The 134,747-nt window shown below is 43.8% G+C and overlaps 1 protein-coding gene across 4 annotated transcripts; it reads right to left on the minus strand.

The window, feature by feature from the left end:
* Positions 1 to 19,629: 19,629 nt before the first annotated feature.
* On the minus strand, positions 19,630 to 112,439 carry LOC121281849 (mitogen-activated protein kinase 13-like). 4 transcript variants are annotated; one of them, XM_041194906.1, is made up of 12 exons: positions 112,040 to 112,439; positions 103,152 to 103,218; positions 76,325 to 76,383; positions 75,400 to 75,505; positions 73,435 to 73,464; positions 58,357 to 58,404; positions 57,986 to 58,100; positions 54,899 to 54,970; positions 46,227 to 46,306; positions 40,367 to 40,445; positions 21,997 to 22,170; positions 19,630 to 21,630 (listed from the first exon to the last, which is right to left on the minus strand). In XM_041194906.1, exons 1-12 carry the CDS (start codon positions 112,153 to 112,155, stop codon positions 21,554 to 21,556), a joined length of 1,023 nt encoding a protein of 340 aa, XP_041050840.1. In that variant the 5' UTR covers positions 112,156 to 112,439; the 3' UTR covers positions 19,630 to 21,553. The 4 variants fall into 4 exon arrangements, with proteins under 4 accessions (XP_041050840.1, XP_041050838.1, XP_041050839.1 ...); XM_041194904.1 differs by lacking the exon at positions 103,152 to 103,218 and adding an exon at positions 111,672 to 111,801; XM_041194905.1 differs by lacking the exons at positions 58,357 to 58,404; positions 103,152 to 103,218 and adding an exon at positions 111,672 to 111,801.
* Positions 112,440 to 134,747: the final 22,308 nt, after the last annotated feature.

Raw genomic sequence — 134,747 nt, forward strand, 5'->3', positions numbered from 1 at the left:
ATAGTAGAAAGAAATTGGAACAAGACAAATCTACAAAATGAGTGGCAAGCATAGAATAATAACAATTGAAGATTTCAACTGCCCCCAAGTAAATTGGCAGGAAGAAGAACAAAAGGAGAAAAGGAAATTAAGTTTTGATAGTGTATACAGGACTCCTTTCTCACTCATTACGTAATAGGTCCAACAAGAACATAGGACTGAGGAGTAGGAGTAGCAGCCCTGCAGTTTTATAGACCCTTGTTGAGACCTCACTTGGAGTATTGCGTACAGTTTTGGTGTGTTTCCTAGAATTCCAAAAAAGCAGGGGTGACCTTATTGAAACTTATAAAATTCTTACAGGGTGTGACAAGATGGATGTAGATACGATGTTTCCCCTAGCTAGTGACTCTAAAACCAGTGGACATAATTTCAGGATAAGGAGTAGGTCATTTAAGACTGAGATGAGGAGGAATTTCTTCACTCAGAGGGTGGTGAATCTTTGGAATTCTCTACCGCAGAGGGCTGTGGAAGTTCAATCATTGAGCATGTTCAAAACATAAATCGGTAGATTTCTGCAGACTAATGACATCCAAGGATATGGAGATAGTGTGGGAAAGCGGTTGAGGTAGATGATCAGCCATGATCTGATTGAATGGTGGAACAGACTCGATGGGCTAAATGGCCGACTGCTGTTCTTTTGTTCCTATGTTCAAGCCTGCCCTGCCTTTCAATAAGGTCGTGGCTGATCCACACTGTCATCTGCGTCATCGTCCCCCACCCCCCACCCTCATAATCCTTGACTCCCTTGCCTTTCACAAACCTGTCTAACTCTGCCTTGAATAAATTCAATGGTCCAGCATCTACTGCTTTCTGGGGAAGATAATTCCACATACTAATGACCATTTGAGAGAAAAGAAAATCTCCTCGTCTCCGTCTAAAATTATAGACCTCTTATTCTTAAACTGTGTCCTCTGATTCTGGTCTCCCCCACAAGTGGAAATAACATCCCATGATCTATCCCATCAAATACCCTCAGGATCCTATATGCTTCAATATGATCACTCTCATTCTTCCAAACTCCAAAGGATATAGGCCCAAGCTGTCTAACCTTTCTTCATAAGATAAGCAGGACTCGGGAGAGTGGGGTGCAGACAGTGCCAAACACGGGGATTGGAGTGGGTTGTAAATGGAGTCTCTTGTCGTCCAGACAGCAGCCAGAGATGCAGACCTGACAGACTGATTTAAAACAAACAGTTCTGTCAGGCTGAAGGTTCCAATTTTTAAAAATCGGATCTGTCAGTGCAGAATTTCACTAGTTGCTTTGTTGCTGCTTCCGACCTTCGGGCAGCCTTGTGGTTCTGATTGTTTTTTAAAAAGCCTGCCAGAAATCCATGAAGCTGCCCAAAGGTCAGCAGCAGCATAGCAACTGTCAGGAGAAAGCTATTGCTTGAAAAGATCGTGGCCAGGATTTTCCATGCCCGCCAGCGTCGGGCGTGTTCGATGTCTTGAGAAGGCAACATGGTGTGATCCGTTTCACTACGGCGTGAAACCAGTTTGTGATTGTCCACTCAGCCCACCAATGGCAGGCTGCATTTCATGCCATCAGACGTCAGGAACCTCATTGTAATACATCTGCATATCATTATTAGGCCAGCCCGCGGGAATCATAGCCCACCTCCCAACACCACTGGATCGTTCATCCATATCGGTGGGAAAGCATGCTGACGTGTTTCACAACAGCACCTAAAAGGCGTGCTCTTGGCAGGCTGCACTTTGAGGGAAACTTGAAGGTGAGTACACAGCCACGATGTGCAGCGCTCGCCAGGGTCGAGGGACGGTATAATGAGGCTCATGCTGCAGCTCGCAACTCGGTGGAGCAGACCACCAGAATACCGCAAATGAGGTTCTGTTTCTTGAACCAGTCTGGTGGAGCCCTGCAATACAGTCTGCAGAGGATGTCACGCATCGTCGTCTGCTGCGCCCTTTACAACCTGGTGCTGCAACGGGGAGTCAAGTTGACTGAGGAGGAGATGCAGGAGCTGGAGGTCTTCTCCGATGATGGGGATGAGGCCCTCGCACTGGCTAGATGAAGCATGCACACTTGGAAGGCCCTCATAACTGCTAGATTTTTGCAGAGGATAATGACGACATATAGTGAGGTGACCCCATAGATCCTCACATTTCATCTGTGGACATTTGTCTAGCTTATGGCAGCACAAATACCATCTGTGATAATACTCCTGCCATGAAGACGCAATAGAGGCCCTAATTGTCACTCGATTGCAGGAGGATGATGGCGACATGCAGCGAGGACATGCTATAGATCTTCACATAGCCTCTGAGAATGTCTGACTCCTGTCTGGGTGAGGGCAGCTCATTTACGCTCTGTGATCAGGGTCATATCATACAGACACAGCCATGAAACTTTAAAAGCATTGGATCCTTTGTCCACTTTCAGCACCTAAGCCCTTCAGCAGCACATCTTCAGTGGTCAAGATGCTAAAGGGATGGGGGCCAGCCCCACCTCAAAGGTACTGAGAGTACACAGGCTGTGCAACTACATCTTCTTAACCTTCCTAACCCTGCCGCTACGTCTTGGTGCTCCCTGGACATCCACAGCGGAGGTGGAGGCAGCTTGCCGATTGCTATGCCCTGTCTGTAATGACCTTGGCGGGCATCCTCTGGAGGGCCCTGGCCTGCTTTCGGGGTCCTGATGTGGGGCAGTGGCATCTTCCTCGGCCTGTAGAACTGGAGTTGCTGAGGTCATAGGAAGAGAGGATTCGGATAGGCCAGACACTCCCAGAGTCACCTGGATGCTTGGCCCCAGAGTGTGTGCACCTGCTGATCCTCCTCCCTATGGATGCCCAACAGCCCCAGACTGACTCCTTGAGGAAAAGGGGTAGCTGGAGTGAGATTGAGCTGCCTCGCACCCCTCTCACATACGCACAGTTGGAGGCCAACTATGCCTCAGTTATGGAGTTGAGCCCGCACAGAAGTGCAGAGCCAATGTCCTAGACCAAGGTCTCCATGGGTGCTGCCATCCTACCAGTGCTGACCTCGGCATGTTGGCATGCTGGCGCTATCACCTCAGAGTGAATGCAGACAGACTCCTCCATCACGCCTTGCAATCTGAGGAGTACAGTGGACATCCCTTTGATGTTCCCAAGCTTGTTTTTGCAGTTCCAGCAACTGTGACATGATTGAATCCAGAGGCTTGTCATCTGACTCGGACTCAGAAAGTTTCTGGCCACCAGCTGTCCGCCGAGTGCCAGATACTGGGAAGTCCCTGCTGCTGCCTGATGTGGATCAGAAAGTGGGATGTGCTCACCAGATTGTAATCCCAAGGCTATTCTAAATCTAGGTCCAACTGAGGTGTGTGTCTCTGCGCTGGTGGAGGGTGTGGGTGAGCGCTGTGACAGGACTTCAAGGTGGGTGCCTCCAGATTACTCTTCAGAGGTTTCTTCAGAGCTTGATTGGAGGTCCTGGGTCATGCATTCCATTGGTTGTTTCCCAGATGTGCCTGCGGAAGCAAAGGGAGATATTTAATGCATGGCAGTGGCCTGTGAAACATGCATGATTGTTTGATGGATGTTGCACTGCAGGACCCTCACTTGGTAGAGCACCACCAATCTATCAGCACAGGACCAGTCCAGATCATTGCCGACCAGCTTGATTGCTCTCTTTACAAAGTCCGTGAGGACCTTGACTTCAGGCATTCTTCCACTGGTCTGCAACCTCTCCCTGTTTTGTGTACCTGCTTGTCCTGCATTAATAGAGATGGAGAAACTGCAAGCAGAATGCCTGCCAGGCCAGATGGTAAGTATGCCTGGCATGTGTGGGTTGTGAGTGATCCCATGGATAGGATGAGAACAATGATGGTGAATGTGAGAGAGTGAATGGTGATGTCCCTTGAACCGACAGTGAGTGAGGGCCCCTTTGGATGTGTGATGGGTTTGTGAGTGTGTGAGTTGAGAGTAATGAGAAGAGTGAATTACCCTGGTGGGATGGAGGAGATCATTCAACCTCTTACTACACTGTGACTGTTCTCTTTTGAAGGGCTTTGGCTGACCACTGCTATCACCACCTCGCAAGCCTCGTTGGTCATGCCACTGCCCATCCTGCCACCAAAACAGAGGACATCCTGGCAGGACTCCACGGCATCCAAAAGGCGTTCCAGTGACGCATCGCTAAACCTGAGGGCTGCAGTCTTTTTGCCTTTCGTTTTCCCTGCAGCAGTTGTGGGCTGGAAGCAGTGAGAAGAGTGCTCGTGGCTGGACTTTAAATATGGCGCCGGAGGTGATGGCCCGCCATGGAAACAGCATGGTTCCCAAGAATGCACAAATAATGTGTGGGGTTTGGGCCAATACAGCGTGAAAACTTGCCATTACAGCCAGCAGGTAAAATGTCACTTTATCCACCCGCTACCGCACTTAGTGCAAATCTAGGACGACTCCGCCCCATAAATCAAATTCCTATAATTTTAGAACCAATTGGATGCTCAGTATATGTGTGTGTGTGTGTGTGTGTGTGTTTGTGTGGGGAGGGGGAAGTGGGTGGGAGGAGGTTAGCATGGAGTGGGGGGAGATTAGAGGGGGTCGAGAGGGAGGTTGGGGGAAGTTAGAGGGTGGTTTGGGGAGATTGGAGTGTGTGTTGGGGAGGAGGTTGGTGGGGTTGGAGGGGAACTTGTGGGTTTGGTGGGAGATTAGAGGGGGTGCAGGAAGATTGGGATTGGGGGAGGTTGGAGGGGGTCGGAGGGGAGATTAGATGGTGGGTATGGGGGATGTTGGAGAGTAGTTGGGCGGGAGGTTGGAGGGGGTGTGGGAAGATGTTGGAGGAGAGTTTGGAGGGGTTTGGAGTGGAAATTGAGGTAAGGTTAGAGCAGGGGTTGCAGGGGGCATGGGGGGAGGTTGGGGTGGGCGTTTGGGTGGGGGTGGTTAGATACAGAGTTGAATTGTTTTTGCAAGTATAGTGAGTTCTTTGTAGCCACTCACTTAACGTCAGTTGATTGCTCTGTGATTAATTATCCTTAGAGAATCAGCATCGGCCGTCCAATTTCACCATTGCTACATTCACTCTGCCTCCTGCAAGCAGGTGTAATGAAAGAAAGACAAAAACTATATTTATACAGCACCTTTCATGATGTCTCAAATCATTTTACAACCAATTAAGTACTTTTGAATTGTAGTCACTGGTATAATGTGGGCAATGTTATCAAATGGTGTGGCAGGCTTGAGGAGCCAAATGGCCTACTCCTGCTCCTAATACGTATGTTCGTATGTCATTCAGGGATGAATGAAATTAACTGGGCTAGATGTCCTTTGTCATTCATAATTATCTTATGAATAGAGGGTAGAATCATGGCTGGAGTTGTGTTTATTTTCTTGCTAATCTACATTTACTGTGAGCAGGTTATGTGGGGTGAGGTTGCCAGGGCAGGAGTGCGTAATGGTGGCTCATAGTAAATCAGTGACCTGTTTGACACTGCACATAATTCTCAAGAATCTTTTCCATTGACTTTTGTCTACTTACCTATTATCATACTCTATCTTGGTGCTTCTTATGAGTTTTTTGAGGTATTGAAATATCGTGATGAATTTGTCTTGCATAGCAGATACTGAAAATATGCTGTAGTGGGAAGCAGGAATCAGCAGAGCCTTCAGACTTGCTGATCAAGAAAACATAGATACAACTGTGAACCATTCAGTCTTTGTCCTCTGGCCTCTTAAAAATTGTGTCGCATAGAGACACCTGAGGGCTCCAATGCTTCTCAATGATACTGATGACCTATGTTGTTCAATCATTCCACTTTGTAACTCAGGAGTCATTTAATCTTTCTACCCTGTGAGATTAGTGATAAAATAGAAACCAATTATACCCCTTGTATAAAATAATTATATTAGATAATATCATGCACCCAAGCAGAAGAAAATCTTCTTTTCCAATCTGTAGAAGTAGGTCTTGTGCCATTTATTTGGGTTGCAAGTATTGAATCTTTCCACCAAATGTGAATTTAGTGTCCCCATGTCCATATGGTGCAATGTGCAGAACATACTAGTGAGGGCTGAGGCAGTCACCGAAATCAGTGTCACGTCTGCAGTGTTATAAATAACTAATGGAATATTTTCCTGTCAAATCAACAATATTGCACGATGCTGTTAAAGTAAAGTTTGCATTCTCTGGTTTGTTTAATAGTCACGGTGGGATCACCTATAGGGCGCACACACACTAACACTGCACTAAATCATTGCTGCTTTAATATTAATGATAATATTGATGCTGCATATATTTATTGGATGATATTTTTAACCAGATGCCAACAATGCTGTTAGCATTTTACTAGGACCTTTCTGTGATTGGTTAATTAATTGGTGAATCTTGAATGGGGAAAAAATATGTATGATTGAGTGGAAGGATTAAAGTGTGGGAGAGGAATAAGGGGCCCTGAAACAGGAAAAGCACCAGGGCCCATGACTTCTCTCGCTGGCCCTGAAGATAAGCCCTTCATCCTAGGAATGAGTCGAGTTAGCTTTCTCTGAACTGGTTCTGATCCAATTATATCTTACTTTAAATAAGGATACCAAAACTGTACACAGTATTCTAGATGTGGTTTCACCAAGGCCCTGTATAGCTGCAGTAAAACTTTCATACTGTTATTTTCCATTCCCCTTGCAATAAATGCCTACATTCCATTTGCCTTCCTAATCACTTGCTCTACATGCGTACTAACTTTTTGTGATTCATGTACCAGGACACCCAGATCCCCCTGTACCAATAGTATATTGCTTTTCTATTCTTCCTTCCAAAGTGAACAAGTTCATATTTTCCCACATTACACTCCATCTGCCAAGTTTTTGCCCACTCTACTTAACTTGTCTATATCCCTTTTCAGACTCTCTACCTCCTCTTGGCAACTTACTTTTCTACATGTCTTGGTTTCATTGGCAAATTTCACTACCATACACTCGGTCCCTTCATCCAAACATTGATGTAGATCGTAAAAGTTGAGGCCCCAACACTGATCCCCATGGCAGTCTACTTGTCACAGCCTGCCAACCCAAAAAAGACCAATTTATCCCTACTATCCTTATTATCTGCTTCCTGTTGGCCAACCAATCCTTTATCTATGTCAATATGTTACCCCCTATGCTATGTAATCTTATTTTGTGCAGTAACCTTTGATGTCACACCTTACCAAATGCCTTTTGGAAATCCAAGTACACCATATCTACAGGCTCCCCTTTCTCCAACTTGCTTATTACTTCGTCAAAAAACTCTAATAATTAGTTAAACACAATTTCCTTTTCACAAACCCAAAAAATCACAGTTGGTCTTGTAATAGGTAATAAACCAGAAAGTAATAAAAAGTAGGAAAGCATCTTCATAGTAGTGATCACAACATAGTCAGGTTCAAGATCAGAATCAAGACTGACATAAGTACGACAAAAACAATACAAAAACTTGTATTTATATAGTGTCTTTAAAATATTCAAACTTTCCAAGGTGCTTTACGGAAGTGTTATAAGCAAAATTTGACACCAAGCCATTTAAGGCAATGTTAGGTAAGATGGCAAAAAGCTTGTTCAAAAAGGTATGTTTTAAGGAGCTTCTTATGGGAAGATAGAGATGGAGAGGTTTTTTTGGGGGGGAGGGAATTCTAGAGCTCAGGGCCTTGGCAGCTGAAGGCAAGACCACCAACAGTGGAGCAATTGAAATCAAGGATGCTTGACAGGCCAGAATTAGAAGAGCACAGATATCTTGGAGGGTTGTAGGGCTGGAGGAGATTACAGAGATATAAAGGTGCTAAGTCATGAGGGGATTTGAAAACAAGGATGAGAATTTTAACATCAGGAGTTGCTTGACCAGGAGCCAATGTTGGTCAGCAATCACATGTAAATGGGACTTGAAGTGAGTAAGGACAGGTAATGTTGGAATTGTGCATCAGCATTTTGGATAATCTCAAATTTATAGAGGAGTGAATGTGGGACCCCTACCAGGAGTACATTCAAATAGTCAAGTTCAGAGGTAACAGAGGCATGAATGAGTGTTTGCTGAGATGAGCCGAGGCAGGCGTGGACACGAGCAATAACACAGGGCTGGAAATAGAAAGCATTGGTGATGGCGCAGATATGTGGTCAGAAGCTCACATCAGGATCAAACATGACACCAAGTTGTGAAGGGTGGCTCAGCCCCATACAGTTGCCAGAGAAAGGGAGGGAGTAATTAGTTCGGGTAGGGATTTTGAAATGGGGACTGAAGTCAATGGCTTTGGTCTTCTCAATACCAAGACTAGAGTAATTCCGCCTAAGGTAATTAACTGGAATAGAGCAAATTAAAAGGAAATGAGAATGGAATGATAAAAGATAAAATGTGAAAGAACCTTGAAAAGATAGGAAAACAGTGGGAAACCTTTAAAAGTAAAGAAGTTAAAAAAAAATCAGGAGGGCAAAGAGAAATTATGAAATCAAATTATCAAGGATGACAAGATCGACGGATAAGTAACAAAATGAAATTTAAAGTAGGAGTACAGTCATTAAAGAATGAGTAAGATAAATTCATAGATTTGACAGAGAAATGGCCGTATTGAACAACTACTCTGCTTCAGTTTTCACTGATAAATAAACATTTCACTAAAGGACGAATTAAAAAGAATAAGAACAGTTTGGATAGAAGGGGAGATAAAAATTGGCCAACCAAGAGAGGATAAAGCCGTAGGTCCGGATGGCATGCAGCAACACACACTCGAGATAAACTAGGGAAGTGATAGCAGAAGTATTAGTTTATAGACACACAAGTTCCATTGAACCACCTAATTAATTATGCAACCAGGGTTAGTACATTGAATCATGTGGTGGGGTCAGTAGGAAGCACCTGCTGTCATGTCCAGGGGCCATATTTAAAAGGCATCTGGGCAGCAATTCATTCATCGCACCAGGAGTCTAGGACCAAGACATGGCTGCCAGGAAACAGCAAGCACCGGCTTCATAGTTCAGTGATGCCTCCCTGGAGACTCTCCTCCAGGCCATGGAGGATAGGAGGGATGTCCTCTTCCCCAGGGATGGGAGCAGGAGGTCCACTTGACTCACCACAGCTGCCTGGGAGGTCGCTGGGGTGGTCAATGTCATAGCTCAGCAGAGGAAGACCACCCTGCAATGCAGGAAACGAATGAATGACCTAATCTGGCTGCTAGGGTAAGTGAACACTCCACTCTCCATACCCACCTCACCATTCTCTGAATTGGTCCCAGGATCTGTGCGTCAATGGCAATTAAGTCCAGCATCTGTGCTGCCTATCCCTAAAAGCCCTTCACAAGGTGTTGGGGTGCTGCCTCATTGCCCCACTATAATTCATGTGGTTTGCTGGTAGGGAGGCCTTCCAAAGTCATCAGAGACAAGAGGACATAGTCAGCAAGCTGCCTCCAACTCTGCTGCGGATGTCAGGGAAGCCCCTAGATGTAGTGGTAGGGTAAGGAAAATTAAGAAATATTAAATTCACTCTAGTTGCACAGGTGTACTATCATTGTAAATAGTTGTTGCATCTTTGTAAATATATTAATCATTGCACTTGACAGGGGTCTTCTGGGTTTTTTGTGCTGCTGCTTGTATTATTGCCTGTGTGCATCCCACCTACCCCACTTTCAGGGAGCCGACCGAGGCTGGGTCTATGTCCCCCCAAATTGTCAACGTGCTTGCGGACCATGTGCGAAAAGCCTCCCACACATAGTGTTTCCTTCCCCTCCATGCCTTTCTGAATCTAGAGAGATCCTTCCCTTGGCAGGATAGCTAATCAGGATTCTCTTTCACTTGTCCAGTTGACCTGATCTTCAGTCCACCCAGCCGATGACCGTCCTCCCAACCAGCATTTCTTCAGCTGGGCATCGAGAGCGTGGACTTAGTGCTCTGCCTTCCCATGAGGATAGTGCACGTAACTTTTGAAATGGCATCCACCCTCTACCCTCCTCCTGTAACCCAGCCCCTCTCCGCCATCACCATTGAACCCTCCACCACCAACCCCCCTGCCGCTCCCCCCACCCCCACCCCCCATTACCTTCAGCCCCCCATCTGTCACCCTTCAACTGCTTTCCCTCCCAGATGAGCCAAGGTCCACCCTGAGCCCGCCCACTACTAAGATCCACTTACAACTCCATGTTCCCTCGAATCACCCAGACCAGTCCTACCTACACCCACCAGATCCTCACCCTCCCTCATTCAAGTACCCCCTCTAACAGTTACAGTGCCCTCCCACCACCAGCACCCTTGGTTTGTCCCTCAGGATTCCACCACCAACACCACAGACTCCTCCCTCTGAACCTCCCCATCCACCACCACCTTCAATGCTCCCTGGTTTCCCACAGGCCCTGCACTGCTCCTTGGTTTCTTCCCAACCAATCCCCACCACCATAAGGCTCCATTGTTTCTTCCCCTCACCAACATTTTGCTTTCCCGCCCCCACTTGTGTAACTGCACCCCTACATTTTGCCTTCCCAACCCCGCCTTGTGTTGCAGCATTCCTTTTTTGTCTTCTCATCCACCCATTGTGTTCCAGCACCCCCAATTTTGTCTTCCCACCCCTCCTCTGTTGCAGCACCATGCCCTTCCTCCCCCCTCCCCCGGTTGTTGTGCACCTTACCCCCATGCGGACCAGGTCATGACTTTCCAGTAAGTCCTTTCTCACCATCTCAACACCACATTGGTCCAGTCGGGTTCGCACTGGCATGAATTTCTGCTGCAAGTGCGGATGATCTGTGGGAGGGATGACCATTCCGGTCAGCCACTTATTTGAAATCCATTAATGATATGCTAACCGGGTTCCCTCGGTAGGAATGGTGACCCGCCATGACAGTTGGGACCACAAGTTCCTGCCATCATTTCTTGCTGTCGGGAACCACGATTTTTTTCATCCCTTTGTATTCTCCGCCCCCACCCATCACAAACCTCACTGCTGGCAGGAGGGGAAAGTTCCAGCGGTGAAGTCAGGGGTCATATAGCTGAATGGATAGCAAAGTGGTTAAAAAAAAGCAGAGAGTAGGGGATATAGGGTACTTATTTCAGATTGACGTGAGGTAGAAAGCATTGTTCTACAAGGATCAGTGCTGGGACCACTGTTATGCATAATTTATATAAACATTTGGTCTTAGGCACAAGAAATTCAATGTGAAAATCTGCAGTTGATACCAGACTGGGGGGTATAGCTAATCTAACACTGAGGAAGGATGCAACATAATAAAAGAGGACATTAAAAAAAACTTGCAAATTGGGCAATGAAGTGACAAATTAATTTTAATATAGATCAATGTGAGGTGCACTTTGGTCATAAAATAGTAACAAGCAACCACACCCTAGGAAAGAAAAGGATCTGAATGGGATAGAAGCACAAGGAATCTAGGGATACAGGGGAACAAAGCATTAAAAATACCACTGAAGGTTAGCAAAGAATTAAAAATGCTCACCGAGTACTGGGATTTATTCTTAGGGATATAGAATTCAAAATAGTGAGGCAATGTTAAACTTGTATAGTTCCCGAGAGAGGCTGCACAGTATTCTGCACAGTCCTGGTCTCCATACTATAAAAGGCATTGGCCTGAATTTTTAGTTTGGCAGGCGCGGTCGGCAGGCCTGGGGTCAGCCAGGAAATAGACCACTAATCGTAATCGGCCCCCAGCCACCTTTGCACGCTGGCTGGCCAGTTAATGGCCAGCTAGCGTGAAGCGCGTGCTGAAAAGCTCAGCACTGCCAGGGTGGGGGAGGGAGGAGGGTGGGCGATGAGGTCAATGCAGGCATGAACGAGCGCCGAGAGAAAACTCCCTGAAGGTAGAGAGCTGCCTCAGGGAGCTGCAGACCTGAAAATGTGCCAATAAAGTTTTAAAAAGCAAGAAAAAATGTCCGAGCATCACAATCAGGCACCTGAAAATATAGATAATAAAAATGCGGTCCACAGATTTTTATATTTATTTTATTTCATAACGGAAACCTCATCCCGCCCTTGGATGAGGTTTCATGAAAAACGTAAAGACCGCCTGGCCGATTCACCCATCTGCCAACCACAAGGTTGGACAGGTGACGAAAAATAGCAGACAATTGCGCCATTAAAGGGCTTAATTGCCCTAATTGTCAGCGGGCCACTTCCGACTTTTGTGCCCGCCTGCCAAGTGAAATATCACGAGAGCGTGATGACGTCAGGATGCTCGCCCATCTCACGTGGTTTTACGCCCAATCGGGTCGGGCACGTGCCCGCCTGATCAACGTAAAATTCAGCCCATGGGGCTGGGTCTAATGTTCCCCCACTGGTGGGTCTGAAAATGCTGTGTTGGAGGGGTGCAAATTAAATCCAGTGGGTGGCCTGCCCATCACCTGCCTGCCCGCCCTTCCCCCACTGCAGTTATACCAGCAGCAGGGAAGACACTGGGCAGCTTGTCCACCTGTGGACCAATTGATGTCCTTACTCCTGCTGCCACTCCTACCCCTACCAGGCGATCTGTTGTCATGCTCATTATCTTACGCCATCCTCACACATCCACCATAGCTTGTCTGCAACTGCTCATAATATTTGTTATTCAATTACGCCTAGGTCAACCCCTCTTTCTGCTGCCCTCCACTTTACCCTCCAGAAGAGTTCTCTGAAGCTTTACAGCTCTGATTAAATAGTCAAAATACTGACATTTTCTTTTCTGGATGTTACTTTTTAAATAATTCATTTTGCTCTTGCACTTTCAAACATCTTTTCATTGGTTTTGTGGTCTGTATATGGAATTTTAAGCATGCATCTTAGCATCCCCATTTCAAAGGCCTCTACTTTTTCGATAAATCTTTACTTATTGCTAAGATTTCTGAGGAATACAGGAAACAGGATGGAATGTAGCATCTTATGGTTTTTTTTTCCCTTGTTATAAGCTTGAATTTAATTGTTACCACATCCTTCATCTTTACAAAATCACTTTTGGCTGTCTCTATCCTTCTTCTGACTTCAGCATCACATCTACCATCTTCTGTTATCATTTGTCCTAAATAGACAAACTTATTCATTTGTTCCAGCGTGACACCATCTATTTCAATCTTCACTCTAATTTCTTCTAATGTATTCCTCCTATCATTGTTTTTGTCTTTTTGGTGTTCATATTGAAACAATATTTTAAAATTAATTCCAGTCAAAGGCCTTGTCCCACCACTGCTGGGATTTGGCTGGTGGCAGGAAAGATGCTCGTCAAGTGCTCAGCCCAGCAGGTTTTCCTGTGCAGGCTGGTGACGGGCAGTGTTTCCCTCCTTAACAAGCCTCCTGGGCCATCAGAATGCCCTCCCAGCAGTCAGCAGAATTTTTACCTTGTTGGGCAAGCGCGGTGGTCAGGCCTGGGAGTGACCGCAGAATGGACCGCCACCCATGATCAGGCCTCGACCGCAATTTCACACTGGCAGGCCGATTAACGGTCAGCCAGCGTGAATCGCATGCTAAAACACTCAGTGCTGCCTGGGGGTTGGGGGGGTGGGGGTGGAGGGAGGGCGAGTGCAAAAATCAGCACAGGTGTGCTCAGGGAAAGCTCTCTGAAGGCATGGATCTGCCTCAGGGTGCTGAAGATTTTTCACATTAAAAATAAAGTTTTCCAAAAAAAGGGAAAACATGCCCTCTCATGTGACTCTGACACATGAGCAGGGACATGTTGAAAATGAGTCCTAAAATTTTTTAGTTTATTTTTAATTAACATCGGAAACCTCATCCCGCCTGTGGATGAGGTTTCCTCAAAAATCCATAGACAGCTTGGCCTATTCGCCCACCCACCAACTGTAAGGTTGGACGGGCCGGGAAAAATTATATTTAATTAATTAATTAATGGGTTTAACAGCCCTCTTAATTGTCGACGGGCGCACACCCACCAACGAAAATATCGTGCGAGTGCACGATGATGTTGGGATGCTCGCCCGATGTCATCACGCGCTATTTCACACTCGTGCATGTCGGGCGCCTGCCCACACGCCAACCTGGAAAACTTGGCCACTGACTCATAAGTATAGTCTAAGAATTGTGAGATTGCAGCTAATGGGAAAGATTGAACATGTCTAGCATTTATTTTAGAAAAGAGAAGACTTGAAGGAGATCTGATAGAGGGCATTAAAATTATGAATGGGCTGAACAGGGTAGGTGTGTAAAGAATGTGTCCACTTGTGGGAGAATCAAAAACCATGATTATAATATAGTTATTAATAAATCCAGTAAGTAAATAAGGAGAAATTTATTTGCTCAGAGAGTGATTAGGATGTAGAACTCGCTATCACAGGAAGTGGTTCAGGCAAATAGCTTAGATGCTTTCAAAAGGAAACGGGACAAGTACATGAGAGAAAGAAGAAGAGGAAGATATGCTTCAAGACTGAGGTGAGGCAGATAGGGGGCAGAATCATCCCAGATTTGCACTGAGTGTGGTAGTGGGCCCGCAATGGCGGGTGTTCACGTCGTATCATCCCAATCCTGCCACATTATTTATGAATTCCCAGGAAACATGCTATTTTGATGGCAGGCTGGCTCTCATTCACCTGCCCGCCATCACCTCGCTGCTTCATCACATCCGGCGCCATATCTAAAGACCAGTCGCGCGCACACATCTCAGTGCTTCCAGGGCATGACTACTGCAGGGAAGATGTCCACGAAAGGCTAAAAGACTGCAGTCCCCAGGTTTAATGGATGCCGCGGAGGCCCACCATGATGTCCTCTATCCTTGCTCTGGCCGCAGGATGGGCAGCGGCATTACCAACCAGACTTGGGAGGCGGTGGTCAGCGCCAATGCCCTGCAAGAAAGGACAGCCACCCAGTGCCACAGGATGAATGGTCTCATCTGTTCTGCCAGGGTAACTCACTCTTCTCATCACTCTCAACTCACACACCCACACACCCATCACACATCCACAGGGATCTCACACCTCAAGGGACAACACCACTAACTCACACACACCTTTACATCTCCATCAGGCTCATATCATCTTGAAGTGACATCCTCATGCCTGTCCATGGCTCCACTCACCTCACGAAAATTCCATGCAGTGTCATGTGTCCTGCTCACACTCTCCCCATCTGTTTTCATGCAGGAGAAGCCTACTCACATCAACAGGGAGGGTTCCCAGACGGGCTGGAGTGGCCCACATTAGGCCCCTCACTCACTTTGAGGAGCGTGACATTGTGCTGACTGGTGAGGATGTAGACTCTGTCTAGGGTGACGGTGAGGTCAGCGGTGAATACTCACCTGAGGATCCCGCACCACATCATCCCTCCCTCAATGCAAATGTTAGAGCTCTCTCTCCGGCTTTTGACTCTGCTGACGTGCACTACTTATTTCTACGTTGCTTCACAGGGAGATCCACCAAGGGACCAACACCCTCAGCCAGCCAGCCCCTCAGCTCTATCCACATCTTCATCTGCAGCCAAGAGGCCTCCTCCAGTGAAGAGATGGAAATAAGCAGCCCGGAAGATCTGTCACCGCAGAGGGAGCAGCCAGCCCATGAGTTATTCTGGAGGTTTCAGTCTGTGTGTGGCAGGGCCTTTCGGAGCCTCGTGCAAGCACTCTCCCATGCATGTGGATCCTTCACATTTCACACTCATCTCAACATCCTGAGCATTTTGAATGCTGCTTGCTGGGGTTCGCTTTCAGTTGTCCATCTGAGCTGACCTGTATCTCCACCCACCCGCTGATCACATTCCCATGCAGCATCTGATGTCGTCCACCTTTACTGTTGTTTTACTTTCGATTTAGACAGCATGGTCTGGATTTGGTTCTTTGTGCATTCCCCTGTCTTTTTCCCTCCTCCGCCACCCATTTCCTCTCCCCCATCACAGTTGACAAACCCCCCCAACTCATCCGGCATCACCTTCCACTTCCCTTCCATGAACTACCAGCCACAACCCATTTCCTTCCGGGATATCCAGGTGAATGTGCACGTTCTCTGCCCTCCTGAAAATCCCACCCCCATCCACGTTCACCTCCTCAATCTCCTCCTTCCCACACACCAAGGTCTGTGTCTGCCTCTGGGTCCCCACCAACCACCCTCACCCCTACTATCACTACTGTCAAACCCTTACCCTCCCACCCTACCCCCTCACTCTTCCCTCAGTCATTCTTACTCTTCCCCCATACCATGCCCACCCTCAGTTCACTCCCCAGGAGGCAGACATTGACCTATCTGACCCCTCCCGTGCATGTTCACCTGCACATCCCCACCCCCCCACCCCACCCATCGCACCCCTTCCCCCTCTTTGCACCCCTTCCTTCCCCAGAATCCCCTTCTCATCCTGTCAACCCCCAGTCCTCCCACACCCCTGGATTCCCCCCCTACCCCTGCTTAGTCCCTTCCACTTCCTGACTCCTTCCTCCAGCTTTAATTCTTCATCCAGGCTCACTCCTATCCCCTTCCTGACTCCTTTCTCCACTCTTACTTCTCCCTCAGCCCTTTCTCCCTCCTCTCTCCCCACCCCTTCCTCCCCCAGACAACCTCCCGTCTCTGCACCCCTTCCTCCCCCCGGACACACTCCCTTCTCCGCACTCCTTCCCCTGCACCTTCCACCACCTTTACACATACCTCCTCAGTTGTGGTCTTCTTCCCCGTTACCCCCCTCCTCCTCCCATTATCCTTCCCTCCTCTCCCGACTTTCCCCCATCCGGACACCTCTTCCTCTCCCACCCCCTCGACCATCATCTGCTATGAGCATCAATGGTGACAATCCAACTTGCGTGAGCTGCTTCACAGTAGAGCCATGTCCATAAGAATCCACCCAGCATGCCATGAACGTTCCCTCAGTGTGCCATTGGTGTCAGGCTCCAGCATCTTCTGCTCCCTGGATGTCCACGATGTGAGCAAGGCCCTGGCAGGTAAGTCCTGAGTTCTGCATGTCACAGTAGTCAAGACATGTTCTACACCGGCGTTTTTTCCCGCTGACATGGACGGACAATCCAGCGGAGGGGGGAGGATTTCCAGCGGGTAGGCCTAATAAAGATATGCTGATATATTACAATGAGGTCCCTGATGTCCGTGGTGGAGAACGCAGCCCACTGTCAGCTGGCTGAATGGATGATTCTGAACTGGTTCCACGCTGTTGTGAAACCAGTCGAACCATATTGTCTGCTAATGCCATTGCATACGCCCGACACTGGCAGGCACAGAAAATCCCAGCCAGAATGTCCGGAGACTCATGTGGAATATAAACACCAGCACAAACCAGTTGGGCCAAAGGACCTATTTCTGCGTTGTATACTCAAGGTAATTCTATATAACTAACAGCCACACTTTTGTCTTAAGGGCTGAGTTAAAAATGCATGGCTGAAACTAATGATCAAACTTCAAACTTTAATCATATCTTTAGGGGCTCAAGGGGGGGGGGAGCTGTCTTTTTATGACAGTGACAGAGATTAGAATAGGCAAAATCAAAAAGCGTATAGGAAATTACTATATTAGTTGAATCTTGACAGTTCATGTCATGCTGTTGAGTGGGGTAAGGAGATAGAGAGTAGAAGGATCACATGGTTCACAGAATTCAGCACTACTTCCTGAGCATAAACTACAGATATGATGGGTGGAATCTTCTCATCAACAGTGGGAAGCGTTGAAGTCGGGGGAACTTAATTTGGTGTGAGGCCAAAAATCAGTTTCCCGACAGCGGGATGAACTTTAGCAATTACGTTCTAGGGACTTCAAAGGCAGGTTGAGCTTCCTGACGAACAATGGCGGAAAGTCCTTTTGCATGTATTAGCAAGTCATGCATGCTCATTAAAAAGCCGTCTCACCCGAATTAAGTTCCCTGCCAGAAATTAGAATGCTCATTTTTACGACCGCACTTAAGTGGCATGCAGCTGATGAGGTAGACTTCTTCCATGATTAACAGTGAGTTGCCACTGCATTATCCTCTTAAGGGAGCACCTGTAAATGCCAGCTTATGCTTGAGACTTGGTGGTGGCAGTGCAAGTTGCATGGAGGATAATCAAGGAAGAGAGGAAGGGTTAATGTGGAAGGGTGGTGCAGTGGCCAGGAAGAGGTGGAAGTGGTAGTGCAAGCTGTCTGGGTGCCCTGTAAATATAGCACCCGGACCTTCTACCCCATAAGGTAATGTCGGGGACAGCAACTTCCTGCCCATCCACGCCACAAGATTCGCCATGCTCTGCACGGATGCAGAGGTAATGAGCTGACTAGTGAATCGCACGTGGTCAGCTGTCCTGCTCCCCACCCCCCCCACAACCCCCCAACCCCCAGCGGAAATCACTCCAACATCTGTTCTTGCCATCGAACTTAGACCCCAGGATGGAAGATTCCGGCCAATGTGTGGGAAAGTCCACTCCATGATTTGATCTTCCGATTTCAACCTGTTGAACTGAACAGCATGTTTCAGTATACTTCTGTAATAGGTAAAATGATGGTTCCCAAGGAATATTCTAATGAATCACGAAGGTGAAGGACTCCATAACATGTAATGCAACTGACGCCTTTGTTATTGTTACATAGGGACACAGGAATGTACAGGATCAGAAAATATTAATGTAGTCCGTCTGGTCACTTCCAAAGCTTAAAGATATATGTTGTCTTGCATCCTTCAGTCAGTTATTTTGCCAAAAAAATCTAACAAGCTTCCACTTGAATTTGCCAATAGTACCTAAATTAACTGACTCTCTGAGAAATCTGTCTTATGTATTCAGTACCTTCTCTGTGAAATAATTTTATTTTAAATTAAATTCACCTTCCCTCTTCTAATCTTGAATCCATGCCCCCGGGTTGTAATGTACTTTAATTTTATTACCCAATATTGATACAATATTTTGCAAAACAAATCAAATAAAGAATGGTAGAGCAAACAAAGAATGTGTTCACTGTTTAAATTAAACCGGTAGATTCTACAAACAACAGAAAATAATTTGTAAATTGTTGCATTTCCTCTAAAAGCATTGGGTCATTCACCAGCAAAGTGAAAATGAAAGAATATATCACTGAACCTATGTGTATTAAAATGCTAATGGCAACACTGAGAAGGAAACAAATGTGCTATTTTTTCAACACAGACACCACACACAGTACACTTGGTAATGTATTATATTTAAAAATCCACAAAACAGTCTAGTTTGATAGTTTTCGCATGTGCACTCCTTTGATAAGCCAAAATATAACATGCTATCTCACCAGGCTTAGACAGTGCCCTCTATTCTAGTTTCTAGCTTCCTAATTCTTAGAGCAGAACCTTCTCAGAGGTTACAAAACTGTATCAAAAGAGTGGTTAGACAAAGAAACTTACATTTTAGGTAGCAAGTGCTTGTTTGTTTAACCAAGTGATTTATAAGCCAGCTATGTGTAAAAATAAACACAAACATTGATCTAGCTCTTCTGATAAACTATCATTTTAAATAAAAGAGGTGAAAGGCACCAGCTTCAATTACAAATTTCCTGTCTTGTCTAATGCCATTTCCAATTGCTTTTAATTGGCAGAAGTTCAGTTGCCGACCTATGATCTCCAAATGGAAATAGCTCCTAGCAAATGAAAGTAATATGTTTATTTTACTTATTAAAATAATAAGTAAATTATTAATGAGTAATAAGTTGTAATTCTTTCCCAGGTCAAGAACTCTTATTTCATTTCCAATAAACGTTTTCTGTTGACTAATAACTAGTAAAATTGAGCCATTGTCTTCATGCAGGAATGTTTATTTCTTCATTTTAACATTTTATTTTTTTGGGAAATAGAAAAAGCCAGTTTGTCACAAAGAGAAAAGTAAGTTTCATTTAACATGTCTCTGAGGAATGTCCCAAAACCTTTCATATATGATGAATTGCCAAAAAAACTGCAGCAATTTTAAGCATAACAATATTTGACAAACAGGAGATAAATGACTAATTAATCTGTTGTTAGTGATGTTGATCAAAGGAAGAATTACAGAATTGCTTCCCTTCAAGTCATGGCATGGGATCTTTAATGCCCATTTGAACCACAGAATAGACATATGGAACCATGGTTTAACTTCTCATTTGAAGGCTCACACCCCTGACAATGTAGTATTCCTGCAAAACTGCACCATCATAGGTGCTAGAAGTACCCATGTAAGTTTTGGCTTCCATGTTTCAACTGACTCCTGTTGATATGTCCTGGTTCCCAACATCTCGGAGATCAAGGTAAATTTAAAGTATGCCCAGGACGTGAAGAAAGAATCCTTATTAGTTTATTCCAGCTGTTGGTTTTTCACATTATCTCATTTGATCCTCCTCATCTCAGAAAGCAGTAGCATGACACTGCACTAGTCATTTGACTTAAACTTTAATTGAAAAAGTGGAAGAAAGGCAGCAGTAGCACAACATATACTTTTACAGTAGTTCTTAAGTTTAGCTACTCCTTGTTTAGTAAAAAATAAACAATTTTCAACTGCATTGCTAAATCATAAGTAATATTCTTATTAACCAGTCCTTTCCTTACTGTATAAGCTGGTCAACTTTTTAACAAAACTCCTTACAAATTTTCACCACTTCACTACACAGACTGCAGCAGTTTAAGAAGGCTGCTCACCACCACCTTTTCAAGGACAATTAGGGATAAGCAATAAATGTTGGCCTTGCAATTGACGTCCACATCCTGTAGATGAAGTAACTGTCTGTTAGTTATTGTTAAGTTATCATTTGACTGAGAAACAGTTTGTAATTGCCCAAAAGTAGCTTGTAATTTAAACCAACATCCAAACTTAAGGCAAATATTTTTCTGTGTTATACAAGATGAACTGACCAGTCAGAAGTGGGTATATAGTGGGCAGTAATCAACTGCAATAGGCAACATATCAGAAACTTGACAACTTAACAAAAATAACATGACACCTTAATCCAATATTAACACCTTAACAAATTACAAGAATTTTCCTCAATAAAATATTTATTGAATTCAGTGTTTTAAATTATCACTGTTTATTATGGCCAGTGGAGCTTCAAGGCACACAGCAAATTGTACACTGGGCCCAAATATTTGGATACCTTTGCCCTATAAGTAATCCTCCTATATTTAAAGGACATAAATATGTGACTGGTTTTATATTTCTGGAGTGGCCATAAATGGGCAGTGTATTTGTCATCTATTAAATACATTTTCAGATTTTCCTTTTGATTGAAGTCGATATAAAGGGAAATGAAGGGAGGGAGGTACATAATGGGCAGCCAATCCATTGCCATTCATTTTCCATTGCCACCCAAAGTTAAAATCAGCCGTTATGTTCTTACACAAGCCAAAGAAAGTAATATTCTATTTCACTGAGTTTACACCGAACATTCTATTTATTACATGTGCTGGAGATGATGTATAGACGCTAACATTCACATCCAGTTTTCTTATTAGTTACACTTATGTCATCAATGATTTTATGGAAAGATATCAGTTGAATTGAGTCATAAACAGATACAGTTTGATTTAAGTGATTAACATTTAGAATTGATACAATTCTGTAACTTCTAAACATAAATGTACAATTCAGAATTTTTAAAGTTGATAAAAATACAGTACTCCAAACACAAAAGAGATGTTAGCATTTTCCTGTTGTGTTATTACCTCACAAGCTCCAGATCAGTCTGTACTGCTAACAGGGTGACCACAACTATAATGCTGTTTCCATGGGTCTCTTGTTTAAACTTGAAAAAGGAACAAAGCTCATCACCTCCTGAAATGCATGTTCTGGAAATAACAATACTACATTAAATGTCTTTCTAGTGTACACCCACAAGTTTATTTCTTTTATATATATTTAAGCATTTTGAACAGTTTACATATGATCAGGTTCTTGACTGAAGGAAAATTAATTTAAGATGATTAAACATGATCACATATTTGCTCTGTAAACAATTGCTTTACATTTTTTCATTTTTTAACAGTCTATAAACTGATCAATATCATTCCGTGCATCAAGAAACTACACATATATCCATTTTGCTCACTATTTCTGGAATAAGCTAACATTTCAATGTTTGCTTTGGAAATACATAGCATTTATAATATGAAATTTGACATGGATTAGTTATTAGACGTTTTATAATTACTCACTTTTCCACAGATCAACTGACAACTTCAGCTGATCCAAAGAATCATCAAAAGGCTCAGGTTTAGTCTCGTCTTCTAGATCTCGGAATGGTTCAAAGTAGGGATGAATCAAAGCTTCAGCAGCCGATAAACGTTTGTCTGCGTCCAACACTAACATTTTCTCCATGAGGTCCACAGCTGGGATAAGTCATTAAAATTTAAAAAGGAAAGAAAACTTTCAACTAAAATTTGCATTCAAAAAAACATTTATGCAGATTTCATTCACTTCTATTGAAATCTCTGTTAATCTATATTCTTCCTTGGAAAGAAGTCAAAAGCCATGAAGTAAAATGTCTTAATGTTCCTAAGCAGCAATTCAGCAAGAATTCATAGGGCAGAATTTTGCCCTCGGATGGCGGGCGGGCCCCACCAGCTCGGCGGCGGGTGGACAGCTGACCACTGCCACCGAAATGGGGCCCACCGCCATGTTGAATGGGTGGGCCAATTAAGGCCCGCCCAGCGGTCTGCCCGACAGGAAGCGCTATGCATGAAAGAGCGCACTGCTCCCTGACACAAAGTCCTGTCTTAGGGAGATCAGTGACAGGTAAGAAAAGTCAAAAAATAGAAAAATTAAAAAATTATTAACATGTCCCCCTCATGTGACAATGTCACACGAGATGGGACATGTTCATAAAAAGGACAGAAACTTTATTAGACTTTTTAAAAATGGACATGGAACCTCATCCCACCAGTGGATGAGGTTTTATTCTTTATCAGGAGCCCGCTGGGGCTCCTGGCCTGCCAGCCAGCCTTAAGGTTGGATGGGCAGGTCTTTAGTTATCTTAATTGGCCTGTCAATGTCCTCAATTGGCTATTGACAGGTCGGCGGGTGGACAGCTGATTTTGCTGTCTGCCCACGTTCCTAAAAATTTAAAGGGACAAGGATGACGTCCTGACGTCATCCCATGTCATTTTCCCGTCTGCGAGCAGGCCTCGCCCCCAAATCGCCAACAGGAAAAGTCAGGCCATAGAGTGTATTTGGGACAATTTCTTAGAACAATATGGGATCAGGCTATTTTGGATCTGGTAATGTGTAATGAGGCTGCTTTCACAAATGATCTCAGAGAAAAGGATCCCCTAGGAAACGGTGACCATAACATGGTGGAATTCAGTTTGAGAGTGAGAAACTTGGGTCGGAAACAATTGTGCTAAACTTAAATAAGGGTAATTACAATGGAATGAGGGCAGAGTTGGCTGGAGTAGACTGGAAAAGGAGTTTAGCAGAAAAGACGATTGATGAACAATGGCAAACGTTTAACAAAATAGTTCATGACTCTCAACAAAGATATATCCCAGTGAGGAAGAAGGATTCAAGGAAGGGGATAAACCAACCATGGTTAACCAAGGAAGTTAAGGATAGTATCAAATTGAAAGAAAAAAACAAACAGCACAGCAAAGATTAGTGGTAAGCCAGAGGATTGGGAAAGTTTTAAAAACCAACAAAAGATGACCAAAAATAATAATGACGGAGAAAATAAATTTTGAGGGTAAACTAGCAAATAATAAAAAATGGACAGTAAGAGCTTCTTTAATATATAAAAAGGAAGAGAAAGGCCAAAGTGAACATAGGCCCCTTAGAGAGTGAGGCTGGAGAAATAAAATGGGGAACCAGGAAATGGCAGAGGAGTTGAATAACTTTGCTTCAGTCTTCACGGTAGAAGATACTAATAGCATTCCAAAAATACTAAATAATCAAAGGACAAAAGGGGGGGAGGGAATAAATACAATAACTATCACTAGAGAAAAGTACTAGGGAAACTAATGGGGTGAAAAGGTCGATAAGTGCCCTGGACCTGATGGGCTACATCCTATGATATTAAAGGAAGTAGCTATAGAGATAGAGGATGCACTGGTAGTAATCTTCTAAAAATCTTTAGATTCTGGCAAAGTCCCAGAGGATTAGAGAACAGCCAATGTAACACCCTTATTCAAAAAGTGAGGGAGACAAAAAAACAGGTTAGGCCAGTTAGCTTAACACCTGTCATTGGGCAAATGTTGGAGTCTATTATAAAGGATATAATAGCAGAGCATTTAGAAATACATAATCTAATTAAGCAGAGTCAGCATGGCTTCACAAAGGGGAAATCATGCCTAACAAATTTTTTTAGAATTCTTTGAGGAGGTAACAAGCAGGATAAATAAAGGGGACCCAGTAGATGTAATGTATTTGGATTTCCAATAGATAAGGTACTGCACATAAGGCTACTTGATAAGATAAGAGCTTGGGGGTAGTATATTAGCATGGATAGAGCGTTGGCTAATTAATAGAAGACAGAGAATTGGGATAAAGGGGGCATTTTTGGGATGGCAGCCTGTAACTAGTGGAGTGCCACAGGGATCAGGGCTGGGGCCTTAATTATTTACAATATATATTAATGACTTAGATGAGGGAAGTGAATATACTATCACCAAGTTTGCGGATGACAGAAAAATAGGTGGGAAGGCAAGCGGTGAGGATGACACAAGGGGCTGAATTCTGCCGTTGGCGAGCAGGGGGCGGGGCCCACTCACCAATGCGCAAAATGACACGGGATGACGTTGGGGGGAACATTTTTGAAATCCACAACTCGCCCCCCGACCCCCACTTCCCCTATCACCAGCAAACCCCCACCACCAAATTTTCACTCTGGGGCACACCAAGTGTGAAGCATTAAAATGGAAATGTCATCATAGCGGGAAAACATTTGGGTCTAAAAACTGGTCTAATTGAAGTTATAACATAAGTAAATAAACAGCAGTTTAAATTACAGTTGTCAGATTTACTTGAAGGAAGCTATGAAATTAATTCAGCATTCACTGGCCATTGTATGCTGCTCTTTCCAGGATCCACAGAATGCATAATGAAGATAAAAACATGGCCAATCAATTACAGACACCATGACAAATGATCACATGCATCCACTGGCTGACTGAAAACTAGCAAGGAGAAATGGAGCTAAAAGTTCTGACGCAGCTCCATCAAACAGTAAAATAGGGCTGCAAACTCTGGTATTGCACACAGATGACAAATACTCTGCTGCTTTTACTGCAAAGGAACACATACCAGAGCAAGTACTCACTAAGTGACTATAATTCAGAGCTTCTATTTGACCTGAAATTCAAGTCTTCAATCTGTAAGTGGTTTATTTTCTCAGTTTGAGGTGCAAAATGCAAATAGATAATTTTTTTCTGTTGAAGCAAATTTTTAGAAACTTTTTGTCAAAAAAAATTAGAAATGAATACAAGTAACAAACTAAATTCAGTAAAGGTTGATAATTCTACAAAAACAATTCCTCTGCAGTTGTGGCAGTGGATTGTTTGGAATGTCAGGAATGTTCCGAGGAGCTGCCCGAGGTCATAGTAAGTTACAAGGATAATTGAAACACAGGTCTGAATCACATGAGGCAGATTGATGCCGAAGATGAATAACCAGCAGATTAATGAAAAATCTATTTCTTTTTTGATCTTAAACTGCATAAAACTTTCAAAACATCAAGGAAATTATGAATTCTCTGCTTATAGAAGGATATTGCTTTCTGTAAGTTGGTGTGCCAGTGGTTGCTGCTGAATGTTTTGTTTTTAGCATCAGTCAGCTATTTGAAAAATCAAGTGGGATAAAAAAAAAGACACATTAGTTTCACAACTAAGCTTTAAACATTAATAGTTTTATGGGAACTCTGTAGTTTTGCCTCTAGTGTTGTTACTTTTGTAGGACTGCGAGCGTCCGAACATGATGAATTGGTACTATCCTGGCACAACCCAACAGCCTGATATTGCACCACAATTCCAAGTTTGGACAACACAAGCTCTGCCCTCATTGCCCACTCGAGACAGGAAATGTGAAACGGCAAGTTGGTCATCCAGTAGCATTATTTAAAGGGCCAGGCACCCTGATTGCAGGTAAGTTCGATTTTTGGAACTTATTCTTTTGGAAAGCGTTTGAAAGTACAATAGATTGTTTTTGGAGATGTTTTGGTAAATTTGCCAGAGGGTGCTGCAACATACTCACAGTGTTGGCAGGGGAATAGTTGCTTTGTCCATACAAAGGCTACAACAGGAATGGGAGCAACTGTGCTAGTATCTCTGGATCTGGAACATGACAGAGAGATGGAGCAGTGGCTGTGGAGCAAGCAAGCTTCGCACTGCATCCTTTTTCATAAGTTGGAGCCAGACTCCTCCATGCTTCTTGACAGTGACATGAGACTACCTGGCAGGCCAGCCAGTGCACTCAGCAGCTCAAGGTGCATGCTCACTCAGTGCTGTATTGTATGCCGCCCCATCGAAGTCCTCATCCGAGTACTTTGCAGCAGTTCTTCTTTGGAACCTCACCGTCAGTAGGCATGGTGACTCACCATGTGCTCATCCCAATTCCATGCTGGTCTCCTGGATGTGTCTGAGTTGATGGTCTGTTAGTGTCAGATCATGTGATCTTCATCACTAATGTGCTGTTGCCCTCTTTCCTCCTTTAGGGTCTCCTTTGCCTGGGAAGGCCGCATTTCTCAGGTGTCTGAAGGCAGGAACCCAGAGGCGAGGGTTGATGTGAGGGGATGTGGGTAGTGTATGGGATGGAAGAGGGCCACAATCATATCATTAATAATGCTCTCCATGCCAGGGAGCAGTTTGAGGATGTGCGGGGACCCAAGAAAGGGTAGAAGGCATCCTTAATGTTCTCAATGACTTTGGATGTTACGGGCTCTGTCCCTATGATGCTGAGAGGCATCTCCTCTCATAGGCTCAGAAGATGCAAGTATCCTTACCTCCCGCCAGCTTTGCTCTGCTCCCTTCTACTGTGTGCCACCTTGTCCTGCAAGAGGCAGGGAAGAATGCCAATAACTATGTAGCATTGTGTTTGGTTGATGTGCCTCTCATAGCTGAATACCTGGGGATATTTAGAAGCATGAGAGATGGTTGTAAGGCTGACAGTATTAGTAGGGTTGTGAGAGTGAGGTGGAGTATCTGGATGTTAGCTGTGAGTCCTTAGTGTGAGGGGGACTGAGTGGTAGGTGAGTGTGGGGCTGTGGTGCATTGAGCAGCGTGAGAGGTTGGTGGTGAGCTAGGTATGTTATGTGAAAATGCATTCACCAACCTTGAATGCCCGCGAGAGGTCATTAGGCCTCTTGTGCCACTGTGGCCAGGCCCTTGGGTGCAGTCTCTGGGAATTGACCTTCCTAGCCACCAGCTCCCACTGCCTTTTGATGGTGGACCTTAAGGGTCTTCTGGCCCCCATTTGGATCATGACATTGCTCCTTCTGCCCAGTTTCAGTGCTAATGCTTTCAGGAGCGCATCTGTTAGCCTCAATACCTCCATCTTCATTGGTTTGCAAGAATTTCCATTGTAGCAACCCTTTTATACAGCTTCCCTTTAAGAGGCAACCTGCCTGTACCAAGAGGTCTACAGCAACACTGTTAGCACATCTTTCTGTGTGCAGAGATGACCAGCAGCTTTGAGGAGAAAGCAGCGCCAGGAGGCACAGAAATCATTTATATGAATCATATAGATGAATTTTGAGTCTTACCTACTTTGATTTGAACAGATGCGGCCATGCTGTAAATCATAACCGGTGTGTCCAAATATCAAGACACATGAATTTCACACACTGAATGGAATTTTCTGTGCCTGGTGGCATTGAGCATCATGACAGGTATGAGTGGACAATATGGCGGGAGGGCCAAAAATCAATTTCATGACATTGTGAAACCAGTTTGCGGCCATCTGTTCCACCTGTCAATGGTGGACCGCCTTTCCCGCTGTCGGGAACTTCATTTTGATACATCTGCATATCATTATAAGCCCTGCTCGCTGGAATCATCCCCCCATGCTGGATCATCCGGGTGTGTCGGCATGATTGCACGCTGACATGTTTCGCAACTGTACGTAAGCGACGACCAGCTGGCGAGCTGTACTTTGTTCGGGATTTCAAGGTTTGTTTGCCTACCTTGCTTCGGGCAGCACTCGCATTCATTAGCACCAGGCTTCACTGATAGTACCACATCACTTTTAAGGGGGCTCACGGGCAGACCAGCTGTAAGGCAAGGGCGGGCTTTTCAACAGCTGCAGGGCTAGTGCTTGCTTGGGAAAGGGGGAGAAGTGGCCTCAGGCGAGGGAAGAGGCTGCAGGGTGAGTGCTGTACTGGGGAACTGTGCGCAGACATATCTTGATCTGTGCAAGTGGCCTCATGAGGGTGAGGGCTGAGGAGGCAGTCTCCAGAGGAGATCAAGCCAGATGGTGATGTGAGGGCTTGTGAGAGAGTGAGTGATAATGACCCTTGAGCTGCTAGTGAGTGAGATGCCAGTGAATGTGTGATGGCCTTGTGAGTATGAGAGTTTAGAGTGATAAGATAGTTGCCTTACCCTGGTGGCACAGATGAGATCATTCACCTGTTTTCTGCACTGGATGGCCAAACTGTTGTGTGCAGCATTGGCACTGACCACCTCTGCCACTGCCTCCCAAGCCAGACTGGTGAGACTGATGGGCCTCCTGTGGCCAGAGTGGTGGTAGACGACATCGCAGCGAACCTCCATAGTATCCAGAAGACATCCAGGGACGTATCACTGAATCAGAGGGGCTGCACTCTTCTTGGCTTTTGGGGCCATGTCTTCACCGCTGCCTTCACTGCAAACATTGGGCAGAATTTTCTGGCTGATGTGCGGGTGGCGGAGCCCACACGTCATCGCTTAAAATGTCACGCGAGCGTCCCGACATCAGCGCGCGGTATTGTGATATTTCAGTCGGCGGGCGCGCTCAGCAGCGGGACGCATGCCCGCCATTACTTAAAGGCCTTGTTAAGGCCATTAACTTTCCAAATGTCCAGGATTTTGAGGGGCCCATGTGAACTTTGGGTTGGCGCACAGGCCCAATGGGCAGGCGAGTAGGAGATTTTTTTTAAATACTCATGCAATGTCGGGATATGTGGGCTCAGAGGGGTTGTTCATGTTTTCCACAGTTTTAATTGCAGAAAGTGTTTAAAAGTTGTCTGTTTGATTGTTACCAGTTCACATCGATTTCCAAGAGCTTCTTGTGTACTTTGAAACCAGTCTGCAGACAATAACCTTTCTCGGGCCTGCAGCTTTCTGGAGGCCTCCATTTAGCCTGGGTATGGGTTCTGACATCTCCACTGGAGGCAGCTCCTCTGAGAAGGAAGGGAGGGATAGAATAAGGAGGAGGCCAGGACTGAACAATCAGCCTCCAGGGGAGCCACCTTTGGGAGGCCAGGCGCAGGCACAAGGGGCACAGGGCCAAGAGGTTGTCCAAGGTGCAAGGGTCCGCAGAAGACTCCACTATCCTGCTGCCAGGATACACAGGCGGCAAAGCAGCTACCTCAGTATGACTGAGGTGCAGTGCTGAAGGAGGCTCCGATTCTCAAGGGAGACAGTTACCTATATCTGTCAGATGATTGGCCCTGAGATATCTCCTAACTGTGTGGGTGGACACCCCATGCCAGTGGCTCTGAAGCTCACAGCTGCCCTCAACTTCTATGTCTCTGGTTCCTTCCAGGGCTCGGTGGGTGATCTTTGTGGTGTCTCCCAATCAGCTGTCCACACTTGTTAAGCAGGTTACAGAAGCTCTGTTCAGATGGGTATTGACCTTCATCCACTTCCGCTGCGACCAGACAAGTCAGATACAGCGAGCCAGAGGCTTCGCGGCCATTGATGGCTTCCTCCACATCCAGGGTGCAATAGACTGTACACGTGGCCATCAAGGTGCCAGCAGGTGAGGCCGGTGTCTTCGTCAACAGGAAGGGCTTCCACTCCATGAACGTGCAGATAGTGTGTGATCACAGGATGCTGATTCTACAAGTCTGTGCAAGGTACCCAGGCAGCTCCCACGATTTCTACATCCGCAGACACTCCCAGATGCCAGTGCTCCAGCCCGGCTGGATGAATGGCTGCTGGGTGACAAGGGCTATCCCCTCAGAAGGTGGCTCATGACGCCTCTCCGCCATCCAAGAACAGAAGCTGAGCAGCGGTACAATAGGAGCCAGAGCACCACCAGGGCTGTGGTGGAGAGAGCCATCGGTCTTCTCAAGATGTGCTTCCATTATCTGGACCGTTCGGGGGCGCACTCCAGTACCCCCCAGATCACGTCTCTCTGATAGCGGTAGCATGCTGTACTCTGCACAATCTTGCGCTGGAAAGGGGGGATGCAGTTGATGATGAAGAACTTGATGCACTGGATGGGGCTGCACATGATGACTCCAGCAGTGGCTCAGAGGATGAGGAAGCTCAGGGCAATGAAGAGGGGCAGCACACCGACCCACTATTACACCAAGGAGGCAGGGACACCCGGGACAATTTAATCCAACGAACCTTCAGCTAGCTCCACACACATGGATCAGCAAGACCAGCATTGCCTGGTGCTTCCGGGCATTGTGGTGACTTTTTGCCTGCAAAACAGAGAAGAGGATTTATTGGGGCTGATCGCTCATGTAATCTGTATGCGCACGCTGCACCCCAACCACATCTGGCCCATCTGAGGTCTCCAGCGGCTCCTGTCCACACTACTGGTGATCAGTCCCCAGAAGATAGTACAGCTGCTCCCAGACCCCTGCCCCAACGGTCATCTTGGACACATTTGGCCTCCATCACTTTGAATGACACACGGGTCTTAGCACCTGAGGCAAGGAGGCGCAACTAGGTGCGGCACTGATGCCAGCAGATGGCTCTTGGCCATGACACCCTGAGGCTCCCCTTCCACCATCTCATGACCATCAATATGACATGTGTTGGAGTTCTGAGTATGTGTCTAGCTGCCTCCCCTGCAGGTTGACCCCACACTACTCAAATGCGACAAACGCCAACACCAACATGTACTGCGGGGAGAACCCATTTTCTCGTCAACCACTAAGGCTGATGTAAGCATGGTCAGTACCCATTTGCCCACCCAGCATGTGCCAAATGCCCAATGCAGTAACGACAGCAAGACGTGGCGGGGGCTCAAAGGCTAAGGCTTCCTTCTGGGTCAAATGGTCAAGGCCAACATGGTACTCACCCTTCCAGAGCGCAGCAAATCATTGAATCGCTTGCGGCACTGCGGGCCTGTGCACTGCACATCATCATGGGCACTTACAACGTCACCAACCTCCTCCCACGCCTGCCTGGTGACATGGAGGGGCCCTCCTCCTCCCATCATCTGGATACAATACATCTGGACGGCTGGAAACCTCTTGGAGGAGAACAGCAAGCCATGCATTAGAGAAGCGAGGGGCACAGTGGCTCCCCGCTGGCCTCGCCTGCAGCCTGCCCCCCTCCTCCTGCTCATACTGCTGTCCATTTGGACCTCCCTCCCTCTCTCCCCGAATGGCCATGGTGCACTGCCTCAAGCAGGCTGCCTGGCCACTCTTTATACAGGCTGCCGGCTCCCCATTGGAACCGGCGGTCTGAACATGCCCGCCTCCGTGACTATTTTCCTGTTCTCCACGGGAGTTGCTAACCCACTGGACGGGCCTTAATTGGCCCGCCTGTGGAAAAAAACGGCGCGGCCCATTTTGGTGGCAGCAACCGACTGCCCGCCTATCGCCAAGTCGGTCCGGCCTGCCCGCCCGTCAAGAGCAAAATTCTGGCCATTGAGAAGTGTGCTTGCATTTGCAGTTTAAATATGGTGCCCTGCATGAGGAAGAGGTGAGGTAATGGTGTGGCAGGCAAATCGGAGGCTGCCTGCCAGCGAGACAATGTGTTTCCTGTGGCTGCGTAATTAATGAGGCAGGATGGGGACGATATGGCGCAAAAAGCCACCATTGCGGCAGGTGGTAAACTTCCCTATTCCTACCCTCTACCGCACTGAGTGCAAATCTGGGACGATTCTGCCCTATGTCTAAGTATTTGTCCCATGTCATGTAATATCATGTAATAGCACATCAGAAGATACATTCTGATTCGTGTCCTACAGTTCACAATCGCCCCCAGTAGCCGGCTCCATTCCTTCTTGCGGGATTTATTTAAGTGTTGTTACTGGTGGGACAGGCCCGAAATTGATTTCCCTTGTCAGCTGATCTACCTGCGGTGGACCAACAGGCACTGGCAGCTCACCCCAAATAGGTAGTTGAAGCCCAAGGACCACTTTGTGGCAATCGTTGGGCTTCTCAGTAAAGGTACACCTGCCTCCTCTGCACTGATTCTGGGTCTGTACACACATCTACTCTACATACTGACAAAGAAGGGGCACAGAGTCAAATTGACTGGAGTTCACGATAAAAAAGACAAGACATTGCCACAATTTTCAGACTATAATGTGCTCCCAAATAGACATTCATGATTTAAAAATCAAAAGTGTCTTATCACCCGGTATAATATGCTCCTGGAATTCTGCAATACTGTGGTCATGATGTCATTATTCCCCAGGGCATGACAGGCCAGTTGCAAGTGATGGTTTTCAGTTCTAACAGGCTGAGGGACCTGTTTGAGAGTGCCACACTTCCAGGGGAGACCTGCACTTCCTGCCTCTTACAGGTTTTATTACATAATCTACCACCTAAACTCTCTGGACAAGGAGTATCAAAATAATTATCCCATAACTGGTTTTGGATGACATCCTACTGCGTATGATGCCAAATGAGCCCTTTGATGGATTGATGCCATGCAATCCCCAGATGGATTGCCTCGGAAGAGAGTGGTCATCGAGTCAATCTTGAAAGAAACACTTCAGATTGCACTGTTTAACCCTCATGCAGGAAGCAATTTTCTTTTGTAGCCACCCTGTTTCCTTGTTAGAGTTTCCATTCTTCTAACCATATGTGGTCTGAGGCAGGGAAATTGACATCTGGGCTGAGTTCCTCTGTGAGACTAATAAAAGGACCCAAACCTTTGCCAGGGAAATATAATTGATCCCAAAAAGGATCAACAGCATTCCCTTGGAGGCCCATTTACTGGCTGAAAAATTATCCACGTTAATTTGTTACCTGGTAGAACACACACTCAATCTTCTAGACCAAATTTTCAGGAAAAAATGTTATATTTAGACAATTACAATAATAAGGGTATTACAAACTTCAAACTGTGGGAAGGAAATGGGAGAGAAAATCTACACTCAGTTTAGAGATTTGAGTAGGAATAACAAAATTATTGCTCTGGGAAATTTCACTTATCCACTTATCAATTTGGATGGAGAGGGAGTAAAAGGAGAAAGGGGAATGGAGTTCCTAAAACACGTAAAGGACTCGTTTCTCAAACAGTATGTTAGTAGCCCTACAAAGGTAAGGGGAATGCTAGGTCATATTTTCAGTGATAAAATAAATCATATAAGCAAGCTACATGTGAGTGAGCACCTTGGGAGTAGGGTAATATACTATACAGTATGATAAGATTTAATGTCCAATTAAAAAGTGAAAAGTCAAAACAGAAAGTGGAACAACAGTTTGGATTAAGGCAGATTTTAGAAAGCTGAGGAGAAAACCAGCTAAAGTGGATGGAGAAATTGATATACAGGAGCATAGAGTAAAATAAAGTTTGCAACATAACAGAATAAGTATAATCCATTAAAGCAGGAAAATTTTAGTAGTTTTAGAATGCAATGAATAAATAAACTGGCTGCAAACCAATTCATATTGATGAACAGGGTCTTTGTGCACTGTAAGAATAACAATAATGAAAACATAAAGGTTTTGAGAAATTAAGAAAAATGGTTAAAAGCAGGATAATTGAAGCAGTATGAGGGAACAAATTTAAAAAACACAAAAGGAATAGTGAAGTATTTTACAAGAGCATTAGTAAAAATAGAATTGTTCAAAGCGAAGCCTGAGAGGATTGTCAATTTGTAGAGAATGATCAAAAATGGCACATAGATGTAATGAGCATTTTGCATTAAGTATTTACTAAGGAGGATATCAGAGGTGAATTCTGATTAGAACAAGGTAATCAATCTTATGATGAATAAAAAGAATAAAAAGAACATTTTTGCGAATTTAGTCAGGCTGAAAAAGAAAAAAAGTAACAGGGTCTGATGAATACATTTGTGAACCTGAGAGAAATGAGGAAGGACATTTTTGAGGCCCATAGAAATTACATTTCAGAGCTTTATTGAGCAATTGTGTGCCAAAAACCTGGAGAATAGCCAATGTAGTAAAAAGGGAGATGGAACTAATCCAGGTAATTATGGGTCAGTTAACTGAACATCTATGGCAAAGAAAAAATTAAAGTCACGAAGAATTAAATCACCACACAGTGAAAATAATTAGAAGTAGCAAGCACAGATTAGAAGAGGTATGATCATACCTTCTTTAAAAAATGCCAAGTAATGGACATGATAGCTTGGGGAAATGTAGTGCACATAGAGTGCAGGGGCTTTCGGAAAGCCTTTTACAAGGTACCATATTGGAGATCACTTGAGAAGACTAAGGGTATGGAATTAGTGGGAGGAGAGAAAACAGGATTAAAAATTAAGCGGTGTCACCCTTAGCTCGTTTGTAGCACTGATTATGTGTCAGAAGGTTGTGGGTTCAAGTCCAATTCCAGATATTTGAGTACATAATCTAAGTTGGCACTTCTGTAGAACTGAGAGAGTGCCACACTGTTGGAGCTGCTGTCTTTTGGTAAGACACCAAACCGAAATCCTGTCTGCTCTTTCAGATGGATGAAAAAAATACCTCAGCATTATTCAAAGAAGAGCAGGGGAGTTTCCCCAGTGCCGCCGTCAATATTTATTCCTCAATGAACAATATATGATCAGCTCATTTCTTTAATTGCTGTTTGTGGAACCTTGCTGTGTGCAAATTGGCTGCTGTGTTTCGTATATTACAATAGTAACTACTTTGTTAGTGACTTATTTTGTTGTAAAGCACTTTGGTTATGAAAGGCACTATAAAACTTAGAATGAGGAAGATGCTGTGCCTGAGGTTAAAGATTGTAAACAATTTCATTACTGCTGCCAACGGCATGTGAAGCCAGATCTGTTCTGAATCTATTCCATTTAGTATGGTGGCAATGCTGCAGATGTGGTCTGTGTGAAGACCTCTGACCAATTAACAGGCAGCCAGCCTGAAAGGCGTGTTGAGAAGCTCAGCACTGCCGGGGTGGCGGTGGGAGGAGGGCGAGCGCAAAAGTCTGTGCATGCCTGGGGGAGCGCGACCTGAAAGCTCCCTGAAGCCTCAAGGAGCTGAAGAATCTTAAAATCAAAAATAAACACTTTGAAAATCGGAAAAAAATGTCCCCACATAGGACTCACTCACATGAACAGAAACATAATAAAAGTTATGTCAAAACATTTTTAACGAATGTCGGAAGCTTCATCCCGCCCGTGGATGAGGTTTCCTCAAAAATGCAAAGGCCACCTGGCCGATTCGCCCATCTGCCATCCGTAAGGTTGGACAGGCAGCGAAAAATAGTAGTTAATTAATACTTTAATGGCCTTACTAGGCCTCTTAATTGTTGGCAGGTGCACTGCTGACTCTCATGTGTGCTCACTGACTGAAATATTGCGTGAGTGCGCAATGACATCAGGACGCTCACCCGACATTATTGTGCGCTGTTTCACGCTAAGGCATGTTGGGCGCGCGCTCGTACGCCAAGTGGAAAATCCTGCCCTTTATTTCTGTCCCCAGTAGATCTACAAGAGAACATTGTGCTCTAGTGTGCTCAGCCATAGCTGGCCTTGCCACTAGTACCTGCTCCTATGCACATGTGCTAGTGACATCACCAACACACCCCTCACCCTTCAACCCAGTTACTGTGCCAATGTTTGTGCTGGTGCTTGAGAATGATGGGACATGTGGTGGTGACTCCTCCAAGGTTCTCCTCCTCTGAGGGGTATTCATTAGAGGGATCTGGCTGTTGAGAAGGACCCAGAGAAAAGATGAGTTAGAATGGCATTTGGTGTCTTCACAGTCAGAGAAGACATGCATCACTGTAATTTGATTGAGTCAAGCTGGCTGAATGTGCCTAATGAAGAGGTATAGGTAATTGTCAAAGACCCTGTTCAGTGAAGATTTCAGCCTCGAAAAGCCTGATGCATACAGCTCTAGAAGGCCTATAAATTTCCACAGCTTGTTATTCAGGTTCATTGATGATCTTTAGGTTAGCTGGTCTTCCCACAGATTTGATCCTCTCAGTTAGTGTGCTGTTTTGTCCTACAGAACGAGAGGGGGAGTGGGTGTGTGGGGTTTATCCTGCTACTGCTTCTTCCCCCTCTCAGCAAGATGCAAGCAGGGTGAGGAAGCATTGAATGGGATGCTTGTGTACACCATGTGAAGTGAGGGAGAAATGCTGAGAGAATTTAATGATTGTAAGCAAAAAAGAGGCAAGTGTGTCTGGAATGAGCACTGGTAGTGTGGTCTTATACTGGACAATGAAGGAAATGTGATTTATTTCTCAGATGATTCTTCTTCCAGCACCCTGGAAACATACAAAACCAGACTGAAATGCAACCTTACTTTAAGAGGTGCAGCTCCATTTTAAATAGGCCTTTGGCTGTCCTGCCAGAAATTGCATCCAGAGTGGGTCAGGCATTTCAATGGGAAAGCTGCAGGTGAGATTTTAATGAGACTCAGGATTTACAATAGCCTGGATTTATTCTTGGCCACAAGGATGAGTTTTAAACCAAAACCAAAACTTACCCACCGAAAAGTGGTCTAGAGTTAAAATTCTCTCCCACTCACTCAGTCAACTTCTCCTGTCTCTGTCTAAACCTCTCTCACCGACTGTCCGAACTTCATTCCTTTAACGGAACTTCTCTTTCTTACTCGATATGAACTGTCCGTCCTTGTTCTTCACCTCCCCTTAACACGTTTATTCACCCAAAGTTCGCTTCACTGTTTCTTTATTCTCAGCTATGGCTCAGTGGTGGCACTCTCACCTCTGTCAGAAGGTTGTGAATTAAGCTACATTCCAGATAGACTAATGCTTCAGTGTTGGACTTTTTTGAAAGGGCCATCTTTCAAATAAACCAAGGTCTCATCTGCACTTTCAAGTAGATGTAAAAGATCTCACGGACATTTGCAGACCACCAGAGGAGTTCACCTGGTGTCCTCACGAATATTTATCCATAAACTACCAGTACCACCAAAACTGATTATTTGATCATTAATTTTACTGCTATTCATGGGACCTTACTGTGCACAAATTGGCTGCTGTTTCTCCTTGTATTAACAGTGACTACACTTCAAAAAGTACTTAATTAGCTGTGAAGCTCTTGAGACGTCCTGAGGTAATATATAAATGCAAGTTCTTCCTTTTGTTCTTCGTCCCCTTTCCTTCACCATTATTTCCCCCCTTCCTCAGTCCTAGAGATGTGGAAGATAGAGGTAGGCTGGGTTGGTGTTATTGGTATTTTAAGATCAAAAGCTGGTGAAGAATATCTGTAAGCCCAGATTTGATCAGAGTCTGAGCCAGGCATTATGGAGTTCATGTGGCTGTTGCTTCTGTTTCACTGCCACTATACTCTTGGTGACTATGTGGATCCTATCCACACTGTTGTTTCCTAGTCATTTCTGCCTCAACTGCTTTTACCTGTTTGAGTTTCCAGGATTTCAGGTGGGTCATTGGGCTTGGATTTGGGGCCATTAAGAGGATCAAGAATGAGAGGGCGCAGATTTAAAGTGATTTGCAAAAGAAGCAGTTCGACGTGAGAAAAAACTTTTTCACACAACGAGTGGTTCAGGTCTGGAATGCGCTGTGTGGAAGTGTGGTGGAGGCAGGTTCAACCGAGGCATTCAAGAGGGCATTAGATGATTATTTGAATAGAAACAATATGCAAGGGTATGGGGAAAAGGTGGGGCAATGGCACTAGGTCATAATGCTCATTTGGAGAGCCGGTGCAGACATGATGGGCCGAACGGCCTCCTTCTGTGCCATTAAGATTCTGTGAGATTCTGTAATTAACAATGCCACTGTTGATGGATTTGGACTAAATGCACTAATTGCAGCAAATGAACAACTCCCAGCCTGGGAATTCAAACAGGTAAAACCAGCTCACCACAACTGTGCAGGCAAACAGAGTGCAGGCGGAGTGCACATTTGCAAAAAAGTGTAAATACATGATCGGATGTTCATCCCTGCTCATTCTCTTGCAGCACAAAAGAAAGCTGCTGTGGCAGTAAAGCATGTGAATAAAGGTATGCTTTCCTTTTGCATTATTATGCATCCACAGCCGTGTGTGTGTGTGTGTGTGTATATGTGTGTGTGTGTGTGTGTGTGTGTGAACAGCAAACAAATGTGCTTCACAACTACGGCTACTGCTCTCAAATTGCTGGTGTAGTATAGCTGTCGGCTTAAATTCAACATGAGAAAGACTTGTAATCTTTCGCAAAATATTGGAACAAAAGCACATTCCAAAACATATCTAAAATACTTTTTAAATGTTTCCCAATAATGCAACACTGAACAAACATTTCTTAATGGCCCCGAACTTCCATGGAGTGGGAATCACCATCGGATTGCCACTCCACTCCTTTTCACTTACCCTAGACTGGAGCTGCACATTTCTCAGCAGTCCCGGGTCAGAAGTCCAGGCGCATTTCTCGCCTAGGCATCCAACCCGGGCTTGCTGAGAAATGTGCAGTGTAGCAGCTCCTGGAGGCCTTCTGTGCAGGACAGGATCGCCAAAGGAAGTGAAGCTGTAAACCAGTAAACTTAAAGGTCCCAGCCACAGACAGGAGAGAAGGTAAGTGTCTAAAGTGAGAAGGATGGGTAAGGAGGTAGCACTGTCCGGGGGGCAGGGGTGTGGGGTGGGGAGTTAAACATTGCTGTGGTTCTAGAGTGCTTTGACACTCCAGCTGATTCACTTAAGAGTTTTGCTGGTTTTATATCTGCTATGAAAATCTCAAGTAAGGGTAAGTTTAGGGCAAACAGACCAAGTCTGCGTGGTTCTGGCCAATCACCAAGCAATCCAGGCAGGTTGAAACCAGCAATAGAAAGTTTTAACTTCCCCTATCAATACCAGTGACGTGCTTACATCAAACTTCCGATGGGTCCTGCATCTATCTTTCGGGGTATCTCCGGTCTCCGACTATTTGGAAACCAGCAAATCTGGGCCAATAATTTCACGGGTCTTTGTACCTTTGGATAACCTGTCATGTATCAATATGGTATGTAAGAATGAAGGAAATTCACTTAAGCACTTCAGCAGCTACTCAACGATAAGTGTCCTGGGATCCCACAGAATAGTTATATTTTACATGTAATCATTGCCTCAGCAATTTACATGTCATGAGTGCAGTAGTTGAGCCATGGATAAGAAATCTAATTTTCTAATTTAATGGTTGAAGTTAAATTCCCATTGCTAAAGATCACACAAATCAGTATTTATAAATGATATTCAAGCTTTGACCATGTGGACTTCATCAAACGCCAAAGGTTTAAAATTGGAAGTGAGTTCAAATGGTTATTCACAGTGGGGGAAAAACAGTTCTTTTAATACTTTAGTAAATGCTAAGAATTGAATTGACTTTATTTATGTGTGAGCTTTATGTTTATGGGGGAGGAGGTGGCAAAGTGGTAATGTCATTGGACTAGTATTCCAGAAGGCCCACAGGTTCAACTCCCACCATGACAATTAGTAGAATTTAAATTCAATTAATAAAAAGCATAAAGCTACTGTCAGAAATAGTGACCATGAAACCATTGTCTATTGTCATGAAAACTCACCTGGTTCACTATTATCCTTTAGGAAAGGAAATCTGCCAACCTTACCTGGTCTGGCCTACATGTGTGTTCAGACCCACAGCAATGTGGTTGACTCTTAACTGCCCTCTGAAATGGCCTAGTAAGCCACTCAGTTGTAGCAAACCACTACAAAGTCTACAAAAAGAAATGAAACCAGACAGACCTAGGTACCAGAAATGATGACAACAAACCCAGCCCAGTCAGCCCCAAAAAGTCCTCCTTACTAACATCTGAAGGCTTGTGCCAAAATTGAGAAAGCAAGCATCAGCTTGACATAGTCATACTCCACTTGCCTGGATAAGTGCAACTCCAACAACACTCAAGGAGCTTGTCAACATCCAGGACAAAGCAGCCTGCTTGATTGGCACCCCATCCACCATCTTAAACATTCACCCCTCCACCGCCACCGCACAGTGGCAGCAGTGTGTACGATCTACAAGATGCACTGCAGCAACTCACCAAGGCTCCTACGACAGCACCTTCCAAACCCGCAATCTCTACCAGGACAAGGGCAGCAAGTGCTTGGGAACACCACCACCTGCAAGTTCCCCTCCAGGTCACACAGCATCCTAACTTGGAACAATATCAAGATCCCTTCATTGCTACTGGGTCAAAATCATGGAACTCCCTTCCCAACACCACATGGACTGCAGCTGTTCATGGCAGCAGCTCACCACCACCTTCTCAAGGGCAATTAGGGATGAGCAATAATTGCTGGCCTAGCCAGTAATGCTCATATCCTGTGAAAGAATTTTTAAAAACTTACCTAAAGGACTGGCATTAGGAAATAGGGAAGTAAAGTCTTTTTTCTTAATGTAGGGTAGAGTTCTGATGTAATGTCGAGCCTAAAAACGAAAATAAATGTCTCAGAGATTGTAGGAAAGCCATAAATTATCTAATTTTATGTTACACTGGAGCCAGCTTGAAATCTATGAACATGGGAATACTCAAATATATGGAACAAATAACAAATGGAGTTGACAGATTGTCAAAGGACAGAGAGAAGACAACTGAGAAAAAAGTTACTAAGGTTGAAATCAACCTTTGGGGGTGAGTATAACCAGAAATATTGATGATTATATTCAGCAAAAAATACAGCAAAATAATTCAACATTTAAAACAGAAAGAAATAGAAGAAAAGTGTGGTATGAAGATATAATACATTAGACATTAGTAAAGCACTGAAGAAGCACAACTTAAGAACATATGGAGACCCATGCATTAAGTATAAATTAAATTGACTCAATCAATTTGAAAGTAACGTGCAAAAGTTTCCCCTTTGGGCACAATAATTGATCTGGGGGAAAATTGCCTTCAAAATTGTGCTGATTTTACAAAGTAATTTTTTTGCACAAGTTTTCACTCAAACTTATTTTCATTTCGCTGAACGTAAAATCTTCCATGAGACAGTGTAATCAAACAGCATTTTAGAGTGTATTTTTAAAAAAAATTTGCATTCACAGAATCACGCAGTGCACAAGAGGCCCTTCGGCCCATCGAGTCTGCACCGAAACGTGAGAAACACCTGACCTACCTACCTAATCCCAATTACCAGCACTTGGCCCATAGCCTTGAATGTTATGACATGCCAAGTGCTCATCCAGGTACTTTTTAAAGGATGAGGCAACCTGCCTCCCCCACCCTCCCAGGCAGTGCATCCCAGACTGTCACCACCCTCTGGGAAAAAAAGGTTTTCCTCACATCCCCCCTAAAACTCCTGCCCCTCACCTTGAACTTGTGACTGACCCTTCAATTAAGGGGAACAGCTGCTCCCTATTCACCCTGTCCATGCCCCTCATAATCTTGTACACCTTGATCAGGTCGCCCCTCAGTCTTCTCTGCTCCAACGAAAACAACACAAGTCAATCCAACCTCTCTTCATAACTTAAATGCTTCATCCCAGGAAACATCCTGGGGAATCTCCTCTGCACCCCCTCTAGTGCAATCACATCCTTCCTATAATGTGGCGACCAGAACTGCACACAGTACTCCAGCTGTGGCCTCACCAAAGTTCTATACAACTACAACATGACCTCGCTACTTTTGTAATCTATGCCTCGATTGATAAAAGCAAGTGTCCCATTTGCCTTTTCCACCACCCCATTAACATGTCCCTTCAGAGATCTATGGACACACATGTCAAGGTCCCTTTGTTCTTCAGAACTTCTTAGTGTCATGCCGTTCATGAATACTTCCTTGTCAAATTACTCCTTCCAAAGTGTATCACCTCACACTTTTCAGGGTCATATTCCATCCGCCACTTATCTACCCATGTGACCTTCCTGTCTATATCTTCCTGTGGCCCAAGACACTCAACCTCACTGTTAACCACCCGGCCAATCTTTGTGTCATCCGCAAACTTACTAATCCTGCCCCACAGTCATCTATGTCGTTTATATAAATGACACATAATAGGAGACCCAGCACAGATCCCTATGGTATGCCACTGGACACTGGCTTCCAGTCACTAAAGCAGCCTTCTGTCATCACCCTCAGTCTCCTACAAATAAGCCAATTTAGAATCCACCTTTTCAAATTACCCTGTATCCCATGTACATTTGCCTTCTTTATAAGTCTCCCATGTGGGACCTTGTGAAAGGCTTTGCTGAAATCCATATAAACTACATCAACTGCACTACTCTCATCTACATGCCTGGTCACCTCCTCAAAAAATTCAATCAAATTTGTTATGCATGACCTCCCTCTGACAAAGCCATGCTGACTATCCCTGATCAAACCTTGCCTCTCCAAGTGGAGATAGATTCTGTCCTTCAGAATTTTCTCTAATAGTTTCTCTACTACTGACGTGAGACTCACTGGTCTGTAGTTCCCTGGCTTATCTCTATAACCCTTCTTAAATAGCGGAACCACATTAGCAGTTCTCCAGTCCTCTGGCACCTCCCCCATGGCCAGAGAGGAATTAAAAATTTGGGTTAGAGCCCCTGCAATTTCCTCCCTTGCCTCCCTCAGCAGTCTGGGACACAAACCATCTGGACCTGGAGATCTGTCCACCTCCAATACCTTGTCACTCCCTATATCAATTTGCTCAAGAACCTCGCAGTCTCTCTCCCCGAGTTCCATACCTTCACCCTCATTCTCTTGGGTGAAGACGGATGTGAAGTATTCATTCAACATTCTAGCGATGTCCTCTGGCTCCACCCATAGATTGCCCCCTTGGTCCCTACTCGTTCCCTGGTTATCCTCTTCCCACTGATATACTTATAGAATATCTTGGTATTTTCCCTACTTTTACCAGCCAGAGCTTTCTCATATCCCCTCTTTGTTCTCCTAATTGCTTTCTTAAGCTCCACCCTGCATTTTCTGTACTCCACTAATGCCTCCACTGATTTGCTCCCCTTGTACCTGCTAAAAGCCTCTCTTTTCCTTCTCATTGTATCCTGAATATCTCTGGTCATCCATGATTCTCTGGGCTTGTTACTCCTTCCTATCACCCTAAAGGGAACATGTTGAGCCTGTACTTTCCCCATTTTCTTTTTGAGCACCCCCCACTGCTCTTCTGTAGATTTCCCCACAAGTAGCTGTTCCCAGTCTACCTTGGCCAGATCCTGCCTTATTTTAACTAAAATCCACTTTCCCCCAATCCAAAACATTTTTTTGCAACTTGTCTATTTTTTTGTCCATAACAAGCCTAAATTGTTCCATGTTGTGGTCGTTATCACTAAAATGCTACCCCACCACCACCTCAGCCACCTATCCGGCTTCATTCCCCAGAATTAGGTCCAGCACTGCGCCGTCCCTTATAGGACCCTCTACTTAAAAAGCTCTCCTGTACACATTTCAAGAAATCCACTCCATCCTGAAGGGGGAGGGTGATCAGGCAAAGGTCATGGTACATGTTGGTACCAATGACATAGGTAGGAAGAGGGATGAGGTCTTGCATCAAGAATTCAGGGAGTTAGGCAGTAGACTAAAAAGCAGGACCTCTTGGGTTGTAATTTCTGGATTACTCCCAGTGCCATGTGCTAACGAGCACAGAAGTAGGAGAATAGCGCAGATGAATACATGGCTTAAGAGTTGGTGCAGGTCCCATCTTCCCCAGAAACAGTCCCTTGATCCAGGAATCTAAAACCCTCCCTCCTGCACCAACTCTTAAGCCACGTATTCATCTGCGCTTTTCACCTATTTCTGTGCTCGCTAACACGTGGCACTGGGAGTAATCCAGAGATTACAACCCGAGAGGTCCTGCTTTTTGGTCTACTGCCTAACTCCTTGAATTCTTGATTTAAGACCTCATCCCTCTTTCCACCTATGTCATTAGTACCAACATGTACCATGACCTTTGCCTGATCACCCTCCCCCTTCACGATGCCCTGCAGCCATTCAGTGACATCCCAGACCCTGGCACTAGGGAGGCAACACACCACCCTGGAGTCATGTTGACGGCCACAGTAGCGCCTATCTGTTCCCCTGCCTATAGTATCCCCTATTACTATTGTTCTTCCTCCCTTCCTCCCTTCCTGTACAGACAGGTTGCTTGTGGTGCCATGTCTATCCCAATTAATGTTGGGAAAGTTGAAATCACCTAATATAATTACCCTACTGTTATTGTTTTTATGCACCTCTGCAAATTGTGCACATATTTGCTCTTCAATTTCCTACTGACAATCTGGGGGTCTATAATAAACAACTAACAATGTGGAAACCCCTTTTTTAATCCTAAACTCTACCCACAAAGCTTCATTTGATGCTCCCTCCAAGATATCATCTCTCCTTACTGCAGTAACTGACTCCTTAACTAATAATGCAATGTCTCCTCCTCTTTTACCCCCTTCCCTGTCTCGCCTGAAGATTCTATATCCCGGAATGTTGAGCTGCCAATCCTGCCCGTCCCTCAGCCACATCTCTGTGATGGCTACTATATCACAATTCCACGTATCAATCCTCACCCTTAACTCATCCATTTTACCTGTAATACTCCTGGCATTAAAGTAGAGGCCATCCAGCCTTGCTTTACTCCCTTGAAACTTAATGCAGCTGTACTCCTTCTGACTTGATTGTTTTATTGTATTATGATGTGTCCCTATTCTGCTAACATTCTGTGTCCCCTCTCCCTGCCAAATTAGTTTAAACTCCTCCCAACAGCACCAGCAAACCCACCCGCAAGGATGTTAGTCCCGCTCTGGTTCAGATGTAGACCATCCTGCTTGTACAGGTCCCATCTTCCCCAGAAACAGTCCCAGTGATCCAGGAATCTAAAACCCTCCCTCCTGCATCAACTCTTAAGCCATGTATTCATCTGCGCTATTCTCCTATTTCTGTGCTCGCTAGCACGTGGCACTGGGAGTAATCCAGAGATTACAACCCGAGAGGTCCTGCTTTTTAGTCTACTGCCTAACTCCCTGAATTCTTGATGCAAGACCTCATCCCTCTTTCTACCTATGTCATTGGTACCAACATGTACCATGACCTTTGCCTGATCACCCTCCCCCTTCACGATGCCCTGCAGCCATTCAGTGACATCCCAGACCCTGGCACTAGAGAGGCAACACACCACCCTGGAGTCATGTTGACAGCCACAGTAGCGCCTATCTGTTCCCCTGTCTATAGTATCCCCTATTACTATTGTTCTTCCTCTCTTCCTCCCCTCCTGTACAGACAGGCTGCTTGTGGTGCCAGAAGCTTGGCTCTGTCTGCACACCCTGGAGGAACCAGCCCCCAAAATGGAATACTGATTTGCGAGCAGGACCCCAGGGGATTCCTGAACTGCCTGCCTGTTTCTCTTGGACTGCCTGGTGGTCACCCATTCCCTTCCTTCCTCAATTAGAAGTAATTTATTGATATTTGTATATCAACCTGCTCAATTTGATCAATATAGCTGATAAAAAGTACATCACAAAAAGTAAGCATTTTTAATCAGACTATTTAGTTTACCAGCTATGAATATCCCAATTTTAAATAACTGAAATAGAATTTTAAAAGCTATACAGAAGCATTTACTAGGTATATTGGTGTACAATAGTCAGTTCCTTTGTGAATTAAAAAGTTAACACTTAAAAGCTTTGAACAGATGCCGGTTAGTGCCTTTGTGCCTAACGGCATAATTTCAAGAGCCTCTTTGAAGTCTCACAGACAGGCACAATTGATGGAAACTTGCCAGGGTGAGTAATTCAATCTGGGGCATGGCCAGTTTTGTAGGTGGGGCTGGCTTCCAGCAACAAGTTTTTAAATTGGTGCAAAAGATTGTGGGAAGTGGATTTGGCTGGACATAAGTTGCCCTTGAAATTCTAAGATTTTTTGTATGATTGGGCCAATTTTGGAGGAATTTCGCTGAAAGTATGTGTGTAAACTAACAAACTCCAGATCCTTATGTAGTGGTTGATGTTTAGAAATTAGGAGGTCTGGGGAGGAGGGTGCAGATGGGGAAGAGGGGAAGTTCAAAGTCTAACCTTGCAATTCTTAATAGAAACACACAGACAAACATATAAGTGGCTCTGTTTAAACCAAATGCTAAAGCACTCTGCATAATTATTATAGTGTGCCCTTAAAAATCAAGAGAAAATGTGTAAAAGACATTAATAATGGGATGAAGTATTTCAAAATGTAAATGCACTATATCAAACTGAATGCCATGTGCAGTTTGTAAAATCACTAAAACGTTGCATTACCTCAATGCTGTCTAATTTTTGAATGAAGTCAGTACCAGGAGTTCCTGTTATTTTCATAATCTGTGCTAGCTGATCAAGGTCTAGCTCTTTTGGTCAAGAATCAATTACTGGTATTAAAACAAGCAACTATCAGATACTTAATTTGTCCATAATTATTAACAGAAGTAGGTCAAATAAAATTATTCTAATAAAAACAAAAAAACTGTGGATGCTGGAAATCCAAAACAAAAACAGAATTACCTGGAAAAACTCAGCAGGTTTGGCAGCATCGGCGGAGAAGAAAAGAGTTGACGTTTCGAGTCCTCATGACCCTTCAACCGAACTGAGTGAATCCAAGAAAGGGGTGAAATATAAGCTGGTTTAAGGTGTGTGTGTGTATGTGTGTGGTGGGGGGGGGTGGGCGGGGGGGGGGAGGTTTGGGTGGGGGGAGAGAAGTGGAGGGGGTTGGTGTGGTTGTAGGGACAAACAAGCAGTGATAGAAACAGATCATCAAAAGATGTCACAGACAACAGAACAAAAGAACACATAGGTGTTAAAGTTGGTGATATTATCTAAACAAATGTGCTAATTAAGAATGGATGGTACGGCACTCAAGGTATAGCTCTAGTGGGGGTGGGGGGAGCATAATAGATTTAAAAATAATGGAAATAGGTGAGAAAAGAAAAATCTATATAATTTATTGGAAAAAACAAAAGGAAGGGGGAAGAAACAGAAAGGGGGTGAGGATGGAGGAGGGAGCTCAAGACCTAAAGTTGTTGAATTCAATATTCAGTCTGGAAGGCTGTAAAGTGCCTAGTCAGAAGATGAGGTGTTGTTCCTCCAGTTTGCGTTGGGCTTCACTGGAACAATGCAGCAAACCAAGGACAGACATGTGGGCAAGAGAGCAGGGTGGAGTGTTAAAATGGCAAGCGACAGGGAGGTTTGGGTCATTCTTGTGGACAGTCTGCAGGTGTTCTGCAAAGCGGTCGCCCAGTTTACGTTTGGTCTCTCCAATGTGGAGGAGACCACATTGGGAGCAACGAATGCAGTAGACTAAGTTGGGGGAAATGCAAGTGAAATGCTGCTTCACTTGAAAGGAGTGTTTGGGCCCTTGGATGGTAAGGAAAGAGGAACTGAAGGGGCAGGTATTACATCTTTTGTGTGGGCATGGGGTGGTGCCATAGGAGGGGGTTGAGGAGTAGGAGGTGATGGAGGAGTGGACCAGGGTGTCCCGGAGGGAACGATCCCTTTGGAATGCCGATAGGGGGGGTGAAGGGAAGATGTGTTTGGTGGTGGCATCATGCTGGAGTTGGCGGAAATGGCGGAGGATGATCCTTTGAATGCGGAGGTTGGTGGGGTGATAAGTGAGGACAAGGGGGACCCTATCATGTTTCTGGGAGGGAGGAGAAGGCGTGAGGGCAGATGTGTGGGAGATGGGCCGGACACGGTTGAGGGCCCTGTCAACGACCGTGGGTGGAAAACCTTGGTTAAGGAAGAAGGAGGACATGTCAGAGGAACTGTTTTTGAAGGTAGCATCATCGGAACAGATGCGACAGAGGCGAAGGAACTGAGAGAATGGGATGGAGTCCTTACAGGAAGCGGGGTGTGAGGAGCTGTAGTCGAGGTAGCTGTGGGAGTCGGTAGATTTGTAATGGATATTGGTGGACAGTCTATCACCAGAGATTGAGACAGAGAGGTCAAGGAAGGGAAGGGAAGTGTCAGAGATGGGCCTCGTGAAAATGATGGAGGGGTGGAGATTGGAGGCAAAATTATTAAATTTTTCCAAGTCCCGACGAGAGCATGAAGCAGCACCGAAGTAATCATCGATGTACCGGAGAAAGAGTTGTGGAAGGGGCCGGAGTAGGACTGGAATAAGCAATGTTCCACATACCCCATAAAGAGACAGGCATAGCTGGGGCCCATGCGGGTACCCATAGCCACACCTTTTATTTGGAGGAAGTGAGAGGAGTTGAAGGAGAAATTGTTCAGTGTGAGAACAGGTTCAGCCAGACGGAGGAGATTAGTGGTAGATGGGGATTGTTTGGGCCTCTGTTCGAGGAGAAGGTAAGGGCCCTCAGACCATCCTGGTGAGGGATGGAGGTGTAGAGGGATTGGACGTCCATGGTGAAGAGGAAGCGATTGGGGCCAGGGAACTGGAAATTGTTGATGTGACGTAAGGTGTCAGAGGAATCACAGATGTAGGTGGGAATGGTCTGGACAAGGGGAGAGAGAAGGGAGTCAAGATAACGAGAAATGAGTTCTGTGGGGCAGGAGCAAGCTGAGACGATCGGTCTACCAGGACAGTTCTGTTTGTGGATTTTGGGTAGGAGGTAGAAGCGGGCCGTCCGAGGTTGGGTGACTATCAGGTTGGAAGCTGTGGGAGGACGATCCCCAAAGGAGATGAGGTCAGTGACAGTCCTGGAAACAATGGCTTGATGTTCAGTGGTGGGGTCATGGTCCAGGGAGAGGTAGGAGGAAGTGTCTGTGAGTTGACACTCAGTTTCGCGAGGTAGAGGTCAGTGCGCCAGACAACAACAGCACCACCCTTGTCAGCGGGTTTGATGACAATGTCAGGGTTGGACCTGAGAGAATGGAGTGCAGTAAGTTTAGAGAGAGAGAGATTAGAATGGGTGAGAGGAGCAGAGAAATTGAGACGACTAATGTCACGCCGACAGTTCTCAATGAAAAGATCAAGAGAAGGTAAGAATCCAGAGGGAGGGGTCCAGGTGGAGGAAGAATATTGGAGGTGGGTGAAAGGATCCATTGAACGGGGAGAGGACTCCTGCCCAAAGAAGTGAGCCCGGAGACGAAGACGGCGGAAGAAGAGTTCAGCATCGTGCCGAGCCCGAAATTCATTGAGGGAAGGGCATAAGGGTATGAAACTAAGTCCTTTGCTGAGCACTGAACGTTCAGCATCAGAGAGGGGAAGGTCAGGGGGTATAGTGAATACATGGCTGGGGCTGAGATTGGAAGATGGGGTGGGGACGGAGGGACAGGCAGGGGTGGAGGGTCCTAGATGGGTGATGGTGTTGATGAGTTGTTGGAGCTTGTGTTTCTTAGCACTTGAGAGAAAGAGAAAAAGTTTCTTGTTGAGGCGTCGGATGAGACGAAGAATAAAATGAAACTGGGGGCACGCGCAGCTTTGAGAAAGGGTACGGCGGTGCTGCTGGAGGGAGAGGTCGAGTGTGTTCATATGGTAGCGCATGGCACTGAGTGTGGATCTCAGAATGTGACGGGAACTGCAGTCCGAGAAACGTTTTATGTCCCGGAGACACCTGTAATCCTGGGTGGGTTCGAAACATGAGGGGTGGAATTTCAGTTGAAATCCAAGTGGGGTAAGTCGGAGACGGAGACAGTCACTGAGAAAGGAGATATGGCTGTGAAAGCGGGTTTTAGTAAACACCTTGTCAAATACCAGGAGAGAAATGGAAAGCAAGGCAAAAGAGAGATACGGAAATCTTGTCGCAGAGACAAACAGAACTTTTTCAAGGAGGTAGGCATTTCTTGAAGAGCAGTGGCAGTCAATTAAATACAGAGATAAAAACAAAAAAACTGCGGATGCTGGAAATCCAAAACAAAAACAGAATTACCTGGAAAAACTCAGCAGGTCTGGCAGCATCAGCGGAGAAGAAAAGAGTTGACGTTTCGAGTCCTCATGACCCTTCGACCGAACTGAGTGAATCCAAGAAAGGGGTGAAATATAAGCTAGTTTAAGGTGTGTGTGGGGGGGGGGTTTGGGTGGGGGGAGAGAAGTGGAGGGGGTTGGTGTGGTTGTAGGGACAAACAAGCAGTGATAGAAGCAGATCATCAAAAGATGTCGCAGACAACAGAACAAATGAACACATAGGTGTTAAAGTTGGTGATATTATCTAAACGAATGTGCTAATTAAGAATGGATGGTAGGGCACTCAAGGTATAGCTCTAGCGGGGGTGGGGGGAGCATAAAAGATTTAAAAATATTTAAAAATAATGGAAATAGGTGGGAAAAGAAAAATCTATATAATTTATTGGAAAAAACAAAAGCCGCCTTTGGGCAGTAGTCCTCTCCCCGTTCAACGGATCCTTTCACCCATCTCCAATATTCTCCCTCCACCTGGACCCCTCTCTTGGATTCTTACCTTCTCCTGATCTTTTCATTGAGAACTGTCGGCGTGACATTAGTCGTCTCAATTTCTCTGCTCCTCTCACCCATTCTAATCTCTCTCTCTGAACTTACTGCACTCCATTCTCTCAGGTCCAACCCTGACATTGTCATCAAACCCGCTGACAAGGGTGGTGCTGTTGTTGTCTGGCGCACTGACCTCTACCTCGCGAAACTGAGCGTCAACTCGCAGACACTTCCTCCTACCTCTCCCTGGACCATGACCCCACCACTGAACATCAAGCCATTGTTTCCAGGACTGTCACTGACCTCATCTCCTCTGGCGATCTTCCTCCCACAGCTTCCAACCTGATAGTCGCCCAAACCCGGACAGCCCGCTTCTACCTCCTACCCAAAATCCACAAACAGAACTGTCCTGGTAGACTGATCGTCTCAGCTTGCTCCTGCCGCACAGAACTCATTTCTCGTTATCTTGACTCCCTTCTCTCTCCCCTTGTCCAGTCCCTTCCCACCTACATCCGTGGTTCCTCTGACACCTTACGTCACATCAACAATTTCCAGTTCCCTGGCCCCAACCGCTTCCTCTTCACCATGGACGTCCAATCCCTCTACACCTCCATCCCCCACCAGGATGGTCTGAGGGCTCTTAGCTTCTTCCTCGAACAGAGGCCCGAACAATTCCCATACTCTCCTCCGTCTGGCTGAACCTGTTCTCACACTGAACAATTTCTCCTTCAACTCCTCTCACTTCCTCCAAATAAAAGGTGTGGCTATGGGTACCCGCATGGGCCCCAGCTATGCCTGTCACTTTATGGGGTATGTGGAACATTCCTTGTTCCAGTCCTACTCTGGCCCCCTTCCACAAATCTTTCTCCGGTACATCGATGATTACTTCGGTGCCGCTTCATGCTCTCGTCAGGACTTGGAAAAATTTATTAATTTTGCTTCCAATCTCCACCCCTCCATCATTTTCACGTGGTCCGTCTCTGACACTTCCCTTCCCTTCCTTGACCTCTCTGTCTCAATCTCTGGTGATAGACTGTCCACCAATATCCATTACAAACCCACTGACTCCCACAGCTACCTCGACTACAGCTCCTCACACCCTGCTTCCTGTAAGGACTCCATCCCATTCTCTCAGTTCCTTCGCCTCCGTCACATCTGTTTCGATGATGCTACCTTCAAAAACAGTTCCTCTGACATGTCCTCCTTCTTCCTTAACCAAGGTTTTCCACCCACGGTCGTTGACAGGGCCCTCAACCGTGTCCGGCCCATCTCCCGCACATCCGCCCTCACACCTTCTCCTCCCTCCCAGAACCATGATAGGGTCCCCTTTGTCCTCACATCATCCCACCAGCCTCCGCATTCAAAGGATCATCCTCTGCCATTTCCGCCAACTCCAGCATGATGCCACCACCAAACACATCTTCCCTTCACCCCCCCCTATTGGCATTCCATAGGGATCGTTCCCTCCGGGACACCCTGATCCACTCCTCCATCACCTCCTACTCCTCAACCCCCTCCTATGGCACCATCCCATGCCCACACAAAAGATGTAACACCTGCCCCTTCACTTCCTCTCTCCTCACCGTCCAAGGGCCCAAACACTCCTTTCAAGTGAAGCAGCATTTCACTTGCATTTCCCCCAACTTAGTCTACTGCATTCGTTGCTCCCATTGTGGTCTCCTCCACATTGGAGAGACCAAACGTAAACTGGGTGACCGCTTTGCAGAACACCTGTGGTCTGTCCGCAAGAATGACCCAAACCTCCCTGTCGCTTGCCATTTTAACACTCCACCCTGCTCTCTTGCCCACATGTCTGTCCTTGGCTTGCTGCATTGTTCCAGTGAAGCCCAATGCAAACTGGAGGAACAACACCTCGTCTTCCGACTAGGCACTTTACAGCCTTCCGGACTGAATATTGAATTCAACAACTTTAGGTCTTGAGCTCCCTCCTCCATCCCCACCCCCTTTCTGTTTCTTCCCCCTGCCTTTTGTTTTTTCCAATAAATTATATAGATTTTTCTTTTCCCACCTATTTCCATTATTTTTATATATTTTTAAATCTTTTATGCTCCCCCCACCCCCACTAGAGCTATACCTTGAGTGCCCTTCCATCCATTCTTAATTAGCATATTCATTTAGATAATATCACCAACTTTAACACCTATGTGTTCTTTTGTTCTGTTGTTTGTGACATCTTTTGATGATCTGTTTCTATCACTGCTTGTTTGTCCCTACAACCACACCACCCCCCTCCACTTCTCTCCCCCCACCCAAGGCCCCCTCCCCCCCACACACACACACCTTAAACCAGCTTATATTTCACCCCTTTCTTGGATTCACTCAGTTCGGTTGAAGGGTCATGAGGACTCGAAACGTCAACTCTTTTCTTCTCCGCTGATGCTGCCAGACCTGCTGAGTTTTTCCAGAAAATTATTCTAATTTCTGGCATACAACACATTTACTGTAGTATTTAATAAAGAGACTGAATCACAAATGGGACTAATCTGCCTAAAAAAATCTTTTGCAAAAAATAAACATCCAAATTAAATAAAGTGCTTGAATCAATAAGAAACACAAGATGTACTGCTAGGAAATAAAAACAATTTAATAAGTTATATTTATAGTTGTGGGTGTTAGGGATGAATTTTAGGTTTAAAGTTTAAGTTTGTATTTCTGTATTTGTGTTGAAAAAAAGTCAAGTTGAGTTTTAGTTTCACTATAAAAGATGCCTGCATTTCTTTGAGTTTTATGACTCTTAGGGAGAAGTTAAAGCAAATGAGTAAAAAAAAACTGTGCTGTTGCCTAGCAACAGGGGTCCAGTGAGGCAGGACCCACCCACCCACACAGAAAAAACAACAGTTTGTGTTCAGTTGGAAGAAGGTGCCAGAACAGGCAGGACATGAAAAGAGATAGATGGCAAGCTCCAAGCTAATGAAGAAAATAATTCAATCTGATCCCAAGGCCAAGGAGTGAGACAGAAATAGGAGAAAGTCCCAAGAAGACCTTCTAATCAAAGGATGGACAGGGACCTTGATAAGGTCCTGTTAGATGAAGTTAAGAGTGAGGAGCAGACAAAAGCTCCAAGCTTCAAGCTTGAAGAGAAGAAAAGCTGCAGGAAGCAGATTTAAAGCAAAACAGCTTGTGAGAAATCAGAAGGTGTAAAGAGACAATTGAAGGGCTGTAACTCTTTATGGACATGTGAAGCAATGGTGTACTGTTGGCATGGCTGAACATCTGAGAGAGAGTGCATGGAAGGAAGTTTGAATGCATGTGGTGACCCACGGGAGATGAACATTGGAAGCAGAGTTCGTAACCCTGGAGGTGGACCCTTGCGCAAGACGTCTGAGAGAAAGCGTCAGTTTGGGGAAAGATTCCAAGGCAAATTCTTGGAGAGTAGAGATTGGAAACCCTCTTGTGAAAGATCGAGTTTAGTGAGACTGGTCGGGTCGTGGCATGACAAGTGTCTGGGATGGGGGGGTGGTTGAGGAGTGATCCATAGCATCTGTTTGAGGTGACATCTGTCACTTGTATTCAGAGTGTGGGGTGTGTCTGACCACAGATTGCCTATTGGTTTATATGAACTGTGTACTTACTGTGAATATTAGAGTTTAAGATAGGCTTTTGTAACTAGCATAAAGGTATAGGTGTGGGCGAAGGAGTAATGTAATATCGTTCATCTTTTTTTCTTTAATAAATATTTTATTCTTTTGTTATAAGTTCATCAGCTGATTTCTGTGACTCTGTTCAGTAGCTACTCTGCACAAAACAAAAAAATAAAAGTTAGGATCTATCAAGCCGGGTTCCAACCTGGGATCAGGCTTGTCCAGGGGTAATCTCAGCTGGGATCATAATAGTACAGAAAACAATTAATCTAATGTGAAGAAATGGGATACAGAAAATAATTAACAGTGGAATCAGAAAACACCTTCCACAAGTCCAAAAGCCAATTGGCTACATATTTCTCAGTGTTTCTCACATTATTGCGTTCCCAAGTTGATAACAATTTTCAGTTCCAATTTATACCACTCATCTGCAGAAATCATGGACTTGTGTTCAACTATGAGGTTCCATGATTCTGAAGAAAAATAGAGTAAGACTACCTACACCAGGAATTCTTACCCCACTTTGCTCCAATGTCTGATTTGTTGCTGATTCAGATTCAGGCTGTATTTACACTTTAATTGTAGCATTGGTACAGAGCAAAGTTTGTTTTCATCAACCCAACAGTTGTAGTGTAAATGTGCGTTAAGCAGTCACTCTTCATGTGTGGGTTTAGACAAAGAGTGAATGGCTACTTAACTGCAGGAGACAGTACTGTCAAGCCAAGCTGTCCCCATCACACATCTACATCTACACATGTGCACCATTCAGCAGGAATCAATGGACAGCAATCTAGTGGAGGAGTACTGGCTAATTTGTTCCTTCCCTACCCAGGGACATTGACAAAAATTGTTCCACCCTTATTATAGACCTAGCTGGGATCACCTAAATCAGCATAGGTTAGATATTTGAATCTGTACCTTCTAGATCTGTATGGCTTACACTAGGTATATGAGTTACATCACCAGTGTTGGATAAAGGATACAGTCTTTTCCTTTGAACAGTATCTTGCCAGTGATCATTTCAGCAAAAATACAACCAATAGACCAAATATCAACTGAAATTGAAAACAAAAAGGGGGAAAGCTGTCATCTACATTCCTTACAAAATAAACAAAATATTGTACTGTGTTTTGGACCACATGTTGCATCCTGATACTTCAACCAAAGTTAAGGTTAATGAAGAATATATAATCTAATATAAATATGGGCCCAAATCTTCCGTTCTCCAGATCGTCGGAGATCGGACACATGACAGAGATGCACATCAGGACCGTGTGGAAGTCCTGATGCATGGACCTACATGGGAATTGCCTGGAAAGTTTCAATTTCCAATGGGCAATTCCCTGCTGCTTGGACTCTCTGAAAATTTCGGTCTCTGAGCTAGAGACAGAGACTTCGGACAGTTCCTCAGTACTTGCCTGGAGAGTTACCCAGGAAATGTTAGACAGATTAAAACCTAACATCTGGGTAGGTACACAACTGGCCCCTGAATCACTCACACTGACCCAACTACCCCCAGGCCACCCAACTACCTCCCTGGCAACCTGATTACCCTCCAAAGCCTAGGTCAGCCCCCCCAACCTCGCCTCCAGCCCAACCTGACCTGACTAACCTCCCGACCACCCAGCTATCCTCCCGAGCCGACTACCCCCTCATCTACCTACTACCTCACCTAACTACTCATTTACCTATCCGCCCTACCATCTTATCCATTAACATTCATCCACTCATTCATTCACTAACATTCACGCTGGACCTTTAAACTTATCAAATGACAACTGATGCCATAAAAATAGGGCGTTTCCTGTCTTCCCCCAACTCTACTCCGCTTTGAGGGGGCTCTCTGAGGGATGCTGTGCTCACATTTCTGGAAAAGCCAGGCTTGGAAGGTCCTGGAAGAAATGTGGTGCAGCATCGAGTCGGGGGAATTTTCAAGTGGACTGGCAATCCGACAATGATTGCTGCTCTTCAGAAGATCTGGGCCATGTACTTTTTAATACCATTACAACGATACAATAAAAGATAACAACAATTTTTTATTTAATTGCAGAAATTAAAAATCATCATTTTACAAAACAAAACATATGAATGTGAGAAATCTGTGAACAGAAGAGCTTTATACCCAAACAAAGCTCATAGACTACTCCCCTGGTTCTCCTTCCATGTTCTACCTTCCAGAAAGTTGAGGCAATCCAAAACATTGCTGCCTACGCCCCAACTCACAGCAAGTCCTGTGCATCTATCATCCCTGTGCTCACTGATTAGCTCCCGGTTAAGCAACAATATGGATCCAGCTAAGCTGTGATGTGTGTCCACATACTAAGGGATGAATTTTCCTTCATTGGCAGATTTTCTTCAGGAACCTTCATTATATATTCATAGTGGGCTCCAGGCACAATTAGTGCCCTTTATGGACTGGATACTTCTGGAGGGACCAGGAAATGCTTAACATTCAGTTGTTAAAACAAGTTCCACAGGAATCGACCCACATTCTAAGGGGAACTTGGGATGGAGAATTAAATGCTGCCTTGCCAGGGTCGATTACATCCTAAAAATTTTTATATTTTTTAAAAAAACACAGGTTGCTCTAGCAGGGTACTGCAGCATATCGCAAGTGTGTTATTTTCTTTGTTTTATCTGCCTGCCAGTCATATAAATGAATATTTAAAAAAAACTGGCATCCTATACCCAAAAGAATTTAGTTGGGGGTCCATGATGTGGTTAATGGATCTGTCACAAACACCCGCAGCAACCGTTTGTTATTGGTTCTATAAGTCTGCATTACATTACTGCAGCGAATGAGTGCAGCGAATTTTATCTAAGAATCAAACAGGATATGGAATAAAATAGCCAAGGGGACAAAAGGATGAATCAAATGAAGACAGGTGACACTACATCTGTAGTATAAAATGGCAATATTCCCAACGCTGATTACTGAAAAATGACAGAAATACCAGGAACTGAGCATTTTAAGGCATCGAGAGCCATAAAGTCTTAAATGTAACATAATTTTGCTTACTGTGTGCATCACTGAGCCACTGAATCTTAATTTTATGGCTCATGGGCCATAAAACATTTTTATTAGTAGGACACACACTCCCCACCCCCACAAATTTAACCTTCTGTTCACTAGTTTAGTTACATTTTGCTAATAAACTTTGTTCACAGTCAGCAGCTAATTCAATTTCAAATAATTTTAATAGCATTACAGAATGCCATATATACCTTAATAAAAAATATAATTTATTTTTGAATTACAGAAATAAAACTCATCATTTTACAATAACGAATTCTACCAATGCTAGAAATCTGTAAACAGAAGGGCTTCACACCTAAGTTATTACACCGTCTTTTGTTCATAGACTTGACTATTCCAACACACTCCAGGCTGACATTCCACTTTCTTAGCTTGTGATCTGAAAATCTGCAGCCCATAACTAACTCGCAACAAATCCTGTTTGTTCTTGACTGCTCTGTTCGCTGACAAACATTGGCTCCAGGGTAAGCAACACCTCGATTTTAAAATTTCAGACTTATTTTCAAATCGCTCCATAGCCTTGCCCCTCCCCATCTTTGTAACCTCCTCCAACCCTACAATCCTCTGAGATATCTGTGCTCCTCTAATTCTAGCCTGTTGAGAATTCCTGATTTTCATCATTTCAGCATTGGTGGTCATGTTTTCAGCTGCCAAGACCCTAAGCCCAGAAACGCCCTCCCAAAATATCACCACTTCTCCTTAAAACATGCCTCTTTGATCAAATTTTTGCTCACCTTTCCTAATATCTCCTTATGTGGCTCGGTATCAAATGTCGTTTGGAAACACTTCTGTGAAGCGCCTCAAGATGTTTATTACATTAAAGGTGCTATTTCAATGTAAATTTTTGTAGTAATTTGTGTTTACATATGATGACTAACCTACTATGTATTTCCGGCACTTTCTATATTTAGTTCTTATCTTATCTCAATGTGCTTTAAACATTTATACAAAATAAGCTTCACTCATGCCATAACAGAAATACTGTGACCTGGGAATAAATTACTTTTTGCAATTAAGCATGATGGGGACTCACCTGTCTGAGTGTAGTGCCTCCAGTTCAGGATGACCTCAGGTGCACGGTACCACCGTGTGACCACATATCCTGTCATCTCTGAATCAGTGTGTCTAGCAAGACCAAAGTCAATGATCTACAATGTCAGAAAAATATGCAGATCCAATTTGAAACATTTCTTTCTGGGTAATTCAAGGTCGCTTAAAAAAAAACGACAAGTATAAATGAAACCAATAGGTTTCTGTACTCTTACCATCAGTCCGCAAACATATTACATTTTTCAGTTAAATTAATTGGAATTTGAGGTTAGAAAATAGAGGAAATTCAATTTGAAACTTCTGGATATTAGACAAAGTAAAATGTATTTACAACCGGTCAAAAAGATTAATTACCTTCAACCCACAGTCTTTATTTATAGCCAAATTACCAGGTTTCAAATCCTAAAAGCAGAATGAAGTTTAACATAAATATAAAAGTTTTTCTCTACCATAACAAATACTTCAATTACAATATTTGTTCCATGACCAATAACTGTATCACAATTGTGAGCTGCTGCCAATTGGAGAGAAACACATTAAAGGTAAGTCTTAATACACTAAAAATGAAAAGGTTTAGCAAATTGATTGTTGCAAATCGTTCCATGTCATGTGTTGTATTTCCTCAATAATTGGTATCAAAAGACCATTGATATTGATATTGTAAGTGACAAATAATTCTAGGAATATATGAAAAGCAAAAGAATGATACTACTCCTTCCTTATGTTTAGCATTCTTGGATCTGAATCATCGATGGGAACTTTACTGCACTTGACTTCACAGTTTAATCCAGGCCTAGGGAAGAATTTTTAGCTCAGTGGGTGCGTGCCCAACCTGCTCGAGCATAAATATCACGTGATGATGTCAGGCAAGCATCTGAATGTCATCCCGCGCTCGCACGATATTTCAGTCGGCGCGTGCGCGCAAAAGTCGGAATCGCGCCCACCAACAATTAAGAGGGCAATTAAACCCATTAAAGTTCCAATTGTCCCCGATTTTTTGTGGTCCATCCAACCTTATGGTTGGCGGACGAGCGAATCTGCCAGGCGGACTTTGCATTTTTGATTAAACCTCATCAAAGGGCGAGATGAGGTTTATGTTATCAAATTTAAAAAAAACCTCTGGGCAGAATTTTCATCATCTATACGATTCAGGTGACTGATTCTGATGCGTGGACATTTTTCTCTGGATTTTAAAATCTTTACTGATTGTTTTTAAATTCTTCAGCTTCTCGAGGCAGCACTCTGCCTTCAGGGAGTTTTCTTTCTGCGCTTCCCAGTGCCCATGTTTACGTCAATCCCCAGCCTGGCAGTGCTGAGCATTTCAGCCTGCATTTCACGCTAGCTGGCCATTAACTAGCCAGCCAGCATGAAATTGCGGTTGGGGGCTGATCACTGTCGGCGGTCTGTTCTCCGGCTGCTCCCAGGCTCACTGATGGTGCACGACCACCGAGCTAAAAATCGTGCCCCTATCTTTCCAGATGGGAATGTCAAAAGCCATAGGGTGGAATTTTCCATGCTTGCTGCCATTGGGCGTGTTCGGTGGCATGAGGGATCATTATGCCAAGAAGGCCAAAGTTCAGTTTCATGACATTGTGAAACCAATTTGTAATCGTTTGATCTGCCCGCGACTGGCGGGCCGCATTTCCCACCATCGGACTGTTGGGAACTTCATTGTAATACATCTGCATGTTATATGGCCATCCTGCCGGAATCATCCCCCCACGCTGGATCATCCTAGCACATTGGTGTCATTGCACGCCAACATGTTTCACAACAGCATATACAAGGTGTGCACTTTGCGGGCTGTACTTTGAGGGGAGCTCGGAGGTGAGTGCACAGTAACATTGCGCTGCGCTCGCCAGGATCGCCTGTTGGGCTTCCAGCTTGAGGTGAGTTGGGAAGTTCCGGAGCTGGGGGGAGGCAAGCGCTGCCATGTGGTTGAGGCAAGTTGGGGTGGGGGCGGGCAAGGTCTGCCCTGCAATTGAAGCGACTTGGAGGCTACAGTTGGGGGCAACAGTTGATGGTTGTGCACAAGCACATGCAAAATTAGGAGGAGGAAAGAGGCCAGGCATCAGGGAAACCTTGGATAAAGTGACCATTCCTCTGCAGCTGAGACAGTTTGGATGCAGCCACATTAACATGCTTAAAGTCAGGCCTCTAATTTCTCTGCGCACTCAAGCAACAGAGACATGAAAGTGTCACCAAGTGCCCCAGAGCTTTTCACCCCCCGGGCACAGACTGCAAATTAATGAGCATTTTAGTGGACTGCAGAACAGTTGGACAACTGGGCATGTTGTACAATCTCCTTGCTAAAGCTGGCCATGGAGCGGTCACTGGTGGAGAGTTTACAGCCCCTTGCAATGTCATCATCCTGGTTTGGACCAGTCTCCCCCATGGTTCAAGCTAACAGCACAGCCTTGCAGTGTGGGTTAGGAGAATGCCTGCGCCTGAGCTGGGAGCACAGCATGTGGTCCAGTGGGCAAAACTGCCGCCAATTGGTCAGGTGGAGTGGGGCAGAGGTGGGTGAGGTTTCAGGCACCCATGCAGCGCACTAAACTCCGGCCATCCAACTGGTGGCCGACACTCTCCGGGATGCATTAAGGAGCCTTCAGACTTAACCAAGGGAGGTTCTTAGAACACTCATGCTCTCCCACATGTCTCTCTCTTTCATCCTGCAGGAGTAGCACAAAAGGATCACGGAGCCTGGTGAAGTAGTTGTATGCCTCATGGGGTACAGAGAGTGGAGACGTTGGAGAAGAGAGTGATGGAGGCGCCTGGCTGTGCAGAGAGAGAGCAGCACTCTCATGAAGAAGGGGTAGCTGCCACTCCCGCATATGCCGCTGAAGAGCCACAGAAAGCCATTACTGGTTGGCACCTAGCTAGACCCAGGGCCTATAGAATCTGCCTTTCATTCCTGCAGATAACTGAGAACCAGTGTGGTTGAAGATTGCACATATCTAAAGAACTGGTCAGTCACATCTGCCAGCTAATGCAGGATTTGGCGCCACAGGGACATGGAGGGCATCCACTGCCAGTGGCTATAAGTGACCACAGCGCTCAATTTTTCTGCCAGTGGTTCCTTTCAGGGCTCCACTGGTAACCTCGGTGGGGTATCACAAGCCTCCACCCACAAATGCATCCATGAGATCACGGAGGCCATCTTCGCAAAGGCACACAACTTTGTGCATTTTGCCCGGGACCAGGACAGCCAAGATGCAAGAGCGATTGGATTTGCCCAGATCTAAGCTTTCTCACAGATACAGAGTGCCATCGACTGCACTCACATGGCGCTCAAATCTCCAGCGCAACATGCGGTCGACTATGTCAACTGCAAAGCTTCCATTCGCTTAATGTACAACTGGTGTATGAGCACCACAAACACATCCTGCAGGTTTGCGCATGGTTTCCAGGGAGTGTACATAATGCCTACATCATCAGTCAGTCACAGATCCCTGGAGTCTTCCAGGGTCCACAGAGGCTGCAGGACTGGCTCCTCGGGTACAAGGGCTACCCATAGAGGATGTGGCTGATGATACCCGTGCAGCAGCCTCAGACTGCAACAGAGCGAAGGTGTAACGAGGCTCATGCTGCAACTCACAACTTGGTGGAGCAAACCATCGGGATGCTGAAAATGAGGTTCAGGTGCCTGGACCGATCTGATGTGGCACTGCAATACAGCCCGCAGAGGGTGCCACACATCGCCGTCGCCTGCTGTGCCCTTTCCAGTATGGTGCTGCAACAGGGAGAGAAGCTGGCTGAGGAGGAGATGCAGGAGCTGGAGGTCTCTTCCAATGAGGAGAATGCCAATGAGGATGAGGGTCCTCGAAGACATCGATGATGAATGCGATGAGGTCCTCCCATTAGTCAGACAAGGCAGGTGTGCTTGGGAGGCCCTCATAGCTGCTAGATTTGTGGAGGATGATGACAGCACGCAGTAAGGAGACACCATAGATCTTCACATTGCATCGAAGTACATTTGACTCCAGTCTGGCTTATCGCAGCGCACATACCCTCTGTAATAAGGCTCCTGTTATGGAGACGCAGCAGAAGCCCTAATAGTTGCTCGATTCCAGGAGGATGATAATGACATGCAGTGAGGACACTCCATAGATCTTCACACAGCCTCTGAGAATGTCTGACTCCTGATGTTTCGCAGTGGCACTCTCCTCAGCCTTTGGAGCAAGAGCTGCTAAGGTCACAGGAAGAGGGGATTTGGATACGCCAGACACTTTTGGAGTCACCTGGGTGAATGGCCCCGGGTGTGTACCTGTTGATCCTCCCCTCTGTGGGTGCCGAAGGGCCTCTGGCTGACTCTTTGAGGAGAACACGTAGCTGGAGTCAGATTGAGCTGCCCTGCACCCCTCTTGCGTACACACTGTTGGAGGCCAACAGTGTTCAGCCTGAGCAGCAGTGCAGGAATGGTGTCCTGGACCAAAGTCTCAGTGGCAGCCAACATCCTACTGGTGTTGGTGCATTGACATGCCAGCTCTGCCACCCCAGTTTGAAGGCAGACAGACTCTTTCGTTGTGCCTTGTAAGCGAAGTGGTCATCCCTTCCTGATGTTCCCGAGCTTGCCTTTGCAGCTCCAGCAGCTGAGGTATGACCAAGTCCAGAGATTCCTCTTCTGACTCAGACTCAGCAAATTTCTGGCTTCCAGCAGTGCTCCGAGTACCAGGGACCTGGGAAGTCCCTGCCATTGCCTGCTGCGGATGAGACAGTGTGATGTGCTCATCAGATTGTGATCCTGAGGCTACTCTAAAGCTAGACCCCACTGAGATTTGGGTCTATGCACTGGTGGAGGGTGTGAGTGAGCACTGTGATGGGTTTTCAATGAAGATGCCTTCAGATTCCTCTTCAGTGGTTTCTTTGGGGCTTGACTGGAGGCCCTGGGTTATGGACTCTGTTGACTGTTTCCCAGATGTGCCTGCGAAAGCAAGAAGAGATAATTAGTGCATGTCAGTGGCCTATGAAACAGGACACATCACTCACAGTATGGTTGTCTGATGGATATTTCACTGCTGGATCCTCACTTGGTACAGCAATGCTGACCTCACCGTCCGCACAGGGATGGTCCAGATCCAACCCGGCCAGCTGAATGGCTCTGTTTTCAAAGTCCGTGAGGACCTTGATTTCAGGCATTTCTCCACCAGTCTGTGACCTCTCCCTTTTGTTGTGTGCCAACTTGTCCTGCATGAATAGAGGCAGACAAAGTGTAAGCAGGTTGCCTGCCAGGCAAAATGATAAGAATGCCTGGCATGTATGGATGGTGAGTGGTCCCACGGAAGGGATGAGGACAGTGAAAGTGTGCGTGAGAGAGTGAATGGTGATGTCCCTTCAACTGACAGTGAATGTGTGATGGCGATGTGTGATAGGTTTGTGAGTGGGTGAGTTGAAAGTGACTTACCCTTGGGGAATGGAGGAGATCATTCACCTTCAGCACTGGGTGGCTGTCCTCTTTTGCAGGGCATTAGTGCTGACCACCGCTGCCACAGCCTTCCAAGCCCGATTGGTGGTGTTGCTGCCCATCCTGCGGCCAGAGCAGGGGTACAGGACGTCATGGCAGGTCTCCCCTGCATCTAAAAGGTGCTCGAGGGACATGTCATTAAACCGGGAGGCTGCAGTCTTTTTGCCTTAAAGGGGCCATGTCTCCCATGCAGCAGTCCTGAGCTGGAAGCACTGAACAGTCTGCACCCAGCTGCAGTTTAAATATGGCACCCGGTGTGATGAAGCTTTGAGGTGCTGGCGTGGCAGGCAAATTAGAGCCCACCCACCATCGAAACGGCGGGTCTCCCGGGAATGCACAATTAATGAGGTGGGTTTGGGACGATACAGCGTAAAAAACTGTTTTTTGCGGCCAGCATGTAAAACGTCCTTTTTCCCGCCCACTACTGCACTTAGTGTAAATCTGGGACAGTTCTGCCCATAGGTGCTCTCATGTAAGACACATTTTGTTACAAATGCTGGCCTGAATAAGAAAGTTATGTTTTAAACTGTCTTCCTTCACTCAAGGTAAAATGGAGTAGTTTGGAGAGGCGGTTGGGACCTACCACAGGATCTGCCCAAAGACAAGTCCATGTGACTTTATACTAAATCTGCCTGGAGACAAACTCCTGTGAAGTGCTTACTATAGAGACAGAAACTCAAATTAAAACTTATTCAAAGTCAGGTGCAAATTTTAACACTTTGACACAAAGGCCTCCAGTGATGTTGCTGCCCAGACTCTCAGAGGCAGCCAGACAAAAAGGTTAAAAGAGAAGACCGAAAGCAGATGCTGCTTTGCCATGTAGAAGAAAAGGACTGCTTCAGGCTAATCGCCAAGCAGAGAGCTGGTGAGGGCAGAACCCTTGTTGGAGGGCACAAGGATTGTGGAGAGTTTAAGACCAAGCAATCACTAGAAGGTACCTTGCCACGGGAAGTCCATTCAACTATGCTTAGAAGATTGAGTGAAGAGGACTTTGTTTAAAAGAACACTGGAAGATTCACCCTGGTGGAGCAGGGAGCAGAGATCCTGCTATAGCTGGGAAGAACTTGGGATTTTCAAATTGTCACAAACGTGTAATTATGATATCACAGATTTTAAGGACAACTGTTTCTAATGGCACATTTCTGTTTTCAAACCTTTACATTGAGTTTTAAAGCCTTATGTTTAAAGAAAAATGCAAGTATGGACAATGTGGCACCTTCTGGTGTTTATTCAAACGTTGTGTCCCGCCCAGAAGACAGGAAGGAAAGTATATATATATCTACATCACCCTGGCTGCTCTATAAAATTATTTTTTTAATGTACAAAGGCTTTTCCCTGACTCTATGACTCATACAAGAGGAATTTCTAACTTCAGAAACCAACAGGAACTTCATTATCATTAAAGGGTTGCTGATGCCCCTGTGACTACAGAAAATCAAAAATCCAAAGAAATGCACCAACACCCTTTACATTTGTAAGGCAGAGCCCCGGCCAACAGAGCCAGTATGTCTGCAAGGACAAAAGGGATCCTGACTTCCATAAACACCTCAAGGTTCCAGATCTGGGAAAATATATCCTTTGTGCAACATCCAGGAGACGAAGTGGGAGGTATGTCACATGACCTCCGTTAAGCTGCTACAGCCTGTAATATTGCCGTGTGGAACTGAATCCAGGAAGACTACCATTATACTGTCTAACAGGTAGCAGCAGAAAGAGCTCTGTCCAGGTAAATTGCCTGGCTCTCATCTACACTGTGAACTACGGGAACATTAGAACATCTGTATCTGTGCCTTTTCCCATTCTGGGAAAGACAGATCACCCTGAAACAGACAGCTTGCTACTCTCTGAAGGTATGCACCATTGGACTTTTAATTCTGGATTTTGGATTCACATGAAACCATAACTCTTATTTTTATCGTGGTCTTGCCCTATACCCCTTTCTTTCCCTTAACCTTCTTTTATTATATAAGTGCAAACAGGGGCAGATGTTACAAAATCCCTTCCCACATTTTATGTGTGCGTAAAAATAAACAAACTCCCTTACTTAACCTTATCTTGGGTTTGCTGTGGGGTAATTAATAGAGGAATGGGTCACTCCAAACTTAAGGGTTGGGGAAAATATGCCACTACTTATAAGGGGGAAATGAGAAATCAAAAAAACCTTTCCATTTACAGGTAGTGAGAGGAGAAATCAGGGCTATTTAAATTAATCCCCCTCCTGCCTGTAACAATTGTTAGACTCATATCTCTAGAACTGGTACAAAGGGTCATTAAAAATGCAAAGACCCCTCCAGGAATGTCCATTGAATTCTAAAAGGTGTGAAAACCCCTTTTACTTCCGGGGGAACAGGAGATAGGAAGGGACTTCAAAGAACCTCAACATAACTAACTTCTTCACTTAGCAGAACAATGCTTCATCAAAACTAACAAAGCAGCCAATTTAAATTTTGGAACTGTACAAAGTCCATTTGAGAGCATCCATTTTCTGTACAGAACCCTAGGAAGAACTCTGAGAAACAACATCGGAGAGGATTTTTAGCCAAGGGAGGACAAAGAGGAAGGTACTAAGAAATCAACTGCTCTTCTGACAAAAGAATCCAGGCAATCAACAAGTGCTTTAACTGCAGAATTAGTGAGGAATGGGAAGCCTTCTCTGTCTCTCTCCCAAAAACCTGCTGACCTGCTGAGTCCACCTCAAAAAAAAGCAAACACCGACTGGTCAACAGCAGAAGTCATCAAGCTGCTAAACCAAACCTCAAGTTTAAACTCCTTCACTTCGGAATGAAGGAACTTGAGCAACAGGTCCACAACAAAATCTCACAGGGACTGATTTGAAATCTTATCTTTAAAGTATCCTTCTCCTTTATCTGCATGTTAATATTTGTACCTGTATCTTGGTTAATAATTAAACATTTTTACTTAAACAACTTTCAGCAGCAGTTTTTGTAATAAAGTGACCTTTGTCTTGTTTAAGACTAAAGCTTGTCTGCTGGATTATTTTAAAACTGAACCACACATAAATTAAAAGGGAGCTAAATACACATAAAAATTCATAGCTCACAGACCATTTTGAGGAGGCTCCTTCCAATGTCATGACAAAATACTAGACTAAATTTTTGCTGAGTGCAACATAATGTATAAACAATGCATGGGTTTCCGGTTGTGTTAAGAAGTTAATAAGGAATAACTTTTATGTAGTTTAGTGTATTAGCTGCCTACTCGATAACGTTTGGTCAATGCTGATTTTAGTTTGTTTGTTATAGTAAAGTCTTAAAACGTGAAATTTTGTCAAATGATCCTTTGGTCTGGGAAATTCATATCTATTTTAAAAGTTCTCTGTCTCTACGGGGATCATACAAATTCAATTCAAATTACCCCAGATTATTGCATCTACTATGGTTGCAAATCATGTTGTAGTCAAAGTAAAATTCTACCTTTTGTACTTTTTGTTAAATTCAATCATTTTAAACTGAGCATACTGACCTTTCATTTGGTTTCATTGTTACTGAGGCAGGATTTTCCCTGCGGGTTTCTGAACGCTGTCATCATGCTCAAATGGGAGTCAGAAGCCCACACTGTGGGCTGGACCTTATACAGCATGTTGGGGTGGGAGCCATGATGACCAGGCCCACTTAATCATGGGAGAAGCCTATTGTCTCTGTGGCGGGAAGATCTCTCCCAATTAAGTCAGAACGCAAAAGAGACTCCCAGCTGCAGGATTTCAGTTAGACTCATTTATGTGCCAATTGACACCCATTTATCCCTGAGCCCACCACAATTTAGTGGTGGCTCAGGGATTAAATAGAAGCCACATGAGTTTCCTGCGCCCACGGAAGGCCACCCAGTAAAACCTGGCAGGTATGCCAGTGGCCTCTCTTGCCTATCTGTACCTGATCAAGAGACTCGTCATCGGTGGGGGGTGGAGAGGGGGCCCACTGAAATCCGCCCACTGCCTTTCCCACTGACCAACCCCCAGCCCCGCAATCCCCGTCCCGCGTTCAGTCACCTGTGGCCTAGGATTCCTCCACGATCCTGGGCCTCGGGTGGCTGCGGTGCCACCAGCAGCCACTGCTCCTGCTCCCGCTGGCAGCACAAGCTGCTGCTAGCCTCTGACTTGCCAGCAGCTGGGGACATCAATCTAGAGTGACCAGATTTTCAAAAGTCAAAACCAGGACATGTTGAAAAGCCTTGGGAAGGCAAGGCTCCATAATGATTGACATGTTGGGTGACCAACGGCAGGAATCTGGGGGAGGAGCAGTTGAAGGTGACAGTTCATGTGATGACATCTCCCAGAATATGTCCAGCCAGAGTTAACAATACTATTAAGACATTGGTTAAACGTCCCCCTTGATTCCTGGATCTCACTGGTTGCCTAGCTGTCTGACATGGCACATGTTCCACTTGGGCCTTTGCGATTGGTCCTTACTGCTGTCAACCCTCAAATCCATCCACCTCCTCAAACAGACAATATGGCTTCTAATAATTAAAGTATTGAAAAGTGTGTTTATCTTAAGACAAAGCAGATCCATCATCATTGCCTATCAAAGTGGATGGTAATGGAAGTGCTAGGAGGACTTGAATTGCCCAGAGACCAGACTTGTCCTGCTTTGCTTAACAAGTTCATCCTGTGCCCATTACTTCTGATGAGTGATTGACAGGTCACAGGGCCACAAAGAACACACTGGAGGACTCCAGCTGACCAATCGGAATCAATTGGTATTCACCTTTTGGGCAGGATGAGGTTCGCCGGTGTAGTCTTTCGGGGGAATGAAAAATCATTTTGAGAAATTGCTTTTTTCTTGTGGAGGAAAATATAACAGGTGGGATGTAAATAAACTTAATGCAGCTGAAGACAGTACCAGAAAACAGATGGAAGATCACAAATGTTTAACAATTACAGCTGTCCTATGGATGTCAGTTGAGAAAGATCCATGTGCATGCAGGAGCGTTCCGGCCCAGCGTTTTGAGGGTGGGTAGCCTTGCCCTTTCACCACTCCAGTTAGTCTCAGGAAAAAATGGTGGAGTCAGACAATTGACACACTGGCGGGTGGTGCGATGTTTAGCACCTGTCCACCACCATTTCCAACCCCAGCAGGGGCTCAAAATTCAGCCACAGAACCATAGATCTTTAACTATCACTACTAACATAATTTTCAAAGTACATTTATTAACTCTCCCAGTCATTGTAGGTAATCATTTGCAACATGCGAACAGTAAACTAAAAAAAAAATTCTTCTTTTCAAAGAAAATACCTTCAGCAAGATTTTTATTATGGTTTTCAATGTTGTAGATTTTCTTGATTGCAAGCAAATAAAAGACAGGACATTGTAATTATGTAATCTGATGAACATGTCCAGATTATTAAGGTTTGGTACTCATCAACGCACAAGCTGCTGATTCTGCTTTTATGCTTTAGAAAAAACAACAATCACTGTTGCTACTGGAAACAGCCTTGGTTGTTCAAAACACCAGCAAGAAAGTGCAGAGTCGATCGTTTTTTTGTAAAAAGGGTGTATTATGGTTTTGCTCCAAATATCAATTGTTCCCTATGAAAGATTAAATTACATTATATATTCCTTGCTTAGGTAAGCATTGTCTTTGACCAAGTGCCTTGGCAAATCTTTTCAGTTTCTCACTCTCATTGTTACAACCTTTCTTGTCTTTTTGTCACCCTTACCCTCTCAATGTTTTTGCTCTCTCTCTCTACTGTCACTGTTGTTCTGAATATTCCTTGCTTGCTTCTTCTATGTTCCAAATACATGATCGTATAATTCCACTATGTTGAAATAAGACTTTATTCATTTCCAGGGCTTTAAAATTGTGGAACATTGCACTTCTTTCAGCCTTTCATTCCTCCTCAAATTTTCAGGTTTGTAGGATTCAAGCTTAGCATTTCCTGAATTAGTTTGTCTTGATTTGTTTAAAACACATCTTTTTTCAGTCTAGAGGCTTTGATCCTTCAATATAGGTGCAATTTTTAAACTATCTGAAAATGCTACAGTGCAATGGTAAACAAGTCTTTATCAAAAAATGTCATCTGTATCATTATGAATAACACAGTATGAAAGTGATGTGCAATTGTTCCAAATATTCTCTCTCCACAAACTCATTATGCACAGGGAAATTATATGGAAAGAATTGTGCTAAATCTGAAAATTGATGAATAACTTTTTAATATTTCATAGTAAAACTTGAAAATATATAATTTTATATTCACTCAATGTAAATTATAGTTACCATAGCATATGAACCCTCTTCTTTTTAAACAAGCCAGTCAGTTGATGAAGGTTAAGATCCATTGCCTTAGGCTGAGAAGATAATTAGGGATACAGAAAGCAATTTTTTTTTCTTGAAGAATGTTAGGCTGTATAACTAACAAATGCGACTGGCAGAAATGTGTTGTTAATTTTTAATACACAAGTCTTGTGCAGGTGACTGCAACCAGGAAAAAAAGGTGCCAAGATTGTGAACACTGGCACAAGAAGATCTGGTGCATTGAGAACTGGCAAGAGCGACACAAGTCTTGAATACTGTAAAAGCAGCTTTGCAGATATCACAGGAATGCCTATTTTTGGAAATAAATAACATCACAGTGATGTGTTAAGGTTGCTCTTCAGAGATTGGGATTGTGTCACATGGCTGAAATGAAGGTTGAGTAAATCAGTACCAATCAGTGAGCAGTTATGGGCAACTTCCACCGGTAGGCTCATGACAGAGATGATTGTATACCCATGATTTTTTTGATATTCCCTGTCCCAATTTAATTCCATGTGTTGTTACTAGGTGATTCTTTATACCAAACAGAATAGCAAGAAAGTGTGCCTTTGTATCTATTGATCACTGAGCAATCCGACTGCTGTATTTGAACAGGTTCAGCTCTTCCCTTATATTTCTACTTTTATAAGCAACTCTATTAATGATTAAAAACAAAAGCAAAAACAGAATTACCTGGAAAAACTCAGCAGGTCTGGCAGCATCGGCGGAGAAGAAAAGAGTTGACGTTTCGAGTCCTCATGACCCTTCGACAGAACTTGAGTTCGAGTCCAAGAAAGAGTTGAAATATAAGCTGGTTTAAGGTGTGTGTGTGGGGGGCGGAAAGAGAGAGAGAGAGAGAGGTGGAGTGGGGGTGTGGTTGTAGGGACAACAAGCAGTGATAGAAGCAGATCATCAAAAGATGCCAACAACAATAGTACAAAAGAACACATAGGTGTTAAAGTTAAAGTTGGTGATATTATCTAAACGAATGTGCTAATTAAGAATGGATGGTAGGGCACTCAAGGTATAGCTCTAGTGGGGGTGGGGAGAGCATTTTTTTTTATAATGGAAATAGGTGGGAAAAGGAAAATCTATATAATTTATTGGAAAAAAAAGAAAAGGAAGGGGGAAACAGAAAGGGGATGGGGATGGGGGAGGGAGCTCACGACCTAAAGTTGTTGAATTCAATATTCAGTCCGCATGGCTGTAAAGTGCCTAGTCGGAAGATGAGGTGTTGTTCCTCCAGTTTGCGTTGGGCTTCACTGGAACAATGCAGCAAGCCAAGGACAGACATGTGGGCAAGAGAGCAGGGTGGAGTGTTAAAATGGCAAGCGACAGGGAGGTTTGGGTCATTCTTGCAGACAGACCACAGGTGTTCTGCAAAGCGGTCGCCCAGTTTACGTTTGGTCTCTCCAATGTAGAGGAGACCACATTGGGAGCAACGAATGCAGTAGACTAAGTTGGGGGAAATGCAAGTGAAATGCTGCTTCACTTGAAAGGAGTGTTTGGGTCCTTGGACGGTGAGGAGAGAGGAAGTGAAGGGGCAGGTGTTGCATCTTTTGCGTGGGCATGGGGTGGTGCCATAGGAGGGGGTTGAGGGGGTTTTATTAATGATTAAACCTGCTTAATCTTCTGAAGTATGCTCAGGCCTAGAGGAATTCTTATGTGCTGCTCAGTAACAATAAAAGGGTTAACTGTTCACCCAAGGCATGTTATCGTAGCAAATGAACAAGTTTCATAGCCAGCAGTAACCAGGTAGGCCAAAGTATATTATTGTTCTTCTAATCAGGTTGGTTTACCTTGTTGCTTCCTGTGAATATAACCTTCATCCTACGAAGCTGTTAAAAAACAACAGACTAGTCCTTTGGGAGAAGTCACCTGGAAAATCTAAGGCACAACAGTGGAGCCATTGTTGTAGTCCTTAATGGAAACACAAGAGCGCACAAGCCCCATTAATATGTAAAAATGATTCTGCATGATTGCATGTGAGAGCAAGAGAGGCCAGGGCCTCTTCCTCTTTTATTCTCTTTGGTGACCTTACAGCTGCTGCACAGTCTGTACCTCTTTCCCTCTTCTGTTTTAATGACAGGTTACAGTATTTCAGACTGTAAGACAAGAACATTAGCTGGTTTCTTAAGCCTCTTCCCTCACTGAAGTACAGCAGGATAGTTGAGGAGAAGCTGGCCATGATTCCTGCTTGGAAGAGGAGGGCAGAAAGAATGTCTCAAAGGTTGGATGTAGGGACAGGAATTTGTCAGCAGGCTTCCTGCCTCATTTTTCCTACTGCCCCAATGAAATTGAGCAATACAGTGGAATCCTTGAAGTAGATATTCAATTCTTTTGGAACCAATCCAAGGTGATTCTAAGCTCCCAAGGGTCTACTTCTGTTCTTTTACTTTCTCACTCTGGGAACTTCTAATCTTCCACAATATGGTTCTGCACCTCCCACCGCCACCACCCATTCTCCCTGCCCCCTGAGATCCTCCCTCTAGTGCAAGCTGGGCGAATCTTTCAGCCTCATTTTAATTTCTTATGAATTTGGTCTTTTCAATCCAAGCACAAGCTCCCACCCGCATTCCTGCCTGGTGAACCAAAGCATTCTGCTACCTACAGCTGCTCTCCCTCTCCTGGATTCTGGCAGTCTAACTTTTCTGTGAGTTTCAGGAATATTTGAGAAACCCATCTTCTCTCAAAACCCATCTCCATGACAACATGAATCACAAGGGCCTTGTATTCAAGTAGAAATGCTGATTAGCATTCCCTGAGACCATAATTCTTTTACCTTGGATGTAAATGGATAATTTAAAGGACAACTGTTCACAACCCAACATTCTCAACACTTTTTTTCACCCAGCGGGTGGTTGCAGTCTAGAACGAACTTCCTGAGAGGGTGGTGGAGGCAGATTCGATCAAGATATTCAAAAGGGACTTGGATTGCTATTTGAAAAGAAAGAGTGTGCAAGCTTACAGGGATAAGGCAGGGGAATGGGACTAGGTAGAATGCTCTTTCAGAGAGCCAGTGCAGACTCGATGAGCTGAATGGCCTCCTTCTTCACTGTAAAGTTTCAGTGATGCTGTGAAACGTTCACAATGCCGGAGTCAAACCAATAATCATTGGCTCTTTTGAACACAAACTGTCTAATTACAATTATTATTCAATGTTGGCCTCGTATTTACATTCTTTTTTCTCCCGGGCTTGACACATTTTACACTCTGTGTATAAGTTGACCCCTATTTTTGGAAGGAAATTTTTGAAGCTTCAAATGTCGACTTATACGCCAGGATCTACAGTATTTTAAAAGCCTCTCAGATTCCTGATTTCAGCAAATCACACACCTTCAGGACAAAATGAAGCTGCATGCATTTTGTTTGCAAGGCTCCTGAATGGGAGAGCCATTTACATTAGGCTAAGTACAGGCACATGACCAATAAGTACAACCCAATGATCAATATTGATTATTTCTATCAATTAAATGGGCTTTATTTTTTTCTAATATATTAAGCAATTGATATGTCAACAAATATGTAATTCTCTACCACATACCATCCCCTCGCCTCAGTTCCCACTCAATTGAAGTGGATATTGACAAACCAGGCAAGATTTTGCATTCAGCACATTCTAACATAAAATACTGAAAAATGAATTTTTTCCCACATGGTACAGCTTCTCTCTATTTTCTTCCTAATAACATTGATATTTAAAATCAGCTTACCCTGTGGATAATTCCAGTTGAATGAATATACTGAAAGAAAATGAATAGTATTTATTATCACAAATAATGTTATAACTAGTTCATTTAATTAAATTTTCTTGTTTTATTCACAGTAAATTCATCAGCTGAGAAAGGGCAAATGAAATAAGTCCAATTTTAACTCACTTGAAACCCATTCACTTACACAGAGTTAAAAATTGGGCCCATGGTAACAAAATAGGTGGAATGGGAAAAAATCCATAGAGCAAGCATGTGGAGTGGCGTAATGATATGCAAATATATGGTGTTATATAGTAACACAAGGCAGTTTCATAACCCCAATTTGGTGTACTAGCTGTTTCTAATTCCTACAGTTGATCGGAAGAGGAAAAAGTAAAGTACGGCTGCATCTATGTTGCTGTTACATCTTTCTGCGATCTCCCTAAAAATGGAAGGGACAAGAACCTCCCTTTGTCCACAGGGGCCTTTGTAAAAAGGGGAAGAATGAAACATATTATTTATTCATTCAGCAGCTGCCTTGTAAATGGAAATTCAAATAGAATTAACGGTCACCACTTGAACCATGATGGTTGGGTCATACATCTGGCTTGCCCGAAGGCGCCCTGGTACAAGTTTCCCAGATTCTCCAAGGTTCTTGTAAACCAGTGTTAAAGTTGCGAGGCATGTTTCTTAATTCGTTGTTTTCTGATTACATATTATTGTTATCCTAACATCCTAAACATAAACATGGGAAATTATCAAAAGATAGTGATGAAGGCCTCCATGTTTGTTTTCTTGGTGCTACTTATTGTCTTCTCTTATACATAATCTCTACTTGTAAATTCATATCAAACAGCAAAGTCTTACGCTGTGAGCAAATTTTCTTTTTCATGTTTTAATGGGAAGCAATGACTCACTGATTAATCACTAATTAACCTCACATTTCTTGTCATTGCAGGTTTGGGTCCCATTAGAAATCAACCTCAAAACATCATCAATACAATAAATTTTCTCATGATCATGGACTCCAGAGTTGGTAATGCCTAACAAACTAATCTATTAGCTTTTAGTTGTGTTATTGCAATTCATCAGAGTCATAAGCAGAGCTCCAGCAAACCTAAAGGGCACAAACATTAGAATGGATCTTGTTTTCGAGCAACATGTTTTCTGTTGAGTGAGAACACAAAGCCTTTGATACTGAAATCAGAGGAATCCAACTTATTTGCTCTGAGCAAAATAAGAATAAGGAGAGATGTACACAGTATGTTATATCTACAAAGAAACCTGACTGTATAAAAGAATACATTCTAGGAAATAAGAAGAAAGAATCATAATTTTATCAGCCTTTGCCAGTGACATATGGTAGAGCCCTGTGCAGATATATCTGCACATTAACAGATGCTCCATTCAATAATTTTATCAATAAAAAAATGTAGATACTGCTATTGAACACTATTAACACCTTAAATGAGATTATAAATCCTTGTCCTTAAAAAAATCTCAGTTTAACTTTCACAATGTCATAGGTGAAAATCAAACAAGAGGAATGCAAAAGGAGAGAAAGCAACAAATGTTCTTAAGAAATCCATTCGCAAAAACATCATATTTTAATAATGTTAGTGCTGTATATAGGTCGAATGACCTTCTGTGATTCTAAGGTGCCTGTGCCAGCTCTTTAATAGAGCTGTCCAATTAATCCCACTTGTCTGCTCTTATACCATAGTGCTGTAAATTTTTTTCAAGTATTTAGCCAAGGATTGACCCAGTGACTCAGTGTCACTGTGATATCGTGCGCCATTCAGAAGATGCACAAAAGGCCATTTCACCTAATTCAAGTTGCACATTCCTGCTGTTATGTATTTAGACATTAAAAATTCCCATATGGAGTTCAACATTTACTTTGCGCATTTATGTTATACTTGTCATAATGCTTCTAAATAATATTTCCAAAAATTTCTAAGTTATCAACTTCTTTTTATTTCTTACCTTAAGGCCTTTTAATATCTGATATAAAATATATTGAATTTTGTCTTCTGTCAGCCTTCCCATGATTTTGTTCAAATCAGCATCCAGAAATGGCATAACTAGGTAGCTAAAATTAAAGTCATTCAACATAAGCAGACAATTTTTTTTAACATAAAATAACTATTAGTTACACAAATTCAATTGGGTTACATGTGCTCAGAGCAGCACAATTATTTAAAAATAACCTCATGCACCTATCCTTTATTCGAGTGCTTAATGGGAGCTGTGTCATTAATTGTAACTGGATGGGTTGGGTCCTCCATTTTCAGCCACTATTGTGACTAAGTACTGCTTTAAAGGTGACATTTTGAGGGCTGCAGGGGAGCAACTGCAACTCCAGTGTGTCACCAGCTGAAAGGCAATGCGCACACCACCACCCCCTCACACCCCCATTTTCCATAAAGATATCCTCATTGTTGACTATTCTGAGGCTTTGTGGTTATGCTGAGACAAGTTTTTTTTTCCAGTTTACCTCTGTTATGGTTGATGGGGTTGTAGGCATGCCAATGGCTCTGCCTCACCTCATGGCACATTTTGTTCGGGATTATTACAGGCAATGGCTACCGAATGCTAACTTGGTACAAAAATGTGAATTTCTGAAAGTGCTTGAAGAAGACAACCGAAGAGAGAAAATACCTACACGGAAATCCAGGTGAGCAAGAGCTGAGGCAAAAGTGAGCAGAAATATGGAGCTGAATATTTATTAGAATATCATAACTTAATACCTACTAAGTATAATTTCATATTTTATTTTGGCAGTGCGAATAATTGTGTCTATGATTGTTCGCTGTTACTAGATTTTATTATTTATTTCTGACAATAGACAATGGCTTAATACAATTTTGACTACTATGTTGATTACACTGTATATTTTCAGAACACTTACAAGTCATTAAATCCATCCAGTGCAAGAGCTGGTGTGAAGACATCAATGAGACCGATAACCTGGAAATGAATTGTACAGTATTCAGGCAGGATCTATCTTGCAATAACCACTTTTCATCAACTCCTGTGAAAACTAAATAAATTGTGTGACAAATGTAGTTACTTTTCTGTTTCCGAAACATAACCACATTTCTCAACCTCAGGAGGATTATTAGGGTGCAGACAAAAAATTGTTTTTCTAACTATAAAGTCACCTGAGGAAAACCTTTCAAGTTCCTGACCTTTTCTTTGTATGCTACTCCAGATCATGTTTTCCAAGTTCTATTTACAGCCCATTCATTTCTCATAGTTTTCTTAAAATAAAAAAAGACTTCCTAGAGTGTTTTTTTTAATTTAATTCTAAAGGTTTTGGGTTAGTGTCTGTTACAGGTCTGTTGACGTCCCAGGGTCAAACACAATGATGGACAAGACGGTGAACCTATGCGGTCTCTTCTACATTGGAGAGACCAAACATAAACTGGGCTTTGCAGAACACCTGCGGTCTGTCCGCAAGAAAGACCCAAACCTCCCCGTCGCTTGCCATTTTAACACTCCACCCTGCTCTCTTGCCCACATGTCTGTCCTTGAATTACTGCATTGTTCCAATGAAGCCCAACGCAAACTGGAGGAACAGCACCTCATCTTCCGACTAGGCACTTTACAGCCTTTCGGACTGAATATTGAATTCAACAACTTTAGATCTTGAAATCCCTCCTCCATCCCCACCCCCTTTCCATTTCTTCCCCCTTCCTTTTGTTTTTTCCAATAATTTATATAGATTTTTCTTTTCCCACCTATTTCCATTATTTTTAAATCTTGTATGCCGGGCTAGGCTTTCCACCCCACCCCCACTAGAGCTGTACCTTGAGTGCCCTGCCATCCATTCTTAATTAGCACATTCGTTTAGATAATATCACCACCTTCAACACTTCTTTGTTCCATTGTCTGTGACATCTTTTGATTATCTGCTCCTATCACTGCTTGCTTGTCCCTACAACCACACCACCTCCCCCCAACTTCTCATCCCCACGCCCCCCCCCCTCCACCTTAAACCAGCTTATATTTCACCCCGCTTCTATCAATCAGTTCTGTTGAAGGGTCATGAGGACTCGAAACGTCAACTCTTTTCTTCTCCGCCGATGCTGCCAGACCTGCTGAGTTTTTCCAGGTAATTCTGTTTTTGTTGAAGATGGTGAACCTGTCTGTCAGTCATGCCCTGTGGAAATGGATCAGGCTACCAAAGATGGGAATGGACGGCTAAAATAGCTTCAGCTGGCATTGCTTCAAAGTGGTGGGTCTTGCAGAAAAATTGACAATTTTGAGCAGAAGAAGAAGGCAGCAATATTCTCTTCTGTGGTCCCTTGAAAGGACAATCTAAATGTCCCAACAGCCTATATCCTGCTTTTGAAAGGTAGTCTTCATAATTGGTTTTCAATAGGAACTGCAATTGATGCAGCAGGACAATAATTTTTCACAACATATACTTAAAGAAAAACATTAATTAAATTAACAAGCGTTTATTACGTGTCGAGATTTCATTATAATCTACTCACCAGCTTGATGCCCCTTGAAACATTTTTCAGGTATCCCAAGACCTTTCCAGCACCTTATTCTTGCTTTAGGTCCTTAGGATACATAGGTTGACCTCTACTACAGTTTGAAGCTACATTCTTCATTATGTTTCCTTGATGGGTGTGTATGACAGCGATTTGGGAAATCCAAGGATAGTTGTTCAACCCATTTTGTACACACTCAAGTTTAGAGCGCATAATCTGGTCTGACACCTTAGTACAACATTACGGTAGTACCGCATGGGCAGAGGTACCATAGTTTAGATGAGAAATTAATCTGAGGCCCCATTTCTTTGTTCAGATGGGAGTAACCAATCTTGCGATGCTATAGCTCTCCCTTTCTCCTGGCCAATATTTATCGCTGAGATTGCCAAAACAGATTAACTTGACATTTATTTCATTTGCTGATTGTGGACCTTGCTTTGCCCAAACCATCTGGAATCAAAAAGTCTAATGATGTTTGAAACCATTGTCGATTGCTGTAAAAACCATCTGGTTCACTAATGTCCCTTTAGGGAAGGGAATCTGTTGTCTTTACCCAGACCCACAGCAATGTGGTTGACTTAAATGCCCTCTGAAATGGCCTAGCAAGCTACTCAGTTGTAACAAACTGCTACAAAGTCACAAAAGAGGAATGAAACCTGACAGACCACCCGGCATCAACCTAGGCACCGGAAACGATAACGGCAATCTCAGCCCTGTCAACTCTGCAAAGTCCTCCGAACTAATATCTGGGGGCTAGTGCCAAAATTGGGAGAACTGTCTCAGAGACTAGTCAAGCAACAGCCTGACATAGTCTTCCTCATGGAATCATACCTTACAGATCATGTCCCAGACACCACCATCACCATCCTTGGGTATGTCCTGTCCCATTGGCAGGACAGACCCAGCAGAGGTGGCGGCGCAGTGGCATACAGTGGGGAAGGAGTTGCCCTGGGAGTCCTCAACATCGACTCCATGAAGTCTCATGGCATCAGGTCAAACACGAGCAAGGAAACCTCCTGCTGATTACCACGTACTGCCCTCCCTCAACTGATGAATCAGTGCTCCTCCATGTTGAACATCACTCGGAGGAAGCACTGAGGGTGGCAAGGGCACAGAATGTATTCTGGGTGGGGGACTTCAATGTCCATCACCAAGAGTGGCTCAGTAGCAACACTAGTGATCGAGCTGGCCAAGTCCTAAATGACATAGCTGCTAGAGTGGGTCTGTGGCAGGTGGTGAGGGAAGCCACAAGAGGAAAAAACATACTTGACCACTTCTTCACCGACCTGTCTGCTGCAGATGCATCTGTCCATGACAGTATCAGTAGGAGTGACCACCACTCAGTCATTGTGGAGATGAAGTCCCACCTTCACATTGAGGATAACCTCCATCGTGTTGTGTGGCACTACCACCGTTATGGGATAGATTTCAAACAGATCTAGTGACTCAAGACTGGGCATCCATGAGGCACATCATTAGCAGCAGAACTGTACTCGAACACAATCTGTAACCTCATGGCCTGGCATATATCCCGCTCTACCATTATCATCAAGCCAGGGGATCAACCCTGGTTCAGTGAAGAGTGCAGGAGGGCATGCCAGGAGTAGCACAAGGCATACCTAAAAATGAGGTGTCAACCTAGTGAAGCTATAACACAGGATTGCTTGCATGCAAAACAGCATAAGCAGCAAGTGATAGACAGAGCTAAGTGATCCCACAACCAACAGATCAGATCTAAGCTCTGTAGTCCTACCACATCCAGTTGTGGTTGGTGGTGGACAATTGAACAACTCACTGGAGGAGTTGGCTCCACAAATATCCCCATCCTCAATGATGGAGGAGCCCAACACATCAGTGCAAAAGATAAGGCTGAAGCATTTGCTACAAACTTCAGCCAGAAGTGCTGAGTAGATGATTTATCTCGGCCTCCTCGGGAGGTCCCCAGCATCATAGATGCCAGTCTTCAGCTAATTCGATTCATTCCACATGATATCAAGAAATGGCTGAAGGCACTTGATACTGCAAAGGCTATGGGCCCTGACAATATTCCAGCAATGGTACTAAAGGCTTGGGCTCCAGAACTTGCCACGCCCCTAGCCAAGCTGTTCCAGTACAGCTGCAACACTGGCATCTACCCAACTATGTGGAAAATTGCCCAGGTATTTACTGTACATAAAAAGCAGGACAAATCCAACTAAACCAATTACCGCCCCATCATTTGGCTCGCATTCATCAGTAAAGTAATGGAAGGGGTCATCAACAGTGCTATCAAGCGACACTTGCTTAGCAATAACCTGCTTACTGATGCCCAGTTTGGGTTTTGCCAGGGCCACTCAGCTGCTGACCTCATTACAGCTTTGATTCAAACATGGACAAAAGAGCTGAACTCCCGAGGTGAGGTGAGTGTGACTACCCTTGATATCAAGTCAGCATTTGATTGAGTGTGGCATCAAGGAGCCCTAGCAAAACTGGAGTCAGTGGGAATCAGGAGGAAAATTCTCTGCTGGTTGGAGCCTTTTCTAGCACAAAGGAAGATGGTTGTAGTTGTTGGAAGTCAGTCATCTCAGCTCCAGGGCATCACTGCAGGAGTTCCTCAGGGTAGTGTCCTCCACCCAACCATCTTCAGCTACTTCATCAATTACCTTCCTTTCATCATAAGGTCAGAAGTGGCGATGTTCACTGATGATTGCACAATGTTCAGTACCATTTGCGACTCCTCATATACTGAAGCAGTCCACATCCAAATGCAGCAAGACCTGGGCAATATCCAGGCTTGGGCTGACAAGTGGCAAGTAACATTCGCACCACACAAGTGTTAGGCAATGACCATCTCCAACAAGAGAGAATCCAAGCATCACCCCTTGATGTTCAATGGCATTACCATCGCTGAATCCCCCACTATCAACATCCTGGGGGTTACCATTGACCAGAAACTGAACTGGAATAGCCATATAATTACTGTGGTTACAAGAGCAGGTCAGAGGCTAGGAATCATGCAACAAGTAACTCACCTCTTGACTCCCCAAAGCCTGTCCACCATCTACAAGGCACAAGTCAGGAGTGTCTTGGAATACTCCCCACTTGCCTGGATGAGTGCAACTCCCATAACACTGAAGAAGCTGGACACCGTCCAGGACAAAGCAGCCCACTTGAGTGGCACCACATCCGCAAACAGTCACTCCCTACACCACCAACACACAGTAGCAGCAGTGTGTACCATCTACAAGATGCACTGCAGGAATTCACCAAGACTACTTAGACAGCCCCTCACAAACCCACGATCACTACCATCTAGAAGGACAAGTGCAGCAGACAGATGGGGACACCACCACCTGAAAGTTCCCCTCCAAGTAACTCGCCATCCTGACTTGGAAATATATCGCCATTCCTTCACAGTCGCTATATCAAAATCCTGGAACTCCCTTCCTAACAGCACTGTGAATGTACTTACACCACATGGACTGCAGCAGTTCAAGAAGGCAGCTGACCACCATTTTCTCAAGGGCAACTAGGGATGGGCAATAAATGCTGGCCCAGCCAGCGAAACCCACATCCCGTGAATGAATTTTTAAAAAATCTCACAGATGAGCAAGGTCATGGTGAACCAGAGGATGTACTGACTTATAAAGACATGAGTTATTATCAGATACCACACAACGTATTATAATAAAGTTGATCTTTCAATGCTTTTCTCAAGGACAGAAAAAACCTCCCACCCATTGTATCTCAGCTTGTTTCTCACTGTTTCAATTATTTTTCTGTTGCTGTCTCTGTTTTCCTCCTCCCCAAAATACAGAGTGTGCCAGAAGTTTCTGTAACACGGCATTTAATTGCATCCATCAGTAGTTAGATTTTCACCTCGCACCCTTTGGCCCAAAACATTTTGCCCACGAGGTTGCTGAAAGTGCGAGGTGATAATGACACCACATAGGAAATGGAACTTCAGGGACCTGAGTGACCAGGGTAACAAAATGTGTGTGCATCACCTTAACCAATCAGGTTAAAGGACTGTGAAATTAATAGACAGAGGAACAAAAAGTAGGTTGCATTAGAGTGGGCTAATTCAGTGTAAAATGAGGTACAAAAAGTGAAAAAGATATGGAATGAAAAAAGAGTAGAGGAAGAGACAAAGGAATCAAAATTTAAAATTTAAAACATTTTTATAATCACCCAAAAAATATTCAAAACCTGAAGGAATGTCTATCCACACTCATTATAGTTAATATTCAATGCCGGAGAGGTTGATTGGTTGATAAGCACTCATTCAACAACATGATAATTGTTACAAGTACAATGTTTACAAGATTGTTATGACTTGAGGCTGTCTCTTTAATTTTAAGGTAAAAGGAAGGAATAAAGGTGGTCATGTGCCCTGCACTGGATTCTGCCTGACAACAAGCCCAGAGGGCTTGGTTGCTATGGCAACAGTGGTGCCCAGGTTGACCTCCTTGGAAGATGGTACAAGATGTTCACACCTATAGATACTAGGAAGAGCAGTTGCGTTGACTGTGGGTAGACTGTTAGGGTGGAATTGTCCAAGATTTGAACTAAATGTGGTAGCGGGTGGGAAGAACAACATTTTACCCATCGGCCACAATGGTCGCTTTTCACGCTGTATCGTCCCAATCCCACCACATTAATTATGCATTCCCGGGGAACATGCTGTTCTGCTCGTGGGTGGGCTCTCATTCGCCTTTCACACCATCACTTTGCTGCCTCATCACGCCAAGCACCATATTTAAAGTGCAGCCATGTGCACACCTCTCAGTGCTTCCAGCCCAGGACTGCTGCACGGAAGACATGGCCCCAAAAGGCAAGAAGACTGCAGCTCCCCCAGTTTAACAATGCATCCTTCAAGTGCCTAATGGACACCGTGGAGGCTCACCGTGATGTCCTTTACCCTGGTTGTGGCCACAGGATGGGCAGCAACTTCACCAATCAGGCTTGGGAGGCGGTGGCAGTGGTGGTTAGCATCAACGCCCTGCAAAAGAGGACAGCCACCCAGTGCCCAAAAAGGATGAATGATCTCCTCTGTTCCGTCAGGGTAAGTCACCCTTCTCATCATTCCCAACTCACACACTCACAAACCCATCACACATCCACAGGGCCCTCACTCACTGCCAGTTGAAGGGACATCACCATCCAATCTCTCACACACACCCTCATTGCCCTCATCCCAAGCATGGGACCACTCACCGCCAACACATGCCAGGCATACTTATCATCTGGCCTAGCAGGCATCCTGCTTACACTCTCTCCATCTCTAGTCATGCAGGACAAGATGCATGGCACACAAGATGGAGAGGCTGCAGGCTGGTGGAGGGATGCCTGAAATCAAGATCCTCACAGACTTTGAAAACAGACCCATCCAGTTGGCCAGTGAGGATCTGGACCGTTCCTGTGCTGATGGTGAGGTCAGCGGTGTTCTACCAAGTGAGGATCTAGTAGTGCAATATCCATCAGACAACCATGCTATGAGTGATGTGTCCTGTTTCACAGGCCACTGACATGCACTAATTATCTCCCCTTGCTTTCACAGGGACACCTGGGAAACAGCAAACAGAGTCCATGACCCAGGGCCACCAATCAAGCCCCAAAAAAACTTTTGAAGAGGAATCTGAAGGCACCTTCATTGAAGTCCTGTCACAGCACTCACCACACCCTCCACCAGCGCAGAGATGCACACCTCAGTGGGACCAACTTTAGAGTAGCCTTGGGATCACAATCTGGTGAGCACATCGTACTGTCTGATCCAAAGCAGGCGGCAGCAGGGACTTCCAGGTTCCCGGCACTCGGAGGACTGCTGGAGGCCAGAAATCTGCCAAGTCCAAGTCAGATGAGGAGCTTCTGGATTCATTCATATCTCAGTTGCTGGAGCTGCAAAGGCAAGCTCAGGAACATCAGGAACGGATGTCCGCTGCACTCCTTAGATTGCAAGGCACGATGGAGGAGTCTGCCCGCCTTCAGGCTGAGGTGATAGGCCCGGCATGCCAAGGCACTGAGGTCAACATTGGTAGGGTGGCAGCTGCCATGGAGACCTTGGTCCAGGATGCCGCTCCTGCACTGTTGGGTGGTCTGAACTCCATCGCTGATGCCAGAGTTGGCCTCCAACAGTGTGTACGCGAGAGGAGTGTGGGACAGCTCGATCTCACTCCAGCTACCCCTGCTTCTCAACGAGTCAGCCAGGGGCCCTTGGGCACCCAAAGTGAGGAGGTGCACACCCGGGGCCATCCACCCAGGTGATTCTATTAGAGTCCGGTCCATCCCCTCTTCCTGTGACCCCAGCAGCTCCAGTTCCACAGGCTGAGGAGGGTGCCACTGACACACAGCAGGAACCCAAAAGCAGGCCAGGGCCCTCCAGGTCTCAGCCCTCCAGAGGATGCCCACCAAGATCATCACAGACAGGGTGTTGCAGTCAGCAGGCTGCCTCCACCTCCACTGTGGCTGTCCAGGGAATGCTAAGGCATCATGGGAGAATTAGGAAGGTCAAGGAGATGTAACTCTTTCGAGTTAAAACCAATTAAACTAAATTAACAAAATTGGGATAAATCAGGCACAGCCCCTAATTCAGGTCAGCTGTAAAACCAAGAACAAAGTTTAAAGGAAACTTACAAACTTTAAATCAAAATGTGATTAAAGGGGTCAATAAAGCACCCCAGTCCCCGCGGTGCCTACTGGGCACGGAAGGCCTCGAGAGTGCCAGCAGACACCGCATGCTCCCTCTCCAAAGACATCCGGCAGCGAACGTAGCCGCGGAAGAGGGACAAACAATCGGGCGGGACTCCCCCGTCGATCGCCCGCTGCCTGGACCTGTTAATGGCCAACTTGGCCAGGCCCAGGAGCAGGTTCACGAGGAGGTCCTCCTCCTTCCCAACCCCCTTCCGCACCGGGTGTCCATAGATCAGGAGCGTGGGGCTGAAGTGCAAACTAAACATTAATAAAAGGTTTTTCAGATAACTAAAAAGGGAGTGCAGCCTACCACACCCTATATATGCATGGTCCACGGACTCCACAAGACCGCAAAAAGGGCAGGTGTCCTGGGAGTCCGTGAACCTATGCATCCTACGGTTATAGTGGACTGCTGCATGCAACACCCTCCAACCCAGGTCCCCGATAGAAAGGGGGAGGACACCTCCGTAGAGGGCCTCCCATCAGGGGTCTCCGCCGCCGGACGGCAACAAGGCATGCCAGGGCGTGTCCGGGTGGCGGACAAGGGCGAGAAAATGGAAGGTGTGCAGCAGCAGTCCATACAAAAAGCTCCTCTTTGTCGTGTCAAAAGGCACAGAGGGCATGTCCCCGAGGCGGCTCATATTGCAGGGCACCAGCACCCGAGGGAGGGTTCGGGGCTTGGGGCCAATGTGGAATTCTGTCCGAACAGGGAAACATTTAGCAGGAAGACCACCGCGCACCTGGGCCACCTCAAGACCCAAAATAACATCAGGTCCGAGCACGACCGTTCTCAGGTCTTGGATGGCATCGGCTGCGACCTGGACACTCACAGACGCGCGACGCGCCAACTCCTGCGAGAGCATCCAGCCCAGTCCTCCACCACCCAGCACGTCCCCGATCCTGGTCACCCCTGCAGCCACAGCTCTCCTCTCCGCCAACCACTGAAAAGGCCGGAGGGGCGGATTCCTGAGCAGTGGCTCTCTGACGATAGCCGCTACTCCTGACGGGGGAGAGCTGCGTCGCGAGGCGACCATGTTCCAGACTTTGATCAGGTCCTGGTAAAAGACGGGCAACGCCTTCAAGGAGCCACCGAGGCCCCTTTGCTCTATAAACAGGAGCTGCACGTCATGATTCAGGCCGTGCAAATACGTCGTCAGGGCACACCATCTAGGAGGAGGCTCGACGTAGAGGTATCGCTGCAGGGTCTGAAGGTGGAAAGTTGCCACCTGTGTGCGTAGGCACACTAGCGCCTGACCACCCTGGGAGACTCAGAACCTCGGCAGCGACCCAGTGCAATCTTTTGTCCCAGAAGAAGTCGACTAACAATTTCTGGATTCTTGTGACAAAGTCCGGGGGAGGGGTCAAAGTGACCAGCCGATACCACAACATGGCGGCGATCAGCTGGTTTATGACCAGAACTCGACCTCGGTAAGACAGCACTCAGAGCAGTCCTGTCCAGCGCCGCAGGCCTACAGAGGAAATTATTGTGATCATCTGGTCAGTACATCCAACGCAATAAAGAATCCACCTTGGTGCTTTTGCACAACAGGCCAGAGTGGCAGGTCAGTGGCTCTGGCCCGTCCACATATTTAAAACAGTCTTTGCCTTTCATGTTAAGTGAATCACCAAAGTGATCGTCTGGCACCACACTCCTTGGACACACTACTGATGCCTGCTCCTCAATGGTGCTTGTCATTGCTGCCAGAATGTCGTGGGCGGGTGTCACAGAGTTCCATTATTCTCTCTGTGTGCTCTCAGCATCTTTAAGGTGGGGCTGGCCCCCCCATCTCTTCAGCATCTGTGGCCAGTGATGCTGTGCTTCTGAAGGGGTCAGGTGCTGAAGGCTAATAAAGGATCAGGTGCATTCAAAGTTTCATGGCTGCATCTCCATGACAGGAGCCTTACCCACAGAGGGTAAGTAACTCTTTCGAGTACAAACACATTTCCATCTGTTCCTATTCAGATGAAATTACACTGTTTCATAATTTGCCATGATGAGATTTGAACTCTTGATTTTGGGGTTATAAGACCAGTACCATAACCACTTGGCTATCATACCAGAACTAACAGTGCCATAAGCCAGACTGGAGTCAAATGTTCACAGGTGCAATGTGAGGATCTATGGTGCCTCCTCACTGCATGTCATCATCATCTTCCACAAATAGCAGCTATGAGGACCTCCCGAGCATGCCTGCCTTGTTTAGCCAGTGCGAGGGCCTCATCGCCATCATCGCCACTTTCGAGGACCTCCTCACCCTCATCCCCGTCCATGTCCTCTTCGTTGGAAGAAACCCCCAGCTCCTCTTCCCGTTGCAGCTCCAGGTTGTAAAGGGCACAGCAGGCCATGACAATGTGTGACACCCTCTGTGGACTATATCCATCAGACCGGTCCAGGCATCAGAACCTAATTTTCAGCATCCCGATGGTCTGTGCCACCAAGTTGCGAGCTGCTGCATGAGCCTCATTATACCTTCGCTCTGTTGCAGTCTGAGGCCACCACACGGGTGTCATCAGCCACATCCTCTGCAGGTAGCCCTTGTCCCCGATGAGCGATCCCTGCAGCCTCTGTGGACCCTGGAAGACGTCAGGGATTTGTGACCGACTTAGAATGTAGGGGTCATGCATGCTTCCTGGAAACCATGCACAGGCCTGTAGGATGTGCTTGTGGCGGTCACGTACTAGCTGCACATTCAGCGAATGGAAGCCCTTGCGGTTGGCATAGTTGACTGCTTGTTGGGACGGAGGTCTGAGCATCACACGAGTGCAGTCAATGGCACCCTGCACCTGTGGGAAACCCGAGATCTACGCAAATCTAATCGCTCTTGCATCCTGGGTGTCCTGGTCCTGGGCGAATTGCACAAAGTTGCATGTCCTCACGAAGATGCCATCTGTGATCTCATGGATGAATTTGTGGGTGGAGGCTTGTGATATCCCACAGGGGTCACCTGTGGAGCCCTGAAATGAGCCACTGGCTTAAAAATTGAGCGCCACAATCAATTTCATGGCCACGGCCATTGGATTCCCTCCATGTTCTCATGCCAGCAAATCCTGCAGTAGCTGGCACATGTGACTGACCAGTTCCCTAGACACAAGCAGTCTTTGGCGACACTGGTTCTTGATCATCTGCAAGAATGAAAGGCGCCTCTATACACCCCGGGTCCCTTCTTCTTGAGGGCGCTGCTGCTCCCTCTGCTCAGCCAGGCACCTCCATCGCTCTCTTCTCCATCGCCATGAGGCATACAGCTAGTTCACCAGGTTCCATGTCCCTGATGTACTCCTCCTGTAGGATGAAAGAGAGAGAGACATGTGGGTTAGCTTGGGTGTTCTAAGAACCTCTCTTGGTTAAGTCTGAAGGCCTCTTAATGTGAGTTTAGTGTGCTACATGGCAATTGAAACCCCACCGACCTCTGTCCCACTCCACCTGACTGATTGGCAGCAGCTTTGCCCATTGGACTGCACCCTGTGCTCTCAGCTCAGGCACAGGCATTCTCCTAACCCGTGCTGCAAGTGTGCATTTTTAGCTAGAACCATGGGGGATGCTAGACTCCACGCATGTCAGTGTCTGAACTGTCTCAGCTGCAGAGGAATGGTCACTTTATACAAGGTTTCTCTAATGTATGGCCGCTTCCCTTCCCCTCACCACACACATGCTTGTGAATTACCTTCAACCACAGGGCAGCCCTTGCCCGCGCCCCTAATGCACCTCAATTTTAAAATTCAACAGGCGACCCTCATGAGCACTGCGTGACATTCCTGTGCACACACCTCTGAGTTCCCCTTGAAGTGCAACCTGCCAAGTGCACGCCTTATATTTCCGGTTGTGAAACACATCAGCCTGCAATCATGCTGACGTGCTCAGAAGATCCAGCATGGGGGGGCGGGAATGATTCTGGTGGGCTGGCCTTATAATGATATGCAGATCTATTACAATGAGGTTCCCAACCTTCGATGGTGGGAAACGCAGCCTGCCATTGACAGGCAGAGTGGACGATCGCAAACTGGTTTTACGATGTCATGAAACCGATTCTTGGCCTTTTTAACATACTGTCAGCTCACGCCGCCATACATGCCCGATGCCAGCAGGCACGGAGAATTCCATCCTTAATCTCCAAGTCTCACAGAGAGGTGTAAGGGATGTCAGGTTTTATAAATAGTTGTACTTTAAACTGCCTGTTTAATTCCATGTTAGAATGGAGTTGCGGTGCCAAGAAGTTAGTTAATTAGCATTTCTTCTTGGATAAAAGGCCTATGTGACTCACACTTCCATGGAGATGAGCTTTGGGAAAGGAGAGGTTCATAGAAAGCCATTGTAATATCAGGTGTAAGAGTTTCTAACATAACCTTGAAACTCACAGATATGTCAGTCTGCAGCCATCTGAGATACAGAACAGGAGACAGAGGCAGCCATTCTTGCACTTGAAGCAGAGAAAATGCTGACTCTATTGTTCACCACATGAAGCGTGGGTGGGAGCTCATGCTCAGATTGAGGAGACCAAGTTTATGAAGCTTTCAAGGAAGCTGGAAGATTCCCCAGCTTGGGCTAGGGGGAAGGAGTCTCCAGTGAAAGTCCGTTCTGGGATTAGACATTACCCAGCTGGGAAAACAAAAAGGAAGCAAGCCCTTGGGAGCTGAGAGTAAATTGGGTCTGGTCCCTGGAGAATAAAGTGTCCACTTTAGGGACATCATAAAGTATAACTGTTGTGGGAGATTTCCCGTCATGTTAAAAAGTTCACTGGTCTGTAGTTTAGAGTATAAGTTGCCTACTGAATAGTGTTTAGACAATGGTGCTTTTAGTTTGTTACAATAACATTTTAAAACTTGAATTCTTGTCCCATGATCATTTCAGTCAGTCACTGGAAGTTCAAATGTGTTTTTAAAAGTTATTAGTCTCTACAGGGATCATAATATCATGTCGTTGAATTATCATTAACAATTTCATTAACAACAATTAACAACTATCATGTTGTTGAATGAGTACTTGTGCTCCTATGCAGGGATCTGCCAATGCAGGAAGGAGAAAGAAAAGACACCAGAAGCAGCCACAACTGTGGCCCAATTGCTTTGACAGATGTCGGTGGGGAGAGTTGGCGGGGTGCTGGGGTGGTGAAGGGGCTGTGGCTTCCATGCAGGATGGAGTGCTGACTCCCATTCTGCCACTGGAAAGCCGCTTCCATCCCTCAACCATGTTTTTGTCTCAATGGAGAGCCTGTGAGCCAAGTGGAAGATCCCAGTCAATGTCAGTAGTGTGCCTTAATAGGCCTTTAGCTGGCCTCAGTGGCTATTTGCCACTTCTGAGAAGGCAGCCTTCACTCCCACCCCAGTGTAAATTTTGATTTGAGGTAGCAGTCCAAACCAAGTTAACAATCTTTTCCATGGAATTGCCTATGCAGTACTGTAGGCCCATATTGTTAAGACACACACTTCTGTGGGGAGCCTGAGGCCCAATTTAAAGTATTTGGCTATAGTTTCAATCATTGTCCATTTTCTGCAACTTGCTAGTTTGGTATTGGCAGCTTTGAAAAAATAGTTGCGTGACTTGTGTAGTGTTATAAAGCAATTAATGTATATATTACTGGAAAATATTTTTCTTTTAAAATTGAGGTTTAGTCTGTGGGTGTGTCTTAATTGGATTAAAGCCAGCAAGTCTGGGTGCTTTGATGTGTACTAGTTTTGACATGTAAGAGATGCATTTGCATTTTTCGAATGGAGCATTCAAGTGGGGTGAAAACTGACACATATCCAGCAGATGCCAAGCAATGTGTTTATATCACTAATAAAATTGGTACTAAGAAAGTTGAAGAGTCAGTTACAAGGGGACATAAGTTCACGGTGAGGGGAAGGAGGTTTAGGAAGGATGTGAGGAAAAACATTTTTAGCCAGAGGGTGGTGATGGTCTGGAATGCGCTGCCTGGGATGGAGGTGGAGGCGGGTTGCCTCACATCCTTTAAAAAGTACCTGGATGAGCACTTGGCACGTCATAACATTCAAGGCTATGGGCCAAGTGCTGGTAAATGGGATTAGGTAAGTAGGTCAGGTATTTCTCACGTGTCGGTGCAAACTCGATGGGCCGAAGGGCCTCTTCTGCACTCTGATTCTGTGACTCTGTTTTATTGTTAGAGAGGTTTAGTTGAGAGGTTGGTGATACAATGAGAATTTACATTCAATGGGGGTGGTAGGTATAACTTGAGCAGTTTTTGAGTATGCAGGGCAGAGGCAATGTGAAATCAAAAGAAGCTGTAAGCCTCCAACTCTCTCCACAGGAAGTGAAAGGAACCTCATTTTGAATTCGTAAGGTGAAAATGCTTTGCCTGGTGTCTGGTTAAGTCTATGGGTTGCTGTTGCCTTAATGGAGATTAGTGTTTGGAAATTTGTTAAAAGTTATGATAGTAGTAATTTGTAACCATGTGTATATATTTTAACCTGAGTCAATTAATAAAATGTTTCATTTAGTTTAATGTAAAACCTCGAGAACTGGCAGTCTAATTCCTGAATTTAGAGTCGCATCTCAAACATACTACTTAAAAATATAGGCTCTGACAGTTGTTTAAAGTTTCCCTCTGGGATTTTTAAATAACTCAGCTTTTCCAATTGCATCAGTCATAACAGTAGATTCAATTAAACTGCTCCTGATTTGTTTATGTTTACTTAACTGGATATTTGATTGATAACCCTTTAGTATGACACTTTCAGATGCAATGCTTTCAAAAGATATGGTGTGACAGATTCATACTAGAAGTAACACTTTTAATTATGAATGCAATATATCAATTGCTGATATTTTTTGCCACGAGGGGGCACAATCTCACTGTAATGTCTGGAGCAGGACTATTCGGGCACCTTGTTTGAAGGATATCCAGACTCTCAGAATAATATTTACACTGAAATGGAAGCCAACCCATATAATATCAAGAACTATTTGATATTTTAGCCTTCTCGCGCTCTTTATCTTTGCTGCAAAAATGATCAACTGTAGTGGCCATCGTTTGATTTACTAAAGCACTGTATCACAATTTGGCAACACATATGTTATTTCTATTCAAATTCAAAGTGAGGAATTCAGCAAAGAGAATAAAAGAAAATGGATGCTTCTAAAGAAGCCTTGTTAGAATCCTTTGAGCTGGTCACAATCTCTATCTTGGAAGAGGAAAAGTAATGTGATGAAACTGGATCAAAACCTGAACCAAAAAAGGACAAATCACTTTTTTAATAACCCATCATTAACCTGACAATTATATTTGAATCAATGCACTTGTTTAACCATTAGTATTTTTACTGCTCATCCATGCTCAAAAACCCTCAAATTTAAAAAAAAAACGACTTCCAAAAAAATCACATTACACATATATTAAAAAATCCCACTTTGGACAATGTCAATCCCATCAAACTGATGTGATGTTTACTCAGCCTCAAACCATCCTGTTTTATTTTTTACCTACATTCATTTGTCAAGAATTACAAGCAATTTTCATTTAATGCTGAATCATTTTCTTCCATTCCAACAAATATTCTACAAGCAGTTGGAGAAGAATAGATCAGTACAAAGGTGGGGAAGATGTCATCCTGTGTCTCTCTAAAGAATGATATGTATGCCTGAGGTTCTAAATCTGTAGATACTGTGGAAGCCCTTATGACTAATACACTTACTTTTTATGAACCACTGATTGTCTATATGCTCATAATTGACTGGTGAAGTTTTAATATTCATTAAGGTTTACTGTATGAGCCAGCCAAGACCACGGGTAAATGTAAACAGTTTTTGGAAAGAAAACAGTAAAACATGGATTTTTGAAGAACAGAGACAAAATGTCATAAGCTACGTCACACGTTGTAAGTAATTTTATTGTGTTAATGTTACTGCAATTGCTCTGATTCCTGACATTGATGTTTCACAGTGCTCAAAGTAAGAATCGTTACATGTCTGAAAACAAGAACAGTCAATACCATATGCACAGCTCTAGTGACATTGCAAGAACAGTCAGCAAGCAGCTGGAGAGAACATTTTCATGCCATATAATTCGGAGCTTTTTATGGATTTAGATTTTTGTTAAAAGCATAAAAGCTGTATTGCACTGGAAGGGTATTGAAAATTAATAGCATTAATTCACTGTGCGCTCATAAATGGTAAATTTATCACACTTGGCAATTAAACCCAGTAGTGCCCAGCTGTGTCTGTAATGTCTAATTTAAATCACAGAAGCCTTCAACTGATGCTGTCAACTGGTAAATGACCTGAACAGGGGATAGCGAATATAGGTCCTATTTTGTTTGCTGACATCTAGAATTCTAATTGGTCCCTGACTAACAGTTTAAATTAAATATTTTCACGTCAACAAAAATAAATGAGGTGCTGCAGACATTTCTTTCACTGGAATTTAATGGAACAGTAAAGTACAGGTTGCAGTAATTCTTCCTGTGAATAGAAATGAATTTATATCGTTTTATTAGCTCTTTACCTTCTGCATGATTGAAATGCTGTCCTGCCAAGGACTGGCTGGGCTCGAGGCTACTATTTTCCTTCCTTCCATCCACAATGAGCATACAGAATTTAAAATGAAACATCATATATACTGTGGACAGATTTAAATATACCCCTTTGACTTAAAATTGTTGGGGGAAACCAATGGGTTCTTTATACTGTTTACTGCCCTTTGGCTGCCGCTGGATTTTACTGCAATTGCCTGTGGTGATCGGTTCTGCAGAGATCTTTTAATTTTGGCCCTGCAATGCCTGTTTTTCAGGTGCTAATTTGCCTACTAACGCCCCAGTAAGGCAAGTAGAAAGCATGAGTGCACTTTCAGCCAGAAGTGCAATTAATTGCAAAATGAAAATAAGGGCCTATTTGAGGCCTCCACTGCCTGAGGCAGCCAGCACCTGCTGCACTTAGTAAACCAAGACCTTGAGAGTACAAGATATGTTACTCAAATTTATTTACTTTCTTATGAAGCCCATTGGAGGTTTTGTGGTGCAGTAACTTCTTTACCTCTGGGCCAGAAGCTCCACATTTAAGTCCCAGTTCAGGACTTGATGACCTTGGAAGGTGTGTTCACAACGTGGACAAACAGGTCGATCATCAGCCTTTAAATCCTTCCAATACACCTAATGGCAGGTGTCAAAGAGTGGACAGTTACCTGGTCAGCCTTACTGCAGAATGTGAGGGCAAACCACTGCAGTAATTTGCCAAGCATAATTGCGGACCAATCCAATGGAAGTCAATGGTTGCCAATGCCCTCTTAGGGCCTGATACCTGAAGGAGGAGCAGTCCAGAGCCCAGCATGCAGCCCGAACTAAACATTTAAAGAAAGCACAATGCCATACCTGACCCTAATTCCCCAACCCAATTGCTGCCACTCCTGAATGCCTGACTCATCACCCTTACCATTCCCCCTCATCGTACCAGTTTCTAATCCTGTCCCCCACCCCACTTCCCAGTCACCTTCAATCCCAATTCTTGGCCTCCTTTCCTTCCTTCTGTCGACACCTGGTGTCTGATTCACTGGCTTCACTTATCTGAGGGCCACTGTGACACAAATAAAGCCCAATCTCTGATTCATCTTTGCAGGTAGGCTGTTCATGCCAAGTAGCTCCATGTAATAAGGCCCAAAGCCTTGCCATTCTTATGCAAGGTGAGCACCCTGTGCCCCTGGGTAACCATGCCTGAATTTCCAGGCTGCTTAACCTATGGCTGTTACCAATGTCCTACAGGCAAATCTGGCCCAGTTGCTGATCTTTACCAGCCCACAACGCCCCACCTTCATTCCTTCTACCCTTAGAAACAGCTGAACTGCCAATGAGCTCACGGAAATTTTGTTTTACAAAAACCAGAGTCGGCGTTACCGCCACGTTTGGGCCTTCAATATTGTGGTTTCCTGAGGCAGGTCATGTCCAAAGAGAGAAAATAGCACTACTGGAAATGGGAGCTACATGTCAATCCTGCGCACTCCTGTTAAAGCTCATGGCAGTGTCTGAGATTTTTCCACAAACCCATTAGCAAATCAGCAGCTTCCCATCCGCAGGTTTTTTCAGAAGTGATTACTTTTTGTGTATGTTCCCCTTGAGGTGAACTGACTGAACTTACTTAACAAATGCTAGCACAACTGTCTCCACCACGGGCTGCCAATGAGTAGGCTGTGGGATTTCTGCTCCAAACACTTGGCAGCATACACAGCATTCCTTCCTATCATGCAATTCAGTGGTTATTGTTAGCCTACCCAACCAACCAAGTTCTGACTCTGTTGCTTCTACCAACTACCCAAATCACTGCCTGCCGCTGGCTTAAACTGAGACACTTGCACAAGTTCCACTCCTGCCTCACACCAGCTGTTGTTATAGAGACAAAGGAAGAGAGGTTACAACAGAAAAATCAGAAAAAGCAAAAAAGTGAAAGAGCAGAGATAGAGAGAGGCAAGCAATAAAGGGCAGACACAAAAAGTGAGGCAGTGAGATTGATGAAGGAGAGGGGGGCGAGGTTGAAATGAAAGAGGATTGAGAGCAATTTAGGGTGTATTTATAGTACAACGCTAGCACTAGGGCAATGCATTTTCCATCTCATCCTTAATGTTTTGCAGCTCACTTACTGCCTTTGGTGTTACCACAACAATCTGGGCTATTTCTCCAAAGGTTGAACACTCTCAGCAAACTAGGTAAGCAAACTTTTGAGTGTTTCATAACCACAAAATGAGATTACAGCATTTTAATCACTCCTATATATTTATCATTTCATGTTATTTCTAAACTAAGCTGCATAGCTGACTGGGGGGATGCTAATAAATATAACATAGTTAGGGTTTCTGACTTTATATGCAATGTGCAAAGAATTAAAAATAAAATCAGGGAATGACAGGCACCAATCAGATTTGAAGGGCATGACACGAATGAAAAATTGGCATCCAGGTTGGCTTCCAGATTTCAGGATGTATTTCAAACAGGAAGGATGCATTGCCAGACTTGACTCGGCATTACAAAGCAGACCTGAAGACTGGAAACCACTTAGGAAATGGTAATCGTGACCACTTGCACTTTGAAAATAACTAAAGGAAATTAGGAGCCCAATATTAGATGATTTTGTTGGGATGAAAAGTAGAGTTAGGCCAGATAAATTGGTTCAAAAAGTAGATCAAACAGTGCACTAGCAGTGGCAGTATTTAAGCATGAGCTGAATAAGTTAAATATAAGGTTAAATATATAAGATTAAATATACTCTTCCAGAGTGTAAATGGGGTTTATTGAAGATTGAATTTCCTGGATGAATAAAGAGAGAAACATAGAAACTAGGAGCAAGAGCAGGCCATCGGCCCTTCGAGCCTGCTCCGCCATTCATTATGATCATGGCTGATAATCCAACTCAATAGCCTGCTCCCACTTTCTCCCCATATCCTTTGAAAGAAAGACTTGAATTTGTGTAAGTGCCTTTGATGACCACTGGGCGTCCCAAAGTGCTTTACGGCCAATAAAATACTTTTGCAGTGCAGTAGCTGTTGTAATGTAGGAAACGCAACAGTTATTTTGCGCACAGCAAACTCCAATAAACATTGTGTTCAAGTCCTCGAGTAGGACTTCAACCCATGATCTTGTAACTCAGAAGTGTGAGTGCTACCAACTGAGCCACAGCTGACTCGAGGATTTAAAGCAAAAATGAAGTTTTAAAAGAAGAGTATGATAAATAAAAGGCAGGGGTTGGGAGGGGGATCAAATCATACATAGAAGGGAGAGGAAAAGGAAGTTTCTAAAGGAATCATAAAATACCTGGGATCAGCATAAAGGAAAATGAGATTTTTAAAATATGTACATAAAAGGATAATTAACAGAAGAGTGGAATTGTTTACAGGTGAAGGGAATACTCGAAAATAAGAGAATGGCAGAAATGCTTAATAAGTGTTTTGCTTCAGTTTCAACATAGAAAGATGTAAACAGGACAGTATGGATACCATAGGAGAATATGGAAGAGCCAGAAACAAAAATCAATATAAAAAAGGGATAAAAACAAAAAAACTGCAGACGCTAGAAATCCAAAACAAAAACAGAATTACCTGGAAAAACTCAGCAGGTCTGGCAGCATTGGCGGAGAAGAAGAGTTGACGTTTCAAGTCTTCATGACCCTTCGAAAGAACTTGAGTGAATCCAAGAAAGGGGTGAAATATAAGCTGGTTTAAGGTGTGTTGGGAGGTGGGGTGTGGTTTGGGTGGGGGGAGAGAGAGAGAAGTGGAGGGGGTTGGTGTGGTTGTAGGGACAAACAAACAGTAATAGAAGCAGATCATCAAAAGATGTCACAACAGAACAAAAGAACACATAGGTGTTAAAGTTGGTGATATTATCTAAACGAAGGTGCTAATTAAGAATGGATGGTAGGTATAGCTCTAGTGGGGGTGGGGGGGAGCAGAAAAGACTTAAAATATTTAAAAATAATGGAAATAGGTTGGAAAAGAAAAATCTATATAATTTATTGGAAAAAAGAAAAGGAAGGGGGAAACAGAAAGGGGGTTGGGATGGAGGAGGGAGCTCAAGACCTAAAGTTGTTGAATTCAATATTCAGTCCGGAAGGCTGTAAAGTGCCTAGTCGGAAGACGAGGTGTTGTTCCTCCAGTTTGCGTTGGGCTTCACTGGAACAATGCAGCAAGCCAAGGACAGACATGTGGGCAAGAGAGCAGGGTGGAGTGTTAAAATGGCAAGTGACAGGGAGGTTTGGGTCATTCTTGCGGACAGACCGCAGGTGTTCTGCAAAGCGGTCGCCCAGTTTACGTTTGGTCTCTCCAATGTAGAGGAGACCACATTGGGAGCAAAGAATGCAGTAGACTAAGTTGGGGGAAATGCAAGTGAAATGCTGCTTCACTTGAAAGGAGTGTTTGGGCCCTTGGACGGTGAGGAGAGAGGAAGTGAAGAGGCAGGTGTTGCATCTTTTGCGTGGGCATGGGGTGGTGCCATAGGAGGGGGTTGAGGAGTAGGGGGTGATGGAGGAGTGGACCAGGGTGTCCCGGAGGGAATGATCCCTACGGAATGCCGATAGGGGGGGGTGAAGGGAAGATGTGTTTGGTGGTGGCATCATGCTGGAGTTGGCGGAAATGGCGGAGGATGATCCTTTGAATGCGGAGGCTGGTGGGGTGATAAGTGAGGACAAGGGGGATCCTATCACGTTTCTGGGAGGGAGGAGAAGGCGTGAGGGCGGATGCGCGGGAGATGGGCCGGACACGATTGAGGGACCTGTCAACGACCGTGGGTGGAAAACCTTGGTTAAGGAAGAAGGAGGACATGTCAGAGGAACTGTTTTTGAAGGTAGCATCATCGGAACAGATGCGATGGAGGCGAAGGAACTGAGAGAATGGGATGGAGTCCTTACAAGAAGCGGGGTGTGAGGAGCTGTAGTCGAGGTAGCTGTGGGAGTCGGTAGGTTTGTAATGGATATTGGTGAACAGTCTATCACCAGAGATTGAGACAGAGAGGTCAAGGAAGGGAAGGGAAGCGTCAGAGATGGACCACGTGAAAATGATGGAGGGGTGGAGATTGGAAGCAAAATTATTAAATTTTTCCAAGTCCCGACGAGAGCATGAAGCAGCACTGAAGTATTCATCGATGTACCAGAGAAAGAGTTGTGGAAGGGGGCCGGAGTAGGACTGGAACAAGGAATGTTCCACATACCCCATAAAGAGACAGGCATAGCTGGGGCCCATGCGGTTACCCATAGCCACACCTTTTATTTGGAGGAAGTGAGAGGAGTTGAAGGAGAAATTGTTCAGTGTGAGAACAAGTTCAGCCAGACGGAGGAGAGTAGTGGTGGATGGGAATTGTTTGGGCCTCTGTTCGAGGAAGAAGCTAATGGCCCTCAGACCATCCTGGTGGGGGATGGAGGTGTAGAGGGATTGGACGTCCATGGTGAAGAGGAAGCGGTTGGGGCCAGGGAACTGGAAATTGTTGATGTGACGTAAGGTGTCAGAGGAATCACGGATGTAGGTGGCAAGGGACTGGACAAGGGGAGAGAGAAGGGAGTCAAGATAATGAGAAATGAGTTCTGTGGGGCAGGAGCAAGCTGAGACGATCGGTCTACCGGGGCGGTTCTGTTTGTGGATTTTGGGTAGGAGATAGAAGCGGGCCGTCCGAGGTTGGGTGACTATCAGGTTGGAAGCTGTGGGAGAAAAGATCCCCAGAGGAGATGAGGTCAGTGACAGTCCTGGAAACAATGGCTTGATGTTCAGTGGTGGGGTCATGGTCCAGGGAGAGGTAGGAGTAAGTGTCTGCGAGTTGACGCTCAGCCTCCGCGAGGTAGAGGTCAGTGCGCCAGACAACAACAGCAGCACCCTTGTCAGCGGGTTTGATGACAATGTCAGGGTTGGACCTGAGAGAATGGAGTGCAGTAAGTTCAGAGAGAGAGAGATTAGAATGGGTGAGAGGAGCAGAGAAATTGAGACGACTAATGTCATGCCGACAGTTCTCAATGAAAAGATCAAGAGAAGGTAAGAATCCAGAGGGAGGGGTCCAGGTGGAGGGAGAATATTGGAGGTGGGTGAAAGGATCCATTGAACGGGGAGAGGACTCCTGCCCAAAGAAGTGAGCCCGGAGACGAGGACGGCGGAAGAAGAGTTCAGCATCATGCCGAGCCCGAAATTCATTGAGGTGAGGGAGTAAGGGTATGAAACTAAGTCCTTTGCTGAGCACTGAACGTTCAGCACAGAGAGGGGAAGGTCAGGGGGATAAAAAAGGGATCTTTATTTCAAAACTTAAAAGAAATAAAAGTAGAAAAATCCACCAAATACCTTTGGAAATAGGAAATGTGCCAAAGTACTAGATGGTGGAAAATAGAAAGAGGCACAGGTTAAACAAGGAAATTATAGGCAGGTTAATCAAGTTGTGGGCAAATTTTCATCGTTCATAATCTGAAATGAAATTTGTTAACAGAAAGACAAATTAATAGTCACTTGGTAGCACAGAACTTGAGTACTGATGAGAAAAGACATTTTGTCAAAGCTTTTCATCTTCAACCCATCAGGACAATCACAAGAATACCAATGTCAGGGGAAGCAACAACTTTATACCGTATGAGAAAAGAATGCTGATTGGTTGGCAAGTGGACTCTGATTGGTAGAAGTGTTGCCATGAGGAATGCACCAGTTAATGGTGTATGACAGTTAACTGCCAAGAATGATTTTAAATTTAAACCAGGCAACTTGAGTCTGATTGGTCGAGGCATTGCTTTAAGGAATGAACCAGCTATCACTTATTTAGTTTAGCTGAAACAGATGCAATGTGTCTACGTGTTTTTCCTGTCTGCAAAGAACAGGGCCCTGTATATTAATATTCGTAGCTTCCAGTACACAGTTAACTATCAGCCCCATTAACTGGTGCATTCTCCATGGCAATACCTCTACCAATCAGTGTCCACTTGCCAACTAATCAGCACTCTATTAGCTGTTATTTATGGATTTTCAGAAGGCTTGATAAAGAGCCAGATGAGAAACTTGTTACAAGAATTAAAAAAAGCATGAACAATGTAGCAACAAGATGGAGAAGTTGGATGCAAACAGGAAGTAAGGAAGTGCCACATCAAAGGTTACTTGATAAGTGCACATGGTGTAGGAGGTAACATATTAGCATGGATAAAGTATTGGTTAACGAACAGCAAGCAGAGAGTGGGAATAACTGCGTCATTTTTCGGCTGGCAAGCTGCAATTAGCGGAGTGTCACAGGGATCAGTGTTGGGACCTCAATTATTTACAATCTATATCAATGACTTGGATGAAGGGACCGAATGTATGATAGTTAAATTTATGAATGACGCCAAGATAGGTAGGAAAGGAAACTGACAAGAGGAGGTAGAGAGTCTGCAAAGGGATATAGATAGGTTAAGTGACTGTGCAAAAAATTGGCAGATGGAGTATAATGTGGAAAAATATGAACTTGTCCACTTTGGCAGAGAGAACAGAAAAGCAGCATATTATTTAAATGGAGAGAGATTGCAGAACTCTGTGGTACAGAGGGATCTGGTTGTCCTGGTGCATGAATCACAAAAGGTCAGCATGCCAGTACAGCAAGTGATTAGGAAGGCAAATGGAATGTTGGCATTTATTGCAAGGGGAATGGAATGTAAAAGCACATAAGTTTTACTGCAGTTGTACAGGACCTTGGTGAGTTGAGACCACAACTGGAGAACTGTGTACAGTTTTGGTCTCCTTACTTGAAAAAGGATATAATTGTGTTACAGGCAGTTCAGAGAAGGCTCACTCGACTCATTCCTGGGGTAAAGGGCTTATTCAATAAGACAGGTTGAACAGGTCAGGCCTACACCCATTGGAGTTTAGAAAAATGAGAGATCATCTTATTGAAACATATAAAATCCTAAGGGGACTTGATAGGGTGGATAGCAGGAAGATGATTCCTCTTGAACAGGAGACTAGAACTAGGTGAAAAGTTTAAGAATAAGAGGTCTCCCTTTTAAGGCAGAGATAAGCAGAATTCTTTTCTCTCAGAGGGTTGTCATTATGTGGAACTTTCTACCTCAGAAAGCAGTGGAAGCTGAGGCAGTGAATTTATTTAAGGCTGAGTTAGGTAGATTTTTGATGGACAGGGGAGTCAAGGGTTAGAGGCAGGCAGGCAGGCAAGTGGAGTTGAGATCACAACCTGATCAGCCATGATCTTATCAAATGGCGGAGCAAGTTCAAAGGGCTGAATGGCCTACTCCTGCTCCTACATCCTATGTTCCTAATTGGGATAAATAGATGTTCTTGAGTTTGGCTGGATGTGGTTAATGGCTTGCCCCACGGACCTCTTTTTTCACATTTATAAGTTCATAGAATTGTAGAGCATATAAGGAGGCCAACTGGCTCATTATGTCCACATGGGCTTGCTGGAAGAGCTATCAATTTAGCTCCATTCTTCTGTCTTTTTATTTGAACATAGGCACAAGGGGATTGATATGAAGTTTGAGGTTACTAAATTAGGAGGCTTGGCAAACTGTGTGGAAAAAGGAGGAGATTGCAGGAGGACAAAGACAGTTGTTTCTAAACATATTATATGCCATAAATCTTTCACAATGCATACGGATAAAAGGTTTGCATTCTGCTGAACGCCACTTCGATGCTTTGTGCCTGTCAAGTTGAATTTAGAAGTTCTCACTTCAGCTGTCTCTTTCAGTCAGCATATACCAGATGTGAAGACAGTTGGTTCTCAGCATCCCCACTTAATAAATCGACCCAGGAGTCCAAGGGGAAATATCATTTACTTTTTTCACAAACGCGTAAGTAGTTACAATACATGAACTGATACGGACTGCTCCCACTGGGTCAGGTTTCTAACATAAGGCACTCTGGTGAGACAAAATTGCATTTGAAAGTGATTGGTTTATTGAGCTGATAACCCATTTTCAGCTCACTCGCTTTTGACAAGAAGTATAGTCCATAACATGAATTCACTTTCCAATTTTGCTTCATAACCAACAAAGCATCAAGTAGTTATTAGAACCCAAAGGAATGTCATTGCAGTTCACTGCTTGTGCCCTTGCCTAGTATTTTACTTAATCGTACCTTACACCACATGCATCATTTTGCTTACAAAGAGAGAACCTTCCTGAGAGAAAACATGAGGCATGTTCTGTAGTAAGAAATTAATACTTGGAGCAAGTGGATTGCAGATCAAACATCAAAATGTCAAAAGAACTTTGGGGATTGTGTTTGTCATTAATAGAAAGTTGTTAGAGTATAGATCGGGTTAGTTTTTATTTCAAGCTGTGCAGCTGAATAAATGTGATTGCTCTATTTCTGGAACCCAGAAACTGGCCTGTGAATATTATTTACCCAAGCCTGACCAAAGTCAGGTGCAATATTTAGGAGTTTTTAGAGTGAAGCCACTTAGGACCAAGATGAGAAGAATTGATTTTTACTCAGAGGGTTATGAATCTTTGGAATTCTCTACTCCAGAGGGCTGTGGAAGCTCAGTCATTGAGTATGTTTAAAGCAGAGATTGACAGATTTCTAAATACCAATGACATAAAGGGATATGGGGATAGTGTAGGAAAAGGGATTAAAGTGGATGATCAGCCATGATCGTATTGAATGGCAGAGCAGGCTCAACAGGCTGAATGACACCTTCTCCTGTTCCTATGTTCTTAATACATATGATTGTTCACAATCAGTAAAGTAACAATCCATAACTACTAAATGGTATAGAGTATTAACTAACATGAGGTTTCCTTTAAATAAACATAGTAAATTTTAGCAGATTGATTAAAATGCTACAAGACCAGCAACAGGCTGTGTTGTTAATAACATGGCAACCAAGCTGAAAACCTTTACAATTTATAAAAGCTTTCTAAATAATGCCATTGGCTCTTTTTCAAAGATGCAAACACAGAAATATCTATTTATGGATGAAAACATTTTGGTAGACAGAACATGAAGGTCACTCTTATATAAGTTTGTTTTAATTTCCTAGAACTTTTGTATGTTTATTGCTGTGGTAATTTGGACTTCCTGCCAAAGAAACTCAGGGTTGTGCAAGTACTGATAATTTAACACAGCATTTTTGCAATGTGAAATAGCATAAGGAAAAACGAGAACACAAGAATCCCTTAACAATAATATTTACCAAGCATTTTCTCCAGATCAGTGATTTGGACCTGTTCTGCAGTGGGCTGAATTCCAAGTTGGATTGCCTACAATAGATGGATTATTTTCAGATGAGAAGCCAAAAACATCCCCATGGTGCAGAAATGAACATTTGCTGACACTGCAGAGCTCATTGAAGCAGCACATTTACTATTATGTGGCAGGATGTCTTGATGTTTTCCACTCTGCTGGCATTTCTTTCAGAGGAAACACAAGCCAATACCTCCGATCGTTAGCTGAACTGAGAACGGTTCCACTTGTCTTATTTAGATGGCTACTTAGACATCAGGCCGCAACTGGACTGCTTGTGTGGGAGTGCCTGAGCACAGAAAAATCAACACACCACAAGCAATACACAAAATAATATTTGATCAGTTTGCAATTGAATTGCTGGACTCCCCATCCAACTTTGGGATGGACAAACCTCACCCCCCCCCCACCACCCCCCGCAACGAACTTTCTCTGAGCACTATTCAGTAAGTGATCACCTTTTTAGTAGAAGAAAATAGCATTGTTCTAACAAGCACAGAAGTGCCTGAAACCTATTTATCTGCAAGGTAGTAGAATGAAGAAAATCTAGATTGTGCAGGTGAGTGACTATAAAGAATAAGGATAAAACTGGTTAAAGTAAGAAAACAAGCAGTACAAAAATGCTTGGTTAAATTGTCACCTTATAAGGTTAGCAAGGGACAGGATGATATCCTCAATTGATTTTGATTACCCAAGGAGACTGCAGAAGAATTTTCCAGATTACTACCCACCTTCCCCTAATTGGCCTGTGTATTTATCTGGTTTTGCACCTCTCCTAGGAGATTACATGGCTTCCAGGTGGAGTGAGGCATGCAATAGGCAGTGCACCTGCATGGGACAGGCTAGATGATCAGGGGCTCTTTCCATTTTTTGTAACTCTTTCGAGTACAAACACATTTCCATCCATTTTTTCAGATGAAGTTACATTGTTTCATAGTTTTGCCATTGTGAGATTTGAACTCTTGATCTTGGGGTTACAAGCCCAGTACCATAACCACTTGGCTACTTAGGCCAAGCCTTCCATTTTTTGTATACTCACCATATCTGACACAGGCACAATGAGCTAAATGGCCTCCTTCTGTGCTGTATCATTGTAAGTGCCGATTATACACATAATGTGAAGAACAAGATAAAACCGGTTAAAGTAAGGAAACTGTTAAACCTTAGTTAATCGATAGAATAATTTTCCACAAAACAGATTGTGCACTTTAAGAAATAAAAACCTAAGAAAGTGGAAGAGTAGGTCCTTCAAGCCTAGTCTGCCATTCAATAAAATCATGCCTCTACCTCAACTCCATTTTCCCCACCCAATCCCCATTTCTCTTGATTTCTTTAGAGTTCAAAATCTATCAACTTCAGCCTTTAATACAATGACTGAGCATCCAAAGGTAGAGAATCCCTTGAGCTAGAGAATTTCAAAGGTTCACATCCCTTTAAGTGAAGAAATCTCTCACCTCAGTCCTAAATGACTGATCCCATGTCCTGAGACTACACCCCTCGTTCTAGACTCTTCAGCCAGGGGAAACCATCTCTCAGCATCAATCCTGTCAAGCCCCTTCAGAATCTTGTACGTTTCAATGAGATCACCTCTCATTCTTCTAGGCTCCAGAGTACGTGCCTATTCTACTCAATCTCTCGTCATGGGATAACCCCCTCAACCCAGGAATCAATCTAGTGAACAATCGTTGCACTCCCTTTAAGGCAGAAATATCCTTCCTTGGGTAAAGAGACCAAAGCTATACACACTACTTTTTTTTTATTCGTTCATGGGGATATCCCTGGATAGGCCAGCATTTATTGCCCATCCCTAATTGTCCTTGTTCAGAGGGCATTTAAAAGTCAACCACAGTGCTGAGGGTCTGGAGTTACATGTAGGCCAGATGAGTTTTTACAACAATCGGCAGTGGTTTTGTGGCCATCATCAGCCTTTAATTCCTGATTTTTATTGAATTCAAATTTCACCATCTGCCTTGGTGGGATTCAAACCCGGGTTCCCAGAGCAATTATCCTGGGTCTCTGGAATACTAGTCCAGTGACAATATCACTATGGCACTGCCTCCCCCATTCAAGTGTGGTCTCATCAAAGTCATGTACAATTGTAGCAAGACTTCCTTACATTGGCAGTGCAATCTCCTACAATAAAGACAACAAATCATTTGCCTTCCAAATTACTTGCTGTACCTGCTTGTTAACTTTGTGTTTCATGCACAAATTATTCAGAGGGATTTAGATGTTCAACATTTAAGAGGTTCCCATCATTTAAAAAAGTATTCTGTATTTTTGTTTTTCCTTCCAAAGTGAACAATCTCACATTCTCCAATATTAGGCTCCATTTACCACCTTCTTGCCCATTCACTTAACATATAGTATATATATAAAAGAGAGGAAGTATTAGAAAGGCTGGCTGTACTTCAGCTGATAAGTCACCAGGTCCAGGTCAGATGCATCTGAGGATACTGAGGGAAGTAATGGTGAAAACGTGGGGCACTGCCACAATCCTCCAAACCTCCTTAGAGACAGGTGTGGTGCCAGAGGATTGGTGAGTTGCAAATGTTGCTCAAAAAAAGGATGCAAGATACCCACTGATTATATCCCAGTCGGCTTAACTTCTGGGGTGGGAAAACTTTTAGAAACCATAATCTAGGACAAAATTAACTGTCACTTGAACAAACGTGGATTAAACGAGGAAAACCAACACGTACTTATTAAGAGCAAATCGTGTTTAACTAATTTGATTGAATTTTTTGATAAGGTAATCAAGAGGGTTGATGAGGGTAAAGTAGTTGATATGGTGTACATGGACTTCCAAAAGTGTCAGCAAACAGGTTTGACAGTAAAGTTCAAGCCCATGGAATAAAAGGGACAATGGCAGCATGGATACAAGTTGTTGAATGACAGGAAACAGTGTGGTGAATGGTTGTTTTTCAGATTGGAGCAAAGTATAACAATGGGGCTCCCCAGGGGTAGATGTTAGGACTCCTACTTACCTTTATCTACAGTAATGAACTAGACTTGGGTGTACAGGGAACAATTTCAAAATGTGCAGATGACACAAAACTTTTAAGTATTGTGAACTGTGAGGCAGACAGTGATAGACTTCAATGGGATATATACAGGCTGTTGAAATGGGCAGACAAATGGCAAATTAAATTTAATGCAGAGAGGTTTGAAACAATACATTTGGTCAGAAGAATGAGGAAAAGCAATATAAAATAAAGGGTGCAATTCTAAAGGGGTGCAGAGCAGAGGGACCTGCAACTTTATGTACAAAAATCATTGAAGGTGGCAGGGCAAATTGAGAAAGTGGTTAATAAGGCATATAGGATCCTAGGCTTTGTGAATATAGGCATAGAGTACAAAAGCAAGAATATTACGGTGAACTTTCACCAAACACTGGTTCAGTCTCAACTGAAGTAGTGAGACCAATTCTGGACAGCACACTTTAGGAAGGATGTGAAGGCACTGGACAGGGTTCAGAAAAGGTTTAACAGAATTGCCCCTAGGATAAGGGGCTTCAGTTATGAGGATAGATTGGCAAACCTGGATCTGCTCCTTTTACAGATGTTTGAGAAGCAATTTGATATAGGTGTTCAAAATCATCAGGAGTCTGGACTAAATGGATAGGGAGAAACTAATCCCATTGCAGAAGGACCGAGAACCAGAGAATCTGAATTAAGGCGATTGGCAAAATAAGCCACAGCAACATGAGGAAAAACCTTTTTATGCAGTGAGTAGTTAGGATTTGGATTACACTGATTGAGAGTGTGATGGAGGCAGATTCAATCGTGGCTTTCAAAAGTGAATTGCATAATTATCTTATTATTGTTATAATTATCTGTAGGGTTTGTTTATTCAGTTGTGCAATGGATTCGCATTATGAATGCAAGGCTGAGTGCCAAACCCAACTAATGGATTTAGCTCAGCAGGGGCTGTTGTCACAGCTATGGCTTGAAATGTGTTTTGTTTGACAGTTTAATTAGCAGAAAATAGGACTACATGTTTTGAAGAGATTTTTGAATGTCTGTTTATTTTGACAGATTAATGAGCACTTGAGATCAGAGAGGATTTTTCAAGGGGTGATTGAATGGCATGCAATGGGAAGACAACACTGAGAAGTGGCCTGACTCAGGCTTCCTGACTTGGAGGGGAAAATCCAAACCCTTGTCTCAAGTTTGGTTTCAAAATTCCTGGGCTCCTCTAGACATCAAGACTGCACTTCTGCACTGGACTACACTGTTAAGATTCAGCTGCTGTATCTCTGATCTGCTATTCTGCTGCTTATATTTTAAAGTAACTTGATCAACATACAATCCTTCCCACACAGCAGATATTGCCTGCTGTACCAATAACTGGTCTTCTAGTTCTACTGGCTCTTCAGCTTCAGCTACAGTCTGGTTCCTGGCCAGAGCTTCACTTTCCTGGGTCAATATACATTTCTCCAGCATTTTTGGATCTTATGGTGACCTCCAACTTATCTTTTTTTTCTGCCCCATAACCAAGCCTACACACATCCCGGAAGTTTATTCTCATGGAAATATCTCCAGCGGTGCATTTGTCCAATACCCTATCCTTTAAATAACACCTGGATTTAATTCCCCTCTCAGCCCCACCTCTAAATTTGAACAATAGTTTATCAATGCTCCGTTAATTTACCACATCAAATGTTTGCGCTTCTTGCATATGGTGAGTAGTGGAAACTTCTGTTTATTGCAACAAAACATTGGCAGCAAAATGAAAATAAATTAGGAATAATATATTAGGGGCATTTATCATAACACAGTGATTCTGAAAAAGAAAACAAAGCAAAGAAAGCAAAACAACTGAGCAGTATAATTTTCTGAACAAGTTTACATTTTGACTCATTCAAAAGATTAGTGCCATGGGTACAACAATAACTTGCAACTGTAAAGCACATTCAATGTACTAAAGCTATTTCACTTCACAAGAGTGTAGTCGGACAAAAATTGAATGTGAATTAGGATACGGGAAACAGAATTTTGGTTAAACTTAAGTACATGGAGGAGGGGAAGCTGGTCAAAAAAGCATTGGAATAGTTGAGTCTGGGGGTACCAAAAGAATGGATGAGATCAGCATATGAGCTTAGACAGGGGTGGAGACTGGCAATGTTCAGGAGTTGAAAATATGTGGTCTTTGTGATGGGGGTGATGTCGGATCGGAAGCTCAGCTCACTGTCCAATAGAACACCGAGGTTGTGAATAATCTGGTTCAGCCTGAGATGGTGGCCAGGGAGAGGATGGAGTTGGTGGCTAGTAAACTTAGTTTGTAGCTGGGTTTAAAGACAATGGTTTCAGTCTTTCCAATGTTTGATTAGTGGAAATTTCTGCAGGCAAACAACCTGACAACAAAGAGGCAGTGGAGGGATTGAAGGAGATGGTGGTGAGTTACAGTTGAGTGTCATCAGTGTACATGTGGATACTGATGTTATATTTTCCAATGACATCATGAGGGACATAATGGAAGGAAGCCATGGATAGATCCCTGGGGAATTCCAGAGGCAATGCTCTCCCATGGCTCCGAGGCATTGCCTGGCTCTTGGCCTCCCACCCTTTTCACTGGGTGCAGTTCACCTTTCATTACTTCTCCCCCAAGAGTTCACTGCACCTCCAATTACAGATTCCCTCTCTCTTGTGCTCACTGCTCCTCCGATCCCAGTTATACTTTATCCTGCTCTCTCCTGCTGCCCTCGATTTTGCAGCTGGGGTTGATGCTCAGCCCACTTGGGCTCACTGTCGTCAGCAGCCTGTTTATTTCAATGCACAGTACATTCCAGATTGCTGCATTTGAAAGAGATTCTCAATGTTGTGAACAGTACTTTTTGCACCAGGTCAGGGATAAACATTTTCACAATAAATGAATTCCAATTATATTCTGTAATCAGCAATGAAATATAAAGAATTGAACTACAACTCATTTTGATACCAGGAGAACTACCTTGCACTTTTCAGTGCTTCCCAAATTATTTCCCAATGTCATCCCATTTTACCACTTGACAACAAAATGTTATGTAAGCTTCGGCCATGCTTTCCATTTTCCCTGATGACAGAAGGCACTGTGAAGCAACTCTACCCCCTCCATCAGCCCCCCACAATGTAATTGTAATCATCTTTCTCCACCCCCACCCACCAAACACACACACACACACACACACACATCTTCCCAACTCCCCTCCCTCCCCCCAACACACACAAGCCCTTCTTCCCAACTCCCCTCCCCCTCACTTAGTAGCCCCTCTTCCCAAGCCCTTTCTCCACTCACACATTTAGCAGCCCAGCTTCCCAACTACCCTCTCCTCACATACTCACCAGCCCCTTTCCCCTTCCCCATTTGGATCTAGTATGCCAGTGCCTTTGAAACAGAGTCACTAGACTGGGGTAAGGACCCTGTACAACAGGTAAACAGAAGCAGAAGCATAGCCAAGTTTGAACCAACCACTCACCTTTTTGGCTTTCCTGCACTCCAGACACGATCAGCTTCTGCCTGCGCCAAGTCAGTGCAGAAACATCCTGGGCCCACTCTGCATTCGCCACTAAAAGTAATTTCTAAACTTAAAGAGCACTTTGGGCTCACAGTCCATCCTGTGCTGTTTGTTGGAATTGATCCAGTGGGCTCAGAGCTGTCCCATCTTGCCACCAGACTGGGTCATCTCTACTCCACAGTTGTCATTGCTGCTTGGAGGAGGGGGAGCTTGCAACCCCAAATGTGACCTCTGCGACTGGTGGGGGGTACGGGGGGAGGGGGGGGGGGGGGGGGGGGGTCTTTACCCACAGTTTGGGAACCACTACGAGGTACTTCCACCTAATAATGCATACATCCTCCTTGATTCAAAATTATTATCACATATCTTGTCCTTCCCATAACAAATTTACAGGTTGAAAGTTGTCTTGATAACTGATCATTTGGTCCTTTTTTTTCCCAGCAAATGGTCCTCTTTTGCATTTATGTCTTTTCCCCTGAAAGGAACACTCCAGGATAAGGCTCTACAGTGACCTCACCATCAGTATTCATTAAAATTATATCAACAGATTTTTTTTTAAGTTGGTAAATAAGTTAGCACACTCTTTGCTGTTTCTAAAACTGAGTGTGATCAATACTTGGCTTATTTTTTGTCCATACGCCTATCTCCCAGCTCCTGTGGTGTTTATTGTTTTCACACAGAAAACAGTTTCACTTTTCAGACCGTTTGAAATGATGAGAAAAACATACACACTATGATATTTTTGTACCCAACGTTGCAAATAGTATAAAGAGGACCTTCCAAGCAAGTGGCTATTCACCAGTTTTTCCTTACATTCTGTAAATGGCACTTCACAATCAGCCAATAAGAGAATAATCTCAACGGGATTAACTGACCTGCCAGATTCTCCCACAACTTTCTTGTCAATGCTCATTAAGCAGCCTGTAATCAGCTTGCATGATCCATGCAAGCTTGACAGTTAATTTGTCAGTAACAAAGTCCCACAAACAGCAATACAATATCAATCAGACCTTTTTTTCAGTGATGTTGGTTGATACTTATATATTGTCGAGGAGAACTACCCTGCTCTTCCTCAAAGTGGTGCCACGGACTTTTACCAACATCAACAGCAAGATCTTCCAACCCCCAATTACTTCCCTGCACCTTAGTTACACTTTAACATAAAGTGTGTACAATTAGTGGTTCATTGATGTGGTCTCAAAATTATTGTAAAGGAACCACCCTGCGGCAACCTCTTTAGACTTACCTGGTTAGCTTTACCATCTGTGCAACGTGAATATAAGCCACATGTATTTTTGAGATATGTCCATCTAGCATTTGGTATCACACGTACTGTAACAGGTATATTTGTTAAAAACAGCTAATAGTTTCCAATTAACCTCAGGATCTTAGATATTCATGACCTCAAAGTGACACAGCATGTAAATCAGTGATGTTAACCAACAGCAAAATAACACTGTTGTAGAATGCCCCTTTCTGCCTTCAATAAAACAGGGGGAAAAACACCCTGACCTTGGTGAGCAATTCCCATGAGACTTACTATTAAATGGGGGAAGCAACTGAGAAAGCCCAACTGTTTCAAACACCAAGATAAAAGCAAAATACTGCAGATGCTGGAAATCTGAAACAAAAACAAAAATTGCTGGGAAAACTCAGCAGGTCTGACAGCATCTGTGGAGAGAAAGACAGAGTTAACGTTTCCAGTCCCTATGACTCTTCTTCAGGTTCACTTTCTGAAGAAGAGTCATACGGACTTGAAAGTAATCTCTGTCTTTCTCTCCACAGTTGCTGTCAGACCTGCTGAGTTTTTCCAGCAATTTTTGTTTTTGTTTCAAACACCATTTTACTTCAATGTTCCCCACTTGGAACCTTATTTTTAGTTAATGACGTTGAGAAAATATCAAACTTTCAAGCCACGCCACTCTGCGACAACACAAGGGGATGCTGTTCAAACTTGTCTCCGTGAAAACTTACATTTTCGTGCTTCATGTGTTTCAACAGTTTCAACTCTCTGTAAGCCCTCTTGGCGTAAACTTCAGACTGAAACGGGCGGTGCAGCTTCTTAATTGCAACTTTGTTCCCCGTCCGTCTGTCAATTGCTGAGCTGTTTATATCAGAATGTAAATAAAATAAATATTTATGCTCCCACCACCCCCCTCCTCCATCAGCATTTCTATTATGTTGTAGTGATATTTTACATGAGACGGCGAGGGAAAACAGACTATAGATTCCCCCCACCCCCGCCACATATCTCAACCAAAGCTAACAATCGCAAATCTGTCTCAAACCCACACTTCCCAACCACCAAACATACACTGATAGGTCCACTTTCGTAAATTTACCAAACTGTGCCATAGGCTCCGGATCCAATGGGGGAAAGGTTCACATATCGGTCTCGCACTTCCCAAACGGTATTCTCGATGTCTTGACGGGTGGTTTGCGCTCCCGTCGCATTCATTGCGTCCTGTTGCTTGGGGAATAATTAAAACACGAAAGTGTGAAATCTACGATTGCTGACACCACGATTCTCCAGACTTCTTGAACAATGGCTGCATTGAAAATTTCGCAATTGCTTGAGAAATAAGATTATGACTTCCTGTCTCCCAAAATGCGAATCGCTCCAGGTATAGGGTGTGTACCCAGTCAGAGGGCAACACAAACATTTGACAAGGCACAGTTGAAATTAACTTTGCAGAAAACTGCATGTTATGAGCGATCGAGTTAACAAACAAACCCATATCAAAAATTTGAACAGGAAATGATAAAACAGTTATTTTACAGATGTTGGTGCATACTGCGTTTGACGTACAATATTCGTGGGTTTTTTTAAATGCAATTACATAAAACTCTGGACAGCAGCCAATTATAAGTTTGTCTGTCAGATTTAAATAGGTTGTCTGGTATACACTTCCTTGGATAACTCAAATTCAAAACCCTGCTTACAATGGAAAAATCAGTTTCTCAGTTGTTTTTTTAGTAAGTTAGCAGTCCTCCACTCTTACTATTTAGTATGATTACATGAACTCCCAAAGATATAAAAAAAACACTTGGTTAACTTCTCTCAGAATGGATTCTTGGTCATCTGTAGCTGAGTGCAGCTTGTCCGCTCTATGCCCCTTCCCCCACCTGTTCCATCACTTCCCTTTCCTCTCTGCAATGTCCTTTCCTTCTGCCTCTGAAGCTCTATATCAGGCCCCCATCATCTTAAGGCTTGATTTTTCCAATACAATTTTAGCCAACCAGCCATCATCAATTCTCATCCAAGATGCCAAAGAACATATCCTCAGTCCCACTAACCCCTGAAGTTCCAGAATCCCTGTCCTCACAAGGTTTCACTGACTTCCCCATACTCCAGTGTGTTGATCTCCAAATTTCCCATTACAGCTATGCTTCTCTTTAGTGATCTACTCCTTCCTGCAAATATCCTTGGCTCTCCTAACCACTTGACTTCTCCTTGCCCCTTTCCATATTATTCTGTCACTATGCTCCTGCTATCTGGAATTTGCTATCCAGCTGTCTTTGCTTTGCTAACTCTAACCCTGCTTTAAAAAGATGTTCTAATAACCTTCCTCTTCCAACTATATATTTTATTTTAATCAGTCCATCTTTGGTAGCGTGCTTTCAGTTGTTTAGGCCCTAAGCCCTGGAATTCCATCTCTACATCATTCCACCTTTCTACTTCACTTTCTTCATTTAAGACTCTCTTTAGAACCTAACTTTTTGACTAAGCATTTGGTTATTTGACTGACACTGTATCTCACATAAATCAGTGTCAAATTTAGTTTTTTAATGCTCCTGTGAAGCACTCAGGGATGTTTTATATTTACATAGCACCTTTACATAATAGCTTCTTCATTTCCCTGCCTTTTCCCCATACTTGGTGTTCCCTAAATCCTTCTTCCTCTTCCTGGATGTGAGGAATGAACGTAAATAGAATTGTTGATGCTAAAGAACAAACATTAAAATGTGATCAAATAATATCAAAATAGGCTGTAAGCACATATGTATCTGTGTTGAAGATCCATAACTTAATTTGGAGGCTACATTAAGAAATGTGATGTGGCAATTTATTCATAGCATTTTTCATGCTGTATTCTGTCAACACAAAAGCACAATGGTGCCAGAGCCTATAACCTTTACCGTGTCCAGAGCACTCAGCTACTCTATGTCACATGCAGTGAACCAACTTATCTGGACACTTGAATCCATAATGGTTAGGACCACAGGTGGAAGCAGAGTGAGATCATTCATTTATTAAATTTATCATTTATTATAGTGGTCGTGCTAAACTCCACCAAAGATAATGGTCCCAACATGGAACTGAGAAACTGCCTTCATAAGGACTGTGCCATGGTCACTTCCACCAATGCTATTGTGGAAATATGTCTGTGAATGGGCAAAGCCAAGTAAATTACTTCATGTTGGTTTCCTGAGCGCCTGATGCAGGCCTAATCTGACAGCTGTGTTTTTTAAGTGTCATGCCCAGTACAGGCATGTCATATTATGAAACCCTAGTCAATATTTTTTAATGTTTATAGGATGACTGTTGCAAATCATGAGACATTTGGCATTTAGACTACAGGCAGTATCAAAACTCCAGCAAATACCTAATTAAATATGGACATAGGTGAGGGTACCTCACAGCCATCTGTGGAATTCACACATCTCATTTTTTAAAGATGGGCCAACACGTAAAGACTGTGGAGTTTCCCAACTGCCTGTCTTCGTGTTTCATACTGGACAAAAGGAAAGATTGAAACTCAACGGTCACTATCCCATTGTATCACGATTGCTTCCCCCATCCAAACCAGACTGAGTGGGCCTCAGAAGTGTTAACCCAGCAGTCATGTGATCAAAACTGGTTTTGGCGACTGCACCCTTATTACCCCAGCACCCAGAAGATCCATCAGAACCATCAGTCGTCAGCCAGTCTGAGAACCAGACACTGAAACTAGCTGAAAGTCATCAAGCAGCCCAAGTACTTATCCTTTCCCAGTTTCAAAGTTCATCTGAGAACCAACCTCCTGGATATTCGACTACAAGAAACCTCACAAACTGCTGTGAACCCTTCATTTTACAAGACTTTCACTTGAACTTTAAATCATCAAATCCATTCAAGAAACCATGGGCCTACCACATGGGAGACTGGTAATGGTAAATCAGACGCTGAATTAACTGTAGTCTCTTTATCTGCATCCAATTTTTGTGTGCATATGTGCATGAGACCAAGTGTGTGACATTACATTAATGCAGAGTGTGCGTGAATAAACTCACAAAAGCTTGCTGTTAATTTATATAATTGGAATACACTCTGCATACAAAACATAGAGATGTAAGAGAACACATACATTCTGTCCACGACACAAGACTCAGCCAGCTCAATCAATGTTGTTACCAGAGAGCAGATTCTAGGCTAGTGGTATTTAAATTTCCCAACCAAAGTGTGTTGTGTGCCCTTGTTTTCCTCAGGGTTTCCTTCAAGTGGTATTCAACAGGGAGGAGTAGTGATCTGTCAGTGAAGTGAGGCTATAGGTGGTCATCAGCAGGAAGTTAATGATGTTAATTCTGCTTATTTGTTTGAAAAGTAAATATGCCCAGTTTGAATGTAGAATCTGCAGCATTCACAAACATGGATTTATTCAGCAACAACATAGAGAGGTGCAGTCCGTAACCTCAAAACTAACCTTCTCAAGAACATCATTACTCCACAAGTCTTTCAATTATTTAGAAGACATTTATTGGTCCAAATCTTGATGGAGCAGGGCATCTCACAGTGTGCACCATTAGCTAGACCTTTTCCTGCACTCACCAGTTCAAAAAAAATTGCATTGCAACTTGCTGAAGGCCAGAGAGGTCAATGAATCTTCTGGGGCCTTAGTTAATGAGGGAAGCAACAATGCATCTCCACAGCCAATGAACTTTTAAGTATTTAGAAACTAACAAATCAGCAATGGAGGAGGACAAAATACAGTGGGAAAATTATAGTCAAATCAGGTACAGAAAGGGAAAGAATAATTGTGCTGAAAAAGACAAAAAGACAAAGGAAACAAGATTTTCTTTTTAACTTTAAAAATTCTTAGCAATTTACCATATGCAAGAAAGAGACTCAACAGTTTAAATTGCTAACTTTCTGGGCCAGAGAGATTGACTGGCATTACATTAGCAATTATCATTTCATTTAAAAAGGTACTTACATTATTAATAATGAGTCCTAATTTGCTGCACTAAACCACAATGAACAATTAATGTGTAAAAATAATTACTGTGCACAAAAATCAAGACAATTGCCACCCCATCAGTCTACGCTCCATCATCAGCAAAGTGATGGAAGGGGTCATTGACAGTGCCATGAACCGACATTTACACTGTAACAACTCGCTCACCGATGCTTAGTTTGGGTTCTATCAGGGCTATTTGGCTCCTGATCTTTTTACAGCCTTGGCCCAAACATTGTCAAATGAGCTGAATTTGTGAGGTGAGAATGATTGCTCTAGACATCAAGGCGGCAGTTAACCAAGTATGGCATCAAGAAGTCAATGGTAATCGGGGGAAACTCTTCACTTCTTGGAGTCACACTTAGCACAAAGAGAGATAGTTTTGGCTATTGGAGATGAATCATCTCAGCCCCTGGGCTAGCTACAGGAGTTCCTCAGGGTAGTGTCCTAAGTCCAATCACTTTCAGCTGCTTCATTAAAGATTTTCCCTCCAACATAAGGACAAAAGTGGAGTTGTTTGCTGATGATTGCATTGTGGTCTGTATCATTTGTAATTCCTCAGATAATGAGGCAGTCCATACCCGCATGCAGCAATGCCTTGACAACATTCAGGTTTCGGTTGATCAGTGGAAATCAAACTTGGGCCAGGCAACGATGATCTCCAACAAGAGACAATCAAACCATGTCCCTTTGATGTTCAACGGCAACCATCAGTGAGTCCTGTGCCACCAACAGCCTGGGGGATTACCATTGACCAGAAACTGAATTGGCCTAGTCATATAAATATTGCGGCTACAAGAGCAGGTCAGAGGCTGGGAATTCTGCGGCAAGGAGTTCACCTCCTGACTTCACAGAGCCTGTCCACCATCTACAAGGCACAAATCAGGAGTATGACATTTAAGAAGCTTGATACTATACAAGCCAGAACAGTCTGCTTGATCAGCACCCCATCTACCATCTCAAACGTTCACAGTGCAAGCAGTATGCACTATCTACAAGCTGCACTGCAGCAACTTACCAAGGTTTCTTCAATAGCACCTTTCAAACTTGTGACCTCTACCACTTATAAGGACAAGGACAACAGATGCATGGGAATACCATCATTGGCAAGTTCCCCTCCAATTTACTCGTTATCCTGACTTGGAACTATATCACTGTTTCTTCACTGTCACTGGGTAAAAATTCTGGAACTCCCTTACTAATAACATGTGTTTGTATCTACACCACATGGACTGCAGTGGTTCAAGGTGGTTGCTCACCAGCACTTTTGAGTGACAATTAAGGATGGGCAACAAATGCTGGCAAGCTCTAAGAATAATAATGGGGAAATGCAGTTTGTGCGAGGCAAAAAGCAGAGAGGCTTAAATTGGCTAGCAAATTCTGAGGATTTACAAAAAAAAGTGCATCTTTTCATTCCCTGAACTTGCTGGCTGATTTACACATTAATAACAGCATGCATCATTAAATTAACTCAACACTTCTTTCCAGGAGATTTGGACTGGTATATCTGATCTTATAAAATGGAGTGAGGACTGAAGCATTATTCCCCTTGAAATCATGTTGTGCAGATTAGCAGACAAATGTTTAATGGTTTTACAGATGTTATGTTTTAATGCATGGTGTGCATTAAAATAGCACACCAAGGAATTTCATATGCTCATCTTTGCAAGTGTAAATTAAAGGTTTGATCTCCTGTCTCAATGCAGTTTTCATGAAAAATTGGATTTCACATTTTTAGAAAGCTACCCAAGGAATAAACAAATTATACATAAGGAATACGTGGGACCCATGTGGAAAATTAAGACTCATGTAATTTTTACATGGCAATGAAATTTTGCTGCTAATTTTATTCACAGATCCCATGACAGAAAAGTTTACAAAAAATGACACAATATATACTTATGAGGAAATGCTGCAAATAATGTAAGTATGGGATAAAAACAGAAAATGTGAGACAAATTGAGCAGGTGTTCCAATATCTGAGATGAGAAAGCATAAGTTACTGTTTTTGATTGGAACAAATCTGTATCTGAAACAACAAACTGTCTCTTCTCAGATGTTGGGGGTTTGCTTTTCACTCCCAGAATTTTCTACTGTTCGTTCAAACTCACAGCATTTCTTTTTAACAGAACGTAAGGGTCAACCCCACTCATTTATGAATGTGATAAATCCAAATAGTTTCCTCGAACACAGCTCACACTATCTCTCAACACCTAGTCTTCCCACCAAGTGGAGTGCAACTCCAATTCAATGTCTAACCAGGTTTACAAAGAGTTCAGGTGATCTGTTGGATCTCCTGGATGTTGTGTGAGAATGCTACTGAGTCTGTGTAATGTTATTCTGTGTATTTCTAAATTTTTGTTTTATTTTGCAAATTAAATACTCAAAATCATTCCATGATGTACACAAGATTAACTCACACATAAAAACAACTACCATTGAGTTGAACCTAAATAAATTAAAATTAAAAGTACTTCGTCATGACTGGGTCATAACAATATTATAAATCGTGAAAACTGTATTTTAAAGATTTTTTTTAAAAATGGACTGCAAATGAAAATGTATTATGTGGCCACATGACTTCTTTTGTGGATTTCAACCATTCTCTCTGATCTTATGGGGAGACAAAAGATACATTCTCAACATGAAACACATTTGGAATTCAATGAGTGCACAACAAATGTAAACAGACGCCAATAACTTTGATGGTTTCTCTACACACAAGAAGACATTGACTGATGAGAAACTTGATGATGTGAAAAGCCACCACAGCGGGTGGGAAGAGGGCTCAGACTGTAATTAAAATGGTCATATTGCCTTATTTGGAAGATAATTTGACATTTGTTACAGGGTCATGGGGTACAGTGGCCATTTTTACTCCCTGTTAAAAATATAACAAACTGCTACAAGCAAACAGAATTTCATCACACAGGGAGAGGGGGTCCAACAAGCACAGCCGTAATCAAGCTGCTGTAATCAACCAGACTAAAAGGACCACACTGCAGTTCCTTGAAAGGGAAATATAGAAACTCCTCTCCCCCCCCGACCACAGCCACCACTCACTGTCAACCCCCAACCCCACACATCTCATTCCATCTGCAAGCTTACCTGTGAAACCAACCTCTGGCAGATTAACCACAGGGGCCATCAGAACTGATGAGTCAATGCTGCACTTTCAAAGCCTTCACTTCAGTCAATATAACAACTAGAGAAGTCATGTGACCTCGGAACCCACTTAGACTTGCAGTCCATTTTTAAAAATATAACTTTTAAAAGTTTTCACGATTTATACTTTCATGACACAGTCATGACAAAGTACTCTTAATTTGACTTTATGTAGGTTCAACTTAATGATAGTTGCTTTTTCCATAAGTGATCTGTTGTGAATTAATCCTGTGTACATCCATGGTGTGATTTTGAGTAGTTAGTTTGCAAAACAAAACAAAGAAGTGCACAGAATAACATTGCACAGACTCAATAACAATCCTATGGAATGTCCAGGAGATCCAGCAGATCACCTAACCCCTTTATAAACCTGCCAACTAGACTACGAGATAACGACGGGCCTGCACAGAAATGGAGGCCGAGCTCGATTCCATGTTTATCAGTATTGTTTCAAACTTCACCTGTACCTAGTCATGTGTGAGTGAGAGTGAGAGAGTGAGTAAGTTGTAGTTTTCTTTCGCAACCTCCAGGGTAAGGGTGTGGAAAAAATAAGCTAACTTTTTTTAAATCCCTTTTTAAATACAAAAGGCTTGCTGCTGGGCTATTTAAAATTGACTCACTCACTCACTCCAAGGATAAGAAATTCGCACACCCACAAACAAATATATTTGATTACAGGCAATAAAAAGTAACATCGTAAAACTGTCCGTGACAACTTGCTTTATTTTATAAACTAAGTTCCTCATACATGCTGTACTTCTTTTTATAGCAGGGGGAAGATTGAAAAGCAGCAGACTGATTCTAAACAAAAAGAACAAGTACAAGCTTGGGACAGGATTTTAGGCTTACGAAACAAGTCAGGCCCTTCTTGAAGCCTTCAGATGCAGATCTTTTATAACCTATTTCCCTCTTCTGAATAATACATGCTCCAACTATTTTTAATCCACAATATTGTAGATTTAAATTTTTCACTGCCAGATTTTTAAAGTACAAATATGAAATGTAGAGGGAAAAGCACATTATTTTCCAAAACAACTTGTTTTTGAAGACAAACATTTCTTGCTTTCACACACATGCATGAATCATGTTAATAGACTGAGTTTCTACAGAACCTAAACAAGTCTCAACATTATATCTATTGAAAAAATAATGATCATTCTTTCTGAAGACAATACCTTTCAGGCAGATCAGCCTCCAAACCACAATATCTGAGTATTATTATGGGGGTGGTGGTGGGTGGTGGGGGGGTGGGGGGTCGGGAGGGGGGCTGGGGGGGTGTTAAATTCTGAATTTTTACAACAGGTGAATTTTCTGAAAATGGTAATTTGTGTAATTTACATCAAAACTGAGATGAATTTCCCACTATATCCCACCTCTTTCAACCACCCTCAAATTCTCCACTTCCTCACATCTGATCTTCTATCTGTTGTGATACTATATGCATGCCAATACAGACAATGACAAGTACCCTTAAGAAGCTACATAGTGACATCATTATGACATCACCATGCATAAGGCTGAAGGATAAAAGGTCCAATAGACGTTCACTATTACCTATGATCTCTACTGCAGCTTGTTTGATTGGCACCCCTTCCACAAACATTCACTCCCTCACCACCATCACACAGTGGCAGCAGAGTCTACTCTCTACAAGATGCACTGCAGGAACTGACCAAGGCTTCTTAGGCAGCACCTTCCAAAGCCACAACCACTACCATCCAGAAGGACAAGGGCAACAGACACATGGGAACACCACCACTTTCAAGTTCCCTTCCAAGCCACTCACCATCCCGACTTGGAAATATATTGCCCTTCCTTCACTGTCGTTTGGTTAAAATCCTGGAACACCCTCCCTAACAGCACTGTGGGTGTACCTACACCACATGAACTGCAGTGGTTCAAGAAGGCAGTTTACCACCGCCTTCTCAAGGGCAATTAAGAATGGACAATAAATGCTAGCCTAGCCATCGACACCCACATCCCTTCAATGAATAAAACAAATTTCACTATTGCCTGTGACTCTGTGTATCAGGGAGACTTTATGTACACTTTATGAGTCAGGCACTTAGTCAAGTAATCAGCCTTTGTAACTCTTAGGATCCAGGCTAGATCAAGGCCTGTGCAGAGCTGTATATAGTTGTTGCTAAAAATAAATTTCATGTACTTGTGTTCGACCAGAATCCTTGTCAGTCTCAATATCTTGCTTATTATGGATAGAATAAAGACAGCTCCCTTGAGGTCTATATCAAAACTGCAACATATATGGTGACAGCAGACCATAAGAGACCACAACATGGTTGGCCGCGGTGGTTGTTTCTAAAGATCTCACAGCAGCGAAGATAATTTCTGAAGATACTAGAGCACAAGGCAGAAGACTACTTGAGCAGCAACACCAACTGTAGTGATTCCAGTTACCCAGCTCTAACCCAGACTCCTCAAGGGAAGGACAGTCTGTAAATACAGCACTTTAAGGGAAGTCACTCACAGGGAGCCTCAGTCTAGGTACTTGGTTTAAAAACGATAAAGGTTCAGTTCTTCAACCATAAGAATTTGGCACCCAAAATTAGACACAGAGCCTAGTTCCAACAGACATTCATGTTCAGAAGCGAATGAGATTCCCACTCCAAGCTTATTAATTTGGGCAGCAGGCTTTGTTTTATTTGCACGTCAAGATCAGCTATTAGTAAGCCACTCAACTTAACAGTGAAACTTGAGCATCGAGTTTGTTCGGAAAAAAAAAACAAACGTACCCAACGCTGAGAGGGCTGGGAAAGTCAAGTTCCAATGGCTCTCGGTAGGGCTTGGCACAGCTGGCTGTTGGTTCTGCAACTTTGTTTTTTCAGTTTCAGCACCAAAACCAGCTTTCCCGCCCCGACAATCGAGGCATGGTAGTAACCCAGCAGAATAAAACGGCACAGTTTCAATATTGCAGCAGAAACAACAACCAAGGCAAAATCTCTGCAATCTAAAGATCGGCAATTTAAAATTCTTTCTCCTAATTTCAAGCCAGACTAGGAGAAGCCAAGCATCTAAAGAAGTGGTGGGCAACCACCAGAACTCAGGGTTCTGAGTGCAAGACATTTTGTTGACTTTTACCCATGCACAGAGTTGCCAGGTTCCACTGGTTTCCATCCATGTAGGTTTTTCCTACCGGTATTACTAAAATGATACGTGCGTAAAGCAAGGGCACGTGAAGTGAATTGCTTGCTGATTGCACACAACATTGAGAGCCGTGCATTCCCTCTGCGTCTAGTCAAAGCGCTGCATGCAAGCAGACTTTTCCTGCTATGGGACACATCAAATGCAAGAAGTGCAACAGGCTAACAGATGGAAACCTCAGTGCTGCATTGTGAAGCATCTGCGCATCCCTAAATCCAAATCTAAGAAAGCTTGTGGAGGACAGGTTTCGCACTGAGTATGATGTAAATAAGGTAAGCATAAATACTTCTTTGGTTTTTACCATTTGAAGTTGATGACAGTTCTATTCATATATGAATGATTAAGCATTTTCTATAACTCGTTATGAAATATTTGGCATGTATTTAATCTTATAAATGTATTTAATCTTATTCATGGGGGTCATGGTTAGTGCACATGCATCCGATTTCAATCTTGCGGCCCACTGAAATGAAGGATACTCATGCAGCCCACTCACTAGCCTAGGTTGCCCATCTTTGATCTGGCAAGCAGGAGATCTTCTTGCAGAATTTCAACTTTAGACAGAAGATGTGCTTACACTTTGTAGACCAGCAGGTGCAGGATAAAGAGAAAAAGACTGCCTAATGATTAATTGCTCTTGGCAATAGGGGGGTTCATACATGCAAAACTCATCAGGTCTATCCAATGAAGACCAAAAAGACCCTGATAAAATCTTCAAGCTCATCAAAAATCAACTAACGGCCCGAATTAGCTTTAGATTTCACAGGCTAGAGTTTATGACACACCGACAACAGCTAAGTGAAAGTCTCAACCAAGTTATAAACAGGTGCCGATGCAAAGGAGCCAAATGCGACTTCAATGCCGATGATCTTGAGGAGACATTGATGGAGTTTGTCATTGTTTCAATGCCCATCAAGCCTTTCAGGAAAGCGCTACTACACAAAGCCAAATGTTACTCAATAGATGCACTACTGGATGAAAGTCGAAAATTTGAGGCATTAATGGCTGGCGAACAGCATCTTCAAGCCCTCGATACAAATTTACCATTGCTGCAGTAACCAAACCATCAAAGACACACAAAACCTGTTTGCAATGTGGTGTTACACACTTACCCAGGCAATGTCCAGCTTTTCTCAGCATGTGCAAAATATGCTTCACCAGAGACTGTTGGGTGAAAATGTGTCGTAAACGCAACAAACCTGACATGATTAAAGCACAAATCTCAAAACAAAGAACTCCACAGAAATCCGACACCAATGACAGTTCCTGAACTTGTCCCGCAATACATAAATATGTCAATGAAGTGAAAGACACACTCCATACACCACAGTGTACAGATCCAGGCTGAATTGTACATATTATCAATCTCACTCACCATGTGGATGGAGTCAGACAAACTGAAGCATTTGCCACTGTAAATGTTAAATACCCACAACATTATAGTCAGCGTGCCACACATGTGCAAATCAATACCGGTGCAAGTGCCAACATCTTACCATTGCACGTTCTTAATACCACACACGTGGGACAATGGCACGATGTAGTCCAGTCAATATCTGACAGACTTACTGCCTACAACAGGTCTGACATCCCATGCATTGGCACCATCACATTACAGTGCCAATACGGAAGATCCAGGTGGACACCAGAGATTTTTTTGTGTTGTGGAAACCAGTGGCCCAGCAATCTTTGGTCTGCCAGTGTGAAGTGACATGCACATAGTTATTATCCATGATGTCACAGAGGCCACCACCACCGCACAGGAAAACATTGAAGGAAGTGTTGACTCTATAAGCGATAGACAGGTAACCTCTGACACCCTGAGTCAGTTACCCAACCCAGCCAACAACAAATATGTGCTTCTAGACCTCCACATGGACAATATCAAATAAAAGGTGGAAGACAATCTTAACATCAACTTGGTCCATTTCGGGCAAGGGTCAAGCTGAAATGATACAACAAGCTATCCAAGAAGACCCACAGCTTCAACAGCTGAAGCAAGTTATTATTGCAGGCCGGGTCACGTCAAGGATGTTCACGAATGTATCCAATCATTTTGGCACTACAGAGATGAACTGGGCATCTCCAAAAGCATCATATTCAAAGACAAGTGAGTCCTCAAATCTCAGGCAATGTGATGAACAATATTAAGTCAACTTCACATCAGACACATGGGTGCAGAATGACCATAATGCCCTGCCAGAGAATCGGTTTACTGGCCAGGTATTAACAAGGACATTGACAAATTGCCACAGATATGCCATTTGTCCCAGATGCATCAACGCAGCAGGCCAGAGAACCATTTTCACCACGAGGTCCCCTTGCCCATAGTCGAAAATAACAACAGATTTATTCCATCTAGATGGCAAAGATTACCTCTTGGTAACAGACTATTTTACCAAATTCCCTTTCGGTCACCAGATCAAGGACACGACCAGCTTTACAATTGTTGACACGCTAACCGTGAGTTTCAATGTGCTTTGAATGTGCCTGAAACCATCGTCTCACACAACGGTCCCCACCACCTTCTCAAGGGCAACTAGGGATGGGCACTAAATGCTGGCCCAGTGAATGAATAAAAAATATATATACAAGACAGCCGTTCCAGGACATGTGCACAAAGTGGTGTGTGAAAAACATCACATCTTCTCCATATTACCCCCAGTCCAACTGTGAGCAGAACAAACAATCAAGATGGTCAAAGCAACACTTCTAAAGTGTAAGGCAACCAAGCAAAACTTCTGAATTGCCATGCTCAAACTTCATGCCACACCAAAGGCAGATGGTCTTTCCTCACCCGCCAATTTAATGTTTGGGAGCCAAGTCCATACAACTCTCCCATCCCACCTACTCCTAATCCAGCCATGATAGTCTATTACAACGGAGAGAGAGGATGTCCCAGCAGCACAGCCAAAGAGAAAAACTGTGAACACAGTTGAATGTAGGTCAAAGTGTGCACATGCCTGATCACCACACAAAGACGTGGGTACAAAGAGAGGTATTGTGCAAGTACATACAGCCAAGGTCATACAAAGTTGAGATGCCAAATGGGCAGATCCTCAGAAGGAATTCTCAGCAAATTTGCATCGTGCACGCTGAACCACAGATGGATCAGATTGACGATGACTCAGATACAGAGTGTTTCAGTCACAGAGGACCACACAAGCACCAACACTATGAGACAAGATGATCCAATGATAAACTTCCAAGGAATACAAGCTGTGAATGCACAACCACAGGATAGAACACAACACCCTGAAAACCACATGAGAACAAGATATGGTTGCATCATAAGCCAACCAAAACGTTATCTTCATGCGTAAAGACTATACCATGACCCAATCTTGTTATACCTGATATTCACCATTATGTATTTTCTTACAAAGTTTTTCCTTTTTATCAAACTGGAAAAAGGATGTTGTGATATTGTATGCATGCCAATGCAGACAATGACATGTACCTTTAAGAAGTTGCATAGTGGCATCACTATGACATCACCATGTGTAAGGCTGGAGGATAAAAAGTAGTCTCCATGTTAGATGTTCACTATTGCCTATGACCTCTACTGCAGATGGTAAATGCTAAGCCTTTCAAATCCCAGAGGGAAAATTGAAACAATTACCACAACCGTTCTGCAATTTTTATTTTGATTTTGAGATGTGTGCCTTGAATTCAGTAATAAATGAGTCTACCAAGACTTGGAGGTTTTAATAAAAACTAAATCAAACAGTTACTAATGAAAGAAATAATTTTAAGCCCATACATACATACATACATCTACCAATTACTACTATGATAACTACTAGCTCTCATAATTATTCTAATTTCCAGTTACACCTCCATTAAGGAAACAGCAAAAACAAAATAGATTTGAACAGACCCATGCAAAGCACACGATACCCTGGACAGGAATGTTCATAGTGAATTCTCTTAACTTTGGTTCCTACAGGCCGCAGCTTGGTACATAGAGGCTGGAGGCTTTTCACACTTGTTAGATTTTAGAAAAGAATGCTTTCTTTTCTTACGCATAACCCCATCTCCTTTATACATGTTTCTTCCTTGGTAATGTAAATCCCATTGTTCCAATATGTCTTTCTAATAACAAAAATCTTTCATAGTACCAACTTTAGCAGTAAGCGTTGGGAAAAATAAACACACTGTTTGGCTTCTTCTGGATAAGTGTAACATTTCACCTCTCTTTGAAATTCACGACTACTCTGATTTATCTCAAAATGCAAATTTTCCTGTTATACCTCACATTCTAAAACTTAAGCCAAGTTTACTTATTCAGCATTTCAAACCTAGCTTCTCTTCTGATACATCAAAGCCTTCAGACCAGCTGTCTTTAATTCAATTAAGTCCCACACACACTATGCCTACTTTACAATAAATCCCAATAACCTCCTAAAAATTATTATATTTTCATGACAATCAGGAAGACTTTATGTACACCTTATGAGTCAGAGTCAGGCATATAGTTAAGTAATCAACCTATGTAACTGTTAGGACCCAGGCTAGATCAAGGCCTGTGGATATAGTTGTTACTAGTAATAAACTTCAAGTAATTGTGTTCAACCAGAACCTTCAACAGTCCCATAGCATGGATAACATAGAGATAGATCCCTTGAGGTCTACATCGCGACCCTCACCATATATGTTGACAGCAGACCATAGGAGACCATGACACTATCCACCTTGACACAGAAGCAGCAATGCTTGGCCTCTGACAACCACAGCATCTTCAGTTATGTCACATATGATTCCAAACATTGAAGAGTTATACCTTTGACCCACATTGTCCAGTTTGCTAGGACTCCTTGGTGACAAATTCAGTTGATGGTTGCCTTGATGTTGAGGGCAGCTACACCGAAATTGCCTCTGGTATTTCATTCTTGGGTCCTTGATCAAGGCATCACAAGTTGAGTGATTTGAACAGAACTCAAACTGAGCAATGGTAAGTAGGCTATTGATGATTTTGCATTCATGTATTTCTCTGGCATGTGGCATTGTGTGTGTACCATTAATGCCCATATTCAGTAGGACTGGCTAAGCTTATACCACAACAATTCTGGTCCACAATTATATACTATCTTTCATTTCATCTGATCCCTTTCACTTTCAAAAAGAAAATTTTTCTTTCTTTTTATTTCTACACGGGATGGGGTGTTGCAGGCTAAGTCAGCACTTATTATACATATCTATTTGCCCTGTGAGATGTGGTAGTGAGCCGCCTTCTTGAACTGCTGCAGTCCATGTGGTGTTGGTACACCTACAGCACTGTTAAAAAGGGAGTCCCAGGATTTTGATCCAGCAAAAGTGAAGGAATGGCAAGATAGTTCCAAGTCTTGGTGGTGTGTGGCTTGGAGGGGAACTTGCAGGTGGTGGTGTTCCCATGCATCTGCTGTCCTTGTCCAAGGTGCTAGAGGTTGCAGGTTTGGACGATGCTATCGAAGGAGCCTTGTTGAGTTGCTGCAGTGCATCTCGGAGATGGCACACACTGCTGCTACTGTGCATCGGCGGTGGAGGGAGTGAATGTTTAAGGTAGTGGATGGGTTGCCAGTAAAGTTGGCTGCTTTGTCCTGGATGGGGTCCAAACAAGTGGGATAATATTCCATCACACTCCTGACTTCTTTCCTGGGATATGCAAACAGAATGGATGTCAACAGTGGCTCAATTGTAGCACTCTTACCTTCAAGTCAAAAGATTGTGGGTTCAAGTCCCAATCCTGAAATTTAAGTACATAAACTAGGCTCACGCAGAATCACACAGTGCAGAAGAGGCCCTTCAGCCCATCGAGTCTGCACCGACATGTAAGAAACACCTGACCTACCTACCTAATCCCATTTACCAGCACTTGGGCCCATAGCCTTGAATGTTATGACATGCCAAGTGCTCATCCAAGTCCTTTTTAAAGGATGTGAGGCAACCCGCCTCCACCACCTTCCCAGGCAGCATATTCTAGACCGTCACCACTCTCTTAGTAAAAAGGTTTTTCCTCACATCCCCCCTAAACCTCCTGCCCCTCACCTTGAATTTATGTCCTCTCGTGACCGACCCTTCAACTAAGAGGAACATCTGCTCCCTATCCACCCTGTCCATGCCCCTCATAATCTTGTACACCTCAATTAGGTCCCTCAGTCTTCTCTGCTCCAACAAAAACAACCCACGTTTATCCAACCTCTCTTCATAACTTAAATGTTTCATCCCAGCAACATCCTGGTGAATCTCCTCTGCACCCCCTCCAGTGCAATCTCATCCTTCCTATAATGTGGCGACCAGAATTGCACAAACTACTCAAGCTGTGGCCTCACCAAGGTTCTACACAATTCCAACATGATCTCCCTACTTTTGTAATCTATGCCTTGATTGATAAAGGCAAGTGTCCCATATGCCTCTTTCACCACCCCACTAACATGTCCCTCCGCCTTCAGAGATCTATGGACACACACGCCAAGGTCCCTTTGTTCCTCAGGGCTCCCTAGTGTCATGCCGTTCATTGAATACTTTGTCAAATTATTCCTTCCAAAGTGTATCACCTCACAATTTTCAGGGTTAAATTCCATCTGACATTTATCTGCCCATTTGACCATCCCGAGGGATTTGTGGCACCAGAGACAGCTTTCAGAAGAGATACGAAACCAACACCTCACAGGGGTTTGTCTTCTCCTTTGGGCATAACATACTTCATTGTACTATTTCGAGAGGATCAGGGGACGGACATCACCCAGCATCTTGGTCTATTTTCCTCCCTCAACCAATAGCACTAATGCAGATTATTTGATCATCATCATACCCTGCTGAGCACATAGCGAAGGGGAAATCATGCCTGACAAATTTATTAGAATTCTTTGAGTGGGTAACAAACAGGATAGATAAAGGGGAACCAGTAGATGTAGTATATTTGGATTTCCAAAAGGCGTTCAATAAGGGACCTGTCATGAAGCTATTAATATATATAATATTTTAGAAAATATTTTCCTTTTAAAATAACTCTGCTTTACCAACTGCATTGGTCATAACAGTACCACGCATAAGGCTACTTAAAAAGATAAGAGTGTTGGGGGTAGTATATTAGCATGGATAGAGGACTGGCTAACTAATAGAAGATAGAGAATTGGGATAAAGGGAGTGTTTTCAGGATGGCAACCTATATGGCAACAAATTGAGTGCCACAGGGATGAGTGCTGGGGCCACAGTTATTTACAATATATATTAATGACTTGGATGGGGGAAGTGAATGTACTGTCGCCAAGTTTGCAGATGACACAAAAATTGGTGGGAAGGCAAGTAGTGAGGATGACACAAAGAGTCTACAGAGGGATATAGACAGCCTGAGTGAGTGGGCAAAAACTTGGCAAATGGAATATAATGTGGGAAAAATGTGAGGTTATGCACTTTGGCAAGAAGAATAGAAGAGTTGAATATTATTTAAATGGAGAAAGACTGCAGAAAGCTGTGGCACAGAGGGATTTGGGGGCCCTCGTGCATGAATCACAAAAAGCTAGCATCCAAGTTCAGCAGGTAATAGGGAAGGCAAATAGAATGATGGTCTCTATTTCAAAGGAAATGAAGTATAAAAATAGGACAGTCTTGCTAAAACTATATAAATTACTAGTTAGACCACACCTAGAACACTGTGAACAGTTTTGATCCCCTTATCTAAGGAAAGATATATTAGCATTGGAGGCAGTCCAGAGAAGATTCACTAGGTTTATCCCAGGTATGGAGGGATTTTCTTATGAGGAGAGGTTAAGTAGGTTGGACCTGTACTCATTGGAATTTAGAAGAATGAGAGGTGACATTATTGAAACAAGTAAGATTCTTAATGGGGTTGATAGGGTAGATGCTGAGAGGCTGGTTCCCCTTCTGGAAGAGTCTAGGACCAGAGGGCATAATTTCAGAGTAAGACAGAGTTAAGGAGGAGTTTCTTCTCCGAGGATGGTGAATCTATGGAATTCTTCACTGCAGAGGGCTGTGGAAGCTGGGTCATTAACTATGTTCAAGGTTGAGACAGACAGACTTGTAATCAGTAAGAGAATCAAAGGCTATGGGGAAAAGGCAGAAAAGTGGAGTTGAGGATTATCAGATCAGCCATGATCTCATTGAATGGGGGAGCAGACTCGATGAGCTGAATGGCCTACTTCTGCTCCTATGTCTTATGGTCTTATAGTGACTGATGTGTTTCTTACAATACAACAATGACTGTACTTCAAAAAGAATGTAAATTTACAATTAAAATGTCCTGAACAATGTTCCAGCGTGGTGGCACAACAGCCTGAAAGTTACCGTCCGGGTTTTGATCTGAGATAAATGATACATGTGCATGGCCACATGAAAAAAAATTAAAGGTACTGTATACTAACAAACTGGGCCCTCCATACAACTAAATTTTAAAGGGAACATTAGTCCTGACACCCTGAAATGTGTCAGGTAAATGGAAACTTTTTCTTTTTGAACTGGCCCAAAAACTTGATTATTTTGGTTAAATAAAACAAGATAAAACAACTTCCTTTTACCTTAAGTATCCTTGGACCCCTTGTTCAGTTCTTGCCCACCTATTTCCGAGACTTCTCCAGTGCCCTCTGCCTCTTCGACCATTTTAGATTCTTTGACCCCCATGATTTCTTTTTCCACCATGGATGCACAATCTTCCCACAACTCCACCCCTCACCATGACCACCTTCAAGCCCTCCACTACTTCCTTGAACATTAGCTGAACAAGCCCCTATCCCACTACTCTTCTCTGTCTGGTAAATCTTGCTCTCATCTCAAAAATGTTCATTTCCACTCACTTCCTCTAAGCAAAAGATGTCTCTTGGCTGAACTACATGGGTCCAAGCTGTGACTGTTTTTTGTATATATATGGAATGGTCTCTTCCGAGTTCTTCTCTACTCGAGTTCTCTTTTTCACCTTTTCCCCTCTGAATGGTTACTCCATTTGTGATACTTTGTACTCTGGCTCTAATCTAGGGAATTCCATTAACTGTTTCCACTTTGTATCCATTCCCATCCTGGGTTTCTCCCTCTCATCTTTGTAATAGAATTTTCATTCACGTCTATTAGCAACTCCCACATCTCCCTCCCTCCCCATTTTCTTTTGTGAAGAATCCATCCTTTCTCCCAATTTTTTCATCAGTCTCATTTCTTCTGATGACCTGATTTTCCATACCAAAGGGTGTGGTCACTTTTTTTAAAATCGAAGGTTCCATTTTACAAACCTCTCCCTCGTAGAAACAACCACCTGGTCAGTTTCATCCTCCAGCCTCTATGTGGCAGATCATTTTATGCCACCCACAAAATTATCCCACAATCATGGACATTTCTTGCTCCATTTCAAAAAGAATCAGTCTTTAATGCATTGTTACATCCTGCAATTCCACATGCCCTTCCTCAGCTGCTGCCCATGTAGGAACATCCATCCCTTGACTTATTTCTCCACTTTTGTCCAAAGTTCCAACTATTCATTCCATATGAGGCAATTTAACTGTACTCACTGTATTCTAGTGGATGAATTCTAGTACTCAGTCACCTCTACCCTGCACTGATCAGCTTCATATTAGACGATAATTTCACCTGAATGTGCCTCTGATTCACCACTTGAAATTTCCCTTTCAACTCTCCCAGCTTCAGTCTCCTGCCTCTTTCCAATGAATCTCAATGCAAGCTTCAAAAACAGTATGCCATTCTCCTGCTAGAGGCACTGCAACCATCTGGTCTCAACACTAAGTTTAGTAACCAGAGACTTTAGTTGCATCTTTCACTGTCTTCACAGCATCAGATGTTTGTGATATGAGGAGTCCCCTATCAGTATGAATTGCTAACTTTTCATGACTGAACACTGGTGAGGGCTCTGGGCTCTGCATGTTGGTGGACTTTGTTCTCTCTTTCTTGTACTATAGTTGGCAGATCCAAAATGTCTTTACTTATTCTCTTTCAATTTTTTTTAAAACTTGCTGCATCTGCAGAGTTTTCTCTTCTATTTATTGACAATTTAACTTACACGAACCTCAAAACCTTTTCACCTTCTCTCTTGTTGCCTGCCCCCTGCATCATTTATACAGGCTTTTCACCTTGTCACTGGATTCATAATCCAGAGACCCAGAGTATTGCTCTGGGGGCTCAGGTTTGAATCCTGCCTTGGCAGATGTGAAATTTAAATTCAATAAAATTCTGGAATTAAGTCTGATGATAACCATGAGACCATTATCGATTGCCGTAAAAACCCTGCGAAGTCCCCTTTATGAACATCTGGGGGGGGGGGGGGGGGGGGGGGCGGTAGGTGGGGTAGTGTGTGTGCCAAACTTGGGAGAGCTGTTCTACAGACCAGTCAAGCAACAGCCTGACATTGTCTGTAAGGTATGATTCTGAGAGTATGACAATGTCCTAGACACCACCATCACCATGTCTGCATATGACCTGTCCCACCGGCAGGACAGACCCAGCATATGCAACACCACATCCGGAGGATGGGATGCCATTCACCTCAAGTGAAGAGGCACACTTGTCCTGACAGAATAAAAATTGTTGGGAATTATGTAAACTAGGGTAGTAATGTGGATCACTAATTAGCAGGCAGTCATGCAGGTACACCATTGTTGCTGACTTCACATGAATGCCAGGGCTAGAAGAAATAAAATGGATAAGTTAGAACAGAAAGGTAGGAAATAATTATTGAGACCTGTCTTAAAGGATGATGAGGGCAAATTGCAGTGTTCAGAGTCATGAATGATAGGGAAGCAAAGGGATGGTACGGCATTATTTATCAGGGAGGTTTATATATTCCTGAGATGAAGGAAACAGGGAACCGGCAGTCTTTAGGAGGTGGATCCAGAAGAGACAGAGAAAAACATTAGTTGTAGGAATATATTATTAGCCACTATTAAAAAAGGGTGGGTGCACAGTTGTGGCAGATGACCAATTTATATTAATATACAATAATGTTTTTAAACACATAAAACATTGAGGTTCCTCACAAATAATCATAAGGAAAACAGATACCAATCAAGCAGGCGGGTGGAGAGATAGGTGCAGAGGCCAAGATTTAAACAGGAGCTTTCAAAGATGAAGACCAAAGCAACTGAAAGTTCTACCACCAATGGCAGATTGAAGGGATGGGGGCAGGGTTGATGGTTAAGGTCATGGTTTACCAGGTAGTGATCCCCACATTTAAGTGCTTCAGAGACTTGGACAACCAACAGCAGGCACCTCAAAGCACTGAAGTACCACCAACAGTGCCTTCGCAAGATCCTCCAAATCCAGTGGCAAGAAAGGCCGTCCAACAGAAGTGTCCTTTCCTAAGCCAACATGCCCAGCATGAAGATGCTAATTACTCAAAACAAGCTTGCTAAGAGAAACATGTCATTCATATGCCTGGCATCAGACTCCTGAAGCAACTTCTCTACTTAGAAGTAAATAGCAAATGTGGCAGGAGGAAAACAGCAGAAACACTTCAGAAACGTCCTTAGGTCAAACATTCCTGCCAACTCTCCATAGTCCCTGGTTTGTGACCCACCAAAATGGAAGAGGTTAATTCAGGAAGGCACTGAACACATCGAGAGAATTTATCAGGAGCACAAGGACACAAAGTTGAAGTGTTGAAAAGAGCGCACAAACCTCCCATCTACCCACCCTCCAAGCACCACCTCTCCTCCATGTGGCAGAGTCTGCAGATCGCCTATTGGACTTGTCAGCCATCTCAGAATCCATTGAACTAGAGTTCAAGCAAGTCATTCTCAAACCTGGGGAGCCAACCAGGAAGGAAATAGGTTGATAGACAAAAAAGTCAAAGAAACAGCATATTCACGAAGGAACATAGGGCTTGAATAAATTGCAGATTGCAAAATCATGGAGAATTTTATAGACTAAGAAAGCAACTTTACATTCCACACATTGATAGGCAGTGCAGGACAGCAAGGCCAGGGTCCATGCATGATTCGGACTTAGTGTGGGATAGGTCAAATGCAAAGCTTTGGGCAAATTGGAATTTAGAAGGTGTAGAATGACAAGCCAAAGAATTCAAAATTTAAAAAAGTATGGAGCATAACTGGTTGAGCAAAGGAGGGGGTAGCAGGGACAAAGGTCAGCATTGCTGCAGGGATGAAATCAAGTGTGCTGGTGATGGATCAGATGTGGGGTTTGAAAGCGTAGTTCATGTTGTGCAAGCTACCAAGATTATGATAAGAAAAAAAATGCTAAGGGGTTTTAATCTTGATGCAGTCTGGGATTTACAATGGACACCCAAATATGAAGGAGTTTACCAAAGTAAAAGTACCCTCAAAAAAAAACCCACAAAGATTAAGACAATACAAGAAGGGTGTACAGGAAGTTTGGGAACTTTATAAGCCTACTGATTATTAAAACTCAAATTTTAAAATTCAAATGTAGCTACAATAGTTTTTATCTACACTTTTATATACAATAAAACAAGAGCAAGATATTTCAGAATTCCAATATCTGCAGTAAAAACAGTAGCTGCTGTGGAAAGTGAAAGAGTTGACATTTCAGGTTCTCG

The sequence above is a fragment of the Carcharodon carcharias genome, chromosome 9, assembly GCF_017639515.1.
Source record: "Carcharodon carcharias isolate sCarCar2 chromosome 9, sCarCar2.pri, whole genome shotgun sequence".
Lineage (NCBI taxonomy): Eukaryota > Metazoa > Chordata > Chondrichthyes > Lamniformes > Lamnidae > Carcharodon > Carcharodon carcharias.

What these genes read in the sequence shown, in the direction of transcription:
- LOC121281849 (XM_041194904.1), bottom strand. Translation starts at nt 112,155, where the DNA reads ATGAATGCGACGGGAGCGCAAACCACCCGTCAAGACATCGAGAATACC. An exon ending in CTGGATGGATTTAATGACTT is followed by an intron (nt 75,506 to 76,324) that starts GTAAGTGTTCTG and finishes CTTTAATTTTAG; the next exon opens with CTACCTAGTTATGCCATTTC. An exon ending in GTCAGTTGATCTGTGGAAAA is followed by an intron (nt 21,631 to 21,996) that starts GTGAGTAATTAT and finishes TGTTATTTCCAG; the next exon opens with AACATGCATTTCAGGAGGTG.